The sequence below is a fragment of the Peromyscus californicus genome, unplaced genomic scaffold, assembly GCF_007827085.1.
Source record: "Peromyscus californicus insignis strain IS unplaced genomic scaffold, ASM782708v3 Scaffold_18__1_contigs__length_77618521, whole genome shotgun sequence".
NCBI classification, from domain to species: domain Eukaryota; kingdom Metazoa; phylum Chordata; class Mammalia; order Rodentia; family Cricetidae; genus Peromyscus; species Peromyscus californicus.
In genome coordinates, this window is record NW_026294480.1 from 63,970,947 (window position 1) to 64,115,125 (window position 144,179).

Here is a 144,179-nt window from a genome sequence, read left to right on the forward strand (position 1 = left end):
CACTGTTGCTAGTTCTGCAACCTGGTAGTGTTTTTTAAAAAAATGAGAATTACAGCGAATATAATTCACACTCTACTCACAGACCTTCACCCTCGTGATTTCTACATGCATCAGCCTGCCTTCCCACCGCAGCTCAGCATCTTCCTGCCTAGAGCACTGCCTAGTCCTTTTCCCTGTGGAAATAAAACCACAGCCCAGAAAACTTGCCCTCATGGCAGAGCTAGTGCAGGATTAACACCCCTTGGAGAAGCTTTTAAACAAGCACACAAACACTTTAGAACCCCCCTGCCCCGCCCCCCCACACCCCATAGGCAACGTCTCTGAGTCATCATCCCCTAAGGAGTATATGCCTGTTGCCTGTAATAAAAACCGGCTTGAGATGCCTCCTCTCCCTTCCCTTCCCAGATGCCATACTTTCTTATCAATGTTGGGTGACCTCACCTCCTCGGCTCCAGATTTTCTGCGTGGGAATCCAGAATGAGATAGTGGTCGTCTTGTCGGAAGATGCTGAAGGAAGAGGCAGCTTCAGGCTCCTAGGGATTCCAAACTATTTGTGGAAATAGGGGATGGGAAGGGTCATAGCACATTCTCAATTGGATTTTGTTTTGTTTTCTTTTGAAAGAAGCTTTTGAAATGGATTTTTAAAAAATCACACTATTTTTATTGCTTGATAGTGAGGAACATTTTTCAGCAAGTTTCTTTTTCTTTCTTTCTTTCTTTTTTTTTTTTTGTCTTTAATTCCTACCTGTGCCTAGCAGCTCAGAGGCCCTGCCTGTGTTTTCGTTCTCTGGCCTTCTTTTCTTGCTAGCATGATATTTAATGCTTTTCTTTCACTGTCTTTTCCCGCATGCTACAGCTGTTGTAGCATGTTGATAAAAGTGTTCGATTTATCGACTGTGGGAGACGTTCAGAAGTTCAAATGAAGCTTGAAGCTGTGTCGTTGAACTGTTTTCATTGTGTGGATATAAGAAACATGGCTCATGCATGGCTCATGCAAGACAGTTTCCAGTAAAGGACATTGTCGTCTTCGGCAGCCATTCTTCTCGACCGTGTGTGTAGTCAATGGAGTGCTATCTGTCTGTCTGTCTATCTGTCTATCTATCTATCTATCTATCTATCTATCATCTATCTGTCTATCTATCTATCTATTTATCTATCTATCATCTATCTGTCTATCTATCTATCTATCTATCTATCTATCTATCTATCTATCTATCTATTTATCTATCTATGTGCCTCTGACTTAACCGCATAGTAGAAATAAGAAAACTGTATTTTTTAGTGTAAAACTGCATTAAGAGCGGTAAATGATCTGTCAAACTGAACAAATAAAAGAGCATTATGAACAGTCTGTGACAAATGTTTGCTGAGTCTTTATACAACCTCTGCTGTTTGCTTGAATTTTCATAACAAATATTGGACTTTCATTTATTTGTGTGTTAGAATGTGACTGTTCATATTTTGAGACAAGAACCTAAAGTCCATGGCATTCAAGGAGTTCTTATAATTCTGCTGATCAATGGATTAAAAATAGGATACCTGTCTTTCACTTCTCTGTTCTGGTGGCCACACTGGTGTTCTCCAAAGGTCCCTTTCACTCTGTAGAAATGTTTCCTGCTTTACCTCCTGATTTGCTAACCACAGACACACTAATGGGTCCTTGTGGCACTCTCAGTTCAGTGGTATTCACTAAACTCCCTGTTTCTGTGTCCCTCTGTGGTCTAATAAAATAACTGGAGACTGCTAGCCACGGAAAACAAACAGCAATTGCCCAAGTTTTGCCTGTCAGAAAACGTCTGCATTGTTCTCTGCCTGCCTCATAGATGCTAAAATCTCTACCGCGTCCCTGTGTTCAGAAACCAACCCTTCATCTCTTGGTTCAGTCGGGAAAATCTTTTACAGAAACTGACCCATGTTTTTCAGAGGATTAGGGAGGAAGGGAGAGAGTTTGAGGAAGTGAGGAAGGAGGGGAGGAAGATGGAGGCTAGCTGTGATTTCATTCAGTTGGACTGCTTTCTTAGGGTCTTGATCTTTTTCTTTGTAGCAAGGATAGTGGTTTTGATGCTTTGCCTGGGCGGCCTCCCTGGGTGAGTGCAGATGCACCGAGCCATTTGGCTGCTGTGTGGACAGACTCAGAGTCTCTCTTCTCTCTAATGAAGTCATCTCTGCCTGCAGTCCAGCCTCTCCCATCAGGCCATGCTGGAACTTGGCTTTGGCCTGCATAGTTCTCTTGTGATGTAGATGGCCTTCCAGTTAAGTTCTAGAGAAATCTATCCAGCCTTGCACAGAGAGTAAGAAAATAACTTTTGTATTTTAGTTACTTCTAAAAGTTAACATATGAAAGTGACTGGTTTCATTATGACTTTCATGTATGTACGTTATTTAAAGTGGTGTGGGGAGGGCCGATTAAAGAGCAAAATTATCTACTGAAAGAAATATTTTACTGAAACGTTTTGATTTAGGAGCTTGAGGAGACAAAGGCTCAGTATCTTATTTTGTTGTTGTTGTTTTTGAAAAAATGTTTTCTTGTAGCTGATCCTTTCTCAGTATATTTGTTTGTGCTGAGTATATCTGGGTTACACACACACACACACACACACACACACACACACACACACACACACAGAGGCATGCACGCACGCACACACGTTATTATGCACTCCTGTAAAACTTTTAAAAGGTTAAAAGTACAAACGTTGGTCTTTAATGTCATTTCTTTTTAAAATTTCTGACAGTCTTAAAGAACTGGCTTTCTTCTTGGAATTAAGAAAAAAAATCATTGAGGTGCATTTATAATCTGTAGCTTTCTTTAAGGATCCAAGCACAGGAGACTTGGTCGGGTTGTGCCTGAGATCAGCAGATCGGTGCACGGAAACATGAACTCTTTATTTTTTTCAATTTGAATAGGACAGCCTCATCCAGAGCCCAGCAACAGATACTGTCATGTCTGGAAGCCCTTCGTCCAATCAACAACTGGGAGAACACTGAAATGTGATCCGGCGGGACCTTGGCAAGAAGTGTGGATGAAGATAGTGGAATTCCCTGAGGGCACACCTGCCACCTACGCCTTTCTTCTGCTTCAAGACCTTGAGCGGTCGACCCCAAGCTCAGCCAAGTTCCTCAAGACCAGATCAAGGGAAGGCAGGGAGGCATAGTGCGGCGAGCGTTTAATTTCTTGTAGACACCAACAATGTGAATGAATATCTCGCTTTATCTGCCTGAGATCCTAGAGTTTATATACCCAACATTTCCTGCACAAAGGCATGATCTCAAGGGGGCACTGTAATGATATAATCTATAGCTTTCTTTAATTATCCGAAGTACTTAGGGGCTGGGGAGATGGCTGAAGCAGTGACGTGCTCTCAGGGTACAAGTAAGAGGTCCTGAATTCAGATATCTGGCGCTTACCTAAAAAAGCAGGGGCACCATGGCTCATGTCTGTAACCCCAGCAGTTGGGCACCTTGTCTCAATCTATCTATCTATCTATCTATCTATCTATCTATCTATCTATCTATCTATCTATATCTATATGGAATTACTTAGGGAGATGCCAGAGGTTAAGGTTTAGAGTCCACTTACACACATGCACACAGGGAAACACGAGCACACATATTGACCACACATACACACACACACACACACACACACACACACACACACACACACACAGAGACAGAGACGGAGACGGAGGCAGAGACAGGCAGACAAACAGACAGACACATGCAGAAAGAAATCACAAAGTTTAATATATTTACAGACTATCCCAAATATTCCTTGGGGTCTTTTTTCTTTTAAAAAAGATTGCTGCCGGGCGGTGGTGGTGCACGCCTTTAATCCCAGCACTTGGGAGGCAGAGCCAGGCGGATCTCTGTGAGTTCGAGGCCAGCCTGGACTACCAAGTGAGTTCCAGGAAAGGCGCAAAGTTACACAGAGAAACCCTGTCTCAAAAAACCGAAAAAAATAAAAAAATAAATAAAAAATTGCTAATTTAGATAGCCAAAGCAGGGGATCTGTCCCCAGAGAAAGACAGTAGATATTAAGATATGTACCATTTTATTTTAGGTATTTGACAGAACAGTTTTCTGAATAATGATCTTGGGAGTCACGGAAGGGGCAAGACCCACGGCATGAAGGTTCTCAGCCTTGTCCATACCTTGATAAGTTGACCCAGCCTGGGGAAGCGCCTTTGCCCTGTAGACCAGGGTCAGTAGATGGTACGAGGGACTATGAATGTTGACCAGCTAAAGAAACACATTTGACAAGAGAAAATAAAACATCTTATGATAAAACGTATCCAACCAACGACTTTTAATGATGACCCATCATGTGTGCTTGTAGTGTGTTGGTAGATGGTGCTTGTAGTGAGTACTGATCATTAGCATGTCTGGGAAATGGACAGCAATCGATTACCAGTTCCTTGCTTCTGCTTTACATCATCATAGAATTGTTTATTCAACTGTATTAGGAAGGGAGAGGAGGGTAACAGAGAGATGATAAGGTTTTAGGCCAACAATCTGTCACAGAGTACCCTCAGGCAAACCACTTAAACTCTGTAAAACTCAAACTAGGCTCCCTCAAAGTTAAGAAATAGATTAATGATACACATCTTGAAGCATTTCAGAAAAAAAAATCTACCCCAATGCCTGGAATATAAATTCCAGTGAAAACTTTATTTTTCTTTGTTCTGAATGAATTCATGTTGACTCCAGAGTTGTGTTCTGATAACATCTCTGGTTTCACTGTGTAACCTTGGGTAAGTCACTTTCTGTAACTGATTGTGCTTGAGTGTTAAATGCAATGCTAAAGTCTGATTCCAAGCTGTGACTTCTATTCTAAGCGATAAATGGGATGAAATTTCAAATTTAGTAACGGTAATATAATCATTGCCTAAAGGGTAACTAATTCACTGCAAGCCAAACTGACTTCCTATCCAAGTGGTCCATAGGATAGTTATGCCACTCTGCTGTGAGTGACATAATAATAAAAGGAATTATGAAAAACACACATTTGAGGATGAAATCGTACTGATAAATCTGCCACATGTTTATCACTTAAAATCTATTGTCATATTGAATCTACAATCTGTCAAAAAGGAATCCACATTCTGAGGAGTCTAGGTTACAAATTTTGAACTGTGAGTTGCAGCTAATCTAATTAAAGAAATCCAGTAAAGACAAACTTTCTGTGTTAATCACTACTGTTTCTGGAGTCCTGTGCTTGAGGTCATTTTCTAAGCAAAACATCCAGAGCCAGTAATTACAAGGCTATTTCCATATTGGTGTAGGAGGGAAAGTTTCTAATTGCTTCAGTACCCCTAGAGTTACTTCGACATGTCTTGCGAACTTATTTTGTCCCCGCTGCATAAAATCATACTAGACTTCAAAGTAACGGAAAATTCAAAGTCCTTCTCTGAGGGGCAGAAATCCTTTGTGCCAACTGGTTGACCCTTTGCTCTTTAAGGTCCCAAATGGAAGTCTTTTGTGACTCAGTGAAGGGTGTGCTTCCCTATATTGATGTTGTTTACATCGCTGGGGAAGCCTGAGAAGGAAAAAAAAAATACAAGCATGAAAGAGTCCATTTCCTGACAGCATGGAAGGGCTGATAAGTCCAAGGAATCTGTGTTCGGGCAGAAAATTCTCCAAGAGGTCCTGTAAAAGACAGAGGGAAGGAAGAAGGAAGAAAGCGGAGGACATTTAAGTAAAGATGCGGATTTATGTCAGAGAAAGGACTCTCTTTGAATGGGACAAGGGATTGCCTGGGGGATTTCCTGTCCAGCCCTTTATTGCCAGGGTCTTTGTGTACGGCCTGATGCCGCGGACTCCCCATTGGGCAGCTCCCTAGGGAGAGCAGCAGCGAACGCTTACAGGCTCTCGGGAGCTCAGGAGCTCACTTTTCTCAGTATCTCTTTCAGGTTGGCGGGAGCCTGGAGCCTGACACCTCTTCAGATGGGACAGGCAAGCTCTGCGGGCGCATAAACACATTATAAGCAAGTTCTTGGCTGATTTTATGGAGTCCCGTCCGCCCCTAGGAACTGACCATACTTCATTGCTCCGTGCTTGCCTGCCCCACCAGAGCTTGGGGACTCCTTCCCCCTAATTCAGAAGTAGCAGCACAGGGCGGGGAAGGAGGTGGGGGTGGGGACGGTGGGAAGGCGGTCGTTTGAGAGCGCACAGCGAGATGGCACAGCGTCGCTGAATGAGGAGCGAGGCTTTCCCCCCCCAGCCGATTGGTACTCCTTGTCAGGAGGAACCGTGGAGAGGTGGGAGTGCCTGGCGAGGGAGGCAGGCGGTCCCCACGGCGGGCGCTGGGAGCTCCTTTCCGCCCCTCCGCCTGTTTCCAAGCCTGGGCTCTTTGGAGTGGCTGAAGCTGCGGAGCGCTTCTGGAGCCTGTGAATGAACCCTCCTCCTCTCCCTCCTCCTTTTCTCCGAGTCTCCTCCTCGGCGCTGACGGTACAGTGATATAATGACGATGGGTGTCACAACCCGCATTTGAACTTGCAGGCGAGCTGCCCCGAGCCTTTCTGGGGGAAGAACTCAAGGCGCGCGGGCGCAGCAGCCGCGGCGAGCACTGGGTGCTGTGGACAGGCGCTGGGACCGGGATCTGCGGCAAGCGGCGCATCCTCCCTCACCTCCAGCTCCGTCCCGCACTCGCCGCATCCTTCCCCGGGCCACCGCGCTTCCTATGTGATCTGCCGGGCCAACGCGGAGCCCATCCTCACAGCTCAGCAGTGAATTCCCCCCCAAACGGCAGCAAGCCGCCTTTCAAGGTAATCACGTTTCTTTTGTTCCCCCATTTAAAAGAAAGGGGGTAAAACTTGGGAAAAGAAAACCCGCCGAGCTCAGTGGGAGGGAAAAAGAGGTACATTGCAATTGGAAGAGGGCTTTAATTAAAGCCAAGAGGACTAGCAGTAAGGCGAAGTTAAGAAAATGTGCGCACTTTAAAACATGCAGGTAACTTTGAAGAGGCTTGTTGGAGAGGAATTCAGACAGACCTTGGTGCTGAAAAAAGATCTAGACAAAGAAGCTCGGGTGGGGTAGAGGAAAAGGACGAACGGAATAGGGGGACGGGATTTTGTAGAGAAATCCTAGAAAAGTCATGCTATCTTGAGTTGGAAGAATGGGAGGGACTCCTCACACCTTGATTTTTTTTTGTTGTTGTTGTCTTTAAACGGATTGAGGCAAAAGTTTGAATGGGGAGTCCCCAAAGTTGCCCAAATACCGGTCCCTGAAACCACCTTAGGGCAGACCACCTGGTTTCCTGGCTCCCGGTGTGTGGTCAGTATCTCTGGTTCCTGGAAAGCCACCCCTGGGCAGCTCCCGACTCGGCAGCGGGGTACTTTAGCTACCTAGGACCTGCGCGGACATGACCCCCACCCACCCACCCCAAGCCCCCGAGCAGGCAATATGGAAAGCTTTCTGGCAGGGGTTGGGCAGGGCACTGGGGTTACGTTTCTTTGATGACTTGGGGGCTGTCAAAGCTCCCTCACGTTGCCCCTGTGTTCTTTTGTCCTGCGTGTGGTGAGCCGGAGCCAGTGGTTGGGGGTGGGGTTGCTGGAACACCGTAGAGGTCTGGGAGGCTGGCTCCTGGGCGGGAAAGCTTCCCCCGAACCGGAGAGATGTGCAGTATTTTTCGCCCTCGCCCTGGAAAGCGAAATGGGGACTTGTCGCCCTCATCTTTCGCAGCAAACCAGGACCCAGAGCGCTCTCCAGACAAAGGTGGCACTGAGACCCGAGTTAGGAACCAACTGGTCCAGACTTCTTGTCTGGATTACAGAAGTCTTCTGTTCCCTTCTGTATCTTCACCCGCTCTCATTTCTCCACTTCAGTTGGGCAACTTTACCAGGCTGGTAGAGTGGTTGCGGACCGAAAGCGCGTGCCGGGAGTCCCCGGGGACGCCCCGGCCGACAGAGTCCCCTCGCCCCAAGTAGGCGTGGGCATTGCAGAGACTTCTCTGGTGCCTGCAGACCCGGGACATCCCGGCTGTCCCGGCTTGTTCTCTGTGTCAATGGGCGTGGAGCGGGCAGAGGGTTAGACAGAAGAAACAGGGGTAAGAAAATAATGTCATAGCCTGAACTATTTACTCTCGGATCCAACTACGGACGCCTCCGCACGTCCTGCGTGTTCTTGGGATCCTGCGGAAAGGGGAAGAAATGCACCCCACCCCTCGCCAGGCTACAGTGCTGTACAGCCTGGAGGACAGCCGCCGTGGAGTCTCGCTATCTGTGTCCCCTCATCTTTGTGTCTCCTCCTCTGTCTCCATCTTCTCTGCCTTCTCTCGCCCCTGTCTGCCTCCTCTCCGCTCTTGCTTCCCCTCCCCCATGGCTGACAAATGAATGGCTGGTGTGAAATCCCTTCCTTCTCTGGCCGTGGAGGCCGGCCCAGAGGGAGGAGCAAGGGGGGCGGTGCGCTCTTTAAGATCTGCTCGCCGTTGGGTGTTTCGGACTAGCAGAAGCCAGATGTCTAGGAATGGGGAGTTTTGTAGTAGGCGTGAGCTCCCCCTGATGGAGAAATTCAGCATAAGCGGAGAAAAAGAAGGCCAGTAAACCGCTTTCCCATCCTTGGGTTCAAACAGAGAAGACCCCGGGGTTTAATGGTCAGTTTTCTACTTCAGAATCTGGGACGTGAATCTTGGGATTTGGAGGAGATGGAGAGAAAGGAAATTGGCCGTCCGGAGAGCAGGGGCTCCTTTTCTTTAGTCCTCCTGGCTTCCCGCGGCGCTCTGGGCGGCGCCTGCAGCTGGGTGGACTAACACACAAGTCTGGCAACTGAGCCAGGTTTGAGGTTTCTTGACATGCAATTTACTCATCTTTGAGAAAAGTGATAGAGGTACTTGCTTTGGCAAATTTAGCTAAGGTCCTTGAACACAGTGCCAGGACCCTGTTCCAGGCGATTGCAAAAGAATGCCCCCTCATCCAACTTAACTTCCTCCACACCGGGGCACGCGTTGCACGTGGAAACTGGGGAGGAGGCGCCCAGGGGCAGAGGAAAGGAGTGGAAAAGATAGGGAAGGACTGGGGACAATGAAACAGATGAATGCAAATAGCCAGGAGCCGCAAGGACTCGTTTCGAAATATTGACCTCAATTTCGTACCCGTTATGTTCAAGGCGATAACCAGCGCGTCTCTGCCTGGTGCTGACCTGGGAAGGAACTACCTAAAGCAGAGGTGGTCCCACCCCGCCTACCCGAGCTCATCTTGCTTTTGGGGAGGGACCCTGCTAGGCACTCCCTTCTGCGGCCCGGGGGTTCGCCATCCGCCACGTGGGCTGGAGCTTCGGCTAAGGGCGCGAGACGGGTGTGACTTCCTGGGCTCCGAGACAGCTGCACAGCTGCTCGGGCGATCCGCCGCTCAGCCTAGGTCTCCAGCGGCTGCGGCCAACTGGGGCGGGACTGGGCTGGCCCCGGGTGGGGCCTTGGCTGGCCTGCCTTCTAGGGCTCCTAAGGCTCGCTGAAGCTGGAGCGGACCCAGGTTCTACTCAGATGGCACTTAAAAGCTCCTAAATAAAAAGCCTTTAAAATACTATTTTTCTACTGCTTCTTGGGAGTGATAATGCACGGTTCAGGGTTTTTGCTTTAAAAGGAGAAATGAAGATTTCCTCGGAGTCAACTCTTGGCACGAAAATGAGACAAGTTTGTGATTGCTCCTTGCACTCGTTTTTTAAATACATTCATATTTGCCTAAAGACCACGTTTAGCCAGCGACAAAATTAATGCTGGTGTAATTGGGTATTAGCCCAGGACCCTTAGAGTGGGCGGGGGTAGGTGTCTCCCACAAGCTGGCCAAATGGCTGATAAAAGATCTAGGGCCGGGGTGGGGGTGCGGTGGGTGTGGCGATGTAGACTGGACGCGGCTACTACGATTTCCACTTTAAATTCTCCAGCTTCTAATTCGGAAGAGCTAGGATTTAATGGTCCCCCCCTCACCTTAAATTCTGTTTATAATTGGTCCATTATCGATTTTGTTTCTCTTTAAAAGCTATGGCCTAAATTGTGTTGAGTACTGCTTGGCAACTGTGTTGAACTCAGGAAATATTCACATAAAACCCTAAAATGGAATATTTTGAATTTAATAGGAAAACAATGGGAGCATCAGATAGTTTTCTGAGGTAGAGTAGGTTCCCATTGTACGAGCAACGTAGCAAGGGGGAGGGTCTCAAAGGATCTGAGATCTAGTTCTGAGCACAAAGTAAGAAAGGGATATTTGACAAATTGCATCTGCGTGTCCCCACTAATGCCGCAAAGGTTTCCAATGGATTCCGAAGCAATTGAGCAATTACTTCCTCCAGCAGGAAGTCCACAGTCCTTAATCTTCTTATGGGCGGTGGAAAGAGGGATGGGATTCAAGACCATCACTTAGAATTTATGTAAGAGTTCAAAGTCTGGATTTTCTTGGTGGTTTAAAATTAAACCTCTTCATAAGTCTTATTTCTTTCTTTAATAAAAAAAAAGGAAAAGAATTTCCTCGGGTTTATGGGTGTTTATAATCAGCCCCCTCTCTCCTTTGTTTTTGTAGATTGCAGGGGATCCCTCTGCTACTCCAAGCTGCCTCCATCTATTTCGGAGTAACTTTCTGTTTGGAAAGGATATAAAAAGCTAACTCAAAGCTGAATATGATTAATGTGGGTGATGCACCCATTGTTGGTCTCTCCTTACAGGACCATGTTTAAACACTCTCGGGTTAATGATTGGTCTGTAATGGGGCATCCTGGAGCCCCTGAAAGCACAAAGACCAGCTGACTCTTCCACAATCATGGACTCAATCTAGTTCTTTTTCCTGGTGGAGTTTAAACATTTTTGTTGACTTTACTCTTGAACAAACATCCATAGACTCTACATTTCAGATGGGCTATAGCTCTGCGAGGGTCAGAACTTCTTGGGGCTTTGTGGCAAAAGAATGAGCACCTGTACTAGGTGGATTTTTAAAATTTTCCCCACCCACCCAGAGAAATCAGTGAGGAGACAGACAAACACCCATTGTTGGAGGTTACTTGCCCTGGTGTAGAAAAATGTGCTGCCCATTGCGTACGTTTGGAGTCAGAACAAGGGAGAGTAAAGACATGGCTTGACCAAGTTCCATTTGGATTAGTGAAGGTTTGTCAGTTTCTTCTTATAATCTAGACTTAAAAAATCCGTAAATGCATCTAGGACACAAAATCAAATCTGATGTAAAGTTCTTAGAACTGGATGTGACAGGGTGATTTTCTCTCAGGGGTCAGTACATAGGATCTTTATTAAAAGTGTGCTAATTACATACCTAGACTCGTTTGATCGACCTGTTATATATAGAAGGGTACAGATATATATTGCTTGCCAGAAATTACCCATTTCCAGCACCTGAGGGATCCTCAGTGGTGAAGTGTGTGCAGCAGTGTGTACTTTTCTAGCAGAGGACTGGAGTGGGGGTTCCTGTCAGGCTACTCACAATCACTTTTAACTCCAGATGCAGAGAGAGCTGACACCTCTGGCCTCTCAAGGCACCTGCACGCATGCACTCACTCACATGCACACACATGGGCACACAGGCGTGCATGCACACACACTTTAAAAATAAAATAAATACTTTAAAAAAGAAATTACCCATTTCATAGTGAACACAGAAGCACTAAGTCATAAATTACAGTCTGTTTACCATTAAGTTATTGCTTCAACCTGGCCTGAAACAGAGTGGAGTGGCCACTAGACTTGGTAAGTAGAAGTTTGTGTTGGGTGCTCCAGCTGGGAAACCAAGTTAAATGGAACTGCTAGACCTTCAGCATCATAATTTATTAAATGGATGTAGTTATAACATTTAAAAGACAAAATGCCTATGAAAAAGATTTCAGAGACAGAAAACTACATAAATAAGAGATACTAATATATTATGCCTGTTAAAACAAATATTGAATCTAGCAAAAATTGGGCAAAATTACAGACTGGTAGTGTTGCAGAAAAAAAATTTTTTTGAATCCTGTGAGAAAATTTTTTCAACTTCATTCATAGTTATAAAAAAATAGTCATAAGGGGCTGGAGAAATGGCTCGGTGATTAAGGACACTCATTCTTGAAAAAGACCTTGGTTCAGTTCCCAGAGCCCACATAGTGGTTCACGACTATCTGTAAGTCAAGTTTCAGGGTATCAGATGTTCTCTTTTGGCCTCTATGAGCACCAGCCATATACATGATGCACATATATACATGCAGACAAAACACTCATATACATAAAATAAAGTAAATAAATTTCTTTAAAAAAATCATTAAAATAGCAACAGCACACTGCATCATTTTTTCTTTTTCTTTCTTTCTTTTTTTTCTTTCCAGAGCTGAGGACCTAACCCAGGGCCTTGCGCTTGGTAGGCAAGTGCTCTACCACTGAGCTAAATCCCCAACCCCATTTTTTCATCAGTCAGACAAGGAAAACAGTTTGGGAATTGTGTGTTGGTTGAGTTGTAGAGAACCGAAGTTATAAATTATTATAGGCACTTCACTAAGTTCATTTTCTTTAGAAAACAATTCAGCAAACATTTTTTTTCATTTAGCAGCAAAAGATATTGAAAAGTGTGTATGTTCTTTCACCTGAAAATTCTACTTTCAGATATTATGTAGATAATGGTTGAAATACCACTCCAGGTAGGTGCCCCAGGATTTTCCCTTGCAGTGTTTTATTGATAGGTTGGTCTGTTGCAGAGCAGGGTCTGGATGTGGAGCAAGGCAAGTCTGAGATTCCTTCTGGGCCCTAGTTCTCTCCTTACCCTTTTAATCCTTCTCTTCTTTCAGCTTGTCCAGTGCTAGAATTACAGGTGTGCCTTACTACATATGGATTGAAACATAATTTTTTTTTTGTTTTTTTCAAGACAGAGTTTCTCTGTATAACAACCCTGGTTGTCCTGGAACTTACTCGGTAGAACATGCTGGCTTTGAACTCACAGAAATCCTCCTGCCTCTGCCTCCCGAGTGCTAGGATCAAAGGTGTGCCTGACCACACCCGGTTTAAAGCATAATTTCTTAGCAGTAAAAGCTTTGAACCATTCTAAAGATTCATCCCAGAGAACTTGCTGAGTAAACATTTTTACTTTATCCATGGAAAACTGTATTTGCTGATTGGAAATGTGTGGTTTAAGCAAAGACCGTAAAAGGGGAAGGTGTACAGAGAATGTATTTAATGACATAAAGTAAGAACGTAGTCATCATTTTAAAGCAAACAGTTACTGAATGTCCTGGGTACTGTAGAACTAGAAGTGAAGAAAATATTAGAGGTTTTCTCTTAAGGCTTCTGTGTCAGCTAAAAGAGGACGATAATTCCTAAACAGGTAAGTGAAGTAGTGTCACGTGCTGCGGTGGAAACAGAGCCTGGAGGAGATGGATAATGAAACAAGAGCTCACTGACAAGAACAGAGTGCTAAAGGACATCACTAAAAAGTCTAACTGAGTCTGGGTTCAGGAATCTAGGTATAGGCTGTGACAAATTCCTGGAGTACAGCTACTACTGTGAAGTCTGAGCCATGAGGCATCTATCTCTCAGACATTCTTCCTGAGATAATGAACTAAGTACTATAGAATAACATGGAATGCCTACTATATCTAATTTGTAGCTGAGGTATCCAAGACAAGCAGGGGTCCAGAACAACTGATTGGCAGGACAGTAGACAAACCATTGTCCTTAGGTTCCCCTCACCGCTCTAGGCTTCCCCAAGAATGAGGGAGAATACTAAATATCTGGTCAATAGAACCCTGGCGGTCTATCCCTGGTGTGAGGTGCCTCTCTTCTCTGCAGAGAGACAGAAGTTCCGTTGACCTTGTCTTTTGTTTCCCAGGCAACTACACAGCTGCAGTCAGCTGGACCTTGATGGTTCGATGACTTTTTCCTATTTTTGACTTTACTGAAGTATATGGCTAAATATAGAGACTGCTGGCTGGCTTATCTCCTCAGTTTTTCCATGTATAGAGATTTACTATCACTGACCAACCAACCACACTTACAAGACAGACATTCTGCAGCAGAAGAGTAGAAATGGGAGTTGGAGCATGCTGGGAGCAAAGAAGGAGTCAATTTTCTCATTTACTAGGCTCAGATGCAGAAGAAAAGTGGTATAGCTTCATTAAAGACACAGGTGTAGGTCTCCCAAAACTGAAAAAGAAAAGGGACATGTATGTTCACACACACTCATGATGGGACTATAAGAATGCAGATTGGAGACACCCGATATCAGGAACAGCTCTTGGATGTGGCTACCAAAGCCATGACTGAGAATCCTTCGGTTTGAGTGTAGAACGTGCTGACAGGGCAGGCCTGAGTGGAGATAGAGAAGGGGCTGGCTGGAGCACCCGTGACCCCCAGCACAAAGTCCCAGGTCGGGAGGCCGCTGTGTGGTCCTTGCTAGTGATGGGACAATCAGAACACAGCCCTATCACTGCATCTTCTGGCTCATTTCCTAGTGAAGTTGGAGATCTGGAATTTAGTTTGAGAGCACTCGTATTCACTCAGGAGTAATTTATTCAAGCACATTTTTGTAACTTACACCAGTGTATCCATAACATATTGCATCTCTATGTTTTTAATGCAATGATCTCATTCTTTAAGTTGAGGCTTAGTGGCAGTCTCCGGGGCAGGTGAGAATAATACTACAGGTGGGCTGCTGTAGAGATGAAGACAGATTTTTTTCTCTTTAATTTAGAAAAAAATAAAGATGTGTTTATAAGGATTAAACATGGCATATAAAGAATTAGGTTTTTGAGCATTTGTCCTGTGCAGGAAATAAGAATACAAAAGATATGTTCCAGAGTCAGGTTCATATAATTTCTCTTTTGTTTTATAAGATTTGACTGTCTGAATACTAATGTGCCCATATTATTACTAGGTAATATTAATATTCAACCAGACAGTTTCATCTCTCAATAAGTCCTACATGCATGCTCACATTCATAAGGAATTACTGGTACTTCAAAGTGGAAGTATTGACTACGCATTTGGCTACTAACTCTCTCCAAGGGGTATTGCAAATAGCACTGTAGACTATTGTGGGAATTTGTAAGCTCTTCCTTCTAGAAGCCTACTGTTTTATAGTGGATATAAAACATATTTTATTACATTTATGTATTGTTTATTGATGTTTGTAAATGTTCCGCAGTGAGCATGTAGAAGTCAGAGGACAATTGGAAGTGTCAGTTCTTTCCTACCTGGTAGTTCCTGGGAACCAAATTCAGGTCATCAGGCTGAACAGTAGGTGCCTTTACCCACTGAGCCACCTCTCTGGCCAGTAAAATATATTTCAAAGTAATAATCAAAACCAATGATAAGTGATGGGAGTTTGCTATAAACATAAAGTTATATACTGCTATTATAGAGGTAACGCAAAGTACGATTTAGGGCTTCAAATTCTTTTATTATTAGTGACCTGAAGCAATTCGAGCATCTATAAAAAGCTTGAGTTACTAATTTTAATAATAATCACTATGTACTGACTATATTAGATATGAATGGGCATATTTCATGTGCAATATTTTCAGGTATTTCAATCATTTCTATAATGCATATTAATTTTCATCTTTAAGTAACTAGAGAAATAAATTTTAGAGAGCCTATCCATTTACTTATAACCTGAGAGTTTAAGTAGAAAATGCAGAATTTGAATCCAAGACTGATTAGCAGTGGAGCCTAAACATTAAAAAATACTTTATAAAGGTTTCCTGAAGAAAAAGGAAGAAAACTAAAAATGAAAGCAATTTTTCTTTATAGAAACAAAAAAGTAGTATTTAGAAGTATGATTAAAAGAAGGTTTTCTACCTGGATTAAGTTAATATTCACGGGCTGCATGTATTTGATATGATTTTATGACCTAAATACTCATCTTGCCTTTGCAATTAATATCTTTTTATTTCTAAAACACTGTCAAGCCATGGCGACACAGGTAAAGCCATAAATCCATAAGCTAAGCATTTTACAGTTTTGTTATAGTTTGGTTGTAACATGTTTTTAGATTTATAAAACAAGACCCAATGCAGAATATTTAAAAACAAATGAGTAGTTGTCATGGAATATTAAAATATATTTGAGCACAAACTACACTTGGATTCTTTCATCATTTACTTATTCCAGGCCAGCTTTCCTAGGTAATACAGAATGTGTTTTCTAAGGAAGGCAAAGGGAGTTCAGTAGGGTACCAATTTACATATGAGCCAGTGAAGATGTCTTTGGCTGCAAGTAACAAAATATTCTCGAATATATTCAAACAATAACATGCCTGTGAGTCTGCTTCCAAGACTATAGCAAAAAGCCTAGACAATCAACTTATACATAGAGAGAGGTTTCTTTTGCTCCACAGTTTTGGAAGATGAAGTGCATGATTGATTGGCCTTGTATGCTGGCCTGAGGCCAGGTAGCGCGTCATGCCTGGGAGCATGTGGTGGAATGGGCTGCTCCCGTGAAGCTGAAGGGAAAACAAACAGAGAAGAAGAGATCCACAGTCCACATTCCCTTTGAGGACACAGCATTGATGGCCTAAGAACTCCCACTAGGCACCAACTCCAGCAAGGCCAAGTTCAGGCCCAAGCCTCCAAAATGTGGGTCTTTGAGAGATATTTAAATGGAAACTCTAACAACCCTCACCCCTGGTGCTTATCCTTACTAGGCTGGTTTCTATAAATTCAGACTTGGAAGGGCCCATTTTGTGACTCAGACTGTTAAAGGTCTTTCCCAAAGCACACAGTAAATTAGCAGCTCAGCAAAGGTCAGTGTTTCTTGACTTTCAGTGAAGAACATCTTCTTTCATTGTTTACGCTCGAGACCTAAAAGCTGCTGAGGGCGCTTTGAAACTGGTCACTTTGGCAATTAGCAACTCTTTGGGATACATTTGTTTTGTTTGTTCAGCCAGCTAGACAGTCCATGGTGTGTGTTTCCACTACAATGAAAACCTTCCAAAGGCCTTATTCTTGCTGGTGATAGCATCGGCCAGAGCCACAGGTCAGTTCCTTCTCACCTCAAACTTGATGTGAAGCTTGTGTTTTTCCGCATCTCTTTTGTGTCATCTTTGGCATTTTCTTATTCTGTCCACATTCACTCTCTTCATTCTAATTAGATTCTGAGGGTACCATATCCTTTCTGTACCTGCTCCTCACCTTATTTACATAGGTTATCATCTCTAGCGTTCTTCCTGTGGCCTGTCTAGCTGTGGCCATCATGTGTAAGCCTGGAGTTCTAAGTCCGCACACTGGGGCTTGGAGTTATTTTGGTACTATTGTCTCAAGTGTGATTCAAATGAATGATTACAATGTCGTGATCTGGTCTATTATGAGCCTCCTGGTTTTACAGTCCACAGAGAACTGCCTCTTTTATTGCACCCAGTACCTTATTAACATGTGATTTATGGCCTGCCACCACCATAAATACTTGTGGTATACTTTGTTTTTCTTCATTTCTAGGACAAGATGTTGCTAAATATGAAAAGCGTCTTATGGATGTGCTCAACCTTATTAGTAACCCATGCACTACATAAAGGTAAGTAGAGTAATACTTTCATTATTAATATGTGAAAAACACTGGGGAATGGAATTATAATATGGGATCACTACGATGAAGAATCATTAAAAAAAATCTATGCATTGCTTAAGATTTTCACTTAAAGTATTACTGAATGTAGTGTATTTCGATGAGTCAAACAGACCAAACTAACAAAACTGTGAGTGAATCTTTCACTAACCTCTTAGATCACTTGTTTTTGTGTGTTCCTATGTTTGTTTTTGTTGTTTTGTTTTTTTTGAGACAGTGTCTCATTATGTAGTCCAGCTGGCCTCAAACTGGTAGTTTTCCTCCCCAAGCCTTACAAATGCTAGGTTACTAATATGCGATACCGTGTCTGGCCCCCGAGTTGAACAATGAAAAAAGGCTCTCTTAGAGCATTGAGAATATTTAGAATTCTAATTTCTTCTGAACTGCTTTTTAAAGACTTTCTTATACGAAAAAGGAAATTAAATCTGGGAGTCTAGAGTTTGAATTTAGGGAAGTTAAAAAATGTTGCCAGCAAGCGTTTGTCAGCAGCTCCCTTTGTCTTTGTTTCTGGACAGGTAATGGCAAGTAGGTGCGCATGCGCTGCCTTTCTTAGCTCCACCTTTCACACCTGTTCAGTGTGGATTCCATCATTCTACCTTTAGTGTTTGGTGCAAGCACGGAGACACAAGGAGGAATTTGAAGAGTCTATGTCAAGCTTCACTGATTGATCTGTTTCTGCTTTGTGTGCTTGGCATGCCGGGCTCCTACTTCTGCATCCCCATGCTCCAGACTTTCTGAGATAGTCTGTCCATCCACAAAAAGCTTTTGTCTTTCCTCCTTCCCATATGTGATTCCTATTGCTTGACACTTCCTCTGTGGGGTTCTCTTTAGTTATATTTTAATTCATTCTTCAGGACCGAAGGTTTAAGCATCTCTCTATCTGTCCATTTATCCATCCATCCCCCACCACCCACCCACCCATCCACCCATCCATCCATTCATCCACCCACCCATCCATCCATCTGTCCATTCGTCCATCCTTCCATTTACCAATCCATCCTTCCATCCTCTGACATTCTTTTTGAATTCCTTCTTTGTATCAGGTATTATTCTAGGTGTCCAGGGATATATCAGTGGATATTGTGGATTTTGTTTTCATTAAACTTAAAATTTATATGAACTGGAAATAAACAAGTAACATCATCCTAGATCTTTTCTGATGATGAAAATAAAGTAGAATGGTATCCTCGAGAATGGCTTTGGTTCAGGAAAGTAGGTCAGGTCTCTTTGAGAAAGTAACATGTGAGCTGAAATAAGAATGGAAAGTCTCCAGCCTGCTAAGATCTGCCCTTAAGTTAAAAAGATAAACTTGTGTGAGCAACAGGAAACTCACTCTTGTTGGACAGTAGTGATCAAAAGGAAAGTAGGAGATATAGGCAGAGAGATAAGCAGAGATCAGCTTATATAAATAGAAGCAGCACCAGTCACGTAGACAGGATTCACTGGGAGCTGGAAGCTATTTTAAGTGCTTAACATTGGTTAACCAAAACATCCATTACCCATGTGCTGTAAAGAGGAAACTGAAGTGCCAAGAAGAACAATTGCTTCCCACATCCAGTAAGTCTCAGAGGGAGGGGATGAAGAAGGCAAGCCATGAAGAAACAGCCCACACCATTTTCTTAACTTCTCGTCTATCTGGGGCAGTACAGGTTTTCAGAAGACAAGATTTTATTGTGTGTGCACTAACACACACCAAAGAGTTTCAGTCCACAGAGGACATGTAGCATTAAATTCTTTAAACCTTTTGTTGTTCTGTAAAGACTGGATTACAGGAGTACAGAAGTGGCGGCATGGAATTAATTTGGATGATTATTGTGGCAGTCTGGACACTGAACTAACTTACTTCAGGTGGTGGCCATGAGGATGGGAGTCCCGGTCCAGTATCTGTTAATCTATCCCAAACCATCTTCTTAGATGTTTCCAGGAAGTAGATCAAGAGACCAAAGAGGAAAGACTAACAGTACCCAGTGAAGACAGGGGTGTAGAGAGGATCGGGACAAGTTTGGGTGGCTAATAATGGAAGAGGAAACACAGTGACAGTCACAACAAGACGTCCCTCATTTGACATAGAGACTCACATAGTGAAAGCAAAACAATGAGTTGTTTATTTCCTCCATAGAATTAGCAATCATTAAGAGCTAATAATACCATGCAATTACTGCATTTGAGGCTCCATTCTTTATAATACACATAATCAATTTTTAGCTAACTTAGGGTATATTTAGTTCTTTCCTATGAGGGGCAGGAGCAAAAAGTGTAAAAGTTTAAGATCCAGATAAAACACATTTCCCCAGTACATAGAGGGACAGGCAGCAGTAAGTTGCTGAGCCGGCAGGGGTTTCTGTGTCTGCCCTGGTAGGACACAGATCCTAAAGGCCAGTGGCTCATGTTAAGGAACACCATGTCATACTGATTTGTTGGCTTTGGCACTGTTCTTGAACAGTGCCTGTTGCATTGGAAACCATCTTAGTTACTGAAAATTTACCCACTTGTTTTAATATTCCTCTAATAACACAAAATAGAGTACAGGGTTGTGGGGTCATGAGTTGAACAAGGACATAATGAATCCCACCTTCTCAATCTGATGTTTGTCTGGTGCCCCTTTCTCTGTCTGCACAGACGGAATTTACACCCTTCTTACCATGCAGAGTCTGTGCACAGAATGAGGAGTCACCGATCATTCACGACATAGTGCTTTCTCCCTTATGTGCTCCTGTAGACCACAGACCATCTGTGGGAACAGTAAACACTGATTCTGTCAGGATACATTTTTGCTAGATTCAGACAAGTTCCTGCAGGTAGCAGATTTTTTTTTAAATGTGCATACTTTATATACATTAAACTTCAGACTGCTAAGATAACTCTTAACATATTTCAATGTAATTAAGTTGGTTCTTGTGACCCAGTGGATTAATACCCAACTCTTAATACTCAAAAGTTTTTACCACACATCTTTTTGTTAATCTTATTCTAAAGAGTCAATTCGATGTCACCTTATATTCATTTTAGAGCAAAGGTTTTAATATCTGTGTGTTTAGCCAGAATAGTACATAGCCCTTGGACTAGTGCCTTTTGTTTCAATGTGCCCTTCATTATGGCAGTCGCAATTAAGCCAGATTCTATACAGTCCCTATTTCAGGAAGTTCTCTACTTCATGGGGTTGGCTGAACCCTGCATCTTCCCCTATGCCTTTATAATTGTGAAAAAATGTAATTTAGAAATAGATATTAAGGAATTAGAGATTGTCTGTCCTACACTATTATAAAATTATTTGTTTTTCTATTAAAAACAAACCCCAGTAATGTTACTATATTTTATTTGTGTTAAGTGATTCTTTAGGCTGCAAAGTGTGAACTCCTAGAACATGCAATAAGTGTAAATTAAATTTTTAGACACAGAATTCAAAAGTCTTAGAATCCTTGCTCTTGATAGATAAATAAATAAACAAATAAAACAGAAATGCTTCATCGCTTTAGGTGATTCTAAATTGAAGGAATGTGAACCAGTAGCGGTGGCTTTTAGCATGTCTCCTACAGACTTGATGGACGTATGAAAGCGACCATGAAACTACTAACAGGTCTCAGTTCTGGCAGCGACAAAAGCAGGTGTCTAGAGAGTGAGACAAAATGAAGGCTGCCTGTGTGAATGAAGTTAGGGGCAGGGGAGGAAGTTAATAACTGCCAATGCTAAAAATTGTTTGGTTAGATATAATGAGGTCCGTGTTCTGGCTCAAGTGAGTTGCCAGCCAGCCAGGGGCTTGCCACTTCCTCTCAAGGGGCATCTTCACCAAGAAATCAGGTTCATTTCAAAGAGTGAACGCTAAGTTAGAGGTTTTATTTTCTAAGCTATGAAAATGAGACTGTTGCCTTGCTATTACATTGCAAAAACAAAAAAACCTAAGGAGTATCTTAAAGAGTAACTTAGTGCAGCCAATAGGTTATCTCATTTTTCATTAATTTTGTTAAGTATCCTGTGAACAAGCCATTCATATATATATATATATGAATAGAATGTTGAACGAGTTCTGAAAGTAACAGTCATTATAATTTTGGAATAAATGAGTGATTTTATCATAAATACACCAGACATAGTACTGTATTAACCATATTTTGGGGAGGAGGAGACAGGGTGTCCCTTTGCAGCCCAGACAAGACTGGAATTTTCTATGTAGCACAGGCTAGTTACCAGCTGATGGAGAACCACCTACCCTGATGCCTTAAATCCTGGGATTGCCAGCATGAGCCGCTGTGCCCACTTTAGGCCCATCTTCTTTAATTTTTTTTGGGGGGGGCAATAGAATTTCCTTTTTTTTTAAGGGAATAACATCTTCCTGTAATTTTGAAAATGACCCTGCTGACTGATAAGGGTTCAGTGGGCTGTATCATCGCCGGTGTGTGTCTACATGGGGACACACAGTTCTCTGATGACTGGCATGATGCTAAAAAACAAAACCAAAAACATCCTTTTAGTAGCTAAAAGTCACAGTGTCACTTGATTTGGGGGCAACTCTTTACTTTTGGCCGTCATTTCATGAAGCGAGCCTTGCTTTGCAAGAACAATAATTTGTATCCTTTCTAACACCTGGGTTATCCTTGCGAGTGGAAGCCAGGAAGTGAAGGAGGGCTGGGCTGAGGAGGATGGATTCCAGGAAGGGCAAAAGGATGTTTTCTTTTGCATGCAGTGGTGTTAAATTGTAACCAGTGTATCCTCTGTCACTAAATGTTTAAGAGCTTAAACAGAAATGAGTATGTTAGGCGGGCTAGGTGAACAGAAGCTGGTCTTCCGGCCCAGGGATAATGAAAGGCAGTGTGTCTCTGCAAAGTGATTGCAGCTGGAGTTAGAATGAAGCGAGGCCTCTGGCTGAAGGAGGGCCCAAGGAGGGCTCTTCAAACGTTAGACTTGCTCTCGCTCCAGTCTCAGGAAGCACTGTGTGGAATTCTTCTTTCATTTTTTTTTTTTTTTAATTTTCTCTAAGGTAATGTAGTAGTTACCTTAAATGATTCTCATCTCTGACCTGTTAGAGGAACAAGTTCAGGCTGGCCTTGGAAATTTGCCTGCCTCAATTGCTGGGCTGAAGAGGGCTCTTAAAATAGGAGCCTTGCCCTTTCTCAAGTCTTCTCAAGTACCATTTGGAAATTCTCACTTTGTCTTCAAATGTTAATTTTTCCATTATATTTTCCTAAAGTAGTATATGGCAGTTATCTGAAATGATTTTTCTCCTCTGATCTATAAACTTCAGTGTCTTTCCCTTTCAACTGCTTTTCTTAACACTAGTCTTGCTTTTTTTGAGAGACCGAAGGGGGAAAAGAGGAGGAGAGAGGGAGAATTGATGTCTTTCATTGTGGTCTAGGCTAGACTGGAACTTAGAGCAATGCCCCTGCCTCATTTTCCTGAGTACTAGGATTATAGGCACAAGTACCCACCACCCTAGCTTGATCTCACAGTCTGTGGTGCTGTGTTCTAGCCTGCCCTGTCCTTTTCTGCCCTTAAATTTTTGCTTGTGCTTGCCTTATTCTTCCTTTTTTCATGTTAAATACCAAGTGACAAATGCTTTCCAACGAGCTCTGTATTTCAGTGTGCAAAGGTGAACATTATTAATCCGCATCGTTGTTATGAAGCATTATTGAAGTTCCGTGCTCTTTTCTTTATATAACTCATTCTCAGGTTTCCACACACTCAAGACGTAACGAAAGCTCCCTAACTGTTGCCTATCCATTCACACATTCAATAGACTAGGTTTCAGCTTTTCAGGGTTACTCATCTGATATTTTGTCTTTCCTCTAGCAAAAACGGAAGAAAGCCCCCCTGTGAAAGGCTCTCTGTCAGGAAAAGTGAGCTTACCTTGTCATTTTTCCACCATGCCCACCTTACCGCCCAATTACAACACGAGTGAATTTCTCAGAATCAAATGGTCCAAGATGGAAGTGGACAAAAATGGAAAAGACCTGAAGGAGACTACTGTCCTCGTGGCCCAAGATGGCAATATCAAGATCGGGCAGGACTACAAAGGGCGAGTGTCAGTGCTCACGCACCCTGAGGATGTGGGTGATGCCTCCCTCACCATGGTCAAACTCCGTGCTAGTGATGCAGGTGTCTATCGCTGTGATGTCATGTATGGGATTGAAGACACTCAGGACACCATGTCACTGACTGTGGATGGTAAGGCTTTCAGATGTATAAGGAAGTTGTAGCATGAGACCCAGGAAAGAAGTGTGGCCAGGACTCAAGGATGTCTGTTGTTCTGGATATGAACAAGTGGAAAACACATCAATCCAAGAATCTTTGCTTTTCACTGAAACCAAACTTACTCATTAAGAAAAGGTACCTTTTTGTGAAGCAGCTTTATTGACTGAGTCAAGTAATGTACAATATACTGAAAATAATGAAAACCTCAAGATATAGTACATAGTTCTTAATTATTTTAGTGCTGAGACCTACCAGTGATTGCATCAGAATACTATAAAAAACTCTTCTACACTTTAATTTTGATGTTATATATGTTGCCTTGGTTACTTTTCTATTGCCATGACAAAAACACCTTGACCAAGGCAACTTAAAAAAAGACAGTGTTTGATTTAGGGCTCACAGTTAGTTACAAAGTGTTATGACCATCATGGTGAAGGCCACAGGGCAACAGGCCAGCAGCATGGTGCTGGAACTAAGGCTGGGAGCTTACATCCTTATCTTTAAGCAGGAGGCAGAGAGCTAACTGAGAATGGCGTGGGCTTCAGAAAGTCAAAGCCCGCCCCCCCCAGACACACCTCCTCCAACAGGGCCATACCTCCTAGTCCTTCTCAAACAGCTCTACAAACTAGGCACCAAGACTTCAAAGACTTCAAACACATGAACCTCTAGGGGACATTCTCATTCCAAGTACCACATATTTATACACATAGATATGTAAATATAAAACGTTTCCCTTTTCTGATCTTAATTCTATTAGTGTGATTTTTGGGGGTGCTGAAGTTCAAACGCAAGTTCTTGTGCATGCTAGGCAAGTGCTTGATCATGATCTTTGATCATGAGTGAGTGCCGGTGAGTTGGCTCAGCAGAAAGATACTTGCTGCCAAGCCTGACAAGCTTAGTTTGGTTCCTGGAATCCGCACGGTAGAAGGGCATGCGTTTACCCATGCCTCCATGCATGTGCACACACAGACACACAAAATAAATGCAAAAAAACAAAGCCTTTGAGTTTAATTTCAAGAAGTATGATTGAAAAGCTACATTGAAAACCTAACCATGATTTGTATCATAGTGTCTTACAAAGGCAATCAATATTTGAATTTTCAGTTGGTTCAGAGCAAGAAATCAGAGTAAAAAAAATGTGATTTTAGCACTAGCTGCTGTCCACTAAGTTTGTGATGACACATTTTACCTTCATCCTCCCTGTAATGGCGGGTCATATGTCACTTGAGCTTAAGTTAGAAGACAAAGCAAAGAGAAATTGCTTTAATTGGGCACACACATAATGCCGCAGCTCTTGGAAGGAGAATGTGTTGGCAAGTTATTAAGCAAAACTCTAATACTCAGACATGATGGAACAGATTTTCCTCCAACTCTCAATTTCCCTATAAAATATTTACCTTTCGGAAATACATTAAAGGAGTTTTATTAAAAACTCTTTCTTGTTTAGCCAAAAGGAAATGGTTGGAATTTTAGGTGCAACAAACAAATTCCCTGAGCATCCTTTATTATTAAATTCATCTGTTTCCCATTGCTCATGTATCCACTAAATCCCTGAGCTCTTCTGATCCGAGTTCATCATTGATTTTAGTTTACCTAAGATTGTAGCTTCATATACATTTATATGCATAGCTGTTATCACCCAAATTCACACTCTAAAATTCTCAGTTTTACAGCTTCTTACATTTTTTTTTCATCATTAAAGACTTAGCAATGGATTTGCCTCTTGCTACTCAGAAACAATGAATATCTTCCACCTAATTTTCTTAGCCCCATGATGTCCTCAAGTTATTCCAACAATTGCAGACACTTACATATGGATTGATGGTTCCTGCCTTAGGCAAGGAGGCCCTCTACTCTGTCCCCTCTTAGTACCAATATTTAGCACATGTGGAAGGTTTATAATTCCCAAGATTACTTGAAACTTTAACCACTGTAATCAAATTAAAACCCATTCAAGTTCTTATTTAAAGCTTAAAAGTTATTTTAGGGTATTTCTCATGCTTACTAGATGCATGTTGTCTATGTTCTCCCAGACAGCTTTAGAGAGGTCACATGAAGGTAGATTGGCATTTGATGACATTCTGAGACATGAGAGATCAGAAACGGGAAAAGGAATGCCCCTTGCCAGTTCGTCCATCTACGAGTTGTTACGCGGCTCCTTTTGTGTGGGCACTGATAACAGGCTTTATCTGCAAGATGGTCATTCTAGTCCTGCACAGTTCTTTTCCTGGCTTGTCTGGAGACGGAGTCACAATATGAAGAATAACATGACAGAGAGGGTCTGATAGCCAGTCTGACTGTGGGAGACAAATCTGTCAGCCCCAGGAAATGACTAGGACTCAAGGGGAGTGACTGACAGATAACTTGGAGACCACAATTCATTTCAAACAACAACAAAAAGTGGTATTGAATACTATGAGTCGATCAAATTTTACTTATAAAATTGGAGTGCCCCCATCTGTATTTTGTGATGACTTCCCTGGCATATCAGTTAGATTCATTTTGAGGAATCAGATTTCCTCCAGTTAAAAATGGATTGCATGTGGAAGCAGGAAGAAAGGAACCGGAAGTTCCACCCCTCAACTGCTCTTTCTTCACTCTTCGACACCCTCTTGAGACCTCGAGCACAGTTTCTAATGATTTCTTTAGCAATACATAAACTACAACAAAGTGGAACCTGAGGCAAGCATGCTTGCTTTTGGGGAGTGTAGAGAACTTTATTTCAGACCTCTGTTGGCATGAAAACTGTATATTTGTATTAGTCATACCAGATACAAAAATAACACTAGCCAGGTAGTGGATATGGTGCCTATTTGGACAGTGCTTTGCAATCTACCCAACCTTCAGATCAAATAAATGTTAGATCTACTGGATAAGACAGGAGGTTAAGGTTCAGAGAGTGGGACAAGTTTGTGAGCAGGGAGCAAAGTGATGACGGCAATAGGCATTGTCACAAAGATAGCCTGGTGTTTTTCTCTGCCTTATCACACTATCTGTGAAAGTAAAGGTCATAATGCTGCATGATTCAAGGATGTAGCATGAGGAGCAGGACCCCTAGATAAGTGGCATTTTTAAGTGCCCTCAATCTACAAAAGTTTTGCATAGTAAAAATAAGTAACCATGATAATATTATTAGTTGGCATATTATTTCATTCTGAAGTTTTACACAATCCAGTGGGGGATTTAAGCATTGAAACAGTCTGTGGTTTGCTGTCTTTGCAGGAGTCGTATTCCACTACAGGGCAGCGACCAGTAGATACACTCTGAACTTTGCGATGGCTCAACAGGCTTGCTTGGACATTGGGGCAGTGATAGCAACACCAGAGCAGCTCTTCGCTGCCTATGAAGATGGATTTGAGCAGTGTGATGCAGGATGGCTGTCTGATCAAACTGTTAGGTAAGAGGCCAGGGCCCCAAAACTTTAAGTATTAATTTGCTAGTGACAGTGCCACTTACCTCTCCTTTGCCTCCCCAGATATCCCATAAGGGCTCCCAGAGAAGGCTGTTATGGAGACATGATGGGGAAGGAAGGCGTCAGGACCTATGGATTCCGCTCTCCCCATGAAACCTATGACGTGTATTGTTATGTGGACCATCTGGATGGTAAGACATTTAACCTTCTGTAGCTTCACATGAATTGAGAAAATTAAAAGAAAACCAGAACCCAGAGCATGGAGCAAGTCTTCAGGCTTGTTTGCATTCCACACAGCAGTATGTTATTTCCATGACTGTATGATTTTGTGGTAAGATAAGCCAAAATTACAGTGGAAAGAGAGGGAGGGGTGTGTAAATGGTTATGCAGGATGGGAATATCTTGGCCAGTGGCAGATTCTTCACAGCCATGCTGCCTTTTTAGAGTATTCAGAATAGAAAACTGTAAGGGTGGCACCTATTCTAGGGAGAGCCAGGTAGAAACCCTGTGGTGACAAGCTGTTGTGACTCCAAGTGAAGATAAACACAACTCCCAACCAAGGCAAACACTATAAATTGGTAAATGAGGTGGTATCAGATGTCTTCCCACATCCCTTTTGTCACATGGATTTCTCCGAAGAGTCATTCATCCAACCAATCCACATGTTGTAGGTAGCCTGCTGTTTACCAGGGATGTGAAAGCCAGTTTAGATAAAGCCTTTTCTCGTCAAGATGATATAGTCTGATTCATTCTAACTCTGCCTGAGTAAAGAGTGTTTGCACTCACCAGGGAAAGTGTCTAAAGAGTACCAAGTAGTTTTCCGATAAAAGGCTCAAGGGGTGGTATTTACCACTCTAGCGGCGGTGGGACCTTGGAGAATGGATAGATGAGGCAGACTGAAGTCTCATGCCATAGTCAGCTTTATTCAGAGCATCAGACATTTTATACTCTGAGGGTTAAGAGGAGCCACATGGGTACAATCACAAGGTGGGTGAGCTGCGTGTGGCAAAAATGTATTTTTTTCCAGAGAGGCATATCAACAAATAACAATAGCCAGTGGTAGCAAATCATCTGAAGTAAAGTCATTCCTATCTGATAGACCCGGGAGGTGCACCTAAACACATTCCCAAAACAATTTCATGTTTTTGAAAAAACTGACGTCGCAAGACTCTTGTTTCCTTGGAGTTTTCTCACAAGCACTCAGAATTCTCCTCATACAACTCCATTCTTGGATCGTGTTCCAACAGGATAGAAGTTTCTATGACTTTTGAAATGGATTTTCATTTACAGTGACAGGTATCTTAGAAGCCCAAGTATTTAAGTAGGTGATATTAAATTGACTTATTCTTGTAGTTTTGACTGATATACATTGTTTTATGTGTAAAATGAGGTTAGAGGAGATAGTCCCTCCCAGCATTAAAATTCTGTGATTCTGTTTTTTTTTTTTTTTTTTTTTCGTTGTTTCTTTGTTCTTCTGAGTTTGGCTGTGTTGGCCCAGGCTAATCTCATACTGCCGGACTCAAAAGTTCATGCTGTTTGGCCTCTCACATAGCTGGAGGTCAGGTGTGTGCCACTTTGCCAGGCTTTGATTATACAATTCTGTTCACTGAATGAGTAGTTACAAGATGTGAGAACTAACATATAAGCAGCCCACATTTTCCTTATGCATTGATTAAATGTGCCTTCAAGGGTGCTTTAGCATTCTTGTCGCAATGATTTGCTACCAGTAAGTATGCTTTCTGAGTAACAGATTCCAGGGCCAACAGCTCCTGCTTTTGTATTTGCGCAAGGTGAGACAGAGATATTAGCCAAGCTACTATTGATGCATATAAAATTAGAAGCTTTCTCTTCCTCTTATTTTAACTGCTTAAAATATTTTTAAAATAGTTTTTAATAAGTTTTTTTTAATTGGAAATGGTTAATTGGAAGACATCGCTCCAGTAAATAGATTTCCTATTGCTATCTCAGTAGGGTGGAGATTTGTATTATGGTTTTAGCTTAGACTAAAATAAAATCTCTCAGGACCGTAATGCATGTGTATATATCTGCACCAGAGCCAGAGATAGCTTATGAAAGATATTTGTAAGATCCAATCTCTTGGAAAGAACTTTATCAAATCTTATTGATATGGTGAACATTCAGACACAAATCTTAAACCAGACTTCTTGATGAAAAGTCAGGCTTACGTACTCAGTTGTTGGTCTAGTCTCCCAAGTCCCTTAAAGGAACTGCCTGAGTCCTGCTTTCAAAGTCTGCTGACGTTTTGAAAGCCTGGCTGATAGACACCATCCAGGGATCTCTTAGCCACACTGGACCAGTTGGGAGTTACCTCTCACCATCTGCAAGTGTCATTTTGGTGTTCAGGAATTAAGTTCTGTCAGAGAATAACTCCTGGTATATTTATCAAACTTACCACAAGGAAGGATTTATTAGTCTATTCTTTTTTCTTTCTCTTCTTTTTTTTTTTTTAAACCAGGCTTTGTAGCCCAGATTGGCCTCAAAGTCACAATCCTTCTGCTTTAGGCTTCCCAGTGCTGGGCTTACAGACATGGGTTTGCTATTCTTAGTAGGAGTCTCTTCCTCCCTCTGTAATCACTTAGTTCCAAGGCAGGTGTTCTATGTTAAGTTCCCGCCTGTCTCAACGTAATCCAACTCCATTGTGTAATGTTACTTGGGATAAAAATTTCACATGTTTGATGACTCCAAACTTGTCATGTGGAATATAGCATGACAAAATCAACAGACTTTGAACCATGTTGTTGTGGTACATAAAAGTTGAAAGAGAAACAGAAAAAAAACACAAACAGTATGTCAAACACTGGTTAAAATCTGTGTCAGCAGAGCAACAATGCTTTTGTTTCATAGACGTTTGATAATTCTGGGGACACCCAGCATGTTTAGAATGACATTGTTTCAGAAGCCTGTTCTCCCTTGTGCATTGCCCATAGGAAATTGGGGAAATCTTCAGACACTGCTCTTTTCTCTCACTTTGAAATTGGAGAGGGATAAAGGTTAAATAAACTTTTGTGGCTGGTGATATAGCAGAAGATCACAATCATTCTTATAAAGTTTCTCTCGTTCCTTTACTAAAGTTCTGGCCTTTAGCTGAATTGAATTGACAAAAATTCATGTGAAAAGTTGATAGCACAAAATTAATTCTTCTTTTCAATTACTGTTCTAATAAAGGTAATTTGAAAGTTTGCTAGAATGCTCATGAAATATATCTATTGCTGCATTCATGGATTTAGTCATTTCCACCCATTTTGAATTGTGTTCAGGGACGCCAAGTATATGAAAGATAGTGAAAGCAGTGAAAATTGTAAATCCTGACACTAATTTTTCCCTAAATTTAGTTATTTATCATGAAAGATATTACATTAACAGAATGTTAAACATTTTTTCTTTCTTAATTTAGAGTGTCATATGTACATTGACATTTTCTTAAAAGTTAGCTCATTATATACATTCTAACCAGTCAATTTTCTGACTTTTCTAAAGTGGTATTTATAGCATAGTTTAGCATATGACTATAATATTCAGTTTTGTTTTGAAAAACAACTTAGAAACTATAAAAGGGCATATCTATCAGCTATACCCACTAGTGAGTACTTCAACATTAGCTTGTCTTATTAGAAATGTTGTAGACTTTATGATGCTTTGTTAGATATGATTTAGGACAAGAATAATGTTATTAAAAATCAATGGGAACTAGGGTTTAAAATAGGAACACAGATGTTAACGTTCACGAAATAATCATTGTTATATGTAATCTCCATTTTCCTATCAACTGAATTTGAAAGATGTTGAGATGCCCTTGACATAGAGCTGAAATGACAAAATGATTCAGAAAAACAGATAAAAGCTTGAGACTCCAGAGGGCCTGGATTTGTGATGAGGTTACACACCTACAAAGAGATTATAAATTGAACATGCATTTAATATGTAGTCTACAAGGCATTATCACTTAGCAACATCAACTTGAAGTGTACCTGTTGTTGCTCTTCTCGGAGAGAACGACTGACTGGAGGAAGCTCTGGCTTAATGCTGGTGCCAACCTGGCAAGAAACTAAGCTGCATATTATTGGTTCCAGAATATGTCAAAACTCACAGTTCATATTATGATTTTATGGAATATATGTTACTTTTATGTCCCTGGAAGTCTGATAATCATAACTCAAGCCCTGGCCTATGGGGGACTACCAGTACTTAGGAAGGGTGAAGACCATGCTGAAGGCAGACTCAAGAGGCAGCTCACTTCTTCAGCATCAAGAAAAGAAAGGTCAAGCCAGCCATGAGGCTGTCTGCCTTTAATCTCAGCACATGGAGGCAGAGACAGGAAGAGCTCTGGGAGCTTATGGCCAGTCTGGTCTACAGTGTGAGTTCCAGACCGGGGGGGGGGGGGTACATATTAAGACCATTAAAAAAATAAAATCAATAAATAAAGTATCTTTGGAGAAATCCCAGTATTGAAGGGAAGGTGAGCATGAAATTCCACTCCTAGCTGAGGCACTATTCACATTTGATCCCGGCTTTGACAGGGAGAGTCAGAGCTCCCACATCGCAGGGTAGGCCCCACTCTGAAGAGTAACTAGACAACTCAAACTGTACTCATCGGGGTAGATATGGGAAGAGCTGGGAGGAGAATAAATGTAATTTAAAGTATGTTGTATAAAAGTTTTAAAGAATTAATTAAATATCATTTAAAAAGAAATACCTTGGTGCTGTCCTATGCTGCCGTTCATTGCTTGGCAGGTCATGGGCAAATTTTGCGTCTTTAGGCTTTAAATGGTTACTTTGCAATTTAGAGTATTTACTTTTGAAGCGTGGTCCAGAGACTGAATGAGATAATATGTGTAGCTTTTACTACATTGTATGGCACAAAGTTAGTGATTAATAAATCGTAGCTGCTGTATCACTTATGGGGACGAGAGGTTCTTTACTCCCACTGCAGTCAGAGAAGAAAAGCATTTGAAGCCACACCTTCGTGTATTAGCTTCTGTAGGAGGTGAATGTTTCTAGCTGTGAAGATTGTTAAATGTTGAAAAAGTCTTTGGAAACTATGAAGTTCCATCCCTAGCGATTTCTTAAAAATAGACCTGCTGTACAGTGTTAAGAGTGCAGCGCTCTGTCAAAGGCAGCTTGAGTCATGGTACTTTGAAGGACAGAGGGATCAACCAGAAACAGAGCATCATGAAGACAGGATCCTATTGAATGTGATTAACTTAATACTGGAACATTATTGAATAATTAAAAGAGAACACTGCAGCAAATAAATGGTTTTCTATTATCCCTCTGAATTTGTTTGAAATAAATCTACTCTGACTAGATAGTGTCTGCCTGCATCACAGCATTCAGGATCATTCTGGCCTCTCCTTCTCCACAGAGTCATGTACGCACAGACACATGGCCGTGGTCTTGCCGTTTGGGGGTCTAAATCTTTCTGAAGGTGCTTAGTGAGTTATTGTATTCTCTGTTGACGCTGGCAGTGGGTTAGAAGGTTTGTGTGCCCAGCGGCGGTTATGGCAGAAAACAATTCCCAGATGAGATAGCCAAGAATAAGCTGAAAAGAGTACAATGTGAATATTTCAGCTAAAAATACCTCAAACTTAAAAAAAAATCGATCCTTTTTAAATGAAAATATTTGTTAGGGTTTCTAATGGTACCTGTCAGAAAATAGTTGGCTTTTTTTTTTTTAAGGCTTTTTATTTTCTCTGCAGATAAATGGGAGTATGATGAATGAGGTCAGAGAACCTCTCTTCCTAGCTGACCCATTAAGTTCCCTTGCAAATGAATCAGTCCTAGGCTTGCCTCCTGACGTGACTGATTGCCTCAGAGTTCCTTCCCTTCTAACTGTGGAGACCTGTGTCCTATCTGCTCATGGCCTGTGTTTTCTATGCAGCCCTGCCTTTAGGTTTTAACCTCAGCTCCATGAGCTGGCTGCCATTCTGGTTCTCTGGTTTTTACAAGGGCTCACAGTGTGCTGAGAGACCTCCCCTGAGGACCTTCTCTTTTATCTGTTGTCTCTTTCCTTTATCACCCAGGAACCTTGAATGGACGACAGTGATCACTGTCTGAAAATATTTGCCTTCATTCCTTTCCCTTGCTAGTCTGTGGGTTCTGGGAGGGGAAACACCCATACAAATTCATCTTTCTATTCCTAATATGTTATAGTCACACAGTAGATTCTCCATAGGTTGGATAAATCAGCAAAGAAAATAATTTATTTTCTTATTGTCTCTATGTAAACCGTAATTTACATGCTCTGTGGGATGAATGGAGCACCAAAGTATTTTATAAAAACAAAAGACTAAAGAATGAAATGTTAATTTTTAGGTTTGCGTGTCTAGCCATAACCTTCTTCCTCATTTCACACTGTCTTAGTGTTCTATTGCTGTGAAGAGACCCCCATGACCATGGCAACTCTTTCAAAGGAAAGCATTTACTTGGGGCTTGCTTACAGTTTCAGAGGTTTAGTCCATTGTTATCATGGTGGGAAGCATGACAGCATGCAGGCAGACATGGTGCTGGAGAGGAGCTGAGAGTTCTACATCTGAATCCACAGGTAGCAGGAAGAGACACCTGGACCGGGCTTGAGATTTTGAACCCCCAAATTCCACCCCCAGTGACACACTTCCTCCAACAAAGCCACACTTGCTCCAAAAAGCCACACCTCCTAGTCCCTCTCAAGTAATACCACCCCTTAATGACCACACACTTAAGTATAAGAGCCTGGGTGGGGGGAGGGCATTCCTATTCAAACCATCACATACACTAGCATTTCCTATTTGTGAATCATTTTGTCATTCACTTTTGGTTTTGCTGCTCACAAACAGTGCCCTCAACAGTTCTTTAGCAGACCTGTTTTATAACCACAAATGCACATGCACCACTTTGACCCTGCCCTTCCCCTACCAAACATGGTGCTTCATGTGTTTTTCCACAAGCACGGACTCTGCCTGGTCTTCAAAGCCTCAACGGCCTCGTCTGCTGCAGCCCGCTCAGTCTAACTTTTGTCTTTCTCTGCTGTGACTCTGAGTGCATCCCAAGCACCTGGCCCTCTGCAGAGCTTGTGCATGAAACCCACCCCCACACCACGCACGCACACACGCACGCACGCACGCAAGCACGCGCGCTGTGGTGCACTGATTAGCACAGAGAACACTCCCCCAGCCTGTCTTTCCAACATTCTCTATTACTGGTATTCAAAAGCTAGTGCTTCCAGAATTTCTTGATGGGCTCTTCTGGCTCACACTGGGATTTCTTGTAAAACAAACAAACAAACAAACAAACATCCTGCTTTAAAGTTGGTTTCATGACCTTTGTGTTTGTTTCGATTTCTTTTTTTTTCTTCAAATATGATGTTACCAGTTTTATTTCTAACAAAATACTTTAAGCTCTCAGTTGAGAAAAGGCAAAAAGACCACAAGTTTCTGTATTTTATTTCCGAGCCAACATCAAGGGATTGTCGTAGGCATGGACACACATAATAGTTAACCAAGAAATTCTTGATAGAAATTGTTGATTTTCTTTAAACTTTATCTTTTTTCTCTCTCTCTTTAAATTGTTGGTCATTACTTTGTATATTTCTTGAAAATACTTCCCCAAGTCTGTGAGATGCCATTTAAATTTTTTTCTAGGACCCTTTGAATTCAAGAAGCTTTTAATTTTAACCAAATCTAGTCCATCTATTACTATGTTCTTTTGGTGTCAACACTAAGGAAATATTGCCAAATCTCCAGTCATAAAACTTTCCACTTGGTTTTCTTCAAAGAATTCCATGACACTTTGATTGTTGTTGTTTTTGGTTTTTGAGACAGGGTTTCTCTGTGTAGCCCTGGCTGTCCTGGAACTTACTTTGTAGAGCAGGCTGGCCTCGAACTCACATAGATCTGCCTGCCTCTGCCTCCCGAGTGCTGGGCTTAAAGTGTGTGCCACCATGCTCTGCTGAATTTCATGACTTTTAAATCTCTTACTTTTATTTTGATTCATTTTGAGTTACTTTTTATATATAACATGAGATATAGGTTCAAAGTCATTCTATTGCCCAGCACAATTTCTCACAAGGTGTATTTTTTTCCATTTAATGAGTTTTTCACCCTCTTGAAAACAAACCAAGCAGACACGTATTTATTTTCAAACTCTCAATTCTATCATATTAATCTACTCGCCCATCTTTACACCACTAGCATGTTGTTGTTGTTGTTGTTGTGATTTTTGAGACAGAATCTCTTATAATACAGGCTCGCCACAAAATTTCTGTGTAGTTAAGGCTGGCCTTGCCTCCTGATCTTCCTGTCTCTACCTCCACATCAAGGGGTTATAGATGTATATCTTAATGCTTGACTTACAGTACAGTATTGCCTTTATTGCTATGGTTTTGTAGAAAAGTTTGAAATTGGAACACATGAGACCTCCTCTGTTCTTCTTTCCCAGTGTAGATGCTATTCTGAGTCTCTTGGGTTCCTAAATTAATTTTAGAATCAGCTTGCCAGTTTCTACAAGGAAGTCAGCTAGGATTCAGTAGAGATTACATTAAGTCTCCAGATCAAGTGAGAGTATTTGGCCATCATAACAATTGTAAGTCTTCTGGTCCACGAACATGGGATGCTTTTCTGGGGGGGGGGGGGGGGGGGGTTTATATATTTGATTTCATGCAAGAATGCTTTTAGTTTCCAGAGTATAAAATTTACAAAATTTTGTATAATTTATTCTTAGTATTATATTTTTGATGTGAATGTAAATGGATTTTTCTTAATTTCTTTTTCTAGTTATCTACTTCTAGTGGGCAGAAATCAATTGATTTTCATGTATTCCTCTGTACTAATAGACTGTACATAACTGTACCAGTCTATTAGTGCTAATTTGTAGTTTTGCCTCAACCTCAGCCTAGAACAAGCGAGAAATTTGGAAAGCACATATGCACCTTTCTAGGGCCTTTGCTCCCACGTGAGAAACACTGGCAGCCCAATGCTGACCCTGGGTTCTGAGCTTCACGGAGGTGATTCTGCCAGCCCAGAGCATCCCTGTCACTGTTTGCAGAAGACGGACTTTTATGCAGATCCTAAGATCCAATCTTAGTGGAACTGACATATATTTGCAGTATATATAAATAGTGGCTCTTCCCCCTCTTCCTTTTTTTCTTATTAAGAAATTTTCTGTTCATTTTACATGCCAACCACAGGTGCCCCTCTCCTCCTTCCTCCTGTCCCCCAGCCTTCCTCCCCAACCCACCCCCCATTCTCACCTCCTCTAAGGCAAGTACTCCCATGGGGAGTCAGCAGAGACTGGCGTATCAGCTGAGGCAGGTCCAAGCCCCTCCCCTGAACCAAGGTTGTGCAAGGTGTTCCACCATGGGCACTGGGCTCCAAAAAGCCCAGTCATCTACCAGATCCTGCTCCCACTGCCAGGGGCTACCCCAAACAGTTCAAACTAAACAACTCATGCCTATGCAGAGGGCCTGGTCCAGTCCCATGGAGGCTCCACAGCTATTGGTCCACGGTTCATGAGTTCCCTAAATAGTGGCTCTTTAAGGAGGCAGTGAACAGTGTTTATGAGATGCTATGCCAAACATGTATAGTTAATTGACCCAGAGGATAATGAATATTCATTTATTCATTTTTAACATTATTCATTTTAAAAATACATATATATGTATTTTAGTCAAAATATGACAGAGTGAGAGAGAAATCCTTTGAAAAAGTTTGTCAATACTTTGGAGCCAATGATTATATTGAATTGCTGTTAACACCATGTGCTCTGGCGAATTTGGCAAGTGGTTTTGACTCATGGGTACCTAGATGTTCTTCTTCTTTGGTTACTTCCAATTTACTCATTTCAGCCAACGATAAGCTGCTCACATGTAAGTTTTACCCAAATAACAAGGTTTTATATACATATTTATAAAATATATATATATATATATCACACACACACACACTATATATATATATATATATATATATATATATATAAATTTCATAGTGAAACTGAAAGCAAAGGCAGGGATTTTGCTACTTTGCTGAAACGATATTCACAGCATATAGTCATATAGTTTGGTACAACCGAACCAATAAGCACGACGTGTAAAAAAGAAACTTAAAATTTTTGATGCCGCCCAGCAAATTCCCTGGTTCAAAAAGCCATGGTGAGGCCTCAGCTTTGACCACGGAGAGCCGCCATCGGCTTTATTTAGTGTCCCAGGGTTGCTCTGGACTTGAGCTTTTTACCAGTTCTGCGGGTCTCCTGGGAAGAAGTGTTAACATTCGCACACCAGGGATCATTTTTCACGCTTCAATTTGTTTCGCCATTTCTTGCTGTTTCGGTCTGTGTCGCCTTTTAGTCTGCCAAGAAGCCGCTTTCCCATCAGGCACTCAGAGCATGGAAAAAGCACGTGGCCTGCTTTCAAAGAGTCTTGCAGTAGCTACTGGTCAAATTAAAGTAATTTTCCTTAATATTTCTGATGATGTTAATTCCCCTGATTAAGAAAGTTCTAGTCTGCCGGGCGGTGGTGGCGCACGCCTTTAATCCCAGCACTCGGGAGGCAGAGCCAGGCGGATCTCTGTGAGTTCGAGGCCAGCCTGGTCTCCAAAGCGAGTTCCAGGAAAGGCGCAAAGCTACGCAGAGAAACCCTGTCTCGAAAAACCAAAAAAAAAAAAAAAAAAAAAAAAGAAAGTTCTAGTTTGTGCAGTGTCAACAGATGCTCACATCTAAATGAAGTGTCTTCTAGTTCTTTCTAGACCAGTGGTTCTCAACCTTCCCAATGCTGTGACCTCATAATACAACTCCTCTTGTGGTTGTGACCCCCCCCAACCATAAAATTATTTTCATTCCTATTTCATAACTGTATTTTGCTACTTTCAGGAGTCATAATGTAAATATCTGATATGAGACCCTTGTTAAAGGGTCATTCAACCATCAAGGGATAGTGACCCACAGATTGAGAACCACTACTCTAGACCATCCCTGGAGAGGTAATCAAAAGGAATAGGCTAAAGCTTGAAGCAGTTAGCTTGAAAATGTGTGATAATGTTTATATGCATTTTCTATCTGAATAGGCAAATTACCTTGTGTAAAATCCTCTGTTCTTCATTATAGTCTATGCGAACACTAACGTGACTATATCTGTATAAACTTTAAAAAATCCACAGAGCTGTTTTGATGAATCCACTCCTAGAACGTTATGGTGGGTTGCTTGTCAAAGTTGAAGAAGTCATTGTCCACCTAGGAGGCAGCTGTCCGCTAAATCTAAAGTGACCTTGATTGCTCAGGTTCATGTGTGGATGAGAAGTGACAGAGCAGAGTTGTCCTATGCTAGTAAAATTTCAGTTTCCTCCCAGAAGGCTCTGTACCTGCCTCCTGAACTGCAAAGACGGTGCTGGGATAGTAGCATGAACGCATTTTCCTTATTTGCTGAAAGACATACCCCCGTGATATTAAAGAGATGACCTCCTCCGTTTGGTTTAAATTGCTGACTTAGATACATGACCAAGGAACCCTGCTCTGGTCCCCTTCTTCTTCACTTGCTGTCCTTGATACAACTATGGGAGGCAGCTGACTGACTGCACACTCGGATTTGTTCTCTCTTGCTTTGGTTCTGTCTGGTAACCTGATTCACTTTTTCAGTTTCTATGAAGAGACGTCCTAGTATCTACCAGAATTTTAAGATATGTTTACTATAAATCACTTGTAAATTCTTTACTTCATTGAAATACGTGTCTTTAGAGCAAAAATTTCCAGAGTATTTCAAGAGATGAACTCATCAACAGATGTCCTGCTTCAGTGTTTGGAGACTGTTACACAGAGAAGAGGTGGTTTTCCATGTGTAGGCAGTGCGATTTGATGTGAACTGAGCATTAACTGCAAAATACTGAAGGGCAATAATATAGTTGTGTGGTGTAGGCTTGTCATATTATTAGAGCTTTGAGATGAGCAAAGTTAATGTTTATGCTAAAGTGCTATAGTGTAGGAAGGATTAAGTCATTAATTTTGCACCGGAGTTAAAGTTAGTATGTTTTCTTTCCTTTTTCTTATTATTCCAAAATATCAATTATGCCACAGAGGGCAAGTGACTACATTTTATCTTTATAAATGAACTTTTTCTATCCTTGCCTTAAAACAAGCTCAATCAATCTAGTTAAACATTCCATTTCCATCCAAGTGGCATGATATGCAGGGATGACTTTTGTCAATGTGGTTTTTTTTTTTGGGGGGGGGGTTCGAGACAGGGTTTCTCTGTGTAGCTTTGCGCCTTTCCTGGAACTCACTCGGTAGCCCAGGCTGGCCTTGAACTCACAAAGATCCGCCTGGCTCTGCCTCCCCAGTGCTGGGATTAAAGGCGTGCGCCACCACCGCGGCCTCAATGTGTTTTTTTAAGTAGTTACAATGTTGGGGCTGGAGAGATGGCTCAGTGTTTAAGAGCACTTGCTGTTCTTACAGAGGACCAGGTTTGGTTCCCAGAACTCACACTGCCTTGCTCCGAACAACTTGTAGCTCCAGTTTCAGGGAATCTGACATCTTCTGGCATCTGAGGGAACTGGCATGTGTATGAGTATACACACAGAGAGACACATATGCATACATATAAATAAAATAAAAAAATATAAAATCCAAAGTAAAGGAAATTAAATCTTTCCAAGGTTGGAAAGGTTCTTACACATAAATGGAATGGAAATTAATCAGTCTCGGGATACAGAAGTTCAACTAGTAGAATCATTCTTCTGTGGATATCACAGATATTGAAAGGAAGTCATATCTTTCAAGTGAGCTAAATCATTGATATAAGGTTAGATTTGATGATAATTCATACACGGAAAGTTTACTAAGTAGCTCTTCATTGGTGAATGAAAATGACATTTCCCTTTATAACCATTTTGGCAATAACTAAATCTTTATTCATTTTAATACCCAGCCGTGTTTGCCCTTTAAAACTGGGATCCCGTCACATTGCTCCTTATTAGCCATTTCTCTGGTTTTGTCTCCAGAAGCAGAATTTTCCTTAATGAGTGAGATTCTTTGCTTCGGTCTGGCTGGCAGGTCACTCTTGATAGTCTCTGGGAAGAGTAGTTTTCCTTTAGAACAGAGTGTCTAACAATGCAGGAAGCTGAGATACCCAGAGTGATGTCAGCTGTGACGACAAACCCATGAGTTGTACCTCTGAGGGATAGAAATGGGCATGCTTGCCCCCCCTAAATGTGTGTCCATTTCAGGCCCAAGCCAGGTGTGATACTGAGGAGAGGGAGGTTGCTCAGGCTGACACCTCCCTCCAGTCCTTTCCAAGTTGCTTTGTGCCAAGTCCATAGACGAAATTTAGGGATTCTTCCAGGTAGTGCCAGAGTTAATTTTATTTAATGTATTGCTTGAAGAGCATGGGGGGGAAAAAGCACGATTTCTAACAAGAACTAGAAATGACATGTGAACACGTATTCCTGAATGCACACTGTGTAACTGGTAGAGGGACTCTGAGGCCTTTAAACCTTATGCAGGTGGGGGTTGATATTGCAGGGGTAGGGAGGGGAAGGTGTTCTTTGTGTGCATATTTGGATTTGAGATTATGGTTGTTGTTGCTGTTCACCAGTCTAGGTGATATAGTATGTAAAACCATTCTTAACCCCCTGGTAAAAATAATGTTCTTTCTCTTTATCTAGCCGCTCTTAGTGGGGATTTGGTTTATTTTCCCCGGTACAAATTTTGGGTTTATAGTAAGAAAAGCTGATAAGTATATGTTGGCTTTTTTTTCCTATGACTAATTTTCTTTTTCTCATAAAACTATCACACACGTAGACTAATGGCACTGTTCATTTAAGCAGTTGGCTTCTTCCATCTGGCTTGGGTCTATGGTAGATCATAGATCGACATCCTGAGAACTCTGTGTCCTTATTGTCTCAAATATCACAGAGCTAGAAATCATCTCTGAGTTACAGAAACAGAACTCCGTCTTCTGCAATACTGGCCTGTCAAAATTTTAGCTTCCTTTCCATCTCATTTATTCTCTTTCCTGTTCAAGTTATATTTATTTAGGTGTTCTTCAGTGTTTTGTCTGACTTTTAGCCATTTGTGCTCATATCTTAAAAGCATCATTTAATTTGAGTTAAATTTATTTTAGCAAATTGTTAACACTGGTTGCCCAAATAAAATACAGGTTTAACAACTGAGTTTTCCAGAATTTTATTGTAATATATGTTCATGAAAATGAACAGTCGTCTCTGCTAATTGGATCTAGTGATGAGCGCAGCAAGTGTTCAGGATTTGCTTGTTAATCAATCAGCAGGTATGGTAGTCTATCGATCTTGCTTAGAACCCCTGCTGACATTTCTGGTGACTCTGGGAAAATTAGAACATGTGTCTTCTTCTCTGGGTCGAGCAAGTAGGAAAAAAATGAACAGGGAGGGGGTTTCCCCCATAGAGGCCAAGGCCCCTTAAGCTGTTCAGTGGGAGCTGATGTCAGCCCTCAGACACCCCTTAGCCTTGCACTGCTGTGCTGCTGTGGCCTACAGAACCTTCACAGCAACCCTGAGCCAGGGAGACAGGTGGAATGAAGAACCCTTTCATTCCTGCGGCTTCCATCCTTTCCCAAATCAGATTCCTGGGCACTTTTTTTTATCTTGTAGTTTGATCAAGAAACTTAATCTGTTTGGGCCATAGTAATATGAAGGAAGATGGGGTCAGAAGACTACTGTGTGATTTTAGGGTTCTCTGGACAGGATGTTGAAGAATCACTTGGAAAGATTTCTTTTTTTTTAAGTGGCTTATCAAATGTTATTAGCAAATGAATGCTTTTTTGGAAGGAAATACATGTATATATACATACACATATATACTCATGCACATGCACACATACACAAACACTTGTGTAGAATTAAACTTGTGTGGTGTATTGTTTCTATTTTATAGTAGTAATAGTTTTATCAAAGTAACCATGTTGGTACTTGCTTTATCCCATAAGAAGCCTCCTCCTTACTGTACAAAGTATCACGTATCCTCTCTGCATTTATCAAAACAGGAAGAGAATGAATAGTAAACCCAAGGCTTTTTTCTTCCTCTTCTTATTCCAGGTGATGTGTTTCATATCACTGCTCCCAATAAATTCACCTTTGAGGAGGCTGAAGAGGAGTGTGAAAACCAGGATGCCAGGCTGGCGACTGTTGGGGAGCTTCATGCAGCTTGGAGGAACGGCTTTGACCAATGCGATTACGGTTGGCTGTCGGATGCCAGTGTGCGGCACCCTGTGACTGTGGCCAGGGCCCAGTGTGGAGGTGGTCTACTTGGGGTGAGAACCCTGTATCGTTTTGAGAACCAGACATGCTTCCCTCTCCCTGATAGCAGATTTGATGCCTACTGCTTTAAACGTAAGTGTTTGATACCTTTCTGAAAACTAGAGATTTTAAAAGCTGCAGCAAAGATATTCACTGAGGTTCAAGTAGATGTTGGGTTGGATTCTGTATCCTGTGCGGTGTGCATGGAACAGAGACCGTTCCGTGACTTAGACGCAGCAGACTTAACACTACATAATGGCTAAAAGAGGTAGGGAGTTTGGCAAGTGGGTTTTCTTGAAGAGGATGGGAATGTCAGATTAGAGTCTTAGCCTCACTCTGCTACACCAGAATTCACAGAACACACCCTGAATTGTCATTTCCTGTTAATTGAAGCCTTTAAATGCAGCTTCACTGTTGGGATGTCAATGTGCAGCCAACAGCATTTGAGTTAAACGTTTGAATCCTGTTTATGTTGTCTTTGATGTCATTCTTATGGTAAAAAGTGGACAGTTTAAATTTAAGTCACTGCAGGTGAGTATTTGTGCTGAAATTGATAATGATTATGTTCAATTCCCACCTAAAAGGAACCATGCTATCAAATAATCAATATAATTCAAATATCTCATTTTGTTTCAAGTGATAGAATATGTGCCTTTTGGTGATTAATTTTGCTTTGAGTTATTTAAAGTACAATATAGCCTCTTTGAAACATGTAACATGAGTGAATTAGCTATCTTCAGCTAGGTTTACCTTATAAAATTAATTTTAAATAGCACTCACGCTATACATATTTTAAAATTTCAGACATTCTTAAATTATTTTTAAACATTAGTCACATTATATAGTATGATAATTATAGACTGCTTAACTAAACAATAACTAGTCAAAATTTTATGGTAGTATTTACTCTAGGATCTGTATTATGTTTGCTAAATAACAAATGATTAGATATTTTAATGACTTGGTGTAAGTCTGACAGTGACTAATATAATAATTAAATATCAATATAACACAGGAAGTGTATTGAACTAGCTTTCTAATTCTTCTTGTTAGAGCCATAGGTAATTAAAATAACCAGACAATTATTAATTGGTTTCTAGAGTGAAATATGCAGGCATTGTTCAGTGAGAAAAAGACAGAGCTATAAACTTAAGCAGTGTGTTGGAAAAGGTATTGGATCGATGAGCTGATAGAAGCGTGGAAAGGTTTCATTTCACAGACTTCTGTCTCCCTGCTAGGCTGCCTCTGCCTAAATCTCCACTTTAGACTTGCTTCTGTGTTATAGCCATATGTTGTTTATTAGCTTAATTCAAGCTGGCTGAACCACAAAAGGCCTAGCAAAAGCTACCTTTTCTTCTCAGGCCTCGAAACAACGAAGTCTTCCATAATCTTTTTCAGAAAAACAACAATAATAATGAAAAATCTTATCCTAAATATAGTAATATATACATGTATGTATATATGACATGCATATTCATTTATGCCAAATTCTCTTGTTAATGATATTTATGTAAATTAGGTACAAAATGACTTTCACAGTAAGTTTCTGATGTGATGAAGGGACAGGCTTAGGCTGATGGTTAGAAGGGGATGGGACTGGAAACGTTATAAGGGGCTAATCAAGTAGCTGGCTTAACTATCTCCCTCTAAATTCTCCTGCACTGTATAAAATTAACAACAGGAGAAAAAAATAACACATTTTCTCTTTGAGGGTAAAATGGAAACCAAAGCTTATCTGTAGCCATAGAGATTATTATTAAATAATCGATCCTGGCAGATTTTAAATAGTTTATCTAAATAAATTTACATGGATGCATAAAAAGCAAGGTCCTTAGACTTAAGTAGATTGACTATATTAAATTTAACTTACATTAAGTGCAAAAGTCATGGATATTTATTATTTTTTTATTCATTTAAATGTATAGAATTTTGGAATACCATGCATACCATACTTTCCCCTATGTTACCTGCGGTCCCGGTTCTTGTGTATTTCTTCCGTCCTTAGACTATCATTCCTAGTTCACTGAGCACAGTAGAGGTTGGGATGCTTCAGTGCTAACAGCCTCCTCCAGTTCCTAGTGCATTTTGCAAAGCTTCTTTTAGTATGTGTATACTTAAAGATTTGAAATGATTTCCAAATGATTTGACTGATGTCCAGTTTTGCCATGTAGTCCAGTGGTGACTAAGCATGCTCTCAGCTGCCGTCCCCAAAGTGATGTCTGTGGTGTGCAGTTGTCTTGATAAGTTGAACAAGAAATGCGTGCATGCTGTAAATCATTTGGTTTTGTCAAACATAAAAAGTGTGTTTTTAGGCGACATAGTGAATAAGCATTCCAATCTTAATCTGTTCTAATGTCCCCTTCCTTATAAAAGCAGTTAATAATACACATACACTATCAGATAATATACACGGATAGGATTATCTGGTCAAATTGATTGGAAAAACAGACAACTAAATGCCTTTTAAAAATAACCTTCCTGACTATGTTCCTGTAATGAAAACTGTCTACTTCCTAATTTTCTTTGGCTTCAGGATTAAAAACATTCTGTGAAAGAATTCAGTTCAGGGATTTGAAAGTCCATGTGAAATATCTTCAAATTCAAATGAATGAAAATAATGGAAGACTTTTGAAAATTTCACAATACGTGTCATAATACATAATACATGTCACTAAGGATCTCCAGGAGAGGGGAAATGACATGTTTCCTTAAAACTTCATTCTAATATTCTTTAGCCCTCACTCATAGTTTGTTTCTTAACCCAAGTTTGAACGTTAGAATTTGAACTACTCTCTTAAGTTGTTGATCAAATTCCAATAGCAGCATTTCTATTGAACATAGTTCCTTAATTGTCTGTCTCCCCCAACTGGAACAATTCCATCAATGACAGTTCTAATGACTAAAGTAGTTCCCATTTGATCTGGGATTGAACCTCCTTATTTCTCCATCCCTCTTTCTCTCATTAGGTTTGGAACTAGAGTCTAGAGCAGGCTCAGTTGGTTCCCAACACTTCATATACTTTCGTATATATTTGTTCATGTTTATAATTAGGCTATTCTTCTAATCTATGATCACTTCATTGACTTTTCTGTGCCCTAAACAATTATGTGCCATAGGTACTAAATGTAATAACTCCTTACTTTGTATTTCTAAATGTTTCCTGTTTATTGAATGGGACTTAATTATCATCTGATCACTCATAGAAGTTTAAAATGGCATTAAAATTTGAATCCTACTGTGTCAATATGAATACGCTCCTCAGATGTGACCCTCAAGTCGAACTGTGGAACACCCACTACTTCAATTCTTCCCATGTTTACACTCATGTATATTTCACATATAATATGAAAGAGTTGGTTTAAAATCAGGCATTTCTCCAAAATTTAGATAGTATAGGAGTGAAACTGGCCATCCTGCTGATGATATAGGTTTTATATTTTGTTAGGAAAATCTGCCTCATGTCTCATGACAGAAGCATGGAGAAGATAGTCCATAGGATGTAAAACACCATAAGCATGTTGATGTAAAACATCTGTGTGGCAGACAGCTGCAAAGATTGGAAGGGAGTATTTGTGGGAAGAAAAGCATGCTGGTTTTTGTTGGCTTCCTCAATAATGGCATTGAAAAAGCAATAGCAGTATTTCCAAATCCAAGTGTCCAATGTGAATGAAACTATGGGAGGGGTACTTTCCCAATACTCTAGAACTGTATTCTCCTCTTTATAATAATCGTCAGCAAAGCTATACAATGGTGGTTTTTATTCTTAGGCTGTTTCTTTGTAGATGATGTTTTCAAAGATCGTTTCCGTTTCTGGAATGGCTGGAGCAAATGGCACACATTATCAGATACACTGAGTTCTGATGGCGGTCAGCTGTTAGGTTGATGAGAAAAGCCACCCCACCCCAAAAGGAAGTCTGAGGTTTTCCATTCCAAGTCATAGAATTAATTAACTTAATCGTAAGCAGACTTTCTTAAACAGGGCTCTAAGATTATTAAACCTCTCCTTTTCCCCTGCAAGCAAAGTCACATAAATCCTGGCTTTGTAAGACAGACTTCCCAAGACTCCCTGCTATATCACCTTACTCTACAGCAATGCTAGAGGAGAGCAACAGAGAATCAGAGTCATAATTGACAATGACATGTGCTTATTGAATTTTTAAAGTCTGAGTCCATTTTTAAAACACTGTAAAAATATTTCCATAGGATTATATAGAGTTACTAGGTTGAACAGGAGGAGCCTTTCACTTGGCTCCAATGCGATGTCACCCTCTTCTAAATTAATTTCATTGGCCATGAAAAATGCTCTGAGGGAAAAAGTAAAATTACCGTTCTGCTGTTATTAATAATAATATGATTAAATTTTCTCTAATACAAAGGTGTCTAAGCGTTTGTATTATGTTTCCATGGGAACATTCTCCATACATCTTTTTTACTGTTTCCCTAAAGAATGCAGTTATAAGACAAACATAAAATCTGGCAGTTAAGTGAGGTAACGGTGATGGAATTTCAGAGGAGAGAGAATTGAATTAAAAGAAAAATAGTCGGACACATTTTAGGTCTTTAAGTTGTTCATGTCAATCAAAATTGACCAATGTTTGTGCCAGGAAAAAAGTACAGAAACAGCTCATTATTTTTTTTTTTTTAAACAAGAGGAGAAAAAGTTTGTTTAACACACTTTTCAAGGTCCCAGTATTCTTTTGGGTTAATTTCTTTTTAAATATAAAAGGATAAGTAGTAATGAATTTTTAAAGAACTTATATTATAGTGTAAATGAACACCACATGTTCATTAGAACACTGATGCTTTTGGACTTTTAAAATGGTTTGGAGAATATCAACAACTAATAACAAATCCCAGTCCCCCCTCATTAGAATTTATTATCACCTTGTTCAGATTTAGGATAAAATCATATTATCGTATCATGAAGTTCTGACAGAACAGATGAAGCCAAAAAGCACCCAATTTTGGTTTTCAGTGAGTTTTTTTGGGGGAAGATACAAAGATTTTGGAGTCTACTGATGCAACAATTTCTAATAGCGAGGCCCAGCATTGCTCAAAGAGCTATTTTACATCATATGCAATGTAACAAGAGGGTGGATGTGGGTTTCTTACAACTCTTCCTTGTGCATTCACTGGTAACTAATTTTTTTTATTTTAGAAAGTGCTGATTGTTTTGGAAAATGCAATCATTGTATGGTAGCCTGCTGCATTTCCTCTGTGTTGAGAAGGACTTTTACGTATAATATTGTCACCTCTATACAGCTTAAATTTCCTGAAGTTGGCCATTCTCCATAAACCTGGAGTCATTATAGCGTAGTATTTTATAGTGACAAGGCTACTTTATGGAGTTCCATGTGCTCCCTCTGTGATGATCAAGGATGCCCCAGGAATGTGTAGTTCCAGGCTGAAGATTATCACATAGCTGCTTTACTTCCAATGCATTTGTGTTTCATGCTAAAGTAAGACTGAAAACCAAGACCCGGGATAAGTACAAACACTGTGTAGATTGTTCAGCACATGGTAGGACTACAGGAAATGCCAAGCAGCCTCTGCCAGACATGTTGTAGGATCTGCGGCAACACGCCTCCAGAGTCGAAAGGAAGATGAAGACAAATGTCCAACACCTGGAATCAAACGAAGAGCGGGTATTAAAAGTTCAATATCCTGTTTTTATGAAAGGCTGTGCGTTCTGGACAATGTCATGGTTTATGTGTGACTTGGTTCCATTTGATGTGGCTTTTTGTTGTTTTGCAGTCTGAAACACTCCCTCTCCCCTGAGACACTATGCAGCTTGAAAAGAAGGCAATATTTGGAAAAAGCTAGCAGCAGGGGACATCCATCTCCAGATAACAAAGCCAAGCTCTCCTTCTAAGTTTCATGGCATCACTGTTGTTCATTACAGATAACCATTTATGAAAATTCTGTGTTAATAACTTTTGGGCATCTACTTATCTTAAAACACATGATGTTCATTTTTTTTGTGAGAACAATTATTTATACAATCAAGTACAATAACACTTACAATACAAAGCAACTTATCAGTTTGTGACTATTCAGTGATCAGTTATTTTCCTTTGCATTAATTTCAAGTTCAGATTTTAGACTCTTTTGTATCACAGATCACTTGGTCCACTGAAAAATACAGAGCAACACTTAAACACTGGTCATGCAACCCCTTATTAGTGACGTGTCTAATTAACTCTTTGAAATTATTTTTCTAGCTAAACAGAATATATCAGAGACAACCACCATCGAAATGAATATCCTCGCAGAAACTGCATCACCCAGTTTATCCAAAGAACCACACATGATACCTGACAGAGCTACACCCATCATTCCATTAGTCACCGAATTACCTATCATTACCACACACTTCCCTCCTGCAGGAAATATTGTCAATTTTGAACAGAAATCTGTAGTCCAATCTCAGGCTATCACAGACAGATTAGCCACGGAATCACCTACACCTGCCAGTACCAAGAACCATTGGGATGTGGATGACTACTTACCTTCGGGGTCAGGACCACTTGGAATGCCAGATACATCTGAAATTAAGGAGGAAGGACTCCATAGTACACCTGTCATCTCCCAACATTCTACTGGCTCATGGGATGGAATTACAGAGGATATGCAAACACATGAATCAGTTACACAGATTGAACAAATAGAAGTGGGCCCCTTAGTAACATCCACGGAAATCACAAAGCACATTTCTTCCGAGGAATTGCCAGCAACTGAAACAACATTTGAATCCATGGAAGTGACCCCAGAACACAAAACTGAAATGCCAACAGTAAGCACCAGTCCTGAACTGGAGACCACAAGTCACTATGGCTTCACCCTGAGAGAAGATGAAGACAGAACTCTGACAGTTAGATCTGGTCAGAGCACCCAGGTCTTCAGCCAAATACCTGAAGTCATCACAGTATCAAAGATATCAGAAGACACTACCCACTCCCAGCCAGGGGACATTTTAACTATGCTTGCCATAGATGGAGCTCTCACAGATAAAGAGAAGGAACAAAAAACCAACGGTAAAACGACTGGAGAGCCTTTTGGTCAACCACAGTCTACAACCCCCTTTCCATCAGAGCATCTTACAGAAGTAGAGTTGTTTCCCTATTCTGGTGACATGATATCAGTAGATGGAATATCCACAGTTATTTATCCCCCATTACAAACAGAAGTGACGCAAGGAAGAGAAAGAACAGAAACACCAAGACCAGAGATGGAAAAAGATACTTACACAGTTGATGAGATACAAGAGAAGAGCACTAAAGATCCATTTACAGGTATAATAGAAGAAGGCTTCTCCGGAATGAAGCCCTCTACATCTTCATCAGAGCAAATTCATTTTACAGAGCCTTCAGTTGAAGAATCTGTTTCCCCAGCATTGACAACTGGGAAGTTAAGTGTGAAGCCAACAGACGCAAGAGATGCAGAAGAAATGGCGACTCTGACTAGATTAGAAACAGATGTTACAAAGTACCACAAAGATGTTACAACAGTCCACTTGACCCACAGTACTCTAAATGTGGAAGTGGTCACAGTATCAAAATGGTCATGGGATGAAGATAATTCAACTTCGAAACCTTCTGCCTCAACAGAACTTGCCCGCTCTACAAAATTACCCCCTGTCTTACTTAGCACTACAGGAACAAATGGGAAGGATAAAGAAACCCCAAGTTTCACAGACGTAGGAGACCAATATACTCTTTTCCCAGATAGTACTAAAAAACCATTAGAAAAGGTTTCGGAGGCAGATTTAACATCGGGAGAATTTACAGTCACCTTTCAGCCAGCTACATCAGTTGGCAGTGCCGAAAAGTCAACTTTGAACGAGTCTACAACTGAAGACGGAGTTCTGCCCACCATAAGCACAGAACACCGAGTCATTACCGCAACTGTGGAAGGAAGTGCTTCAGGTGAAGATATGGATGCCTCCAAACCAGTCTTTACTGTCCCCCCATTTGCACACACCTCTGATGCAGAAGGATTGGCATTTGTTAATCACAGTAGCACCCAGGAGCCCACCACTTATGTAGACATGTCCCACACTAGTCCTCTTTCTGTAATTCCCAAGACGGAGTGGAGTGTGTTGGAATCCTCCATTCCCCTGGAATCTGAGGTTCTAGGCAAATCTGATCAAGATGTCATTGAACAGACTCACCTAGAAGCAACCATGTCTCCTGAAGCTTTGAGAACAACAGAAATCATACAGGGAGAAACCCCAGAAGAACCACAAACCACAAGTTCTACTGCACTAATGACCAAGGAGACAACAGCGTTAACAGAGGAGGGGGAGGGATCAGCATACACCACTGTCTCTGAAGACAGATGGGTGACAGGGTTTGAGAGGGTCCCGGTTTCAGAAACAACTGTAGTGGGAACAATTGAGCATGGTACATCTTCTCCACCTGGTGCTATAACGCAGCACAAAGTGGAAGTGGAGACATTGGTAACTCTAACATCAACCACTAGGCCAAAAGATGTTCTAAGTACAGAGCCAGAATTAAATTATGAAGCAGAAGGTAGTAGTCTAACAGAATTTGCATCAACTTTGAGGCCCTTCAGGACTCACGTCACACAGCTTATGGAGGAAGATACTGAGGAAGGAAAGAAGTCAACCCCAGACTACACAGATTTAGGCTCAGGATTATTTGAAAGACCCGGAGCCACCGAACTCCCAGAATCTCCAATAGTTTCAAGTGATATCAGTGCCTTCACGTCCATAGACAGCCTTCACAGAACTCCACCATTCAGGCCCTCTTCTACATTCACCAAAGAACCACCTGTCATTGAGAGGGAGCCCAGTGAGAGAACAGCAGGTGACATTACACTTCCTGGGGAACCTGTAACACAGCACCCTTCCACAACTCCCATTGATATCACAGCTAAGGCAACGGAAACTGATATTGATCAGGAGTCTCACATGACCTCAAGGCCTCCCGTAACACAGCCAACAAGACCATCTACTGTGGCAAGAAAAACGACCTCCAAACCTCAGGCATTGTCTACTCCACCACCCCCGTCAGGGACAAAATCCCAGCCTGACATAAATGTTTATATTATTGAGGTCAGAGAAAACAAGACAGGTAAGTCTTTGCTTTCAAGGCAATCAGCATTTTATCTTGAAAGTTAAAATAACCAGCATATGAAATGCTGCCATTAGATGATAACTGGAGTGTCAAAAATATGTTAGCTTCATGCATCTGTACAAGAATTGGAAGGATATGTTAAACCATTGGGAAGAATGTTAGATACAGTTTTATTTTAAAAGTTGTAAGAAGCCCTGCTTTGCCATCTAATCCAACCACTTCATCACTGTTACATCACCTCAGAACGTGCAGAACGAAGTGTTTTAATTCCAGTGTCTTTCCATACATTACTACTCAAGTGTAGCACTAGACTGTGTTAACATTCCATTGGTCTGCAACCATTAACCTCTAGCACTCACAATGTAGACAGCTAAATGATTTTGCATATCCCTAGGGTTGACCAAAGTATCTCTAAAGATTTGTTTTTTTTTTCTCTTCCAGGATTTTGCAGGTTTATCACATAAGTTGTGGAATGGGTAATAGGTCTATTTTAATTTAAATTTAACATTTTCAGGATGTCGACTGTTTTTAGTATATTTTCAAAATGTAGATTGAACTATTTAGAACCAACACAATCTAGCTAAGTTCTAGGAACTGCTTGGAATCATTAACAAATATAACTTTAGATGGTGGACTTGTAAATATTACCTTTTTTCCCCCCTAAAACTTAGGTCATGATGTTTTTATTGTGATTTCACTGTCTCCTTTAAGAGCCATTTGTTTGCATTGGTTGATACTTGTGGATGTTGTTATCAAACGTGTCTTGTTCTTACCTAGAAGTGAGAGTAGGCCATCACATTAAATTTGGAAAGCTGAGTTGAGACTGTAGCACAGTCTGTAGCACAGACAGTCTGATGGACTGTTTCATGTTTGTTTGGATCCTTTAAATTTAGAGCTTAAGTCTACAAATTTTCTTAAATTGTTTGGTTCAAGTTTGAATATAAGTATTAAATGAATAAATGTTCACTTTTCTGTGGCTTGGCTCAGAGAAGCCACATGGGAAGGATGACTGTTTTTTAGTTTCTTTCTTGGTAATTGGGATACACCCTGTTGAGTATCATGCAGAAGAGAGATGACATTTTCATTATGGTGATCAGGAGTACACCTGTTGAAAATGAACAGGTATCTGTACCCTTGATTTAGTTGGTATCTAGTGTTGTAGATAGAAACTTCATGACTTCTACTAGTTCCTGTTGTTCAGAATTTTCTTGATGTGAAAATATTTGCATGGTGAGAATAGTATAGTAAATTACACAACTCTGCATTATTAACTCCTCTGTTCCCAGCAGAGCTTTGTAGAGGCCAGGAATGAAATATGCTTTTTTGCTTTTGTTACTAGTACAGTATTTTGTGAATCATAAATAATTTCCTGTCTTCTACATTATTTCTACATCTCTCAGAATTGGAGTTGAAAACAGAAGTGTTACCAAGTAGGAGTTAGGATTGCCGTTAGTAGAATTAAAAGGAACACAAAACTGTAACCGTGGGGGCAGAATAGAGGAGAAAGAAGATCGGTATCAACCTTTGATTTCAGAATGCAAAAAGGATATATCAAATAAGTACATATCTTCTCAATTCATCTTACTTTATTGGTAGTGGCATACTAAGTTGTATCAAATGTATGAAACAGTATGAAATTGTATCAAACATTATGAAAACAGAAAACATGGTGCCTAACAACTCTTCTGAATGGGAAATTGTAATTCAGGTTAGGGCATTCAAACTACAAAATGGAAAAAAAAAGGCTGAAACTTGAACCCACCCCCCACCCTTCCTCACCAAGAAATGGCGATTACTAGAGAAAACCAAAAATGCTAACTTTATAAATGGCAGTTCAAGTGGAGGGTCTGCCTGGTCTAACACTGTTAACAGTTTATGAAGAGGTGTGCCTTTATATGTGCCTCGTGGTCTCCATTCAGCTAGACCTGGGTACTTGTTTCCTTCCCTCCACTTCTAAATCCTCGGGCTACGCTGACAGTACATTCTGAGAAAATTGTGAAATATCTGGCCATTTCCACTAGGCAGGAGAATGCGTATGTTGGGATGGAGCATGGAACACTGTGGCAGTCTATCTATCATCTGGTTTTATGTGTTCTAGACTTTCATTCTTCCTAAGAATAATAGCACGGCTTGTTATTTTCAGAAGGCAGTGAGATTTGCTTAGACCCAACTACTCAGTTTACAAATTTTGCCAGTATTCTAACAATAATTTAATTTTCCCAGTATTTTGAACTTTGCTCATGAAAACCCTCACCCAGATGTTCAGCTAAACTCTAAGGCAGGTGTGTTAATGAGGGAAGACTGGAAAACCAACATTTTTATATTTCCAGACTGGAAAATCCTCGGTGTATATGTGCCATTGTATAAACCTCTTCACCAGAGTAAAATTGACCTTCACATATACTGTGTATCCAAGTAAGTAAAAATGCCACCCAAGCTACACCAAACCACGGCATTTATAATTTTTGCTGCACTCAGAGAGTGATATAAAGCTTGACTTTTATGAAATACCATGAAACAAAACATGCTACTCAATGCATGCTTACATCATATACTCAGATGGACGTTAATGGCAGTGTAGGCCCTGCTGCTGGAGGGCAACTGTGGTTAACAGTTTAAAAATCTGAAGGAACTTCACAGCCTGTAAAGGTTTTATGAGCTGAAAAACGCTGTGGGGTGTGGTTAACAGCGGTTCACGAGTGCTGAAAACTTGACTCGTCTGTTTCAGGAGTAATTTGCACACCTGCACTTGGGAAAATTATTAAAAGGCTTTCTTTGTGAACGTTTATGAAGGCTACAGGAGTCGAAAGTCTGGGAAGAGTTTCTTCAGTGCTGTCTGGGTTTTTGTTGTTTTGTTTTGTGGTTTGTGAAGAGGACGCGGGCAAATTGCCTGAAATGTCCCATGTTGCTGTAACGGAAGTGCAAATGTTAATCCAACAAAAACCAACAAACAAAAACCAAATGTAGCAGCATCTTTAAAGTCAAAGAAAAATTTCGAAATGTTCAGATTTTAAATGCCAACATCATGTCAGTACTCATAGCCCAAACCTCCAGATATAGGCCTTTATATGCCCCCATGTGTCAGTCCTGCCTAATCTTGCTAGGCATTCTTTCTAAATTATTTTTACTGGTTTTCTGTCATCCTGAGTGTAAAAGTTTAAGACAGGTGTAAAACTAAATATTAGACAGAAATTACATAAATATAAGATACTGATGAAATTGTTAATGTAGTAATATGTGCATCAGTCAGATTTTGACAAGGACAGTATTTTGGCCTCTAAATTAGAATTCATTTGCTCAGCTTCCTTGTGCAGAATTACTGCCCCTTATTGGTAACATCATTTAGAAATAGCTCCCATCGGCTCTATTTCTTCTACTGTTTTTAAATATGAAATATAAACATAAAGCCATGGTCTTGCTTTTGAGAACTTCGGCCTTGTTGGGCAGATGACCAGAAAGGTGCAGTAACTCCAGCGAGGAGTCTGGACAAACACTTAGAATCACTGGACACCGCTTACCTCTTACTTAAGGTGATTATATAAGAAAGTCGTACATAATTTTTACTGGTTTTTTTTTTGTTTTAATTCTGGACAAAAATTATTTTTCTTTTAAGATTGTATTTACTTTTAATTGAGAATTTTTTCACACAATATATTTTTATATTATTTTTTTAAAAATCACATTTTATGTTTATGGACTTTTATAACCATATGTAAAGTACTTTACTTTTTTTTTAAACAGAGGACCCGATTTCATTCTTCAAACAGTATCTTCATGGGGGTTTCCATGTGTTATAAAATAGTGGCTGTGCTGATTAACGTTTGGGTGAAGGAGCTAGCCTCTAGGATGCTGTGTTCCTCCGGCCCAGAAGAAAAGGGAATTGCAGATATAACTGAAAACAGTACAGAAGCGCGCATTCCTGAATGAGCGCGCATTCCTGAATGAGCACGCATTCCTGAATGAGCACGCATTCCTGGATGTTTAGAGGGAAAACACATTCTCTTCTTAAAAATGGATTTTATCTTATTCTTTTACGTGTATGGTTGTTTTGCCTGCACTTGTGTGTGTGTGTGTACCACTTGCACTCCTGGTACTGCCTATAGGGGGCAGAAGAGGGTGTCAGATCCCCTGGAACTAGAGTGACAGATGTGTGTGAGCTATCATATGGGTGCTGGGAATAGAACCTAGGTCATCTAGAAGAGCAGCCAGTGCTCTTAACTACTGGATCATTGTTCCAGCCCCCCAAATATATTTTCAGTAAGACCGATTATGACTACCTTTAGCTCACATAACGATATATATATATTTATTTATTTATCTATCTATTTATTTATTTTGTCATTTCGAGACAGGGTATTTCTGTGTAGCCCTGGCTGTCCTGGAACTCCCTTTGTAGACCAGGCTGGCCTCGAACTCAGTGGTCCACCTGCCTCTGCCTCCTGAGAGCTGAGATTAAAGGTGTGCGTCGTCACCACCGCCCAGCAAGATATGCATTTATTAATCGGTACCTTTGTTGTCTCTATTCATTATGCTAAGTGAAACCAGTTCAGCCAGTGTTGCTTCAGTCTTGTTGACATCTCTGTGCCATTAGACAATATGTTGCTTACCATGCAAGGAACCAAATGGAACTATAATTTTGTGTGTTCTTGACTGAAAGAGCATATTAAAATTTTAGTCCCCATGGTGCCTGTTGCTTTATAGTTGTGCCACTTGTATACAAAGAGTATAACTTTGCAGGAGCTACAGCTCCACTATTAAGTTTACCGTAGTATTGATTCCATATGGCCTGTGAGCAAAACCCAGCAGCTTCAAGCTCTTCTATGTGTATGAAAATAGAGCTGACGATAGCTCTTTTTAAAATTATTTATTTATTAAGTGTATAGTATTCTACCTTCATGTATACCTGCATGACAGAAGAGGGCACCAAATCTCATTATAGATGGTTGTGAGCCATCATGTGGTTGCTGGGAACTGAACTCAGGACCTCTGGAAGAGCAGCCAGTGCTTTTAACCTCTGAGCCATCTCTCCAGCCCGCTACTTTAATTCTTTTCTCAACAATGGTCCTTTGACAAATTCTTTTAAATGTTCCCAGTGCATTGGCCTAACCTCTCCTTATGTGTTCAGAAAGTATGGGGTACTGGCCAATATTGTTTGGGTGCTGTGAGGGGAACCCCAGCTCTCTACACAGGGCTTGCTTCCTCCTGCTTTAGCAGCTTGGGTGTGTTTCGTTTGTGCAATGATTTCAGGAAACATACGCAGGAGTCCAGAAAATTCAGAACATTTTCAGCAAGAGGGCTAGCTAAGGGAAGAGATGTGAATGGAAAGAACCAGAAGGGAAAGAAAAACAAAATTATCTGGAGTGTCATTTTAAAGACGTAAAGCCAAAATTTATATATTTTAAAGGAAATTTGCCAATTTTGGTCATTTTAGAAATGCATAGAATTACTTCTCTGTGAAGCCAGTTTTCCGTGTATACATATAATTGTTTAATGAAGTGACCTCATTTGCAGATCAATTCCAAGAATAGTGATGGTGATTAGTGGGGTGTGGGACTGGTCGTGGTACTGACGTGTTTTAGTAAAAGCTGATATATTCATGTTTTCAGGTACATTGAGCTAGTATGATTTTCCCAAAACAGTTGACGTGAGAAGAAATATATCCCTTTGTACGAGGGCATCCCATGAAGGACTGAGACTCCAGCTATCTTATTTTAAAAGAGTATCCCTTGGAGAGATGGTACCAGTAATCTTGAGTATGAATCAGGAGGGAAACACACTTAGTAGCAAGAAGAAGATTTAAATATTTGTTAAAATAGATTTGATCTGTGGGAGGGGGAAAAATAAATCAATACAACCTACATTCCCTTTGAACGATCAGGGCCATATGTGGTACTTCTTCATAAATGACATAAAGTTTAAATAGAAGATTTTAAAATATAAAGCCTCCCTGTGGTAAGAGAGAAACTTTCAAACTCTCTGTCTGTGAAAATGTAAATGTCTCGTTGGTTAGACAACCTGAACATTTCTGTACACACATAAAATTAGTGCATAGTAAGTGTGTGGGCGGGCTCCTGCAGAGTCAGTGTTTTCACATAGCAGGAGAGTATCCCGATGTCTCACAGAAAGTGGAACTTAGTTACTGTAGTCACGTGTTATGAAGGTGTATTGTTAAAATGAGGAAAGATGTCAATTTACTAGTGTATGTTTCTAGGAACATGCAGGAACACAGTATGATTCTCACGTTCACTCTCAATAGCTCACGTTTCTTGGCTTCCTAGGGAGCCTGTGTTACTATCTGCAGATAAAAATTCTCCGTTCACTTTTTCATGCTACCTCCCATAGACATTCATTCGATCCAGCCATTGGGTAGCTAGGGAATTAAAGCAATATGATTTACAGTTTAGTTAGTTGGACAACTTAATTACTCAGTAAATGAGGATGTAAGAAAGAGAATGGCATGCTTTAATAAGCACATTAAGGAGCAATCTGAAGTAGATCAGAAGTGTCAAAGCCTCAGAATTCACCTCAGAGAAAACTGTGATGTCCACCCCATCCTTGAGCATCATTCAGGTTTCCTGGGGGCCCACAACCAAACCAACCTGAGGTACCAGCAGGTGATTCACTAAGATGCTGCTGCCTGACACAGTTTGATGGACAGTGGGAAATCTCCCAATGCATCATTTACCCACACTGCTTTTGCATTTGGCTGTAGATCAGAAACCCTCAGATAAAGTAGTCACAGCTCGAACCAACCAGACTACTGACCTGAATTGCTAATGGGAGGGGTAAGCATTGTTATTTATTTCCTTTTTGAAATCTGCTTGAGATATTGTTCATATTTGTCATCTGTAGTCTTAAATGTATCCCAAATAGTTTTGCTAGGCAGAGCATTGAACATCTAATAGCATGAAAGCTCCGGACTCTACAGCCTGCTGAGACACAGCAGCTGCCTCAGCCTTGTGCTCCCATGGAGAGGCTGTCTCCAGCCTTTGTCAGGTGAAGCTGTACTTGATGGTTCTGAGGATGAGGAGTTTGTCTGATTTAAACTTTCTTCACTGAGACTGTCGTCACTGGCCAGATGTTAGCAAGTGTAGTGTTTATCACAAGTCTTACTACACCTTGATATCTGTAAAAGAGGAAGAAAATGGAATGAAATATCTATGACTCACATGTACTTTTAAAGTAGTAAAAATAATTATTGTCAAATCCAAAGCTGTGGTTATGAATGGGCAGCACGTTTTTAGTTTCTTAGAACTGCTGCATATCTCATTTTGCTATATCCTTGTTTACTTCTGTCTGAAAACACAGGAACTAACGGTGATGCCTTAACGACACAATAATTCTTTTTCTTTGTCCTGATCAAATAAGTTTGTTCAATTCATTTATGTTTGAAGAATAAAAAAAAGAACTAGTATTCACTGCCTTCATAGAAGCCTACATAGATTTGTAAAGACAGTGAATAATTTAAAAAAATTGACACTATGGTTGTACATTCAGACTATCTAGATTTTCAAAATCCAAAATTCTCTACTATCTGAGATTTTTTTGTTATTGTTGTTTTTTGTTTTGTTTTGTTTTTGGTATGATTCATTAGTTGTGTCTCAGTCTTTGAGCTGTAGTTACCTTCAAAGACTAACTAATTTTTTTATTTGGACATATAAATCTTCAAAGGAACTTTAGCACAATGACAATCTTTTGATTCTTGATGATAAATTACTAGAAAGATGTTCTTCCAACTGAACTTTCAAAAGGAGGATTAAATGGATAGACTATTAGGTGTTGACAGGGTATTACCATATTCGTATAGGATCACTTTATGCTGAAAAATAGAACTGAGAAGAGTGAGGTGAGAAAATGAAGTTCATGTGATGGCACAAGCCTGTAATGCCAGCACTTGGGAGGCTGAGGCAGGAGGATGAAAGAAACAAGTTAATTTATACTAACCAACAATGTAATATAATATAATATAATATAACATAATATAATATAATATAATATAATCCTGTGCCCCACACATAAAAGTCCAGCCATTTTTTTTGTGTGTGTGAGAATATCACCTTATCATCTGTCCATCTGAACTGAGACTTCATAAAATGATAGACACTGTTAAGTGGGGGAAATAAAGATGCTGTCTTTTTTTTTTTAAACTCATCTGAAGCAGGAATGAGGGAGGCAGTGAAATAGGACCTGGACTTGCTGGCCCCTGATGTGCAGGTACAGAGAATGCCAGTGAAGAATGGAAGGAGTGGAATGATTGTGTACCAGGTCTGGACTGTTTGAATGTCCATTGACAGAGTCAGGTTGAAGAGATGGCTGGAGGCAAGGCTAGCTTTTGACAGTGGAATGGCAAAACAGAGTTGCGTTTGTGCACTGTAACTTAATGGATATAATTCCAGGATCTGAAGAGAAACTCTACAACCTACTTATCAGAGTCTTTTGCTTTATAGTAGTCAAAATTTTACTTACTTTTAAGTTCTTTATTCTGGTTCTGGTATTAAAATATTCGGTAATATCTGTCTACGTGTCTAAATCCCTACCTATGTGTATGTATATTTGTCAAAGGACTTGAGTACTAGAAAACTAAAGCAGAAAAAAGAGAATAATGTTCCACTTTATGGTTGGACTTTATTTGCTCTATTAAAAAATTATGACTGTTTTTTGTGAATGTATGTCTGCGTACCATGTGCATGCCTTGTACTCATAGAGGCCAGAGAGGGTGTTGGATCCCTTGAGACTGAAGTTATAGTCAGCTTTTGAGAGGGTATGTAGGTGTTGGCAATCTAACCTAGATCCTATGGAAGAGAAACCAGTGTTCTAAACTGCTGAGTGATCTCTCCAATCCCTATTTGATGTATTTAAATTAAAAAAATTTTTTTTGAGAATTTTACAAAATATATTTTGATTATACTCATCCCAACTCTTCCCAGATCCACATCCACCAAGCAATTTGCCCAAATTCATATCATCTTTGTATTTTTTTTAACCTATCTGGTTAAGTTTGCGCTGCTCAAATACTCTTTGAGTGTGCGGCTATCTCCTGGACCATGATCAGCCTACTGGGGAATTGTTTTGGCATTTTGAAGCATTTTGAAGCCTAAATTTCTTCTTTTTCATGTAGCACTTTCTTACTATTTAGAAATTTCTCAAATGTCTCTGATTACTTGTAAATGCTGTGTAAGAAATCTCTTGCTCTTTTGATATGAGAATAGAATCCCTTAGGGCCCTTTCGAAGGAAGAAGAGCCTATACTTGGTGATGTTTCTATAAGTGTACTCAGTCAGGCCAGATGATTGTATCTAAATTCAGCCTTTGTACCTGAAGATACTTCAAGGATTATTGGAAGCGGAGAAAAGATGTGATGCCTGTTTACCGTCACTGTAACATGACGGCCTCTTCAAAGTGAGGCCATCAGAAGCAGCCTCATTGTTTACATATGTGTACAACCCTTTTGGGGTGTGAAATTTGTGAATGGAGAAATAGGTGCACTGTGCTCAGCACACCATGGCTGTCAGGGTGAGACAACATGCTTGAGTGGTGCTCCAAGTAGACTGAGGCTAGCTAAGCCATAAGGAGACAAGGGTCACAGAACACAGGGATCTCTCGATCTTTGACCCCGCTGACCTCTCTGGTGTTGGGAGGACTGTATTGATAGAAGCATCACATGCTACCTAAGCATTGAAGGAATGAAGGAGCAAAAGCGCCTAACAATGTTTGGGAGGGTATTTGTAACTTGTTGTTTAGAATATTAAGCTAGGACAATCTATAATGTTCCAAATTTTAAAAAAATATTGCAGATTCAGGATATCTTAAGCAATTTGATTGAAAAATCACATAATTTTTCCCTTACAGTACAACTTATTATTTTATTTCAATTAGTAACTGGGGGAAGGTGAGTGAAGTGAAACATTCATTTCTGTCTGGTATTTGGGTCTACAGATATATGATTGAAAATGTAATATTGTGAGGAATTTCAAGATTCTTCACTTTAAAATCTGCATGCACTTTCAAGCCCCTACAGTATGGCTATTTTATTTTTGGAATAAGGAAACCTGATATTTTTATTATATATTAGAGCAAATTCCATTTTCAAGGAAATGCAGTCTTAAATATTTCTGCTGAGTAGATTGCAATAGCTTGCATTTAATTAAAGACTCTTAAGCTGAAATTATAAAATTCCCTGAAGAGAATCTGATCTTTGACCAGTCGCTTATGCATCCCAGCAACTATGTTTTGTGTCTGGTTACAGAAGGACTGCAAGACTTGTGCTATGTCTGCAAAATTCTGCTGAGAAGTACTTAAAAATATTCGGTGAATAGTTGAAGGTCAGTTAGCCATAAAGCCTTGTGTGAAATGTCATTAAAAAACCCATTAACCACGGTACTAGTATATTCAAGTCAAGCTGTTAAAATACCCTCATATAAACATAGAAAAGATTATACATGCAGCCTACAGAGTTCTGTGGTTTGACTCTTGAAATCTAAATAAAAGTTATATTATCCTTAGAGTAAAATTCTGAAATAAAACAGTCTTCAATAAGGGCTCATTCTTCTAAGAACCTGGAGTGTCAGTCACTCTGTGAAGTCATTCTTGTTAGTGTGAAATAGAGCAGATCTGTATTTTGCAAGGAGACAGGACTTTGACAATAGCACAGGTGTCCCCTCCCCTACCATATGCCACAAAGAAACTTTTCTGGTTTGCCGTAATTACAGCTCTTACAATTCTCTAATAATATGTGTGGTGGGTGGGGGTGGTACCTGCCAAGGGGATAGAGGAGTCATTTTGGAGAATGAATAAACAAAGAAGACCAAGTAGGGTTTGGTGAATTGTAAGGCATTATTGATGGCAGTGCAGGCCACGTGACAGGGAAGAATTCACCCATTTATGCATAGTGTAGATAGATTTTATATAAACTTAGCCCTTGTTCATGAAGTGTTGAAAGCATGGGAACAAACCAGATACATACTGATAGAATAAAAATGTGAAAAACATGCCACTTCAAAACCCTAAGTAGTTAACATTTTCCCATCCTCAAACCAATGTTAAGAGATCCAAGGACACTATTTGTAAGTCAACACAGCCTGAGCAATGATCACTTGTCAACCTGTGAGGACCTTCCTTTCAGAAAAAGGGAACAATAACTTTTACTCTCATTCTGCATTTTTGTTTTAGTTAAGTCTTATTGAGTAGGGAAATTTCTAGGAATCATGAAGACTGTGGTTTACATATTATATTAGGGATTTTAGGTGCTCTTGTTATGCAGAAGACTACATGATTAGTTTGCTTTTTTATGCTAACCACTCTACCATCCATAAATACACAGTAAAACTAAAATATATCCAGTGACTTCAACTGACAAGAAAAAAATTACAGTAATTATCAAATGAGCATATTATATATTAATGAAGCAACACAAAATAAAACTCATGAAAGTGAAAGCCATTATGACAGGTACTTTTTGAACATCTACTTAAATTTCCATGAATGTATGCTGAAGTGATAACTTAATTTGTTTCTTACTTAACTATATTCAAATAGTATTGATGATATGAACGTATTTGTTTTAGTGATTAAATTATTGACATTGTATTTAAAGAGACTCACGTGCAAAGGCATTTAAATGTGTCTTTGATATGCTTTGAACATTGTCTTTACATTTCCCTTCTCATAGGACAAAGTGTGTCTTCATTCAAACTCTCTGAAGTTTTTATTGTATCTTCTTTTACTATAAGATCATAGTGACAACTAAAATTAGACAGACATCATTTGAATGATGCTTTGATGAAAGGCTAGGCATTTAATTGTTTTCCTTAAGTTGGTGTTAAAGATTAACTGCAACATCTGTGCCAGATAAAGCCTGTAATTGTTTTAAGCTTTTATATTCACCAGAATTAGGCATGAATCTAATAATAATAATTATTATTAATAAGTTTTGTCATTTGAATACCCATATGCCTTAGCTTGAATAAATACAATCTGAGTGTATAGGTTAGGATAAATGGAGATATAGGAACAATGTTAAGACACATCTACAGAGTTTGCCTTAGTAGTTCAGTCAGCATTGCGCTGATGCATAGTGGGACTGGGACTGGCAAAAAAAAAGATCATTTTGATTGCCCTCAACTAGATTTTTCTCTTTTCTTATTGGATGTTGAATATCGATGCCTCCCAACATGGAAGGAAGCAGCTTATAAGAAGAGCAATCCAGCAGAAAAGAATGTTTTTCTCTTTTAGAGATGGATTTGTTGGGGCGGTGTTGGCTCCGTCATACTTGTCTCTTCTGTATGCTTCTCAAGCTTGTCCTAAGCCTGTGTGTCAGGGAGAGCATTCCTCTGGGCAGGTGGGAAGGCCTGGTGTAGTCTGTGTATCTTCCATAGCTCTGTGCCTCCACAAGCACCACATTCACCTTAATGACACTGTAAATAGGGCAGCTGCAGTAGCAGGACTCTATCACACATGGCTGACCAACATTCTGGGATGGGTGAACCCTCAAATTATCTCTTTTCCTAGAACCCTAGACTGGGAGTTCTATACCTCTGGCAGCAGAAAAGTCAGCTGGGTTAAGTGTTTGGTGCTATGTGGCATTCAGTCCAAATAATGGTTTGATATATAGGACTTGAAATATGTAATTAGAATGTTTACATACAATATCAGGATTATCCTTGGTGAAAATGTCAATAGCAAGGGAAAAAATGAGTCTGATCCTAGCACATATTATAGAAGACAATTATGTACAGGGGTGAAAGGCTCCTCCTGGTCTTTTCATAGACAAACCTGGACCAGTCCCTCCCATCTAGGGAGTCCTGGTTTTGATGTACCCAGGCTATTCTCTCACTGCTTCACTGAATACATGTTACCATTGCATTATAAATAATATAGAAACAAATTTTACTTTTTTAAAAATAGACACTTGAGGCAGAGAATGAAGAGGCCAGAAGGAATCCTTTCTCATTCCTTACTGAATAGAGACTAATCTTGTTTTAAATGTATGGACCAATTATTTTTTATATATGGTCTGGTGAAATGGTGTTAATTTCAACTTTGTTTTGCAGCTCATAGAACCCTCAATTGTGCATTTTGGGACTAAATGTCTATGTAATTTCTTTTTTCCTTTTGAGAACTCTGTTGTCATCTTATGCATATTGAAGTGTTTTGATTATTTGCTCCTACACTCTTAAAATGGAATTTTTCTTCTTATTTTATTTACACCCCAGCAAATTTGAAGAGCAAGAACCATTTGCCGCAAGGTGATTACACTTAACTCGTAAAGCTTCAGAATCTTCTTTTTCATGTGTATGAGTGTGATCAGCCCTGTCTTCTGTCATACCCTGCCACATCTTCCATTTAAGTATTGTGAAAACTCTTTGTTTTTTTCAGGTCGAATGAGTGATATGGTTGTGAATGGTCATCCAATAGATTCAGAGCCTAAAGAAGATGAGCCATGCAGTGAAGAAACAGACCCACTGCATGATCTGTTTGCTGAAATTTTACCTGAATTACCAGATTCCTTTGAGATAGACATATATCACACTGAGGAAGACGAAGAAGAAGATGAGGAGGACTGTGCAAATGCAACTGATGTCACAACAACCCCCTCAGTGCAGTACATCAATGGGAAGCAGCTCGTCACCACGGTGCCAAAAGACCCAGAGGCTGCAGAAGCTAGGCGTGGCCAATATGAAAGTGTTGCACCCTCTCATAATTTCTCAGACAGTTCTGCAAGTGACACCCATCAGTTCATAGTAGCAGAAACGGAATTGTCCACTGCCATGCAATTTAACCAATCTGAAGAAGCCACCGAATTGTTAGAAATCACATGGAAACCTGAGACTTACTCTGAAACACCAGAACACTTTTCAAGCGGTGAGCCTGATCTTTTTCCTACAATCTCACCCCATGATGGTAAAGCCACCAAATGGGCAGAGTCCATCACAGAGAGTAGTCCACACCTTGAAAACCCAGAGCACCAGCAGCCCAAGCCTATACCTCTGTCTCCTGAAGAGTCTTCAGGAGAGGGTGCCATTGACCAAATATCTCAAAAAACAGTCTTCTCTGGGGCTACAGAAGTAGCATTTGGCAAAGAGGCAGAACAAAGTCCTACCATAACTACCTCTAATATACTTTCAAGTTCTGTGTCAGTAAATGTCTTAGAAGAAGAACCAATTACTCTAACAGGAACCCCACAGACTGATGACTCCTTGTCTACTGTGGACAGCTGGGTAGAGGTGACATCTAGGCAAACTATGGAGTTCTCAGGGAGTTTTCCAGCCCCGATTATGGAAGGGTCTGGGGAAGCGGATGAATATGAAAATAAAATCGTCACCATGGTAACTGGTTTACCACAGGGAAGTCCTCCAGATACACTCATCCCTTTGGATATGAGCGCGATAACGATCACAGATGGCCATTTCTACAGTCCTGAAACCAGCACTCCTTTGGGGTCAGGGCTCCCCTCCACAGGTGGAAGAGCTTCACAGTTTGTAATTCCAACAGATGCTTCTGAGTGGGTTTCCGGTACATCTTTTGTAGAAAGGACAAGGAAAGAAGACAAAGAGGAAACTACAAAGTCGGTCCCTGTCGTTGAAGTCCAATCACCAACACAGAGGTCGAATCACTTCATTTTACCTCTGGGATTAGAAAGCTCAAACGGAGCTGCATCAAGTGATCCAGCTCCCTGGGAAAGTTTCACACCAGAGACAACCCCCACACGGGCTGAACAGGAAATGGCAAATTCTACTCCTGCTTTTAAAGAAACAAATGATTGGGTCAGTTTGGAGGCACAGACCTTTAAGCATAGTAGTAGCAGTCAGTCCGTGATCCAGGAAGTGCAGCCCACTCTCTCAGGATGGCCCCCCTCTCTTTCTATGGAACAGGGCTCAGGAGATGCTGGTGCTGATCCAGAATCCATGACTGCTTCTTTTTTATTAACTTTAGAGTCTGAAACCCCAGTCAAAAAAGAATTACCCAGTACTCTGTCTCCCAGTGTGGAAGCTTCATTCCCCTTTGAGCCAACAGGATTAGCTCTGAGTACTGTACAGGATAGAGGAGTTGCTGAAGTTATGAACCAGGCATCTGAGGAAACACTGACTTCAGAAGTACCAGGAAAGCCAACTCCCCAGGCAGAAGGAAGGGATTTTTCTACAGTCTTTCCTTTGGGAGAAGGTTTTAGCGGTGACTTTAGTGAAGATTCAACAGTGTCTTATCCAATAACGAAAGAGGAGAGAGTGAGGATGGGAGACTCTGAGAAAGACCGAGTTAGGGATGTGCAGACTACATTATCTATACCACCTACCTCAGATAACATCAACCTAGTGCCTGCCTCCAAAGGGCTCAGCAGTACCACCGCCAGCATCTCAGCCTTCCCCTGGGAAGAGTTCATCACCTCAGCCGAGGGCTCCGGCGAGCAGCTGGCCTCAGTCAGCAGCTCTGTTGACCCAGGGCTTCCCCTTGCTGTGGACACTTTTTCTGGTACAGAGTCTCCATATTTTGATGAAGGGTTTCAAGAAGTAGGTGCCGTGACGGAAGCAGATAAAAGATCCATTGCTTTGCCAACATCAGAAACTGGAAATACTGTCGATCCGACAGAAAATAGGGACATACAGGTAAAAGGCACAACTTCAGTGGACTTTCCCCAAACAATGGAGCCAGCCAAATTATGGTCTAAACAGGAAGTCAATCCTGTAAAACAAGCGACTGAAACTGAAACAGCATCCGAGGACAAAGCTCCAGAGCGAATGACTTTTGACTCTCTCCACAGTTCTCTTGCACCAGAACAAAGAATTTTGGAATCCCAAACACTTCCTGAAGCTAGACTCCAAACTTCAGATTACTCTATGCTAACGACAAAGACAACATACAACACTAATGAGGAAATGGGGGAGGAAGGCATGGCCATAGCTCATCGGTCTACTCCACATCCAGGGACAAAAGGCTCAGTATCATATACTCCTCCTCCTGAAGCTACTGGGAAGCCACATTCTTTCCCAGCTACCACTTTAGTGACTGAATCTATACCTGCTAGAAGTGTAGTCATGGATACCTCAACCCAAAAGGAAGAAAGTCTACAACTCTTCGAAAAGGTTATGAAATCAACAATTAAAGAGTCAAATACTGATCTCTCATTCTCTGGACTGGGATCAGGGGAAGCCTTGCCCCATCTATCTACAACATCAGTGAGTTTGACTGAAATGGAGCAGATCCTTAGCACGTTGTATCCTGAGACATCTCACATGGATAGTTTAGGAACAAACATTTTAAGTGATAAAGTGGAAGATGATGAAAGAATAGAAAATGAGACAGATGAAGTTAGAACACTCATTTCCAAAACAGGCAACGTCTCTCAAGATAGTAAGGAAGTGCCCAACACAACTTTGAGTGATGGTGGAACAGAAGGACATACTACTTCACCTCTGCCTTTCACCAAGCCCATGGACATGGAGCATTCTCCAAATCAGACCCTCAGGTGGGAAGAGGAAATGCAGACACACAGACCACAAACCATGACTGAACAGATCTCTACTGAGAATTCTTCAACATCAGAAACTGAAGCAGCAGCGACCTCTTCCACTGTTTTTCTAGACCCAACTTACAGTATCGAAATGACCAAAGCATTTGCTACATCAGCATCAAAACAAGTTAATTTCTTTGATGTAAATTCCGGAGAAGGGTCTGGAGAAGTGGATGCTCTTGATTTAATGTACACCTCTGGACCTACTCAGGCAACCAATCAAGGAGACAGCACGTTTGCTTCTGATGGATTCCTGGAACAGCATTCAGAGGTGTCAAGGAATGAGGCTGGAGCTACTGCTGGACCAACAGCATCAGCAATGCTACCACATCACTCAGAGTACAATGAGAATTCCCTGCATTCAACTAGCACATCGCCAAGCACAGTGCTGTATGAGAGTCCCACAGAAGGTATTGTAGGTGGTTTGCAAGACCACATCAGATTTGAAGGTTTTACCTTGAAACCTAACCGAAGAAAACCCACTGAAAACATTATTATAGATCTAGACAAAGAGGATAGTAAGGATTTAGGATTGACAATTACTGAGAGTGCTATTGTTGAAATTCTACCTGAGCTGACATCAGATAAAAACATTATTATAGACATTGATCACACTAAACCTGTATATGAGTACATCCCTGGAATACAAACAGACCTAGATCCAGAGATGCCATTGGGCTCACAGGGCAGTAATGAAGAAACCCTTCAAGTTCAAGAGAAGTACGAGACAGCTGTTAACCTTTCTACAACTGAGGAAGCCTTTGAGGGCTCTGGTGATGCCCTTTTTGCTGGCTACAGGCAAGCAATGCACAATGCGACTGTAAGTTCTGAGGATATAAAGCAGCCAGAGCACACACGCTTTAACTTTGCAACTGGGATCCCAGTTCCCAGCATAGAAACAGAATTAGATACTTTCCTTCCCACAGTGTCAACCCTGCACACCCCTAGTAAGCTAACCACAGTTGGTCCAGAGATTGAAAAACCCAAAATAGAAGCAGTATCTCTGGATGATATATTTGAATCCAGCACCTTGTCGGATGGCCAAGCTATTGCAGACCAAAGTGAAGTAATATCAACACTGGGTCATTTGGAAAGGACACAGGAAGAATATGAAGAGAAGAAATACGGAGGGCCTTCTTTCCAGCCTGAATTCTTTTCAGGAGTGGGGGAGGCATTGACAGGTCCCCCTGCTTATGTAAGTATTGGTAGTACCCACCTTGTGGCTCAGCATTTGACAGAGACCCCTGATGTGACAGGAGGATCTGACTCCGCACCTTACACGGAAGGAACACCTGCAGTTTTCTCTCTGGCAGAGTTCTCACCCCAGACACCACAGTCCCCCTTCCCTGTCTATATAAACAGTGGAGTCTCCGAATACCCAGAGGTTCCCCACACAAGTGCTCACCTGGGTCCTGGTGCTGTCGTATCACAAAGACCTGTGGACGGTTCTTTTAAGGAAGTCCGTGCTAATATTGAAGCAACCATCAAGCCATCTGGTGAAAAAGATATACACAGAACTGAGCCTCCGTTCTTGTCTCCTGACCCTACATCAGATATTTCGGAGGATGAAAGTAAGCCTAACTTACTAGAAGAACTGGAAACTGCTCCCACAGAACTAATTGTTGAAGAAGAAATGGAGGCCGCCCAAGATCCCCCAAACAAAGCCAATGATCCAGGAGAAACAATTGGAATGTCCCCCAGTGTCAGAACACTGGAGAGTGGACCGGGCCTTACAGCTGCAGATGACATTGAGTTAGTAGGTGCTGCACAGCGGCCATATCCTACTTCTGCTTCTGTGGCTTTCAGGGTTGAGACAGGTGTGGTACCTCAGCCCATCCCACAGAAGCCTGAGGAGCCCACCTTTCCTTCCTTGGAAATTAATCAGGAAACATACACATCGTTAATTGGAGAAGACTCCATGACAGCAGCATCTGAAAAGCAAGTGTCAAAAAGAATTCTTGCTCACAATAACCAGGCAACAGTCAGCACTCTGGATCTAAGTACTGCCCATTCCATACCACCATTTTCCGTTCTGGACAATTCTAATGAAACTGCTTTCCTGATTGGCATTAATGAAGAGTCCGTGGAAGGCACAGCAGTTTATCTACCAGGTAAGATGACAACACTGATACATCTGTTTCCAAGGCTTGGATCAGTCCCTTGGTTCTAACCTATGCATGTATATAAGTTCTGTGTAATGTGAAATTCATAGAGACTTTTATATTGTTCAGGCCAACCAAGCCACAGTAGTGAGTCATAACTTGATGCAATGAATTTAAGTATGGACATTTCTGTACTTTACAGACATACTTTGCATTTTTTTCTGCGTCTTACAGACAACATACAGTTTGTAGATAAAGTGAAATAATGGTGTAAAACTCAATGTGTTTACATATACAGCTGAAATATTGCCTTGTCATGTGTTACAATTATGCATCATAGCTGTAAAACTGGAGGAAATCAGACTTTCCTTTTAAAGTCCCTTCCCTTTAATAGATGCTATTATAAGCTGTCAGGCCTTTGACATTTGAGAATAGTAACTGTTCTTACAGATGCTTGTGGTTGGTGCGATCAATTACAGTTTGTACTCTAGTGTGATTTCCTTCCTTAGAAAAAACACTTTACACAATTCTAACTTAGCTCTTAGTCATAGCGTATGTTTACATTCTACCTCTTGAGAAATTAATTCCTATTTATATACTGACTATAAAAAAGCATAAATTTGATACTACTTCATATAGACCATTTCATTTAATCTTCACAAAATGCCTTAAAACTCATCCTTTTACATGAGCTCCACGTAAAAGGATAAGACAGAGGTATTCAGAAAGGGTCAGTAATTTGCCCAAGGATACACAGCCACACCATGGCAAAAGTGGGGTTGACAGAACAATCCTACTCTCATGTCCATGGTCTTTTTACTGCCCTTTTACTGGTTTTCAATATAGCACAAAATTAACAACTGATATTTAATAATATGTAAACCAGAAAACTTGGAATATTTGCTTAACAGAAGTGATCTTTTTTAAAATCTAGCCTAATAATGTTGAAAAGTCATCTTATTGTCTGTTCCTAGAATGTTAATATTTAAATAGGAATAATAATGAAACCCACAAATAACCACCATCACTTACCTAGAAAGAAAGCAAGGAAGGAAGAGATGGAGGGAGGGAGACAGGGAGGGACAGAGGGAGGAAGAAGAAACAGGATTTTAAGGGCTGTGTTGATTGAAAATATGTCTCGTATTAAATACTGTATTTAGGTCATGGCTATTAGAATTATTCTTCTAGTCATGTTAATATTACTGTGACAAATGTTACTGTGATTTTACCTTGAGAATCAGAAGAATACATTTATTAGAAGGTGATGATTTTAATAAAAGGCTTATAGTTAGAGTATTTTGTGAATACAATTTATTCAAGGTAGTTGACACTGAGTGAACTTTGGAGAATCACTATATTAAACATATAATGATATGTGTACCTCAGTGTGCTGTCTGGTGTCTATGACGGGACTGAGACCATGTCACAGTGCCACAAGCATGGCCACCACCTAAGTGTCAGTTGGATTCTGTTCAGTAGGTGTGTCATGGACTACAACCTTGTCCCTAAGGCAGAGTTCTTTAGTATGCAGCAAACCAAGACTGTAGGGAGATTTTAAAAAATCTTTGGACATACAAGAGAAAGTATTTTAGAAAAATCAAGTCAGATTTTAGAGAAACTGAGTAAGCATCTGATTTTTAATATGAATAAATGAATGTGTAGACTCATCAGGTTCCTGTAGTTGTCCAGATTTTACATAATGCTAAGGAAGGTTGAGTTTGAACTTCTCATCTAGGAATGGATTATGTTCTTTCTATAGCCAGTGTTTCATCAGAACTTAGACATCTTTTCATATGCAGTTATTTCAGGATTTGGGGGAGGAAGATGTTTGAAAACACAGCTGTATACAGATAGTATCTGTTTTATTTCAATTGTTTGGTAAAACTTTCGAATTTCAGTTGGATCCTTGGTCATTTTGAGAACTAAGCAATTCTGAAATAATATTAAATTTTATAATAAAAATACATATATCCACACTATGTAACAAAATAATATATGTGCTTCAGAGGTATAAAGTATTTATATTTAGAAAATATGCCTTAACTATTACATTTAACTGAAAATTTATGGTTTGGACTTTTGATCCATCTCCTAGGAGGGTTAGTTGTATTAAGAAAATTGTAATAAAATTTGGGGCTTCATTTTGTGAGCATTTTGAATTTGGGATTGTTTTACACAGTAGAGTTTAATCCATGTGTTGCTTTTCTTCAAGTATAGTTTAAAGGAGTACATTGGAACGTGTTTTTGGAAAAGGCATGTTAATGTAGCAGAAGAAACTTCAGTGCACACTTTCGAAGACAGTTTCAGAGCATTAATTGGTAAAAGGCAATAGTAATTCAAACACTGGTAACAAGCCAATCTGCTAAAAGAATGCATGTTCTGTGTTCCCAGCCATTTCACATGAACTAACATCGTTTAAAAGAATACATTTCCATTCACTGTGCACATATGTGTAATCATTTTTAACTAAAATCAATGCCATTATCATGCCAACTAAATCTGCCATAGAATATATTAGTGGACAGATGGGGCATAATGTATTGTTTACAAGTAATAATGATTGAATCCTAGAAATGACTAGATGGAATTTGTAATAATTAGTTTTAATGCCAAGAAACACTCCAGAGTAATGTTAATTTTGTGTGCAGTATCTCTGAACTGCTATGGTAAAGCTTATGCCATGGTAGTAGTAAGTGACATTTTGTGCTAAAATACATCTAAACCCGGGAAGGGAGGTTAATTGTTCTTATTTTCCTGAACGTGATAGGACCTGATCACTGCAAAACGAATCCATGCCTCAATGGAGGCACCTGCTATCCCACGGAGACTTCCTATGTGTGCACCTGTGTACCTGGGTTCAGCGGAGACCAGTGTGAACTGGGTAAGATGCTCTTGGCTGAAGAGCTAGGGCACTTTTCTAGCAGCTATTGTGGGAGAAAAGGTGTACTGGAGAACCCATCGGCAATTTCAGAGAAACCTGTGTATACACAAACTGTATGTTAAATGGGTTAATTAAACCCGTTTTTGATGGTTCTGCCAATAAAATCCATACTCACCAAGGCTTCACAAGGCCATCCTGTCTGTTTTGTAAACCTCTGAAGTAACTGAAGCTTCACTAACAGACAAGAGATTCTTTATTAGTTCCTGGGCTCATTGGATTCGCCAATTAGCAATGGAAACACCTTACTCTGGATATTTTTAAAATTGTTTCAGGGTTTCCAGTTTCAACAAAGAAACAGTCATGAAAGACAATTTCAGATTTAAAAAATGGAAATTTTTTTGGTGTGTGTAACATTGACCAAAATAAAACACATAATGTGCTTATACAAATTACTTTTATAAAATCTGAAAATTTTATTTAGCTGCCATCATGTGTCTTATCTAGTAACCTCGCACTTACTTTTTTGCCCCCTTTGTTCACATTTACAATTTTATTTTAGATTTTGATGAATGTCATTCTAACCCTTGTCGAAATGGAGCCACGTGTGTGGATGGTTTTAATACATTTAGGTGCCTCTGCCTTCCAAGTTATGTTGGTGCCCTGTGTGAACAAGGTAAGAGCTATTATAGCATTTTTTGTGTGTGATGAACATTAATGATGTTAATTTTGGGACTTGCTCTATATGCTTTGTATTGGGAAATTTCATAGGTTACATTAGGGTTCCTTGTATGTGAATAGCCCCAAACATGTAAACTATAGAGTGGACTTGTGTTTGTTTTGCTGATATGCTGTAATCATAATGGACACACTGAGGTGAATTTAAAGACATTTGGTTAAAAAAAAGAAATACAGTTATACGTATTATTTTTGGGAACACAACAGTCATTTATCATCTCATGACCTGTATGTGTACCAGGACTAATGAATTGCCTTATTTTATCCCCATAAGCATTTGAGATTCTGGGGCTTATGTTCATGGTCATCCATATCTAGGGAAGGCCTTGACGCATGGTCATAGTGCATTAGCTGTGGCTCGCCACACACTTTGTGGAAGAGGCTGCATAACTGCTTCCGGGAAGCTATTCTGTTAAAGAAGCACCTAGGTTTTCTAAATGAAAGAAAGGCCCCAAATCTCACAGTCCTTGTGATTTGCCCTTTATGGCCAAACTTGTAGTGTGTTCCATGTGGTTAGTGGTAATACTGCTTATTTCATCGTCCAGAAACGGACGGCAGGCTCAGCACACTGAGCTTCCGAATGCCGATTTCCTCCACGGAAAGCCATACAGTGGTTTGGCTTTGGTAAGAATGCTGCGCGTCAGTCTTCCATTCCACAAAACAAATGAAAATGTACACTCGGATGCATCAGCCCACTCTCCCATTTTGTATCATTAATCCAGATGTTCACTACAATGAAAGCAAGAGGAAACCCGTAGTCACATGGACCAAAGTTACTGTTGTAGGGGATGGCTAATGGCTACATTTTAAAGATGTTTTTTCTCTTTTAAAATTGCACAAAATAAGTCAGTTTCAGGTTTTACGTATGAAAACAGGCCAAGCTCATACCCTTTTTAAAATATTTTTTCGGGTTGGGGATTTAGCTCAGCGGTAGAGCACTTGCGTAGCAAGCGCAAGGCCCTGGGTTTGGTCCTCAGCTCCAGAAAAAAAAAATTTTTTTTCACATTTACTTATTATTCTGCGCCTGTAGGTACCATGCCATAAATATGGAGGAGGACTTCTCTTTGTTATTGTTTGGTTTGGTTTGGTTTTTGCAAACAGAGTTTCTCTGTGTATCCCTGGCTGTCCTAGAATTCACTCTGTAGACCAGGCTGGCCGGGAACTCACAGAGATCCATCCACCTGCCACTGCCTCCCAAGTGGCTATGACTAAAGTCCTTCACCACCACTACCTGGCCCAAACTTGTATTCTTAAAGTAAGAGTAAGAAACGTATTACCTCATGAACACAAAAGGGGAAGGCACTTAAGCACTCCAATGCATTGGAATGATTATTAACTTGCAGTTTCCAGTCCAAGGAGCTATTCAAACAAACAATAATTTGTCTGAATATTCATTGAATACCTACTCTTGTCCTGACACTAAAACACTAAAGATAAATTTTCAACCAGGACCAACTTACTGATCTTGGTAAATCAGGGAGAACCGTTGCATAGATGCATCACGGTTTTCCAAGTGCTAACAACTTTGCGTTGTGTTAGGAACTAAGGGAAGACCAGTGATGCATTTAAGGTGACACACAAGTCACATGATCCTGAGCAGCATGCTTCTAAAGTCCAAGGTTTTCCACCATCTTCCCACTTCTGAAGCAACTCTCAAGGACAGAGATCTCACTTGATGAGCATCTGATGGATTAAGTGGGAACGGAGTCTCTGAAGGGACTCTGGACCTAGTTACCTAGTTACCTCTCCCCTCAGCTTTGAAATGAGATCGATTGCTTCTTTATTACTGCCTAGCTTTCAGGAGCCTCTGTTTTCTCTCCAGCAGGCCTAACCTTCCTGTGCTTTATTTGCTTCCAACCTTCTACTCGGCTGTTTACCCAGCACAGCTGCGCTTGTCTCATTCACGTCCCGGGCACAGGAAGATCTTTCTCTCTTCTTTTCAGGTTGCCTAAGAACAAATGTTTTCTTCATTAACAGCAGCGCTGTTGTCTGTCAGCTTTCTGTTCAAAGTTCCTATGACTGTGTCATTGTTCCTGACCTTTGCCCTGCATGAGTAACTGCTGAAGTCTCAGTGACTTTGAACAGGGGACGTATTTTGGTGAATAATCACATACTCTCGAAAGGGCTTTTGGAACAGGAAAGAAACAGGTGCAGACAGATTGCTGCTGTGAAGGCAATGAATGATACAGCTTGCTGGGGCCAGGGGTCGAGGTGTCGACAATGTCTTTAAGGCTTAGCAGCTCTGTGTCAGAAGTGTAGAATATGTCACCTACACAGCCCAGGACAGATTTTTTTATGGAGTAGTTCGAAGAGAGACTGTTCAGCTTCTGCAGTCAAACAGGAGTTTCCAGGTCTTTGTGTTGTGACTTTTGTGCTGTAAGGACCCTGAGACATATGATGCCCATGTACAATGGTGAGTGATTTTTCAGAATGTCTCATTTATGGGGGTCTATGACAGAGCTCAGAGGTAGAATGGTTACCCAGCTTATACAAAGCTCTGGATTTGGTCCCAGCTATTGAAGATGGAGGTGGGGAGGCGGGGAGCTAAAAATACTTCAAAGTGTTGCCTTGAAAGAATAAAACAAACAACAAACTCAAAAGCAACAAAATACTGAGATTCGCACTATTTTTAGATAAAGTTGGAAAACACCAAGAGCAATCTGCTTGTTTGTTTGTTTTTCAAGATAGGGTTTCTTCATATAACAGCTCTGGCTGTCCTGGAACTTGCTCTGTAGAACAGGCTGCCATTGAACTCACAGAGGTCCGCCTGCCTCTGCCCCCATGTGCTGGGATTAAAGGTGTGTGCCACCAGCACTGGGCCCAAGAGCAATTCTTATATTCCATGAAATAGTAATGAAATAATACACTGGGAGATGCTCCTCGATTATGTCCTCCTCTGTCACACAGCTGTTGAATTCATGAATACTAGAAACTAAAGAGACAAAAATGAATTTTGACTTTACAAAAACAAAAAAGTGCCTTAATTCCACTAAGTGGTCATCATACGAATATTAACAGCTGTGAGAAAACTATGGTCTGGCAAGTAGGTGGGACAGACTTTTAATCCCACCTACTTGTGAAGTTGAGATTGAACAGGTGGATTTCAAGTTCAGGGACTACTTGGCCAATCTAATGAGATGCTATTTCAGGAAAAAGGACATAAAGGAAGGAATAAGGCTATAGGTCAGTGGTAAAGTACTTTCCTATCTTGCATATGGCCCAACATTCAATTCCTAGCTCTCCAATTTTTGAAAAGAGCTCTGTTTTACTTAGATGGTACAGGTGGTAAATTCTCCTATCTTGGTATTAATACAAACTTGGCTCCTTAGTATCTGGGCCCATGTTCTTATAAGACTCTATGCACTCATGAGCTAAGGAAGGCCTTTGTCTGTTTTGGTGTGCTGTAACAGACTCCCTGATGCTAACTGCTTAATAAAGGGAAGGGTTATTTAATTTCCAATCGTGCAGGCTGAAAGTTCAAGACAGGGTAACTCCATCTGTTTGGTCTCTGATGGGGCTGACCTGCCACACCATGACAGGAAGGAGAAGCCGAAAGCAAACCGATCTCCTGCAGAGGGGAGAGGTCAAAAGAGAGGCAGACTAGAGACCTAAGAGGGGCAGCCTTGCTCTTCTTATAAGCACCTATGTTAAGACCCGAAAAAGCATCAGCATCACCAGCACCCCTTCACCTAATTACCTTCCACTCAGGCTCATCTCTTGTTCTGCCACCTCTTGATACCCCGTACCAGGAACTGGTCTCCAGCAAAGGACCTCCAGAGGATAAGCCACAACCAAGCTGTGAAGGACATGGTCAAACACTTGAATTTTATGGTTTTGCTTTTGTGGAAAAGAAAAGCAGAGTTATTGACAATCCATCTTAATGACAAAAGACAGGAAAAGAAAGCAAAACTGACATCATTCCATTTGTAGAAGATAAGAAAGTATGCACAGATGTATTTCCTGGTGTAGTAATCGGAAATTTGGGTCCTAACGCTGTACGCCTTATCTTAACGGTGAATTGCAGGGTTAAGACAAGCTGTGCAGTTACAATCTTGCAGTATCGATTTTGGCAGGAAAAGTGTTCTAAGAGGTTTCCAACTCTCTTCCTGTCCAGGGAAGCTCACACATGGAACTTGATTTCTTCCCTGACTTTCCCCCCTGTACTGAATACTTTCAAGTGAACTTTTCCCAAAGGCAAACTAACATCCAGCTGACCAACACTGGCTTCCTTTGGGGCTCTGCCAGCCACTTCCCACTGAATCATGTAGCTGTGTCATGCGTCCCTCCTTTGAGAACTGGCGAGGTCCAAACAGTATCACAAGGCAACCTTCCAGGGCACGTTATCCAAAGCAGTAAGTCAGCCGCTGCCTGCATCCAAACAGCAGACTAAACTGGACCTGTGACTGTTTGCAAAGATGAGCCACATCCGTTGCAAATTGTGACTATAAACACTGAAGTCAGGGGGAAAAAATCAAATCTCTCAGGATGAAAAATCTCAAAACTATGCATAGAGGAATCAATTAGACCGCAGTCAGGGGTTTGAGTTCCAATGGGGCAACCATGGATAGCATATAGAACAAGCACTGGAATTTGATTTTTTTTTAAATCTATGAATTGGTAAAATGAAGGGAAAGTAAATTTTATTTGGAGATCAGGAAGGTCCTCCTTGGTGTCTAAAATTCCGTTAATGCTGCAGTTTTGTTCATTTTTACATGGAATTGTTTCAATGTATTTGTGAGATATATTTTCCAAAGACCAAAATTATTTCAGCATAGGTAATTGAAGGACTTGGTAGTTTGACTTTTAATTAACTCCGAAGCCTGGTGCCTTTGCATCGGGACTTCCCACTTGTTCCTTTTTGGGAGAAGAAAGCACACACTCCAAACAATGTCCCCAAAGCTGCCTGCTCAGGATAGTTCTTCCTTTCATAAATCTTACATGACAAGAGCCGTGGCCTCCCAGAGAGCTCACCGGGGAGTGAACTCTTCCAGAACTTTCGAAGTCATTGTACAAATATAGTGTTCGTGACCCTGTTAGTGGGAATCTTTGTCCCATCACTAGTGAATGATCAGCTTAGAAAAGGTGTGTTGAAAAGAAATTAGTGGCAACTATTTCACAAGTCAGTCAGCCGCTCTGCAGCCTGAGATGCTTTAAGCTGGTTGCTCTGCTGGTTTTGTCTCCTTTGAAACTGTCTTTAATTAAGGAAATTGCAATTAGTGCCTTTCCAGTCCAAAGATGTGTATTTGGCCACTTGACCAGGACCCGATGGAGTTACTTTACAATGATGTCTTTGTCACTGTGACCAAAACTTCTGAATCATTTTACTTCAGGGACATTGCATAGATACTAGTTTGGGTATCCTATCAACACAGGAACTGAGGAGCCAAGTTCCAATGACGTAGGTTAGTCTAACAAATCTTTGCCTTGTTTCTTCGCAGACACTGAGACTTGTGATTATGGCTGGCACAAATTCCAAGGGCAGTGCTACAAATACTTTGCTCATCGCCGCACATGGGATGCTGCTGAAAGGGAGTGTCGTCTGCAGGGCGCCCACCTCACCAGCATCCTGTCTCACGAGGAACAAATGTTTGTGAATCGTACGTACCGGACGTAAACTGCTTGGGACTTCACGCATCCTTCCAGTATCTTTGCTTTCTTTGGATCCCAGTTAAAGTAGTTCTCTGTGCCTTCATTCAGTTTATGAAGTCTCTCACCTGTGAACGATATAAAATAACCCACGTTATGTCTCCACTTCAGAATACCTTCAGATATGGTATAAGAAATCATTACTTAGCATTCCAGCAGCGACAGGTGGAACAGCAGCGTATAGGTTGAATCATGAGCAATTGCTATTTGATCTTTATTTTCCCCCTCACATGAAAGGTTATTTCCTGTTGCTCAATATAGCTCTTATCATGGTTAGTTATCACCACCATTTCTATTTTGACTATTTTTATGTGTTGTCAAAGTGAAGCATAAAGTTGATTTGAGGGTTTTTTTTGTTTTGTTTTGTTTTGTTTTCCCTGCAAATTACAGTAGTGTTGTGAATAGCACCCTAATTGTAACTCTGTATGCACTGGTTCTCCTCCAATGATCTCCTAACTTTAGAAAGTGAGCTACCCATCAAGATCACAGAGAGGTGAAGATTGAAAGCTCATAAAACCAAGTACTGGGGCTGTCTCCTAACATCTTAACTCATAGGAAAGAGGGGGTAGCTAGTTTTTATATAGCACATGGGTAGAACTACTTTGCTCATGGATGGTCAATTAAATGTATCCTCATGATGCCTTCTATTCTTCTGAAATAGTTTTGTTAATTTGTGATTTGGGTACAGTTCACTGAACTTTATTGCATGATATTTTAGTTAGCAATTTATGTCATGGAAAATATCTTTGAAAGTAATTTTTCAGAACTACTTGGCCTTCATGTTTATTGTTTTGAGCAAAGATGTATTTTTTTTTCCAAGAGAAGGGAGACTGTATAATAAAATCTAGTGTATTTCAGTGGTCTACTAAATCTTTGAAAATGGCATAGATTAACAAGAAAAGTAAGTGATCACTTTCTATCCTGAGTAAAGATAGAAAAGTATTTAGTTATGGTTAATTTCCAAGGAAATGACTGCCTCTGATTTTATTAATTTTTTCATAGTGTTTGAAAATGTGCTTGTTAATTTTAATTTAGTGCTCATTGGGTGGAAGAAGGATAAACTAGGAAAGATTTTATTTTTATGAACAGCTAAGTAAAAAACCAGAGAAGAGGATGCATAACTCACTCTGAAAATATTTTTCTTTGAAATGGTGCTTTGGAACAGAGGTAAAACGTCTGCCTTCTGTCCTTTAGGTGTGGGTCATGATTACCAGTGGATAGGCCTCAATGACAAGATGTTTGAACATGACTTCCGCTGGACTGATGGCAGCCCCCTGGTAAGATGCTGAGGAGAATGAAAGCATTAGGGTCCCGGGCACGCGTTTTATGTTAGAGAGTGAGCAATGGGCTGGCTAGCATCACTCTGTGAAGCAAGTAAGGAGGAAGGGGCTACAGCTAACTCATCCAGCCACCAGGGCCCTCTCCCAGAGCTGTGGCACTCAAGGACAGTAGAGCAGACTCTGCGGAAAGGGCCAGCTAGACGGTAAAAGGTGTGCTGCCCCATCCTTCCAGATGGCTGACTTTGCTTTTTTAGCTTCAAAGCAAACAGGGAAAGAATAAATGTGAGAGAGGCAAGACAGTCTTTTACAAGTACCTTTTTTCTTCTTACACAATTGCAGTGAAATTCCACTATAAAGCAGGACTCACTTTTATGTAGGAAAAGGGTTCGATTTTTAATGTAAGGAAGTTTACAGTGTTGTAAATCTCCTTCCATTTCAGTACTGCTGAATAGTCTTTATTTATGTCTTATTTATTTCTCTTTCTTAACGTAAGAAATATGACTTGGAAATTCTGGCTACAACTCTGCTTAAACTGTACTTGTTTTTGTTTGCTTTTTCTTGTTTTGTTGCTTTTGGTTTTTAGGAAGGGGTTCACTATGTAGGCCAGACTGGCCTGCCGCTCAGTATGTAGTGCACTAAGTTCTTAAACTGAATGGACAAGAGACCTAGTGTTTTCATACTCGCCCAGCTGTGATTTGCCACGCTGGATGTACTTGGTGCCACTGTTCATAACAGTCACTTGGGGAGAATAATTAAACACCTTTTCCCAGGCCTCAGTCCAGATGTATTCTAGCAAAACCTCCAGCAGCTGTGGTTCTCGGGCAATTCCCCGGTGTTCATGAAATGCCATCAGCATTGAGATCCACTCAGCTGGACAGTAAGTGTAAATTAAGTTCTAAAATTGATAACAGGAAAAAACTATGGGTAATTTTTAAGTTTTAGGTTTAAGCTCTTGTATATGAGTTACTTAAATGATTAAATTTTATTTACTACCTGCCAGTCACCTGGATTTGTGTTTGGCAAAAGGAGGGGGGTCATTCTGGATTCAGTCCTGAACTCCTGTCTACTTCTGGAAGCTCTGCTCTATCCAGGGACTCCTATCTGGACTCTTAGGGCTCACCACACATCTGGGTCTAGATATTCACTGAGTTCACCAGTTAGTTGGGTTCTTTGTCCAAAGTCCCCAAACTGCTGTTACGAGGCCTGTACCTGATCTCAGGACTGTGTCCACAGTGAATGTTTCTTTCGGCTCTCAGGACTGTGTCCACAGTGAATGTTTCTTTCGGCTCTCAGGACTGTGTCCACAGTGAATGTTTCTTTCGGCTCATCCCTTCTGCATGTGCATAAACAGCGTAATTTATTATGATTTTTATTTGAGAAAAATAAAGCTCAGCTGGCTCCCTCTCTGTCATCACTGAGTCTGGGAAATTAGCACTACTTGTCATTGAAGTTCATAAGGAGGCTTTTGGCAAGATAATTTGGTTTCTGTGAGATGGAAATACACTATAGAAAAAACTTCAGGGAGAGATTTCTTGTACTGTGCGAGGAGGGCAGTATAGAATAGTTGATAATGGAAGGAGCTGGATGGGTCCTTACAACATGGCAGCTCAGGAAGCAGAGGGTGACTGGACACAGGAACCAGGCAATAAATAGCCTTCCAAGTCCCACCTCTAAACATCCACTCTGCCAGCTGGGTCCCACTTCCTAGAGGCTCCCCAACTCCATCCAGATAACAGCACTGCTGACTAGCAAGCAGTCAAACCATGGGCTGCTGAGGGACATTTCAGAACCAAGTCTTAACAAGGTGAGCTGGAACAGGCATCAGGCTTTTACTGCTTCCCCTTATTGAATTCTGGTACAATAACCGGAGTCCTACAATAGTCTCTGCTCAAGTCTCACTACTGCGGGTCTTCCCTTCTCACACTTTAGAGAGAGGTGTAGTTAGTTCCTTGTGAGCTGCTCTTTAGAACAGAAACCGAATGCTCATGACTGAACTGGTCAAGTTGGCTTGGCACTACATGTGTCTTGTAGATCTGGGCCACTACTTCCCTCCCCATCCCCGTTTTGATTTCCTGTCACATCTAGAATAAAACCTATATCGCTGAGCTGTAAGCTAGCTCAATAAGACCAGATTGACTTCTTTCTGGCAACTATATGGAGTATTAAAAATATCTTAGGGAATGTACCTTCTCTGACATATATGTGACACACAGGTGAGGTTGAGATATCATTTTCCTACTCCACAAGAAAGCAAATCAAGTCACTTGTATTTGTGTTGGTTATTTTTGTATTTACTTATTAGATGTCCTTTGACAATTTCGTGTATGTAGGTAAAGCTGTAGTGCCTTCTTATCAGTCTTACTCTCATCCTTTCTTCTCTCCCTCTCTCTCTCCTGTCATCTTCTCTCCTCTCTACAAATCCCTTTCCCACATTCACATCTTTTTGTCCTGTTTTGTGTCCCATTGAGTTTCACTAGAGTGGCCTGTGTGACCTTGGGTTTCGAGCTGTGCGTTGGAACCTGATGTGATCACCACTGGGTACACATCTGAAGACAATGACTGTGTCTTCCCCTGAAGCCATCAGTAGCCAGCTGTTGAGCCGGGAGGGATAGGGCCTGGAGTCCCTCCTGAATGTACGCATGACTGTTGACAGGCCCAGTCTTGAGAAGGCCCAGTGTAAGCAAACATAGCTGCTGTGAGATCGTATTTTCGATGGCTGTGCCATGCTAAGAGGATAATAGTTTACAACTGTCTTCCTATCTTCTCTCTCTGGTGATCCTTTTACCCCGTCTGTGCCCTTACATTTTTCATGTAGGCAGAAACCTCTTGTAAAGTTAATCTAATTATCATTTCTACACTCAAGATTGGCTCTAAATTCAGCAAAATAGTGAGCACCATGCTTTTTTCAAGGGAGAAATACCTGTTTGGGATATTTTTAAGGGAAGACAGAATAATGTAACACAATAACTACAGAACATCAACTGGAGCCGTAGTCTCAATAATTCACACATATTATAAAAGTCTTAGGACCAAGCCTTGACTAAAATAAATCATGTAAACAAGCAAGGTTTATCAAAGAAATGACACAAGTACATCCAGAACAAACTGATGCACCCATGGTTTCCTCTTAATCCAGTCTTTGTGTCAAACAAAAAAAAAAAAACATGTTAAGGAGTGTCCGCTAACTTTGAACATCTGGGAACCGAAGAGCACAGCTGCCCACCAGCCTGTCTACACTTGACTGATCTCTGGCCCACTTTTCTCCTTCAGATCCACCCTTCCCTCTGTCCCCTTCCTTTCTGAGACAGCCTAGGTGTCTCCTGAACTCCGTCCTAGATCTCTGCATAGTCCCCATCTCCATGCAGGCACTGGCTAAAATAGCTTTCCTTTGTTTCACTGTTTATTCCAAGGCTTTCTGCTTTTGAACATGTCCCTTTTAGTGCCCAAGTCTTCATCTGAAAAAACAGTACCTGCTTACACTTGGGGAAAGGGAGTTGACCATGTGTAATATCAGGGACATCGTTTCTGTATTAGACTGCTTTCTGTCCTCTTCTACTCTCTCAGAGTTTTTTTGTTTGACAGTTATTAGAGTTATTCATCTTGGGAGGTAGAGTGGTAGCAAAAGGAACAGAAAGATATTTTCTATTTACCTGATGCTGTCTTTTGCTATTTGGTATCTGAGAATAATCAGTATAATCCATGGGGGAAAAAGCTTTAATTAGATCTCAGTGTCAGTGATTTCATTTATCGAAATAACTAAACTTTGTTTCCAATAAGTTCATAGTATAATCATATCATATTTAATATGATTGTACTTCATAGTTAGACTAATTCAGTTCATGTGCCTGGGCTAAATTAGTGATGCTATTTGGCTAAGTCATCAGAATCGCCTGTATTCCTCAGATTTTGATTAATCTTTACATTTTATTGGCCTCTGTAATAAAATGTTGATAATATTGATAAAAAGTCAAACTCTTGGTTATGTTATATTTAAGAAATCTTTGGGGGTATTTGCCCAATGAATTTCACAAAGTATAGTTCTGAATACAATAGTATCCAACCTTCTCTTGCGATTTGTTTTTGTCCTTATTTTTCTCAACACATTTCGGTTTTCCCCTTGTTTCTTGGCTTTCTCCTGGTCAGTTGCTCTTTACCTTCAGTACGTCTGACAACACAGTACACTCAATGTTCTATCAGAAGTACCAACAAATGACTTGGGCTATGAATCCCTTTCCTGGTCACCTTAGTTATGTGTTCAAAGTCACTAAGTTAAATTCTCCAAGTTAAGCATGCATTAAAGCCTGAGAAGGTGGACAAACTTTTCTTATTAGGCATTTATACTGTTAGCTGACTTTGAGGTTGTTCCTTGCACCAACTGTTAAATGAACGGTTTGTCTCAAGTGTTTTCTCTGCTGCCACTGACATTCCCTCTCCCTGGACACTGAACTCTTTTATGCTCTCTTTCTTTCTTTTTCCCCCTTTTGTTGAAGATAGATTTTTTTCTCACATAGTATGTCCTGATTACAGTTTTCTCTCCCTCTACTCTTCCCAGTTCCTCCAACCTCCCCTCCCATCCAGAGCCAGCCCCCTTTCTGTCTTTCATTAGAAAACAAACCGGCTTCTATGGGATAATAATAATAAAGTACGATATAAGATAGAATGAAAACTAACACATTGGGTTAGGACAAAATGAACAAACAAACGGAAAAAGAGCCCAAGAGAAGGCACAAGAAACAGAGACCCAGTAATTTTCACACTCAGAAATCTCATAAAAACACTAAATTGGAAGCTATAATAGATACTCAAAGGACTTGTAGGGTAAGCAGAGAGAAGAAAAAGAAAAAGGAGAAAATTTAAACAACATCAATGAGAGAGAGAGAGAAGGAAGGAATGAAGGAAGAAGAGAAGAAGGAAGAGGAGGAGGAGGAAGAGGAGGAGGAGGAGGAGGAGTCCTGACATGACATTGTGAAACAAGGAACCTCCAAAGATGCTGTGGAGTTCATTTTCTGTTGGCTGTCTACTGCTGGGCATGCAGCCTGCCCTTAGGAGCAGTTGGTTTCCCAGCAAGACTCCCTTGGAGCAAACTAAATTTCCATTCTCAAGTAGTTTTCAATAGGACATAGCTTCTGTGTTAGGGATGGAGCATGTGTCCACTTCTCCTTTTAGCTCTAGGGACCCCATCCAGTGAAGACCCATGCAGTTCCTGTGCATGCTGCCTCAGTCTCTCTCTAAGTTCATACATGTCCCGATCATGTTTATTTAGAAGACTTTGTTCTCTTGGTGTCCTCCATCCCCTCTGACCGTTATACTTTTTCCATCCCCTCTTCTGTGGGGTGACCCTGAGGGGAGCAGTTTGATGGAGTTACCCTGTTTAGGGCTTTATTCCTTTCTTAAGATTCTTCATTCAGTGTCTTCCCCTTGTTTTCGGTGTGAAATTCTAACGATCAGCACTGCAGACAAAGCACACCACTTCCATTTGCTATATTTTAAGATACAATCTGTTGATCTCATAGATTTGAGGAGAAAGACCACCGAGAATAAATCCATGGCCAAACTAATTAAAGCAAGCTTATTTATTCGTGCACATGGGCTGCCTCTCACTAAGGCAGGGTTCGGGAGATCAACACTGGACAGGGTGAAGATAAGGGTTTTTATAACTCAGGAGTAGGGGCTTTCCAAATGGGGGACTTAGCAGGCAAATAAGTGGAGTTGCAGAAGCAGAACATAAGCACAAGTTGGTCATAACAACCTCCTGAAACAGAGGCATGGCTGCAAGGTGGTCATAACAAGGTGGCCATCATAACTTTCTGAAACAACAGCATGGTTGTCCACTCCTGAAACAGGCAGTACAGAATCATTTGTAGTTAAGGTTACAGGTAGGGCACAGCCCAGTCCTTGAGAAACCAAGATTTAATCATAAACAAAATAAACCTAGTTTGTTTTTGGTAAAAGATGACTTCTCAGTCCAAGATGGAGGCAGACAGGTTTATCAAATCTTTTAGTAAATCATGACCTCTCAGTATTGTGATGTCCATACATTTGCCCCGATGCTAAGCATGTTCTCAACTCTTGCTCTAAGTTCATCTCAATACATTGGAATATCTTGCACACTAGATTTCCTGCTCCACTCAACAAGGGGTTGAGAATTAAGCTGTGGGCCTTAGATTTAAAGCTGCGTCCATGTTTATTTATTTCTCTTTGACCCCCGGGAATAGTATTCTTATAAGGGAAGGGACTCCCCATGGCATGCATTGACCTCACTGTGGTTAGCCTACTCCCAAACCCAGTAGTGTCTACATTCACACATCAGAGGCATGGATGAAACTACTTCAAAGGACGTGGCACTTTGAATGGATGTCCAGAGATTAAGGAAGGGAAACAACTAGAAATTCAACTTTCCTACAATAGCTAGGAAGCTTTTGGAAAATTTGATTTAAAAAAAAATTCTCTGGTTTCATTCTTTGGCAGTTTCTACCCGCCTTTCACATGTTTACGTCTGTCAATCCTGCTTTGTCAGTAGTCTCTGTGGAGCCCTCAGAGGGTGTTGGCTTCTTAAGCACAACATCCTAGATCTCTCCCTTCACTGTCCAGTCAACTGTAGGGAGGTTACGGAGTCTTCCTCAAACCTGTGTGTTTCCAGTAAGTTCTAGAATAAGTTTACTGAATCACAGGGCTATAAATGTCATATTTCTAATTCTAACCATCTTAGCTTGCACCTGAGAGTTGTACTGTGGACTAAAGTAGGTTAACTAATAGTATAATTAATTTTAATTGCCATTTTATGGAAAACCCATTTAAAGTACTTCTGAGCAATGACTGAATCTCCCTCCCCATTTTAGTAAGTGTGATTAATATTGTCACGCTAACATGAATTCTGATGATTCCGCTCCCTTCTTCACCAACCTATTACTAGAGTTGTGACACAGAAAAAGCCACATTGGTGTGGGCTTGCCTTTACATCTAGAGATCCTTTCCCTTTTCTCATAAAATGGACAGATACGTCTGACAAACAGTGCATTGTGGGGAAAAATAGCTTTGAAATGAATAGAAATCATACAAAAATAGTCTATAACCTAGAGAGACATTCTAAAGGAACAGAGAAAGGTGGTAAGAAATCACAGACAATAAACCATTACCCTTTCTTCTGCAGTAATGTGCCATTACTGTCCTTTCACAAATACCAAAGGGTCTGTCCTTTGTCTCCTGCACATCATGGGCAACAAAAGGGAACTGGGAATGCCAACTAATTCAGAGATGTTTGCTGGACTTGTTCATAGGTTTCTAACCACAAGAAACGGTTGTATATGATTTGACAGAAAATGATCCCAAATAAAATCCTCATATATACATATATATGTTTTTAAAATAGTATCTATAAGTTTTAATTATATTTAAAATATATATATATAAGTTTTTCAAACAATATTTTTCAAAGTAACAAGTAGAGAGAATTTTGAGTTTTCACACAAAGAGATCATAAATGTTTAAGGTGATCAGGTACTCTAATGTGATTATTTCATGTTGTTTCCGTGTATTGAAATATTACACTGTATGTTAAAATATATATTATTGTGTGTCAGTGAAATATAAAAATATTTTTAAAATCTGTTCTTCTACAAAAGAATCTTTGAGTTTGACATATTCGACTAGGAAGTCTTAGAAGGCTTTTAAAAAAAGATAAAGATATTTGTGCATGCTTCATCTGTGATGTGGTTTTAGCTCCAAGCCAAATGCCACATCTTTGTGAACAAGTCACACTGCATGTCAATATTAATTTAATTATGTTAAACTTTGCAGGCTTCATTATATTAACCCAAAAGCCAAGAAAAACATATGCTCTCTCTTCAGCCTTTAACATATTAGTCATGAGTAGAAGACTGTAGATTTCTTTCTACCAAAGACCACGACATTGTTAATGAAAAATTTTACTTCTGTTGTGGTTTAATTTGATTTGAATCAACAGATGTTTCTTCTGAACTTACATGCAGGATATTATGAGTCATAGTGTGGTTCTAGGGCACAAAACTCATGTCTATACCTTTTGTTCTTGGTGCTCAGATGTTTAATGATGGCTTAAATCACTGAAATACAGTGTTTGCCACCACTGGAAAATCAGCTTGTAATTGACAAGTTTGTCCGGCAAGTGAAGAAAACTTAATGAATGCAGGGGTCCCTTTTCCAGCACGGCCACAGGAAACTTTGGAATCACATGCACATGTTTAAATTTAACTGCTAATTACTTTAAGGCAATGCATAACCATGGAAAAAGCAAAGAGAAAGAAGCTGAGTGCTTTGGCACTTTCTCCGGCATTTAATTCCTTAGCATTTCATGACTGACGACTTGTGCAAACAAGTTTGAGCAGAGGAGGAGCCCCCTGGCACAGTGCTTTGTGTGGATTAAGTGCATGTTGCTCCCCCGGGCTCTGCCTGGGGCCCCTGTCTCACAGTGGTCTCACAGTGGGAGTCACTTGCATCCCTCTGGAAATGCTGTGGATAATTGCTGCTTTGTCAGGCAGTGAACTCACACATTTCCCAAGATTAGTGCTGTACTCAAGAGCGGCCAGATTGTCTCTCCTGCACAGAACTTCGCCAGCTAGGAAAATAATGGGCACATTGCCACTTTAACAGCTATCTGGAGACCCCAAGTTAATTTTCCTTCCCTTCAGCATATTCAGTTTGGTGGAATCCAACTGCAGGCTTCCAGTGGGTAGCAACACCCAGACAAATGCCTCTTTCTGCTCCGAAACAAAGCTGCTCTTTTCTTTTTCAGTTGTGGGTTCAACTAAATGATAACAGAAAAACCATAACCCCCAGTGAAACATAAATAAATCATGACCCAGACCAGAGTGCATGGATCAAAAGAGGGTATACCTACCTTGTAGGGAAGGCATTTGCCTCATTCAAGCAAAACAGTTAAATGTGACCCCTGCAGACTACAAACAAATGCCTATTGTGTCCCAGAGCTATCCAGGAGGGAAGACATTTGAATGGTACCAAATGTTTTGATTTTTGTCTAGGAGGTCCCTGTGCCTTTTTCTCAGATAACCATTTGCCTTGTGTTCAGAAAGACCGACATTGATTCTAGAGGTTATCTAGTGAAAAGCTAACTACTGATCAGTGTGTGTGCATCTATGTGAGTGTGTGAGTGTGTGTGTGAGTGTGTGTTGTAAGTAGGTACCCAGGCTCTTACAAAAGTGACATGTTTGTGCGTGCATGCGTGTGTGTGTGTGTGTGTGTGTGTGTGTGTGTGTGTGTGTGTGTGTGTGGAGAGAGAGAGAGAGAGAGAGAGAGAGAGTTGTAGGTAAGTACCCATCCTCTTTCAAAAGTGTTTTATATACAGAATTTGCTTGTATTCTTTGGCAATAATCTGCTTGACCTTGGTGGCATGGCCTATATTTGGATTTTGTTTGTAGCTCTCAGAATTTAGTAGTGTTATAGTGGGTCCCAGGCACAGAGAATTCAGCTTGCAGTACAGGTATGATATTTTCAGAACATACGTTTTCAGATTCACACAGCAGGTGTTTCATTTTTATGCATTGGTGCATAATTATTTATCAGTCCTGCTGTAAAGATGTTTGGTGGATAGACCAGATGTGACCTTATTTCTGATAAAATTTTACCATTGATGTAAATCATCAGCTATTAATTATTAATAGGAACACAGAAAAACAAGCTTTTGTAGACGCTTCTTTTAGGCAGAAAATTCTTCAGGCAGATATAATAGTCAATAACAGAACAGCATGGGATTAGAAGTTACTGTTTAGCCAAGGTCTTTCTTGTACTAAGAGCTTTCACAAAACTAGGAGAACATGTCACAGATGAACCTTTAAATTTTTTTTTCTCCATGCGGAGTTAATAATTGTGAGTCTAAATGCTGGCAAAAAAAAGGTATGACCATGATGAGCGGTCTATGTCACCACCTAGTGGTCACATTATGCTTTGTATTTCAAAATGAATGCCACTACAATATGCAAGAATGTTGTTTAGCTTTCTATAGCCTTGAAATGTATAAAACTGTAAACTCTATAGTTAAATGCAAAATGAGATAGTTTGCAAGCATAGCATAAAGCTATCAGGCAGTCGTATGCTTGGAAGTTTAGTAAATTATCCCTGGAAAGTTGTCAAGATTACTTTTACCAATAGGGTGTGTATGGTATTTAAATGTTTTTAGCATTATCAAAATAGTTCCAAAACATATTCCTTAATTACTCTAGGAAATCCAAAGTATAGTGAATTTTAAAGTATAAAACACAATGGCATGTAAGCTGAAGAATTATAGCTAAATATTTGGGTGGATACAGAGAGAGATATAATGAGGTCTTTGCAGTCACAGATTCAGGACTTCTGATGCCAGTGATATCTGAGATAACCAGCAGCACAAATTTCATCTGTCTGTGATGGGAAGCCCGCGTTTACCAAGTGTCCATTAGCTTTCAAGTCTGCATGATAGGCAGTTCCGACTTTCCCCCTCACAGGGAATGTTTCCGTCTACTCCTCTGGCTATTGTGGGGCTCCTCTAATACATTTCAGCAGAAATTCCTCTGCTACACAAGTCTGTATGCCTAAGGACACCCTCAAATTCTTCCACACACACCCTAGGTGCCAATAATTACTAGGGCTATATGAGTAGACCCGTGTGCATGCTTGTGTGCACGGGCATGTGTTTGTGTGTGCATATGAAACAGAGGTACATCTCAAAGCTATGGCCCACTTGCAGATGAAATGCAATATCATTTCATGTCTATGACAACTCTGTTTCCTTTTCTTCTCCACATTGTACTGGCCAGGAGCCAGCAGAAGAGACTGCCACAGTCTCTAGAGAGAGATTCATTGGGAAAACCAGGGTTTATTGATTTTCACTGTGGTTATCGACCAAGTTAAGTAAGGTCAAGTGGAAAGAATCTGAAGGGCGCTAGCTACTGCTCAGATTCTTTTTAAAGTTTTTATTTATTCTTCTCTCATCTATTACATCCCCACAACAATGTTCCCTCCCTCACTCCCCTTCTCTCCCAGATCCACTCCACCTTCTCCAGTTCCCTTCAGAAAAGAGCAGGCCTCCCAGGAATATCCACCCAACATGGCATATCATATTGCATTAAGACTAGGCACATCCCTTCATGTCAAGGCTGGGTGAGACAACCCACTAGGAGGAAAAGGGTCCCAAAATCAGGCAAGGGAGTCAGAGACAATCCCCGCTCCCACTGTTAGGAGTCCCACAAGAATACTAAGCTACACAACTGTCACATACATGCAGAGGACCTAGCTTAGACCCATGCAGGTTCCCTGATTGTCACTTTGATCTCTGTGAGCTCTGTCTAACGTCTGTCTGTGGGTTCTATCAGTTGCTGGATGAAAGAAGCCCCTCTGATGATCATTTGGCTAGGCTCTGGTCTACTAGAAGTGTAGTAGAATATTATTAGGAATCACTTCATTGACTTTTTTCTTATTTTGGCCAGTCATGTTTGGTTCTTTCCTAGGTTTCTAGGCTGACAGCTTCTGGTCCCTGGCCCTCTAGCAGTGTGAGGGGTGGGCTCCCTCTCTTGGTAATGGCCTCTAATTACTTTAAAGGTCTTAGTTTTTTGTTTGTTTAAATTTTCATTTATTTATTTTATGTATGAGTGCACTATCTGCATGTACGCCTTTAGTCCAGAAGAGGGTATCAGATCCTGCTATAGATGATTGTGGGCCACCATGTAGTTGCTGGGCATTGAACTCAGGACCTCTAAAAGAGCAGTCAATGCTCTTAACTGCTGAGCCATCTCTGTAGCTCAAAAGGTCTTAGTTTTAAGGTGATGGTAAAAGAGATCTAAACCAGGTATTTTTTAAAGTTTTCTTTTAGATTTATTTTTGTTTGTATTGTTTTGTCTGCTTGTATGTATGTGCACCACATGCATGCCCGGTGCCTGCAGAGTTCAGAAGAGCACTTGGTACAGAGTCCCAGCACCTACATGGTAAGCTAGAGGTCAGACATCACATCTTGTGTCATCTCTCCAGCCTCTTACTAGATATTTTATTATTCTATGAATTCCTTAACTTGTGTCCTAAAGATTTTGATCTTCAAATTGAAATTTACTTTTCAAGACGGACTTTTAGATTACTTATTGCCACATTATTAATGCTTTGAGAGCTTTGTACAATGTGTTTTGATCACCCCCACCCCCACTCCTCTCCTCAAGTCACTTGAAAATATTATTCTGTATTCTTTGGTAATTTCATAAATGGAGGTGGTATATGTAGATCATATCCACTCTCTCTCTCTAACTCCTCCCAGACATTACCACCTCCTCCTCCCACCCCTCCTCCTGCTTCTCCTGCTTCTTCTCTCAAGAGTTCTTTAAAAATTCCCAGTATAGACAAAAACAACAACAACAACAAAAGAAAAACCAAGTATTGTTTTGGAGTGGTGCATGGGGGAAAAGAGTGTATCAGTTTATACTTAAGAACCTTTTGTAGCTGGAAGTTTTTCTGTGTCTCGCCTGGTCTGCAGCTGCTCAGACCCAAGTAAACACACAGAAGCTTATATTAATTAAAACTGCTCAGCCATTAGCTCAGGCCTACCACTGACTAGCTCTTACACTTAAACTCAGCCCATTTCTGTTAATCTATATGTTGCCACGTGTTCCGTGGCTTTACCTGTGTGCCATTACATGCTGCTTCCTGGACAGCAGGCTGGTGTCTTTCCGTGCCTTCTTCCTGTCTCTGTCTTTGAATTTCCCACCTGCCTCTAAGCTGCCTTGCCATAGGCCAAACAGCTTTATTTATCAACGAATCAGAGCAACACATATTCGCAACATTCAGAAAGACATTCCCCTATCAACCTTTCTTACACCTGTCTGTGGTCCTCGCTACCCAGATGTTCACACATTTCCTCAGAGTTTAATTGGTCTTTGTTTGTGTCAACTAAAGACTAATCCGATATGCCAATCACCACAGCAGCAGCTAATGCCTGAAAACCTTGTTTTCTTTTTTCCAATGAAAGCAGTGCTTAAAGCTGAACCCAAGCCTACTCCCTCTGCCCCCCAACCCCGCTCTTTTTAAGGACTAGAGGAAACTTGCTGTAAATTTCTAAGTCTTATATAGATCTAGAAAAAGAAAAGCTTTTAATAACCCTTTGTAGAAGGGCAGTTATGCATTTCTGTATATGGAAGGGTGAATTAGGTACACTGTATCGTATCAGTTTGTTAGTTGTCCTTGGGATGTTGATTATTTACCCAGATTTTGGTACCATTGATCACAGTCATGTGTTAAATATTTTAAAAGATAGAACATCACCTACTGTGTATGAATAGGTATTCTGACTTGCTAGGCTCCATAGTATCAGAGATTCTCCTTGTAGTCCATTCTTGAAAACTGCCAAAAGCAGATTCCACTTCAGGTGGGGGAGAACTGGAGAGCCTGGGAAGAGAAGTAGCTGCACCCATTCCAAGAAGAAGCCATTCGGTTGCTTTGGAACCTGAGGTCCTTCCCTGGGGGTTAGCATGCTGCCAGCCTGGGAGGTCATGTGGGCTGCAGAGACCCTGCAGGATAATTTTAACAGGAAAGACTGTTTTTAACAAATAACTAGGCATTTATGATTTTGCAGCCTAAGATGAACAACTTTAGTCTGCTCTGAGTTTTCCCAGCAACATTAGGGTTGGTTTGAAACAACTTTTCTGTATATGGAGATAAGATTTGTATAATAGAACCATAGGTATTAGGTGTTGGAGTTCATCCAGGGTTTTTTTCAGCCATTTTATTATTTTGGCAGGTGATATATTTGAATTCAGTTTGGGAGGGATAGCTGAAAAATAACTGAATTTAATTGAATTGAAGTGCTTGTCATTTGAGAACTGGTTTTGCAGGTATGGAGAGCAAGCTATTTAATTGGAACTCCCAGAATAATTCTCTCATATGATACAAAGCATTAAGCAATTTCATACTAGGTCAAACAATTATCTTTTAATAAAACAGAAGAAAATTTACATCTGAGTTGACATTCCTCCACTTCAATCCTTTGAGTTTTAGGTCATGATTTTTCTTTGTCATCAGAGCAGAATAAAAGAACAAAACAATTTTAGCATTCTCTCTGAAAGCAACATGAATTCAGGGTTGTAGTGAGAAACTCAAGTCTCAGAGGCATAACCAGGTAGACATATGGCCAGCACTTATTCTTGTTCAACATTTTGAAGGGAATCTTCTTGACCCACACTGGCTCCTTAGAATAACTCCTACTTAGCCAGTTCTACTCTAGTGGTGGGCTGAGTCAGGTCAGTTCACAAGAGATCATTCAAAACCACAAAGCAAGTCTGAAGTTGGCCTGGGCTATCTAGAGAGAGCTTATTAAAAAAAACAAAAAACAAACAAAAAACAAAACAACACCACCAAAAAAAAAAACCAAGCAAACATCAACACCCAAGATGCTTATTCATCACTCCCAGTAAAGGAAAAGATTTCACATGGTAGGTGGGTTTTTCTCTATTTGTTTGAAGAACCCTTATTTTGCTGCTAGAGCTAGAGAAGATAAGAAGGTTACTTTATTGTAACTGGATTGATTTCCTCAGGAGGGACTTCTCTTAATATTTAATGTTTATGAAAAATACATTATTGACTCTACAGTCATATTTCATTTATTTATTTATTTATTTTTGTTTATTTTATTCATTTGCCATAAAAATTAAATAAGTCTGTAAAGGGATTAAGGAGAAAGCAGCAGACTGTCATTTCCTTTGCTGAGTCAATTTGGCAATTACAGGACCAAATGTGAAGCATCCTTGCCGAGACACATGGCGCAGAGGAGTTGTCAGGAGACAATAGTGTGACCTGCCTGTAGGCGTTAGACATTCTTATACAGACCATACAACTGAGACTTGGTCCCACACAACTAAGCCAGGGCTCTGGCACACAACAACAAAGGCACACATTTGGGGACATTGCTAGGTGCCAGACGCCATTCTCCACAAAGACTCTTATATCATTTGTCAGTTTAAGCCCCAAGAAACAGTTCACTGGCATAGAACTCGAATTCACTTCAGTGTGAAAACGGCACAGGTGCTGTTCAGACCAGCAGGAAATGTCAGCTAAAGAGCACAAAGCTGTCGAGTGTCTTTGGGAGTGTGGAGCGGCATCTGCTGAGGTTAGCTTAAACCAGCTTAGCTAGAATATCTGTGACTATTTTTGATAAATGCATAGGTAATTTCGTAACATTTACTTTCACTGGTTGGGAACATAACTGTGCTTACTCTGTGGAATTTATAAAATATGTAAAAATATGGTAAGCTTGTGTCTAAACGGTCTTATTAATAAAAAACCCGGAGTGGTGTTATTGGGGTGGAAACTGAGAGACCAGAGGAATAGGACAAGCCACAGCCAACCTCACCTTGCCAGCTCCTCAGCCTCCAGATGGAGCTACTTCCTGTATACTCACGCCTATATGCCTTTCTGTCCCTGCCCTCTTACTTCCTCTCTCCGCCCAGCTACATCACTTCCTCTTTCTACCCAGCTCTATCACTTCCTGTCTGTTTGTACAGACCTCCAGACCTCTATGGTTAACTAGTGCTAGGAATTAAAGGTGTGTGCCACCACACCTGGCTCTGTTCCCAGTGTGGCCTTGAACTCACAGAGATCCAGATGAATCTCTGCCTCCCGAATGCTAGGATTAAAGGCATGTGCTACCACTGCCTGACCTCTGTGTTTAATATACTGGCTGGCTTTTTCCTCTGATCTTCAGATAAGCTTTATTTATTAGAGCACAAATAAAATATCACCACATATTACTCATGTTAAAACATTTTTACTGGATTTTTCTTTTGGTCTTATAGACACATCAAATGGCACCTGAAATGATGTGTGAATTGGTATTATATATCTAAATTTTTATTCCCATTTCTTTGAATAGTCTTCAAGAATAAAATATTTGTGGTTATATAATATTCCATTTTTTCTGGCCACATCAAAATTTATTCAAAATATGGTCTTCCTATATAATGGTTTCCATTTAACTTTTCTATAAAGAGTATTTATCATAAACATTGTTCCTATCTTTGCTTTTGTCTTTTTAGAATAGAATATTAGGAGCAGAATTATGGATCTAATAGAAGGAACTTTTTGAGGTTCTTGATATACATTGTCAAGAATTTTCAGAAAGTTTATTTCTACTGGCTAAATTATGGCTACAATCTCCTCTGTTCTTTGCTATCAGCAAGGGACATCTCTGATAGGATAGTAAATTGGATTGTTAAGAAAGGTTCAGTATAGTTCATTATTTCTAAATATCAAACTACTTAAACCACACGTACTCCATATAGAGCTCCAATCCCTCAGGATGAAGTAGTAAAGAAAATAAGCCAATAACCAGTTCTCATGGAACATATATTTTATTACATAGTAGAAAGATAACAGATGGATAAGTTATGTAGTATCTTAGAGTACAGTGACTGTTAGAATAAATCTACTGCAGATGAGCAGCATGGAAGAGATGGTTGAGGAAAGATTGCGCAATGTCACTCACACCCACTGAGTACAAGCAGTACTGACCATGTACACATGGATGGGGGGCCATCCACTAGTGCGTAGTCATCCTACCCCACCCGAGATCGCCTGGCAATACCTTCTCAGTAGAGATGGGGGCTCATGTGCCTCCCCTCATCCATGCTGGAATGTTGGGAGCTTGATCTTGTCCAGATATTTTGCAGGAAACCACAGCTGCCATGAGTTGATGAGAGGATGTTCTATGATGTCCAGAGATGCTGGTTTGCCACCATCTCTCCAACTTCCGAATCCAAGGATCTTTCAGCCCTACACTGATTCATTCATTTCAAAATCCTCAATTACTCATCAGCAGCATGAACATGAATTTCCTACCTCCGCTTTGTTGCTTATGAAAGTAGAATGTAAAACAGACAAGGCTTGGTGATGGAGGGTAAGGGATGACAGATGGAAGTGGCGGGAAATACGCAAAGAACAGGAAAAGAGAAAACTAAAAACCCACGTCAGAGCCAGTGTTGGTTCCTGGCTGCAAGGAAACCCACCGGTCCTAGCACTTTAGGGGGTGTGGTCTCCTAAGCACCTTCCCAGGGCTCTGGAGGATGGCAGGAGTCATATTACTAGGGCAGCATTTAAATTCATCTCAATCCTGAAAGTAGGTTTTCCTCAGAGAACTAAGAACTCACTTTTGCTGTCTTTGGAGGAGAAGCAGGTTTATTAAGCTCCATGGCTCTGCACAGCTCTATCACTCTTCGAAGATTTTTCACGTTGCAGGAAACTCATCTCCCATCTTAGATTGGCATGATGGAAGAGATTCAAGTCAAGTGAAGCTAAGAGGTTGAAAGAAATACAGGTCTTAAAACTTCGGGCCAATTTACTTACAAATTACTTTCTCAAAAATGCAGAAGTTGACCATTTTTAAAAGTTCTTAAAGTCATTTTTCTTTTGTGAGAAGAAAGAAAAATTATAGTCCTTCTCTGTCATAGTAGTGAAACTTCCACTGGTTTTTTTGTGTAGGGCTATTGGTACTCAAAATTATTTCATAAGTAAAGAAATATTTCCTGGAAGATTCTCTAACTAAAACTAAAGATTTCTGAAGATTAAAAACTAAAAAGAAACATTTGATGAAAAACACTACAAGTATCCAAACCAAAAAAAAAAATGGCATTTGAAAGTAAAATAGGTCTGAAATATACATGTTTATGGTAATAAAAACAGCTCCTGGTGGGATTAAGTAAAGGAAAGATTTTGTCATATACTCTAAATTCAGAATGATGGTTTGTATTCTTCCATTTTGTTCTGACTATATTTCCTAAGTAAAATCTTTACTCAATTTCAAACCAAAGATGCATTTAAAATTGACTTCAAGGTAAGACTAAAAGATGTGTGTGCGGCCCGCTCTAGTTGTCTGGTTGTTCTGTGTATCGGAGCCTGCGCTTCTTACCGTGTTCAGGAGGCTTCTTAGCACTGACCTTACACGGCTACACATGAATGAATCTTACTGCTGAGACACATGATAAGACCCTACAGTAGGTAAAGCTCAGCACAGGCTGCAGGGAGGGAGCAATACTCAAGCGGAGCCAAAAAGACAGGAAAGAAGAACTCATAACACATTCATAGTAAGAAAACCCAAGGTCTAGGAAACGGCCTTCTAATTATAGTCTGACAGTCATGAAGAGTGCTTTTCTTTTTTCTTTATATTTCTTTAACATGTATTTATTTATTTATTTATTTATTTATTTATTTATTTAGGTTTTTTGAGACAGGGTTTCTCTGTGTAGCTTTGCGCCTTTCCTGGATCTCACGCTGTAGACCAGGCTGGCCTCAAACTCACAGAGATCCGCCTGCCTCTGCCTCCCGAGTGCTGGGATTAAAGGCGTGCACCACCACCGCCCGGCTTATTTTTATTAGTTTAAGTTAAGTATATGTGTAGGTCTGTCTGTCTGTCTCTGCATATGCGTAGGTGAGAGCAGGTGCCCCAGGAGGCCAGCAGGGGCTCCCATGGAGCTGGAATTACAGGAGACTGTGAGCTGCCTGATGTGGGAACTGAACTCAGGTCCTCTGCGGACATCTTTCCACCTCCTCTTTACATTTCTTCGCTTAGTGTGTATGTCCACGTGCCCGTGTGTAGACGACGGCATACTTGTGGAAGACAGAACAGCTTAGAGGAGTCAGTTTTCTCTTTCTACAGTGTGGGTTCTGAGGATCAAATAAGGTCATCAGCCTAGGTAGGAAGCACCTTTATCCACTGAATCATTTCACCAGCACCCCATTTTCCCCAACGATACCTACACACTTTCAGCTTTACATCATCCACAAATAAATTTTATTCTCTACCCATTTTTCTTTATATTGCCTTTAAAAAAATTGTAATAAATTTAAAGAGAAATAAAAATGATGTTGGAATACTGGCAAAATCATGGGTTTGGTATGCCATTTGTATTGTTATTTAAACATACAATTAGTACAATTTTTAAAACACCAGTCCATGGGCAAAAACTCACATCCCTTAAGTGCCACTTCAATCAAAATCTGGAAAAGTTGGCAACCTGCTCATTTCAAAGATAGGGAATTCAAACTTTGCTATATTGTAGGGTAAGCTGGGAACACAGCCAGGACTGGGACCCAGATACCTTCTCCTGTGCAGGGCTGGATTCTTGCATTTTTCATGGCATGATTGTCTTCTCTGTCTCTGTCTCTCTCCCCCTCCTTCCTTCTCCCTTCTCTCTCTCTCTCTCTCTCTCTCTCTCTCTCTCTCTCTCTCTCTCTCTCTCTCTCTGTGCAGGCATGTATGTGATTTTCATATAATTGTTCACTGCCATGGAGGCAACATTTTAAGGTAGGAAAGGAACTTATTTCAGGGATTTCTGAGGCCCTTATTATCAACTGTCTCAAATTATTGTAAGAGGTAATCAGTACCAAGTATCTAGAAATCTTTATCCAGTATTAAATGTTAAATAAATGGTATATAACACTATGATAGAGGGCTAAAGTACCTTGAGTGTGTGTGTGTGTGTGTGTGTGTGTGTGTGTGTGTGTGTGTGTATGTGTAGAGAAAGAGACCAGCAACAGATATTACTAAAAACATAAATGCAAAGGTAGCAGAAAACCATTTAAGTAAATATCTGAACACTTTGAACAAGTAAATTATATATTTATAATTTGATGCATTTTGAAAGCATATCACTAATGTTAATATGCATACACTTAATAAATGTTCTTAGTAAAAGATTAGGACAGAAGGCAAAACTTGACTATTTGGTCCAAATAAGAACAATAAACTAAACACAGTCAGTGATTCTGTAATGTTGAAAAAAAAAACCATGACCACAGGCATATCAGATAAACACAAATAAATTGCAAATTTTGCAAACTCAGCCAATGGTTTTGGAAAAAAGCATTTGCATTAAATGAAAAATATTATTTTATAGTTAAAAAATAAGGAAAAACTTATTTCTATTGCATTAAAAAATTACAACTACACAAGATTGTATATGCTCACAGTCTAAAAAAAGTAATTAAGAGAGAGATTGTGAAAATTTTGTCTATTTCATTTATACTATTAGTACATTTAATAATAAAATGATGAAATTTATTAAATCAAGGGCACATAGTAGTTTAGGAATCTGGGTTAATTAGACCAAAATTTTTCAAGGACATTTTATTGACAAAAAAAATAGCTATTTTTTTAAACAAAGTCTTTGAGATATATGTATTTCCCATAAGAGTTTGAAAGTATTCACAAAGAAAATAGTATCAGTTGTGTGGTTGAACAGCAATGATTGAGTCCATTCCGATCAGATATCCGCTGGAGAGCTCATGTTATCCTCTGACTGGAGTGTTTATCTTCTCTCTCCACTTTTACAGCAATATGAGAACTGGAGACCCAACCAGCCAGACAGCTTCTTTTCCTCCGGAGAAGACTGTGTTGTGATCATTTGGCACGAGAATGGCCAGTGGAATGATGTTCCCTGTAATTACCATCTCACCTACACCTGCAAGAAGGGAACAGGTGAGGCCTGCTACTGCAGGGTGCTAAATCTGCATCTCCACCAGCAGCAGATGCCAGGGAGGGTTTCGCCCTTGGAGGTGCAAATTAGACATTGTCTGTTCTTTCTTGTTGCCTAAGGAGATCTTGCTGCCTCAATAGAATTAAAATGTTTGTTTTCAGTACCATCCTCACTTTAGATTTCAGGTGCTTAAGATAAAAAGGTGTCATTTATACAGGAAACCTGCTGGCCAAGAGCCTGTAGATATTTTATTCTGGTGAAGAGAGTATTAAAGACATTACCAGCAAAACTGTTGAATGTATCACGGAAGAGTCAGTATTGTCTTTATAAGAGGATCTGATGCACTTAGCTCTTGTTCAAGTTTTTCATGGGTTGAGGATGCAGAACTGAGAAAATGCCCCCAGAGAGAGATGCAGACTCGTATTCACTACAGTCTTCAACCAAAAACATTCACTGTTTTTACTAACTACTTGGTCTTTATGGGCATTTTTTTAATATGTGAATTTTTAAGCATTCCCTTAGAGGTTTATTTTCTACTTGTAATCCGTGGAACAAAACTACTAGCCCTACCCTTGTAATTAAATACCTTCAACACTCAAGAAACATTAAAGGCATCCGTAAAGGAAGTTCCAGAACGAAAACTGCTTGGTTAATGTTTAGCAGGGCAAAACAAATTGCCAAGAAAGCTGAACTTTCAGTTTCTGTTGTGTTTTTCGTTGATGAGTATGTTTCAGTATCTGTAGCATGGAGTATAGCTAGCTGTATAGGCACCTTCCTGAAGCAAGGGGATATTTAGTGGAAGAATTTCAACACTGATTGTGATAGTGATTTTAAAGTGTGGATATCTGCATCCTAGGCCAACCAAGACCCACCTTGAGAATGAGTACAAACTACCAATTCCAAAAGGAGAACTCATTTGGTTTCTTTGATTTAAAAATAATAGAACACACACACACACACACACACACACACACACACACACACACACACACACACATATACACATACACACACACATCTGTACAATAAACCTGCTAGGCAATACTTTAACACCTATAACAAGCTGTATTAGGAGAAAGAACATTACGATACACACAGTCCCAGTCTTAGAGGAAGCTCAACTGCTGTGCATGACTTCTCTGCTGTTCTCTCACCCAAGGGAGAACTTACCCCCAAAGCACTACCTCCGTAAGAAGCTTTCCTGCCTGTGCGTTTCCTCAGCACTTCTACATGGAACTGGTAAAAATAGCAAATCGGATGTTTGCTGTTTTCCTTTTTCCAGGATAATGAGTCTTTAATAAACTGTTTGTCTTTCTCCAAATGTCATGTTTGCCTTCTGTGACCTCCAAAGGGTCCCAGTGGCATGCTTTCTTCATTTGTGGTCTCACCACGCTGTCTCCTAAGCTAGTTTGTTCTATAGCAGTTTCCGCACAGCAGCACTGGTGACATTTTGAACAGGATATTATCTTTATGGCAATAGACTGTCCAGGAATCCAGAATACTTATCATCCTCCTGGCCCGCTGTGTGCTGAATGCCAGTGGTACTCTGGCCTCCATACTCCCTCCCCACTACACCAACCAAAAGTCTCTACACATGGTCCTATTCTCTGGGGTGGGTACAGTTGAGACAGAAAGGAAATTTTGCTCCAGGTTGAGAACTTTACTTCTAGAGCCAAGAAAGATCCACATGCATAATACAATTATATTTGAAATTTCTCAATGGAGACTGAATTTTGAAAGATGCTAACTATACTTCATTAGAGAATGGATTCCTTTTCACAGCTCTAGAAGAGCTGTATAATGTCAATGTTGACAGGTTTTGTAAAACGTAGTCTCTTAGATACTTCATACACCTTTAAGCCTCCCCGTCCAAGTAGTTCTTCTAATTATTAACTACAGTTAAGAACAGATGCTTACTATATAGAAAAGTGGTACTTTTAAAAGAATGTCTTTGCTTCATGGTGTCTTTGTACCATCTTGTTGTTATTTCCTCATCAAAATTCCTGCCAGAGATAATGACTTGGTTCCCTTGCCTTTTCCTGTAATATCCCAGAACAACAGGTTATTTGTTTCCATTTTTTTGAAACCTATATAAGGAGAATCATATGTAGTCTAACCCTTGCTTTTTTTGCTAGTCTGTCTTGTTGAGATTTACGCATGTGGATGTATGTAGCTGCATATCCTCCGCCTTTGCTGTGCAAGTGGTTCATTATATGCAACTACATTTTATTGATGAGTTCTCTTGCCAGGGACCATCTGTGTTGCAGTCAGTGTTTTTACTGTTACAAATGATATTCCTATCAATATTCCTAAACTTGCTCTTGGTAGACTTTCATGACTTTCTGTAAGACATATTTCCAGGAGTGAAGATGCTGAATCATAAGACCTATGTGCCATCAGATTTACTAGCAAACGGCAAATTACATCCCAAACTTGTAGCAACTCACAGTCCCACCAGCCATGTGTGAGAGGTCTTGTCACGGCACCTTTTCTCCAACAGTTGATATTTATTGAATTTGGGAAATTTGGGGCCAGTCTGGTGGGTATGAAATATTATCCTTTGTGATTTAATTTGCATTTTCTTGGATATTTATTGAATATATTTTTCATATATTTATTGGTTATTTGTGGATCTTCTTTAGTTAATTTTTTATTCATGCCACTTCTTTATTTTTAGGAATTGGTTCCTTTCTCCTGTTTTGATTTGTAGGGGTTCTGATTACATTCTTATTTTTAATCTCTTAATTACATAATTTGTAAATATCTTCTCCTAGTTTTTCTTCTCATATATTTTTTGACGAAGATAATTCATAATTTTTTAATGTTTCTTTATTATTTCAACTTTTCTGTGTTTTAGAAAGTCTTTATGAACTCTAAAATCATAAAGATAATTGGTATTGTTTGCTGAATGTTTTATAACTTTGCATTTATGTTTGTGTGTTTAAGCTACCTGTAACTGACTTTCCATGTGTTCCGTGAGGTAGGGAAGCCAATCTATTTTGCCATATGAATACCTAATCATCTATGTTTGAAGACTGCCTTTCTTCCTGCTCTGCCATGTTCTTGTCAAATATCAAGTTTATGTGTTTGGATCTAATTCCAGCCTACTTTCTTAATCTTGCCACTATGAAATTCACTGGATTATTTTAGATTTTTTATGACCTTTACATATGGTTTTGAGAAAATCATGTAATTGTTTCCTAAAAATGAAAAAAATAAATTCAGCTTCTAATTTGTCAGCAGAATACAGAATCACATACAATCAATTACCTAGTTGATGATTTAATTTTCTGTATCACTGTAGCCTCAGTCAACCTGATCCTTGCCATTGTCTGGGACCTATTCTAGCTTTTAATATTATAGTAAATGCAGTGTGCAGGTGCAAGTTGGATAAAGCAGAAGGAAATTGGAAGAACTAATTATTAATTTAAACCTGAATTTGTCATTGAAAAACAATGTACTTATAAACAGTCTTCTAGTATGTAAACAAATTTAACAATTATAAACTTTTAATATATTAAGATTTTGAAGTATAAACACCCAATTTCTGGTTATCCTTTTCTACTGAAGAGTCATATTATTTTATGAGGCATCACAGTGTATGTTATTAGCACATGTGCTGAACCTGATAAAGTGGGGTTAGAAATATCATTTAGGAAGAATTATACTTGTTATACCTCTACTAGGGATAGATAGCAAAATGTAATAGTTGTTAGCAGTTTAAAATAGTTAAAATAGGGGCTGGAGAGATGGCTCAGCAGTTAAGACCACTGGCTGCTCTACCAAAGGACCCTGGTTCAATTCCCAGCACCCACATGGCAGTGCACAGCTGTAACTCCAGTTCCAGGGCATCCCACACCCTCACACAGACATACATGCAGGAAAAACACTGATGCACATAAAATAAATAAATAAATCTTTAAAAAGTAGTTTAAATAATTGTATTCATGCCAAATAAACCTAAGTGAATACAAATTCAGTTGAGCAGATTTTTCTCATCTTCTTGGATTTACACATAGTGAGATGTCTTACATCTACTTCTTATCATTCCTACTTATTGTTTACTCCGTTAGTAGTTAAAGTTTTCCATTGTGAATTAAAATACAGCACAGTATTTTAAGCTTTACTCTTATTACCTTTCACAAGAATTTAAATATGTATGTTAAGCTAATTAAGAAACTGAGGCCTGAGGGACTGGGGATGCAGCACAAAGAGTACTTGCTTAATGGGCAGGAAGCGTAAGTGCAGCCCCCACAACTGCACAGACCATGCGCAGAAGCGTGTGGTTGTCATACCAATGTGTGGGAAGCAGAGGCAGAATGATCAGGGATTCAATGTTATGCCTAACTACATAGTGAATTCAGGGTCAGCCTGGGCTACATAACATCCTGTCTCAAACAACAAACAAACGGACAGACAGACAAACAAACCCGAAGCAAGAAGCTTGTTCATTCACCCTTCCCTGTTTCAGTATAGAATAGGTGGGAGCAGACATTTTATTTATACTTAGAAGTGTATGTCTGTATGTCAAATTATTGGTGTTAAAGACTATCCTTCTTCTTCCAGGGAAGGATAGTTAACTTTTGCAAACACATCACTACCCCAACTCAAGATGGTTGATACAGATGAGAGATCAGAAGAAAGACAGTGCCAGTAGGGTACTCACTGGTCTCAGACAGGTGCTTTTTAATTGGGAAATAGTTCAGAAAGGTGGTTTTGTAGATGGATAGATAAACATATAGCCATGAACGATACTGCATTGTAATGAAAACACAACTCAAAATGACGTGATCTGAGATAAATCTACATCCAGAGCCTCAACCTAAACATGTTAAATTGTTCCAAATGTTTAAATTCTATATAAATGCCTTTTTGCAAAGGTATATGATTGAGGTTTGTGGGGTATTGCAGTGGAGAAACATAGAAGCGAGATTGATTCTGATGCTTACTCTAATTGAAATACTTAGATTACTTGGAAATAACACCATTTGCCTTTTTCCTTAGTTGCTTGCGGCCAGCCCCCTGTTGTAGAAAATGCCAAGACCTTTGGAAAGATGAAACCACGTTATGAAATCAACTCCTTGATTAGATATCACTGCAAAGATGGTTTCATTCAGCGTCACCTTCCAACTATCCGATGTCTAGGAAATGGGAGATGGGCAATGCCTAAAATAACCTGCATGAACCGTAAGTGGTCCTTTAGAAAGAACGGACAACCGTGCTTTAACAGATACTAGACACACTCATTTTGTGGCGGTGGTATCGGTAGTGTAGGGTATGGAGCAAGTAATACTGTTGTGTTTTCTTTGTGTGTTTTCTTCCATGTAGCATCTGCATACCAAAGGACTTATTCTAAGAAATACTTTAAAAATTCCTCATCCTCAAAGGACAATTCCATAAACACTTCAAAACATGAGCATCGCTGGAGCCGGACGTGGCAGGAATCGAGGCGTTGATCCTCAAAAATGGCGAACACGTGCTTCATCATTTCAGCCAAAGTCCTGACTTTCCGTGCCTTTCCTAGCACCTCAAGAAGTATTAGCAGTTGGTTTGGAATTGGGGACTGCCGTCCGGTCATTTGGGGTTGCTGTGCTCTTAAAGTATTTTCAATGAAACATGGAATTAAAAGAAAAAAAAGTGAATAAAATGAAAGCGAATGAGTGAAGAAAGTACCCATTTCCAGCCTATCTAATTTCTTTAGTTCTCTCTGCCTCCAGGGCAGACCGTCTCCTGTATGCCAGCCTACTGTACTATTTAAAAAAACAATGCAATTTCAGCACCGATGGCCGTGTAAATAAGATGATTTAATGTTGATTTTAATCCTGTATATAAAAATAAAACATCACACTGAGTTCAGGCGTATTTAATGATGATTACGGAGCTTACTAGGTCTTTAATCATTGGTTTGACTGCTTGCTTTGTTATAGTTTGTTTAGGCTGGAAATGGTTTTGTCTGCCCATTGACTGTGGGCAAGTTTGAGGACGGCTTTCCTGGACAGCCAGCAAACAGAGTCTTCTGGGTCTCTGCATCCATGCCAGGAGCCGTGCTTGTCCAAGCTGATGCCGGCAGATGGGAGATTAAAGAAACTCGAAGCTCCGGGGTGTGACCCTGCTTTGCCACATCCCTTTTTCTTCACTTACAAGAAGGGCCCGAATGGAGGACTTTTCTATGACCTGGAACTTTTTTTAGGGGTCAAAGTGCTAATTATTAACTCAACCAGGTTTCCTTTATAATGGCTTTCTTAACACTAATGCTGGTAAGGTAACAGATCAAGGCATTTGGAACAGATGTAGACCAAGGGTTTATACCTTGTTGTGGAGGGTGGGGGGTTCTTAAAAAACACTCCCACAAAAAAACCCCTCCATTTTGTACATATAACCATTTTAATCCTTTATAAAATTTTTGAATGTTCATGTATGAATGCTGCAGCTGTGAAGCACACGTGAATAAATGAAGTAAGCCATACGGATTTAATTTATTGGATGTTATTTTCCCCAAGACCTGAAATCAATAGAGTACGCTAGTCATTTTTCAGCATTAGCTTTTATACTTTCTTCACGGTTTGAAACCTTATAATATATGTACCCTGTTCCTGATTCAATCACGTGATGAGTAGAATGCTTCAAGTGTTTGTTCCAGAGAACGGAAAAGCATTTAGCTTTCAATAAGTGGTGTTTGCCCATTCCAAGACAGAGTGTAAGTGTAGAAACAGTGTGGGTATTTCTTCCAGTTAGGTGGAGTGTATGTGTTGAAGTTTTTGCTCCTCTCTGCCCACCCCATTTGCCCCTTGCATTTGAATAGTGGTCACTGAAGACGACATTGAATCATTATCCGGATATTTTAGTTTGAAAGAACAAACCACTATTGGAAAGAGGGCATTTAAGGCTTTTCACAAAGTTCATTTAGAGCAACTTTAAGAAAAATTACAAATAAAATGTGAACAGAAACCAAACTTTAAAATTACATAATTAATACAAACATGGAACCATCATAGGTTGTCCCATAAATATAGAAAAATTTTATGATTTACACATGAGATCAAAGTAATTTTTCGATAATGAAAAGATTGGAAAAAAATCAGACTGGGGTGGCCCTATGTTGATAGTTTCTCATGAAACCGCCTTTGGCTTAGAAGAAATAACTGTGCTCACAAGCATACAGTGTCTTAGGGATCTCTGCAGTAAGCGTAGCCCATCCTTATGTGTTCTAGAGCACAGGAAATCACTGTGTTGACTTATTAGAACTTTTTTCTTTTTCATTACAATGCACATAATCCTTCCCTGTATTTATATTATAACATGTATAGTGTAAAATGTGAATGACTTTTTTGTGAATGAAAATCTAAAATCTTTGTAACTTTTTATATCTGCTTTTGTTTCACCAAAGAAACCTAAAAATCCTTCTTTTACTATATTGTGACTTGTCTGTTTATTTTCAACTTTAAACCCTAATACACAGCAAACGTTTTATGTTCTGGTTTCATCACAGGGGACAATTATTCCCTGGATGGATTACTTTTATGTTTATTAGAGAGATGGCTACAGAGTCTAGCAATGTGCTTATGTCCACACTATGCATGAATCTCCGATATGGAAGAGATATGATTAGAAAGTGACAGCTCAAATTAGAGACTACTTTCTTGTGAACCAGTCAGCTGTTCATATGGATGATCTCACAATAGACCAGTGATGACCACCATTACATTTGGAAGGAGAATTGGGCATTGAGAGATGAAGTTCTTTGTCCAAAGTAACAAAGTGTGTAGTGAAAGGAGATAATCCATAGACCCTGTGTAATATACTCGAGAGAAACTTAAAATGTTGTGTCCCTGAATACTATATACCTAGAAGTTTAATGTAGAGACTAAGTGATCATATCCAATTATCAGATGATACAAACCAGTAAGTTTTCATACATTCAGCTATCCATAGTGATTCCTTCAAGGTTTATTCCTTCAGTCCTTGTTAAGCACTACTGTATTCCAGGCATGGTCATAGTCTCTGAAGATTCAGCAGAGAAGAGGTTTGACATCCACTCCCATATAAAAGTTTTTATATTGGATACAGCCTGTGGGCTCATTTTACTCAGCACCTTTCTTGATACTATGGAAGAATAATCAATTATACTCACATTTAATGAAAATATCATATAGCCACAGTGTGTCAAGTTATTTTAAGGTCTTTCTCCTGGGATATCCAAACTACACATGAAATTGGACTTTCACAGGACAGATGAGATTCTCAAATCAAGCATGATGGCAATTTCAGGACTTAGGAGGCCGGGACAGGAGGATTGCCATGAGTTGGAGGCCAGCCTTTGCTGCAGAGTGAGACACTGTCTGAAACAAAGGAAAGAGAAACAAAGACTGCTTTTTGTTTTGAGTTTGTGGCGTTAGTGTATGGTCTGTCCTTTCTTTAACACAACTCTAAGTGGAAATTATCCTATTTGTGTTTACAACAGCTTGTTTATTGAGTGAGCTAGACTCTAATAACTAAATTAATGGGATGTTCCACACTGAGAGAAAGGACCACATTTGCACTTTTCAAAGTCAGCATTAGGTGGTCCTCTGAACTTTTAAAGGCTAAGTGTCCCATCAGTTGATAATACAGACCTTGACCACAGGGACTGCATAAGGGAGATGGAAATCCAGGGCAGCAGAAACAGAACGAAGTGCAAGAAGCTGTAGAAGAAGGGCTATGTCCTTGTAGTGAGGCAATAAAGAGATCTTTGTTGCTCCAAAGTGAATTCACCTGGAGCACAAGAAATAAGAGATGGACCAGCATGTTCTGTCTGCTCAGAAATTATATATTGGGTACAATGAATTTAGGAATTTACTTTTCATTTGAATTTTAATTTATTTTATTTGTGTTTATGTGGGGGCATGCATGTGCAATGGGGGATGACTGCTTCTCTCCCAAATATTTGAGACCTGGTGATAAAACTCAGGTCATCGAGCTTGGTGGCAGGCATGCCTACCCTCTGAGCCATCTCACTGGATCAGACTTATGAAGTTTTGAAATGAATACATGAAAATAAAATGGATTGCAAGAGATTCAAGTTGATTTAGTGTGTGTGCTCTGCAGAACCATTTCCCAAGAGAAAAATCTATGAAAGAGAATGTTCCAGAGAAAGACAAACAGTGTTATCACGTAGTAGAAGACTTAGTAATACCTATTTTTAGTGTATTTCTCTTTAATTCTGTCTAACATTAGAAGGGCAGAGAAAGTGTTTTTGAAGCAATGGATCCACAGTGCGGTGTTAGCACTGAAATTTGGGCACCATTCTTTCCTCTGTGCTATAACTCATATTTGCTAAACAAACCAGGATAATCCACTCAGTTTACTCTTTTCTAAAACAAACTTAAACAGAAAGTTTATAAAGGACCTTGAATGAGTCATTTGAGACTGTGTAATCTTTCCCCATTATTACTCACTCCAATATGTTTGCATCCCAGCTGGACAAGAAAGAGCAAATGCCAGAAGAGAACAAGAATGGGTCTGTTGAGGTGTTTACCCAACAAGCAACGTCTGGGCTTTAGTTGGAATTTAATTCAGAGCTTGTGTGAGTCCATCAAATGATCTCTGGCAAAGTCCAAAGCTACGCTGCTGTGGGAAATTACTATTAAGTGATTTTTAATAGTGCACATTCTAAAATAAAGTTTAAAGGTAGGTATTCCATAGACTTCTAGTCTCAAGAGTTTTATCACAATAAAATTAAAAAAATATATAAATGGATGCTGTTTTGTAATATTTTCAATATTATACTTCTGAAATAAATATTTCACATCATTCCACACATAAAGTGTGTGTGTGTGTGTGTGTGTGTGTGTGTGTGTGTGTGTGTGTGTGTGTGTAGATGGTGATGTATGTATGTGTGTGTATGTATGTTTAAGTGGACATGTGCACATATGCTTGAGGAGGCCAGGGGTTGACATCAAGTGTCTTCCTCAATTGCTTTCCACTGTATTTAAGACACTGCATATAGAGCTCATCTATTGGCAGAAATATTAAGGCAACTCCAAGTAGTTAAAAGGGAGGTTTATTTTGGAGAGTAACTTACAAGTAAAGGGATAGGTTACAGGGTTCGGGAGAGGTGAAGTGCAGTCCAGCGGTGTTCTCTGGAGAACTCTGCTCCGTCTACATCCAGCATCCAGGATGCAGGAACCAAGAGACCAGACCGGCACACCATGATCTTGGGTCTTAAGGGCTTCCATCTCGGCCCCACCTTGTAGGCGTGACAGTTATCAGAAGCCTCAATGGGGGCAGTACTTCCAGGTCAAAGCTGGAACAGCTACCCACACTCATCAATTTGTCTGGCCAATGAGCTCCAGGGATCCCCCTGTCTTTGCATACCTCACCATGCCCAGCAATGTGGTCAAAGATGTGTGGCACCATGCCTGGCTTTTATGTGGTGCCAAGAGCTGAACAGTAACTGTCATGCTTGCAAGTTAGGCCCTTTGCTTGCACAGCTTCTCTAAACCCCAGCATGGCTCTTTAAATGTCTATTTAGTAGACTCCAGCTAGAGCATTTGAATATGTATGGACTACCACCTACAATGTTTTCACATTCATTTATTTGCTCATGGAATGTGTATGAGTGTTTTGCCTGTGTCTGTGGAGGTCAGAAGAGAGGGTAAGATCCTCTGGAACTGGATTACAGACAGTTGTGAACCACCACGTAAGTGCTGGGAACCAAACCCAGGTCCTCAGCAAGTGATCTTAACCACTGAGTCAGCTCTGCAATTCCACTACCATCATTTTAAAATGTGAAGAAAAATTGTGCTTTTAGCATTCAGAAATTTCATATTTTTCTTTTCTCAACTGTGGACTCATCCTTCATTTTAGTTCCACCACGAATTTTATTCAATATTAAACACATTAAACATGTATGTTTTTGAAAGTTTTCCATTGATTAAGCTGTCAAGCATGTATGCATTAAAGGTTGTCATTGACATTTGAAATTTAATTTTTTCTTATGATAAAATGAAGTTATAAAAATGAATAATTTACCTGAATGAATCATCATTGTAATTCACTGATCCATATTTGATCAGAACAATGTACAAAATTTAAAAGTTAATTATATAAGTTACGAAATTCTAATAGGAAAAAACTGAATGAGATTTGAGTTGTTTTTCCAGAATTGTTTTTTTTTTGAGTAAATAATCTTTAAAGCTAGAACAAGTCATGCTTAGCACATTGTCCTCCTATTTGGTTTAACAGAATTCCTAGTATTCTTAAATTCTAGGAAAATGTGTTGAGATACATAAATACATGGGTACTCTTGTTTTATTAGACTGTGCTACCCAATCCGTGACGCTCCTTTGGCCACAGTTAACTCTCAGGATTTGCGTTTCACTGCCTCTCTGCTGATGTTGCAGTGGGGTTCTCCTGCTCTTTTGTCATGAGCCCCTGACTTGAGAAAGTTCTGTCACACTGTCATCAAAATCACTCATCTCAGTGGTAAACAGCCTAACACGCACATGGCCCTGGGTTTGTTTGTGAACCAGAAGCTTGGGAAGTTGCTTGGCTCTGTGGGCCCATCTATCCCTTGTAGCACTGTGGGGAACTTCAAGGGTAGGTATGCCTGCTTTGGTGACCGCTGAGCTGTACAGGCTTTCCAGGACTTTCCGGTTTCCTATGGAGCACACTGTGGCAAATGTTTATCTTTGAATAAGCCTGTGGCTTCCCAAGAAAGACATTCACTGCTGAGAAAGTTGAACAAGGCAGTATGATGAAAGTGATTACTTCTGAAAGATCTGAGGCAAACTTTTAAAGGCAGAAAGTAGGGTGAATTTAGAAGCTGAAAAGGAAGCCGAGAAGACACAGCTCTGCTGCAGCCGCTATCTGGGAGAAGGAAGTTCACATGTCCAGGTGAGTGAGACGAGGCTTTTAGGTGGGAGATTGGAAGTCAGCAATCTTCAGTACTTCCCATGGTCTAGGCTCTGTGAAAATAGGGACACTGTTGCAAATGGACTGTTAGAGTGTCTGTCCTTATGGATGGAGTTACGGAGGTGATTAGGCTTACGGAGGTGATTAGGATACCACAGTGGGAAGAGAAAAGACCTCTCAGATGTTCTGAAAGCCTTTATTCCTGGCCATTTCCTTGCTCTTTTTTCATCTCTGCTTGACATTGTTCATAACCACAGCTTAAATATTCCTTGTTCCAGATGGTTGAATTTCACAGAAATACTAAACTTTTGCTTCAGAATAAATTATTATCTAGCCATGTCCTTAGCCAATTCTCTGATCATTTATCTTGTTACATAACTGAAAATTATGGACTGGGCATCTAATAGAGGGTTGTTAGCTCATGGTTCCAAAGGCTGAGATGTCCACGATCCTGGACCTGAGGTCTTCTTATAGTCTGGTGGTGAGCCTCAGTTACAGTATGAGAGAGAGCAAGCTTCCTAGCTTGAGTGTTCCTCCCTGTGTCACGCCACTAATCACAACAGGAGGAGTCCACCCTCATAACCTCACTAGTCCTCAAGACCTTCCAATGACTCCACCTCTTCACACTGACACAACAGCAATTGTTTCTCAGTTAAGGCTTCAGAGGAGGCAAACGTTGAAGCCATGGCTCCACCTATCCATTTGCAAGACTTGTATGCTGAGTTATTCTCACAATCAATCACTAAACTACATTATCTGCAGCAGTTTCTGCTGAATGATTTCTTTTTAAAGAGCTCATGTGTGTGTGTGTATGTGTGTGTGTGTGTGTGTGTGTGTGTGTGTGTGTGTGTGTGTGTGTGTACACATGAGGAGAGGCATATGGAGACCAGAGGAGGATATCAGGTACTCTCCTCTATCATTCTTTGCCATGTCCCTTTGAGGTAGGTCTCCCACTGAACTAGGGGTTCCACTGAACAGGGGCTAGAGTGGCGGACCAACATACCACAGTGACCTTCTTCCCTTTATCAAAGATCTCAGAGATCTTAGGTTTATGTCTTCAGGAAGACTATGGCACTAACTTAGCTCCTACCCATCAAAGGATGGGTGAACTACATTGCTTTGGAGGTCTCCACACTTGTCCCCTCAGGTTGCTCCCCTAGCAGCTTGTTGTATGCTTTTAGGAAGTTATAACTTCAGTTTTTTTTTTTTTTTCTGAGAGTTTCATACCTGTAAATAGTGAATTTTGATCATTTTAACCCTCTCCCATTATTATTCTCTCTCATCTTCCTTCTCCTCCTTTCCTCCAGCAAGCCTCCCTTCTAGCCATGTGGTTATTAAAGCTGTAAGCCATTTTTCTGTCCCAGCCGTGTATAATTATCTGACTGGCTAGTCCTAGTTCTGTGTCCTCGGGTTTAAAATTAATAAATAAAATGTGATTCTCCTCAGCTGGAGACCACAGCCAAGCTCGGCTTTCAATGTTTGTTTTCTAATTGGGAGCAAAGAAAAGAACAGGAAAATTACATTATGTGCATAACAAGTTTTTCTGAGACGACGTCCCCATATTTTTGAAATTTTATGGATGTTCTTGGTGCAAGCAGAACAGAGGATGAAGTCGCCACTTTAAACAGATGGAGCCTTTGTCTTCCAGAAAGGACTGGTGTCTTATGTTTGGGGAAGCCATTTGGAATCTGAGGGGCCTCCAAGCTTGCCATGCTTCAGAGCAAGTCCACAGGTGGAAAGAACTAGAAAAACGGGAATCCCGGCTCCTCTGCATTGTGTGTGTCCTGGAGATGGATGTGGGGAGACCCGGGCCCTGTTTGCTGCTGTTATTTCCTTCTTGTTGTTTGTGAAGTAAGGTTTCCTTTGTAACCCAGGCTGGCTTCAAACTCAGCCTTCCCATCTCAGTCTCCCAAGTGCTGGGATTGTAAGTGTGACCATTGCACTACGTTAGATGTTTTAACCTCACACAGCATGTCGCCCCTTTGATTTAAACTTGTACATAAGAACATTTTCTGTTTGTTCTCTATGGGGCATTGAAACCAGAGAATGGAAAGTTATTGTCAGGTCTTTCCATGTTGACTAGTGAAGACAGTTATAGTAACATCATGTAGACGGGCTGAAATCATGACAGCCATCTAGGAGATACTTGGGGAGGGGTCAAGGACTCTGAATCTAGTCTAACAAATTGTGTAGTTTTAAATATTTGTGTGTTTAGTTGTATTTGAACTCATCATGTTTCCTCAGTGCCTAGGATGGTTTTGTTAATTCTTAACTACATCATATTTTTCAGCATTAAAAGATGGATCATACCCTCATGTCAGTGTGTGGAGAGCTGAAAAGTTTGCTACAGGCATTTCATCAAATTGCACCTAATTTCTTACCTTCCAATTTTTCCCTGCTCTTTCTTCCCATCACTTCCTTCCCAGCTCCCTGTGTTCTTTTCATTTTATTCTGTTATGTTTTGTTCTTACCTCTTAGAAGCCTTTTTTAAAGATTTATTTATTTATTATGTATACAGCATGTATGCCTGCAGGCCAGAAGAGGGCACCAGATCTCATCACAGATGGTTGTGAGCCACCATGTAGTTGCTGGGAATTGAACTCAGGACCTCTGGAAGAGCAAGCAGTCAGTGCTCTTAACCTCTGAGCCATCTCTCCAGCCCATTCTTTTCATTTTAAAACCGCGGAGTCCATGTGATGCCACCTGTATGTGCATGAATACGGGACCATCCATCCTTTGGAGCATGTGTAGTGTTGCAGGGGCCACACCCCTGAAGAAAACAGATCCCCTCCCATGGGAGCCATTAATTGTCATGCCTGCTTTTTAAAGGCATATTTCAGCTCAGCCTAAGCTAGCAGTCAGTCCCTAGAATCCCAGAGAGTAGTCTCTCCTCAAAACTATGATGTTGTTTTATTAGTCTCATTACAAGCATGTATGGAAACCATAAGCATGTATGAAATTTCCTGATAAAAATAAGACGAAAATGATTTTTTTTAAAAAAGCAGGCAATGGGATTTAGTACTACTCTGTAAAAGGAGAAGAAAATCATTAAGTATGATGACTATTATACAAAGGTTGGAAAAATGGAGATATCATAGAGTGTTTAAATAATACAGCTTATGTAGACAAGCAAGAGACAAGGAAAGCCGATGTACTTCAGTAGTATGGTGTGCCCTCGGTACCTGCAAAGCCATAAAGTCAATCCTTAGCACACTACATAGACAAATAATCAAGGAGCGCTAGAAGCCTGTTACCAACAGAGCAAATCTCATAGGGGCTTGGGAGTATCTGAGTATAGAAGGGATACATAAAATTAGGATCATTTTCTATTAAATGAGGATTCAAAAACAAAAAAAGTGGATCTGCCTTACTACACAGGAGGAGGTTCAGAACAGAGACCAGACCAAAAGCACAAGAGAAATACCGGAGAATGAATAGGCTAGTGTGTGGGCGCTGGAAAGTCTGTATCTACACCGAAAACACTGTAGGCAAATAATGTTTATGGAATGGTTTCCTAACTCATGACTCCCCTGCTTGACACCATGAAACAGTGTTGGATGTATATTGAGTTACGTCATTGCTCTTTTATTGCTATTTGAATTTATAGCCCAGGTAATATCTATTCATTGTAAACTTACAGAAAAATTAGAGTGCAAATTGGAACGCACACATTCAAGAGAAGATTTGTTTGTATTCAGTGACTATGTATAACCCTAGCTCTAGCCTGGGCTGAGTAACTACGTGTAGAAGGAACTATTTACTGGGTGCCAGCCCTTCTCCTGAGTGTGCCGCAGTCTGTTTCTCGTCACAAGAACATGTCGCCCGTGAGCACAGGACCGCTTCTGTTCTGCATGTTACCAGGTCCCTAACACCTGCAATGGTGCATGGCATGTAGCAGACACTCAATCAATACTTCTCCTCGCACGAATTACTAAATCACTTCTCCTAATGCCAACACCAGTGGGACTGTCACGTCTCCTTACCTGTAAGGAAACAGGCTAAAGGAGATCTTGCTGATGCTCCAAAGCTGTGTAGCACCTGAGAAACTGGGATGGATGCGCAGTTGGAAAGCAGCCATGCTGCTCATGAAAATATTCAGTTATAACTCCTTCAGTAATGGGAGAACCTGTAGGCATGAACATTAATGGGATGGTGTTACATATAATACTGAAAGTGCAAAAACCATTGCTTACCTCTTTGTGACAGACAGCAGAAAATAGTATGCATTATTTCCTGAACAGTTGTATTTACCGTCAGCATCAGCAATGAAGGACAATCTTACCTGTCTCATGTCATTCCTGTCCTGGAATATGCCGCCATATTTGTCGGTCACCTAAATGAGAAGCTGAATGGTTTAGCAAACAAGAATGAGAGTATTGGGGTTTCTGAAATATCCTTTGGAAAAAAATTACAGGTACATCAGCATCTGTCTAAACTGAAAAAAAAATGTCATTCATCTTATGCTGGATGTCAGAACATCATGTCTTTCACAGTTTCCAGTGTAACAAAGTAAACATATGGACACAGAATAGAATTAGAGGTTGTATTCCTGTAAAATATGGACAAATCTCCACGTGTCCATTAAAACATGACCTAGAGGTTGAGAGATTAATACATGGAATTTTAAAATATAGTCCACATCGTAGTATCCAAAGTAAAAACTGGTGTGTTTATCTTGTGTATTCTAGCACTATCCAAAATAATATATGGATATATGATGTTTTGAAATAAATAGATATTGCATAAAACAACCTAAGATTTACTTTCAGAGAAAATCCAGTAAAGATTTATAGACTATGTAAGCCTTTAGAATACTTAGGCAGCTATTTAGATTTATGTTTATGAAACAATAACATAAACTCCGTGCTTCGTTCCCTCAGATTTTTATGTAACTTGAATTGCTAAACAGTCTTACTAATTAAAAATACCCTGAGCCAGACATTGGGGTGAAAGCTGAAAGATTAGAGAAGCAGAACAAGCCACAGCCAGCCTCACCTTACCAGCTTCTCGGCAGATCCTGTTTCCCCAGACTGAAAGCCTCTGAGTCCGCCCCTGAAAGGGTCTTAGCTGAACTGCTGCTGCCATTAGCTTACGTCCAGGAAATCTTTAGTCTCAAGAGAGAGACTTCCTGTTTCCTCATGCCTATATACCCTTCTGTGTCCTGCCATGTTACTTCCTGGGATTAAAGGGGTGTGTGCTTCTCAAGCAAATGCATGAGATCTCAAGTGTTGGGATTAAAGGTGTGTGGCACCACTGCTTGGCTCTGTTCCCAGTGTGGCCTTGAACTCACAGAGATCCAGGCAGATCTCTGTCTCCCTAGTGATAGGATTAAGGGTGTGTGCCACCCCTGTCTTGTCTCTATGTCTAATCTAATGGCTGGCTCTGTCCTCTGATCCCCAGATAAGTTTTACTGGGGTGCACAATATATCCATTCTACAGATGTCTTTTGAGTGAAGACCACAGTTCAGGAATTGCTTTGTTTCTTGGATTCATTTCCCATTTTATTACATTACCTTGACAACAGGGCAGCCTGGGTTTTAGTAACACTCCTGAAATGTCAACTTTTTCAGCCACTCAGAAATGCCACGACCAGGGCCGTCATTATCTCTTCTGACACACTGAATACATGTACTCACTGTCTCAGGATTAAAGACATTTAAAGGAAGGCAAGCTTTCTTGGAAACTAGAAATTGATTGTGAGTTCAAGTTGGACGTAAGTGGACAGAAAAGAAGACCTGCCTTCAAATAAGATGTCCAAATAAGGACTTCCGGAAATATTTTTCAAAGTTTTGTCATCTGTTATCTTTGAGGTAGATGTACAACATACAGACGTGGTACAAACAGCAGTTTCTGTGGATGTCTGTTTTCACACACTCCTGTTTCTGCTTAGACACTGAGGCTGTGTGCTCCTTTCCTGTACATCGTGAGCATCAATTGCCAGGGATGCAGGAGAAGACACCTTTGCCAGCCCACAGGTTAAGGGGCAGTGAGCTGTGGTTGACACCAGAAGACCTGAATGAAGTCAGAAAAACATAGGACCAATCCCTCATATGACTATCTAATAGCTAAGGGTCTTCCTGAGACACAGCCAAAAGAGACATTTTTCTTACATAAGGGAGCCATAGTTTATCATTGTCTAATAGACCAGAAAGAGTTGATTTTTAAAAACCATTTTCTGTGGATTAACTTCAGTGGTAGTTAAAACCAAAGGAAAGTTTATCCTTTTTTGTTATTTGATGCTTGATGATGTGTGAGGAGGCTGAGATGTAACCCATGTGCATCAGTTCAGGATGGAGATGAAAAAAACCATCAGAATGAAGCCAAGGCTTATTCAGTGTTGTGCTCTAGGGCAAACAGGACAAACCATGACCCAGAGTCAAACAGAAAGGGGCAAAGAAAATGGACAGACTCTGGCTCTTTGATGGTGGATGAAAACCCAGGAAGAACCAGGGGTCTTTTTAGTAGGAGTTAGGGGTTCTCTGAAGTCCTCTGTAGAGCTGTAAACAGCTATCAGACTTGTTTCTGTGATCGCAATGAGACTGTGCCGGAGCAGAGAGCAGTAGACGAGGCTAAAGGTGTTTCAAACATTTTGCCTGATATCAATACAGCTGCCTTTCCTTAAAGCCTCTTACAAACACTGTAAAAAAAAAATCAAAATAGCACTCCTATGCTGCCACGAGAAGTGAGAGCCACTGCTCAGCTTATCAAACGTGTATTTTTAATCCAGTTCCTCTAAGTGCTTCCAGTCTGAAGACAAGTTTGCTCCAGAGTGGCGTATCCCAACTGTGCAACCCAGTCACCCCGGGATCTTGTTAAAATGCAGATTCTGATGCAGAGGGTCAGGCATGGTCTGAGGTTCCTCAGATTTAACAAGCTCCCAGGTGGTGCTCATGCTGCAGGTAGGTAAAACGCACATTAAACATCTTGGAGTACTGGTCTTCACTTAACGTTTCCCTCAGGTACTTATTAGCTTTTCTAGTGCCGGTTCCCACAGCTTCTGAATCTGTGGACCCTGATTGCATGCCGTTCTGATATACTTAGGAGTAACTCAACTGGACGTGGTCGTGTCGGGCAGCGGTCTACAACACGGCACACTTGGCAAAACGACAGCATATTCTCATGCTAGACACTGCCGTTCCTCCGGACCCCATCGTTACCTCTCACAGAGTCTAAATTGTAGCCCTTTGAGTGATCCTAACACACAGCAGGTTTGAGAACCATGCCAATAAAGCCTTCGAGGTCACAGAGGTCTTCACATTCTAGTCTATACATAATACTAGGCCTGGCTTTTGAAAGCAATTTCTGTCTGGATCAAAAGTGCTTCAAAGCAGGTTACTGATGGAATCCTCTTACCTAAGATTCATGCCTTCTACCCGGATAGGCAATCTTTGCTCTTTCTCTGTTGCACATGAGGGAGCCTCAGAAAGGCTACACAGAAATTTCATTAATTCTTGTAGAGCAATATGCTAAAAGACACACATTGGATAATTTTGAAATCTACTCATGCCAAACTGGCTGTGTAGGGTTTTTTTCCTTCATTTTTTTCAAGTCATTTTAATAAAGTGATGGCCTTTTGTTATTTTTCCCCATTTTTCTTTATTAAGAAAGTTTCTACTCACTCTACATGCCACCCACAGATCCCACCTCCTCCCTCCTCCCAATCTCCCAGCCCTTTATCCCAAGCCACCCCACATCCCCACATCCCCCAAATCAAGGATACGGAAGACACCCAGGCAGGGGGATCCATCCCCTGGTGCATGGGCAGGCTTTTGGGAATCTGGTGCCTGTGGTGTGGCGCCTTGCGCCGCCTTAGTACAGTGGGAAGGGGCTTGGATCTGCCTAGGTTCAGTGTGCCGGGCTCTGCTGACTGGCTGTGTAGTTTTATTATTAAGTTTTCATTAACTTGAATCTGTTCCATTGTGGCTTTTAAGGCAGAAGCTAATTACTGGGAGCCTGTAATTTGAAGTGACAGGTAATTGGGTTCTCCGTGAATATCTGCGTAATGTATAATATAATATTAAACAGTAATTATTTAAAACACAAATGAAGCTGATTAAAGTCAGTTCTAGCAGTTGGTGGTTCACATTAAAACTGAAACTCGATAATTAACCAGAGTACCAAAAAAAAAAAAAAAAAAAAAAAAAAAGACCATTTCAGTCTAGCTGTAAAAATGACTTTTTTGTCATTTGGTGTTAATTATGACATGCTAATATCTCTAATTTTATTTGGTCCATGTACATTAGCCTCATGTACTCAGGATGAAAATCTGAATGGGAGTACTAAGTCCAAGATAGGAAGAAAATCATTTGTCTCACACTTGTATTAATATTTAACCTCCGTCACTGAATTAATACTGTGAAATTGCCAGTGCAATCCTCAGTGGAAATGGTGATTCCTGAAAGGATATGAAATTGGACTGTTGAGTTAGGTAGGACATTATTATTTTATAAGACTTGATTACATTTTTGAAAGTGAAAAAACGTCTCCATAGAACAATGGGTAGATGTCACCAATAGTTCATACCCACACAACATACTGTACTAAATACATACTCTATAATTAGAGTTTATTACATTATAATATAGGACAGATTGAATATTATGGCATAAATATGTGAGTATTCATATACATATGTGTATATAAATATTTAAATACATAAACTCTGTTTCTCAGACTTCGATTTTAAGCTTCTCCACTGGATTTTTCTTTGAACTTGTCCATCTGAAGCTTTGAATCCTGTCGTAGTATTACTTACAGTGATACTAAGTAACTAAACAGGTTGAAGGTGCAGCTGTCTGGAGGTGCAGCTCATGTACTAGGTGTTGGTAAAACATCTCTGTGATTTGCAGCAATGGTCGCTGGGTTTTGTAGTTGGCGCTTCTGAGTTCTAAAACACCTTACTGCTATGCAAATAGCCTGTCAGTCAACCACCTGCAACTTGGGGAGTGAAATTAATTTCTAACTTATTAGAATCCTGATGGGGGTAGCAGATCATAACCTCCAGTGCTTAGTTTTATTCAAGAGCAACCATTTTTCAGATCAAATTTTCTTGTATGAAAATAAAGTTACATAGGTATAAATTGATTTTAAAAATCTTTTTAAAGATTTACTTATTTATGTGTATGGGTGTATTGCCTAGATTTATGACGCTGCACTACGTGTGTGCCTGGTTACTAAGGATGGAAGAAGAGAGCATCAGTTCCCTGGGACTTGAGCTACAACACTGAGATTCCATCTTACACTTGTCAGAATGGCTAAGATCCAAAACACAAATGACAGCTAATGCTGGCATGGATGTGGAACGAAGGGAAAACTCCTCCACTGAGAAACATAGTGGTCTCTTAGAAAACTGAGGAAGGGAATAGGAGGGATCAGTGGGAGGAAGATGGAGGGAGGGAGGGAGAGAGGGAGGGAGGGAGGGAGGGAGAGGGAGAGGGAGGGAGGGAGGGAGGGAGGGAGGGAGGGAGGGAGGGAGGGAGGGAGAGAGGGAGAGTACTGGGAGAGACAACTGGAATCTGGGACATCTCTGGGTGAAATGGAAACTCTCAGGAATCTATGAGGGTGACCCTAGCTAAGATGTCTAGCAAAGGGGGATACGGAGCCCGAACCGGCCATCTCCTGTCACCAGGCAAGACTTCCAGTGGAGAGAGTGGGACATCAATCCAGCCACAAAACCTTTGACCTACTAATTTTTCCTACCTACAAGACGTGTTGGGATAAAGGCCAAAATTATGTGAAGAAGTAACAGTGGGGTGGTGGGAAGGTGAATTTATTCTAGAAGATTTGTGAAGTTTATCTTAAGGTAACATTTAATCAGGAAGATATAAAAGACAAGAAGCCAGTAAACAGTCAAGCCTTGAAGACAGAGTAGCATACTTCTAGGAAAGAAAACAATCTGATTGGAAAACATGAGTAAGTGACAGAAAATAGAATATTGGAGAAACCACAGGAAAGCCATTGTGATGAAGGTGAAGACGGCCAGATCCTGAAGGCTCTGCAGTGTCATATGATGGCAAAGAGCTTGAGCTCTTGAGCCCAAATCTATGGATCAAATTTGTACTTCATCTCTTAACACACTGTGATGTATGACAAGTTGCTGAACTATTCTCTTCTTTATTTTCTCATCTCTAAAATGGAGATGACCAATGTCTCCCTGTTTTGTAGTTGTACTATTAAATGAGCCACTGCTTGTCAATTATTTAAAAGAGTATCTGTCAGGTAATGTTTTAGTCTATTTGTGGTACTGTAGGAAAAATAACACAAACTGAGTGGCTTATGAATGATCGAAATTTGTGTTTATGTCACGTGACTTTTCCTTTACAGGAGACAAACAAATATCTATTTCTTACAGAAAAGAGTGGACTTTAGCTCAGGCTGAAGACATACCATCTTTTCCTCCATTAAGAGGAAATCCAGTTGGTCATTTGGTCAGCAGATAGAGGGACCCATCCTAATGAAGGTGGGTTCACCTGAGGACATACCAAAGAAATGGAAGAATAATTACCCCTTTAATAAGATAATGGACTTTTCCTTCTCAGAATTCCCACTCCCTAGTCTAGCTACTTATGGAATCTCAGCCATGCAGCTTCATAAGGCTGCCTACTTTCCTGAATGATTCACGGAACTATTTTTAAAGGGGGGATCTTTTCCTCCCCCCCTTTAAAAATCCCGTTTCTAAACATGCTTTCCCAACATCTTGGACTTCACTCATTTTCCAAGATCTCCTCCCTGCCATGTGGCTGCTGACTCCCATGATAGTCTAACTCTAGCAGCATGGCTTTTCCCTCACTTCCTCTTCTCTAACCTCCTCCTCCAGGCAGCTGCTGAGATTGACAGCTTGTGGCTTTTCTTCTAAACTATAATAAATTTACCTTTCAGCTTCTTTCAGAGGCTGCTTTTAAATTCTTCTATAAATGAGACTAAGAACCTCATTAAGGACCCCAGTTTCCTCAGTTACATGTGACAATTCTGCTAGGATCCACCAGACTCTCTAAAAGCATATTTACCCTAGACAAGACACTGACAACAGAAGAAAGAAATGATTCCATAGAAGTCCAGCTTGGAAAAATATTGAGTTCATTGGGGTTACTTACAAGAGCATGAGTAAGGGTTACTTATGGGAGTACAGATGACTCAAAAGTAGCTGAAAAACACTCATCTCATCATGGGTGATGGCTTGCTAAAGTTGTATCCCTTCTGCTCTCTGAAGAACTTGTTGTTCTCTGTTCCCAGATCAGAAAATCTCCCCAGACAAATTCGTGGTCTAAGAATTTCTTTCTTACCAGTAGTCTTTACTACTATAACCTTGGAGAGGAATTACGGATTTTGTAAATTTTGGGGGACTTCCTGAGATTTGTGATTTGTTTTCTTCCTGAGTCTTAAATAGCCTCCCACCAGGATAGGTTGTTTCAATTTGGAGAAAATTACTACACAAAATTCTTATAGTTTTGCAGGCTGGGAATTCCAAAACCAAGTACCAAATGACTCAGTGCCTGTTGAAGACTTGTTTACTAGCTTCTGCATGTCATCATCTCTTAGAGTCTTCATGCGATAGAAGGTACAACCTAATTGTCTGGAATTTTTTCATAAAAAATATGTCATTCATCAGAGTTATGTTCTCAGACCTAATCACCACCACATGGCCTCACTTCCTAATATCATTGTAATCTTTGTAAGGGTTACTATTTCTGTGATTAAACATCATGGCAAAAAGTCACTTGGAGGCCGGGCGGTGGTGGCGCACGCCTTTAATCCCAGCACTCGGGAGGCAGAGCCAGGCGGATCTCTGTGAGTTCGAGGCCAGCCTGGGCTACCGAGTGAGTTCCAGGAAAGGCGCAAAGCTACACAGAGAAACCCTGTCTCGAAAAACCAAAAAAAAAAAAAAAAAAAAAAAGTCACTTGGAGAGGAAAATGTTTCTGTTGCTTACACTCCCATATTACAGTTCATCATGAAGAAAATCAAGGGCAGAAACTTAAGCACAGCAGGAACCTAGAAGTAGGAGCTGATGAGCAAACCGTAGATGGGTGATGGTTACTAGCTTGTTCCTCATGTATTGTTCAGCCTGCTTTCTTATATAACTCAGGACCCCTAGCCTATCAGTGGCCTCACCCATAATGAGCTGGGCCCTCCCACACCAATCACTAATTAAGAAAACATCCTACACGATTGCCTTCAGCCTGATATTATAGAGGCATTGTCTCAACTGAGGTTCCCTCTTCTCAGATGACTCTAGCTTATGTCAAGCAGACATAAAACTAGCCAGCACAATCATCATGAGGGTAGGACTTAAAATACCAGTTTTGTCATGACACAAACATGAAGACCAACATTGACAGCAATATTTATTTTAAAATAAGCTTAAATATGTGCCGTAGGGGGCTGGAAAGATGACTCAGTGGTTAAGAACACTGAATGTTCTTCTGGAGGACCCAGGTTCAATTCCCAGCACCCACATGGCAGCTCACACCTGTCTGTAACTCCAGTTCCAGGATTTGTGACACCTTCACACAGACCTACACACAGGTAAAACACCAATGCACATAAAATAAAAAAAATATGTGCCCTCAATCTCATTACTTGTTACAATATCTAGAGCTAACCAATGTCATTTTGGTCTCTCTCTATTCATTCATCATCAAATGTAATTTATCCTTCTCATTACAATCAACTGAATCATTTTATTTACTTTGTGTATGTGTGTGCATGTATACACGAGCTCCATGTGTGGTATACGCATGTGTGGAGGCATAGATGCTTGTCCATGAACACAAGGAGGCAAGAGGTCAACTTAAGATGTCCCCATTTTTTTGAGATAGGCTCTGTCATTAGTTAATCTTTCTTTTTTTTTAAATCCTGGTGTGATCATACACCGGATGACTTGGGAATTGAACCCAGGTCCTCTGGAGCATTAATCAGTGCTCTTAACCACTGAGCTCTTAACCACTCTTCCTCATTGGTTAATCTAACTTCAAATCAACTGGATAGAGACTTGCTAATGAGAGACCTCTTGTCTGTACTTCCCACAACTGGGATTACAGGAATGTTTCTCTGTTCTCACCTTTTTTCCCCACTTAAGTGCTGAGGATCTGAATTCAATCCCTCATACTTGTACAGCAAGAACTTTACCCACTAAGCCATGTCACCATGAAAGGTGAACTATTTTTAAAAGAATGTTAATCATTTAATTGACCTGCTCAAGGCCTTCTTCTATATTGTACTCAATGCATTTGTAATAAAATGCTAAGCCTTTTCCATAGCCTCTGATGTCCTACATTATTTAGTCTTTCAAAACATTGGCTGACAACTTCCCTTAATGCATTGTGCTTTTCTACCATGACTCAATCCCATTCATTGCCTATAAATGTAATGCTCCTGTCTCTGGGTTTGGGGTGTTCTTGCCCTAGTGTTTTTTTCCTTTGTTTATCAGGATTCTGCTCAAATGTCTTTTAGAAATGACTTCAATGAGCATCTCACCTAAATGGGCATCTCCCTTGTCATCCATCAACTACATGCCACTTTATATTTACATTTTACTCTTGATCAACCAAAACTATACTAAAGTTTCATTGCTTCTTCTTTTTAGCTTATTTTCTTCACTGGATCCAAATTTTTCTAATTGTGACTGAGAGGGCCAGGCAAATATCATGACAGCCTGCCCTAATAACTCAGTTAGGAACTAGGCTTCAGACCCTACCTTTTGGAACCTAGCAAGGAGTTTCTGAAAGAGCCACAGGCAAAGGACAATCAATCTCCAACCCCACCCTTACTGCCATACCCCCCCCCCCACAGCAAGTACAAGGAAGCCTGGTAGTACTAGGCCAGGCAAGGCCTGAGCCAATCCCCACAGTTAGGACATTCTAGGCCAGCCAGCCTCCATAGCAGCTCAAGGACAGGGCCTGGGACTTGTCCAGGCCTGCCCCAAAATGGGAAACTGTAGCTGTGACCATCCCCTTACTAGCCCTGCCAATTAGAATGTACGAATATGATTGTTATTTGCTTAACCCAACCATATCTAAAATGACCTAATGCCCTAGGAACTCCCCTTCAGCTGTGCTTAAAAGGAGCCCACAGGTCCCTCTGGGATCTTTGCCATTTTGACTTTATGTGAAATGGCAGGCCCCAGCATGCTGGAATAAAAATGTTCTTGTTGATTGCATACATGGATGGTGGTCTTTTGTAGGACTTCTCTAGGACCCTAACATTTGGTGTGTTGGCCTGGGAATTCCCCATAGGACTTCTATCCAGTTGAGTGTCTGATAACCTGGCTGGTGAGTGATCACTCTTTGTCTTGGTCTGTGATCTGAGTGATACTATTTTGCTGTTCTGTTTCATGCATTTATGTCTATGGGAAGCTTGAGCTGACTAAGTCTAGGCCCTAATACCATTTGCACCTATGTGGGTTGGGAGACATCTTTGACTGCATGATGGGAGGGACTTTGGGGCTCCTTTGATTGAACTAAGTAGATCTCTCCTGACAGGTGGTGCTTGCATACCGCAAGAGGGGCTGTCTAATAGATGGGGCTCACTTAACAGCAAATGAGGCCATCATTTCAGGGCTGGTGTACTGGTACTTGGTTGTCTGTGTCATTGTTACTTGTTTCTGACTACTAACCTCCTTATGTTGAAAAGAAAGAGGCATAGCGAGGGCCACCTCTCCATCACTCCCTTATACTCTGGCACACAGTGAGGGCCTGGAGTACTAGGGAGGCCCACAGCCAGCTATGGCTTTGCAGGGGGCAGGGGCAGGGTTGTGGAGAAGCCCACAGTACAGTTGTGGCTTTCTTGCTTTCTTGGTTTGCAAGAGAGACTTGCAACCAAGCAGTGGCTCTTGCAAAGGATGTGGGGTACTCAGTACAGGTGGCAGGTATGGGGCTACAGGAAATTACCATCTGCAGTTGATAACCTGTAGGAATGCCCGGTAGAGTTAACAATCTATTATAGGACAGCCAAAGGTACTCTGTGCCCACTGTTTCCCCTCCTTTCCTTCCTAAGCTAAGTTCTGCATTCACTGTGATGCAATGTGGGTTTTTTGATAATGTCAAGATCTGTTCTTGGCTGCTGGCCAGCTATGTTCCCTCCTGACACTGTCTGAGAAACTGTTGAATTGAATTAGCCTATATACTTTAGAAGCTCTGACTTTAGGATGAAAGTCAAAGACACATTATATTTGGGAAAAATTATGCTTTTGTTTCCAAAGGAAAAGAAAAAATACATGGGTTTTGGTCATTTGGATTCAATGGGTTACAAGTACTTGTCATCATTTATGGAAATTGGTTACAAATTATTATTGATTAGGATAAGAAACACTACTGCTAGCCTCAAATGTTTCACATTGATACAAGTTTTTATATATCGATACTATATATAATATAATTACTGCTCCTGTAATGTCTATAGATAGGGAAAATGCTTATAAAATATATTTACAAAGAGAAAAACAAAACCTGAGAGGTCCATTTGACTAATATATCTACAGGTTAAAATGATGGCCTGGTTGTTGTTATCCAACTTAGATATATTTTCAAGATTAAGCCTTGGTTTATTTAGCTCAGATATATTTTGTAGATAATGTTCCTCAAACCTGTCAAAGATCTGATGAATATGGCATTTAAATTATTTGATAAAAGCTTACTATGGCACATAGAGTCTCCCAGCTCCTAGCAATGACTTCCAAGGTCTCCAAAGAGGAAATGAAACAACATGATGATGCCACCTGGATTGTTGATAACACTGACCACTGGGCAAGATGCCCCAATGCAACACCTGCTGCCAGGACCTGGTCCAGACTGTGGACAAGCAAGATATTGATGAAGTAAGATCAGTCTTCCCCAAGTTCCCCCTCCACAGTGTTGCTGGAGAATTTCTCTCCAGCTCCTGCCGCCAAGTCCCGTCAGTCCCAGAGCCCACTTATAAAATAAACACACAGACTCTTACATTATTTAAACTGCTTGGCCATTAGCTCAGGCCTATCATTGTCTAGCTCTTACTCTTATATTTAGCCCATTTCTATTAATCTTTACTTTGCCACGTGGCTCGTGGCTTACCAGTACCTTACATCTTGCTTGTCCTGGCGGTGGCTGCAGGCAGTCTCCCCTATCCTTCTTTCCTTAATTCTCCTCTCTGTTAGTCCCGCCTATACTTCCTGTCTGGCCACTGGCCAATCAGTGTTTTATTTATATAGAGCGATATCCACAGCACTTCCCCTTTTCTTCTTTTTTAAAAAAGGTTTTAACTTTAACATAGTAAAATTACATATAACAAAATAATTATCGAGCAAGAATTACAGTTACAATATTGAAGAAGATATCCTATCTAATATTGGTGAGTTTAAGGTTTTATATCTAACTTATCTTTTATCATAACTAAGGAAAATTGTATCTAGTCTTCAACCACATCAAAGACCTCACTCATCATCATACTACACTTCTTGCCAGAATTTCAGACGATCTTACCCATTACTCTAAGACTTGCTGCAGAACCTACAGTTAGTCTAACTGAGATTTAACTATCTGAGCTTTCTCACAGTACCCAACAGAGATAACATCACCCCCTAAACAGCAGGAAGCAATTCTAAGAAAACAACACCCCTTCTCCCTTAGGTTTCATAATTCTCAGGGTTATGGATGATGGTTATAGGGTTGGAGGTGGAAGAAAATATTAGACTCAGTATTCTAAAAAAAAAAAGGGCAAAGAAGAAATGGAATGGATAGGTATAAGATATTATGGTAGATTATTGTATATACTAGTAAACAAATTTAGTAAAATAGCAGCCTTAGATAATTTGCACTGTAATTTGCACTGTTATGGATTCTTATATGTTGATACAAATGTAAACTATTTTTATATTCCTGTTTAAGATAATTTGTATATTGATACAAATACAGAACTATATTTGTTATAATGTACATATATTTCTACTCTTATTTGAAATATTTGTATATTGATACAAATGTAAATTTATATCTGTCATACTTTATGTATGTTCTACTTCTGTTTAGGATATTTGGTATATTGATATATATTTAAGATTATTGTCATATTGCATATCGCACTATATATTCCTACCTTTGTTATAAATATCTTGTGTATTGTCACAATTTTGAGGTCATCGTTCTTTACCATACACTTGCTTATAGACTGTTTACCTTGTTTACATGAAGCCTTAGTCCTTAGGTTATTTTGGTAGATAAGACTTATAGATTCATAGTCACCTATGCTCGTCATCTCTATAGTTATGTTAGTTAGGTTATCCAGATTTACAGACACGTAGGTCAGATGGACAGGTAATCTTCAAACACTTCATAGACCTAGAGAATATGGCATTTAAATAACTTAGAATTCTCTTGACGTGAGACACAATTGCTCCTGGCAGCACCAATTTGATCCCAAGAGAATGTTGGGCTTCTAAGACATTTCCATTTGGAAGTTTGTCTTCTTGGCACAAAATGTCCTACTGGGCAAAGAACTGCCCTTGCCTTGACTGCTGACAGTACAATGCAATGCTGTCTTTTCTGGACAAGTGGGACACAAGGAAAGCGACCACTGTACTCTGCCAAGACAGGGTAAGATGGTCTTTCAGAATTCCTGCTTCTGAAAATGATCTGTCAGATACTCTAGGCCTGTAGCCAATTTGAATGCACCAACAATGCTGAGAAACATTAGGTGACTGTCCAGACTGCCAGCTGTCTCTGTCTACTCTTGCAAGATTCCCAAAAGTTGCTTGCATCCATCTACCATTTCTCAGGTACCATTATATTCCTTCTTAGGTCTTTGATGGGATTGAAGACTAGCAGTTATAGTTACAACTTAGTATATCTATCTATCTATCTATCTATCTATCTATCTATCTATCTATAATCTTAGATAGAACATATTAAGTATTAGACTCAGGTTCTTTAGGATAGGACACCTTTTGGAATGATCTTTGTAACATGCCATTTACCTATGCTCTATACTTCTCTGGATTTTAGTATGTGTTTCTTGCCTGATATTGTTCGCATTGGTTGTAGTTCCATCTTATCTAGGTCATTATCCCTCATTATTCCTGGACAATATTTGATAACCATTCCTTTGTATATAGTCTTGTATTAGGTTAGAACCTTCTTATTTAGACAAAAAGGGGGAGATGTAGTGGGTAGCCATTCCAGCTTTGATTTGGAAGTTCCAACCCCCATTGAGGCTTTGACAACTGTCATGCCTACAAGGCAGGGCCAAGGGAAGTGCCGAGAGACCTGAGATCTGGATGGGCCAGTGCACTCTGTTCCTGGACCCTACACAGTGGAGGTTGACTGAGCAGAGCTCCAGAGAACACCACTGGACTGCAATACACCTTCCCCAGACCCCGCGACCTACCTATTCCTTCATTTGTAAGTTATCCACTAAATAAATCTTCCTTTTAACTATGCTGAGTGGCCTTAATAATTTCACCAATACCACTGGGAAAACACTCACCTTATAGGTCAGGCAGACAAAGACTGATGCTGTCCTGATACTTCTGCTTCCAATGTTATGAAGACCAGAGGAACCTGGAATACAGTAGTCTGGGTAATGGGTAATCTCTGTCATTTTTTAAAAATAGATTTGGAAGTTGTTTGGTCTGCACTTCTGCTCACTCAGGTAGAATTGATCCTTTTCAGATCTCTGATGGTATTGACGATGAAGCTAGCTATAACTTTGACAGCTTAGCAACAACAGACAACCAGAATTTTCCACAGGACCGCAGCCACCTTGTTAGTTCATTGATCAATGCATTAATAAGTTAAAGCTACTAAGTTTCTTGATAAGAAAAGGCAAACAGGTTTGCCTTACTCATAGGCTTCATATTTAGAGACAAACAGGTTTCAAACATAAAATAACTGTTCTTAATAACTGCTTATGCCTATGATAAATAATTAAATAAAAAATATTGAAGTCTATACAAGTTTTGAGGATCTAAAAAATGTTCTAAGATATAAGAATTTAAATAAGTCATGAAGGTTTAAATATGGGTCTGAGAAAATAATTTAAGAAAGTTCTGAATACATCAATGCAAGTTTCAGAGGTTCAAGAGGATGTTTTAAAAAATATGGATGCAATTTATGGGGATATAAAAATGGCTTAAATATACAAAAGATATTATCAGATTTCTTTCCTTTGCCATACTATCTTTGCATTGAAATTTCAAAGGTTCAAAGTTTAATCTTAATAGAATTCTGACAAACTAATAGATCAATGATTGCTTACTGTTTGGGTCACAAGCTCAAGATTTTAGATTTCTTTTGATGCTTTTCATCTGTCCAAAGACATTTCTGCTCAATCTATACGTGGCTCTCTGGACAAAAGGAAAATGTACATTTTTTGTTTTAACCCAAATTTGAAGCTTTTGCTAGGACTCCAAGGTATGAGTCTACCTCTGCTGTTTTAGAGATACCTGTTACCTGCTTTTTCTATAATAGGGATTTTGATACAGATTGAGAATGCTAATATATCTGAAACTTTTATATCTTTTCATGAAATGGAAATTCATATAGACTTCAGAAAATCGAGAAAGTCATAAAACTTGGATCCACTTCTCACAGGTGAAGAGGATTCTGAATAAATGCAGCCTACGTTTCCCTACCTATATATTCCTGACAATGGTATTCTCTCCTGGTCTGGGGACTCCTTCCCTTCCTCAGTTACTAAGACTATACATCTGAAAGTACCAAATAAGTTCATAAATTTTAACTTCTGTTCCTAGTTTGTGTCCGTCTCAACAGGTTTCCACTTGGTTGACAGACACATCCAAGCGTCAGTTGCTGACTACAACCTGCTCCAAATGATTGCTAGCCCTGAACTTGCTGGAAAGTGGTATGGACCAATCCAGTCAATATAAATGCCATCTCTTCAGCTGGTCAATGAACCAGATACTTTTAAATTCTCTCCTTGCCTTTGACTAGCATTCTATCTTTTCAGGGCCCTGGAAACATTGTCTTAATGTCAGCAGCAAGTAGTTACAGAAGCAAATATGTCACCCTTGTTCCCCTACTCTTAGAATGTTAGATCAAAAGGGAATTTCTTGTCATAAGGAACCTGAGATAAGATAATAACTGGTCCCCATTCTTATTTCCAAGTTCCTTATAGATAAGGAACTCTATCAGCCATCACAGGGTTTTTTGCCCTTCTGCTTCTGCAAATTGCTGTTGGTTTTTGCATCATTGATATCTTAACTAAATGATAATTCCTGTCTGGATACTACTAAGCTGGTGATGCTAAAATCCCAAGATTAGCCTCTGGACCAAACCCATGACACACTTGCAGATGGCAACAACAAAATAAGGGGAGGCTCACCTTGTCATTGATAACAGAAATTGTTCTCTGGAGCAACTCTGCATACTATTCTAACCTCTATAGTCTCACTCAGAATCCAACGGGAGTCAGCTTCCTCATCCCACTGGAGGGTACCTGATGGGCATATGCCTTTGGCTTAACCCCTTATGTTAATATTCAGGCTTTAAATCAGACAAAAGATTTCTGTGTACTGGTCCAGTTGGTTCCCAGAACAGTCTACTACCCTGATGATAAAAATCTTTTACCAATTAGAAACATCTTCAAGATTTGAGATGATGCACTATGCAAGGGGGGATTCAGAGGGCCTGGCAAATATTATGACAGCCTTCCCTAATAACTCATTTAAGAACTAGGCCTTGGTCCCTACTTTTTGCAACTGAGTAAGCAGTTTCTGAAAGACCACAGACAAAGGACAATCAATTTCCAACACCCCCCACCCTGACAGCAAGGACAAGGAGGCCTGGTACATGCAGCACTAGGCCAGGCAAGGCCTGAGCCAGTCTCCACCATTACCATGTACTAGGCCAGCCAGCCTCCATAGTAGTTAAAGGACAGGGTCTGAGATTTGTCCAGGCCTGTCCCAAAATGGAAAACTGTAGCCCCGACCATCCACTAACTAGCCTGGCTAATATGATTGCCACTTGCTTAAGCCAATCATCTAAAACTGCCCTTGGAACTCCCTTTCAGCTGTGCTTAAAAGGAGCCCACATGTCCCTCTAGGGTCTTTGCCATTTTGCCTTTATGTGGGATGGCAGGCCCCAGCATGCTAGGATAAAAATGCTCTAGTTGATTGCATATCTGGAGGTTGTCTTTTGATGAACTTCTCCAGGACCCTAACTGTAACATGCAGTGTTCAAGTATTTCTTGAATGAAAGGATGCTTTTATGTATTCTGAAAAATTAATGGAAAACCATAAAATATGTGTCCTGGGAAGTTGTGAGATATTTCCTCTTTGCACTTGCCTCCTTTGCTTCTTTTCTCTCGACCACTGTCCATTGCTGCCTCTTTGTTACTGTCTGAAACCTATTGTTTTATGTTTGTTCTGTGTTTTGTTATGTGAGTTGAGTCATTTAAAGCAAAGTAGACATCACCCTTATTATTTTCCCCTGTGGGAACAATATAACTCCATGTATACTACATTCATAAGTAAAAGTGGCCTGTGTGTATGGAGCATTGTCTTCTGGCAAGTGTAGTATTTCTCATAGAGGCAATTAATGATAATTATTGGGTTCTAAATTGGTATGCCACTAAATGGGGTATGATAGAGAAAATACATGTGTTCCCATTTAGAAGTGCTGACACAGTATTTCATTTATTTTCTTTTCCTACAACTTATTTTTGTTATTTTAGACTTTCCATTTTTAACAAATAGTAGAATCAGCCAGATTCCAGAATAGATGCTTGTGGGAGCCCCAAAGTCTAAGATATGACCTCATGTGACATAGTATTTGTATTGCATAGTTAATTAGTATTAGTATTTGTATAGTTAATTCTCATTTACTTTTATACATTTTGAATCTGAATTCTAAAAACTGATAAGCATGAATTAAATATCTGCAGGAATGTATTATTTCTAATAGTCAACGTGATGTCCATTGTCAGGTGATATCTCCCTCTTTCTCACTGAAAATACACTTCAATACTAAAATTGAATTGATGTGAAACTTTATTCAATAGATCTATATTTGCAAATAGAAATATAGCCGAAAACAATAAGAAACATTTTCTGTAGAAAAATCATCTTTCTGTGGCATTGATTTCTGGGCAGAACATTTTAACTTAAATATCTCACTATTTCTTCTCTGCAAGCAAGAAATAGATAATTAGATATGAATTCATTTATTAACACTTATGCTTCCTATTTTCATTTTGAACAAAACAATTTTCTCCATCAGTTAAAATGCTGAAAATGGGTGATTTTATTGTAGAAAAGAAAATTCTTTGTTATCCAATCCTTTGTGTAATGAAAGGGAAACACAAAATAAACCTTGAAAAAAGACTCTACTGTTGGTAATTGCTCTGGTATGTGCTGCCAGTTCTGCATTCAGGCCTAATACAAAGCCAAGAAGTTGTATATGGATACTTTTGATGTAGATTCTGTATTTATAGCAGTACAGAATGATTGAACAAATAATGATATCTTAGGAGAGGCAGTGAAATTAACTTAGGGTAAAAAACAGTTCTAGTATGTAGGGCATACCAACTAACGACTTCATTTCACTCAAACTTAAGTTTCAGATACAGACGGAACATTAAAAGGCATTGTTCATTGTTTTTAGATTAACCCTATGGTCTATAGACTGCTTAGCTTTGGGGCACTAACTTGATTTAAAAGTTATTGCTGAAGTATTTTGGTTAAAGTGCTAGTTGGAAGAGTTCACCTGTGAAAATCTTGTTTTCTAAAACTCTCTAGAAGATTGCCTGGATAGGAAAGGAAGAAGGGGCTGCAAAAATCGAAGAATAAGAGTTATTCTCAGTCGAACGTCTGTGGAAACGCACCAAAATGAAAGGTTCAAGCTGCTCTAAAACACTTCTGGTACCCTGTAACAAATATGGAAATGCGCACATTCAGTCAAGAAACAATGCGCAATGATCAGGAATTTTAAGTCAATCATCAAACATGGTAGAAAAAATAATATGCAAAAAATAAAAATCCCTTAACTCCTGCCCCTCCCCCTGCAGTTTGTATTAAATTCTTGTCATGATTTCTGATGTCTGTTCACTTTAGTGGAGCCTCCAGTAAACATCTGGCTCCTCTGTACTGCACAGTGCTGTAGTCTGTGGTCAGCTCTTCGGCACTCAGTAGTCCTGGTTCTTGTAGAGTCTTCCCACTCTACTGTACAGCTTTGGACGTGGTCCAGTGGTTGGTAGGGAATACCTGTGTATAATAATATTCTATATTATTTTCCTTACTCTTTTTCTGAGTTTCTATCTGTCATTTGCTATTTTTCCTTTACTTTGGCTTACTCTCTACACTTAATCAAATCAAGTCATTTGAGACTGGAAGTTGGACTAGTGTGGTGGTATTGTGTTCCCCAAAATATTGTGTACCTTAATAAACTTATCTGGGGTCAGAGAACAGAAAAGCCACAAGATACTTAGGCTAGAAAGTGTTAGCACATGCCTTTAATCCTAGCATTCCAGAGGCAGAAATCCATGTGTTCAAGGATACAGCCAAGCATGGTGACTCACGCCTTTAACCCCAGAAAGTGAGCCTTTAATCCCAGGGAGTGAGGCAGAAAGCAGAAAGATATATAAGGCGTGAGGACCAGAAACTAGAAGCATTGGACTGGTTAAGCATTTGGCCTGGTTAAGCATTCAGGCTTCTAGCAGCACAGTTCAGCTGAGAGCCATTGGGATGAGGACACAGAAGCTTCCAGTCTGAGGAAACAAGACCAGCTGAGAAGTTGGCCAGGTGAGGTAGCTGTGGTTTGTTCACCCCAGACTACCTTTAGATTCTTCTCTGGAAAATACGGAACAGAAAGCATAGCCACAGCATGGGGAGACTGCCTGCTCGTTGCATACGAAGACAGCAAGTGGAGCATGGCCTGGAAATGGGGGTCAGACAATAAGGCATCACAGTGCTCCCCCAGTGACCCACTCCATCCAGCAGTACTCCAGCTTCTAAAGGTGTGTAGCCTTCTGAAACAGCATCACCGAGTCTTTAAATACAGCCTATGGAGACATTTCACATTCAAACCAAAACCTTGAGGGACAGTGAGTATATCCTTCACACCAAGCATGATGTGAAGTCATTGTTCCATTTTATCCCCTTTAATCTTCACAACTCTTCCAGACAAGAGTCTAAAAAGCATCTTTTACCGGAGGCCTAGAATGGTAAAAACTTTCCTGAAGTCAGGCAGACAGTAAATGTGACATCTAGGCAGTGAGTCCCCAAAGCATAAGGTTTCTAAGCTCTACTCTAAGATTCTCATCATTTTTCTCTAGCGTGTGATTGTGTTTGATTTATACAATGTGATGCTTAATTTTACATGCCAACTTGTCTTGATCATGAGATGCCTAAGTGTCTGAGGCAAAAAAAAGAATGACCAAGACAAGAAATTTTATAAAGAACAGAAACTCCACAACTTTAAAGCAAGGAAGTCCACCAACCATGGCTGGCAGGTTTGAGTGTTTATTAGTGTTCAGTCTCTACTTCTACGATAGTGCCTTGAGCTCTAGAAGGGATGTTGTTTCTCATATAGCAAAGAAAGAAGTGGGAACCCATTCCCAAATGCCTTTTAATTGAAACATGAATCCATTTATGAAGGGAGATTCCCCAGGACTGACAACACCCACTAGGCCTCATCTTTCAGTACTTTGGCACTGGAGACTGTTTCCAAGACACAAGATCTGGAAGGGAGAACAATCTTGACACCACAAATCTAACCATCATTGTGTGATGATGTCTGATGGTGATGACGAGACTTGGTCTGTCCTACAGTTGGACTGGAACTTCAGCCATCCGTGTCTGGGCTTTTATGAATGTACATACTGCATGTTAGCAGCTGTAGAACTTCTTAACCTCCACAATTGCAGGAACCAATTCCTCTTCTCTCCTGATTCTACAGGTTCTCATAATCCTAAATAGCACAGCATTTTGATATGAAAAAGCAAGCCCGGGTTTCGCCCAACCTTCTGCCTCTGAAAGCCAACTTTACTTTCTACAGCCGGGTTCACAGGATTCCTCTTAGCAGCTCTTCATTTCAAGATGAATAGTGGGAGCTTGGATTGGCCTTGGTTCACCTCTGGCACAGTTCTATTTTTAGAACTCATTTGCAATGCAGACAAAGAAGCCAAGCCATGCCTAAATCTTGCATTTCCTTTTCAGTATTTTCTCCTCTGAATCATGTCTGAGTTTCCCTTGGCAATCATTAAGTCTTCCTCCCCTGTCCCACCTACCCCCATCTCTACTTAGTCCAGTCATCTGTGGTTTTAGCACTTCATGACTGTGTTAGTCAGGGCTCTCTAGAGGAACAGAACCCATAGGATGAAATATGGACTGAAATACATATTTTAAGAATACATATATTTTTAAAATACATATATTTAATATACCAATAATAGTTGTCTTACCCCTAAGACTGAGAACCTAGGAGTTGCTCAATCTTTGAGGCTGAGTATATCAGCAGTCAAAGTAGTTCCATAATGGCTGACTTCTGCTAGAGAAATTGACATCCCAGTGACTGTTCAGCCCAGAAGGCTGTATGCCGTAGCAGTCATAATATATGTCCCAGACCTGGAAGGTTCCTGAGAAACTGATGCCCCCTAGTTGATAATGGAAGCCTGAGAAGACTGTGTGGTTTCCCTAATGAGAAATGCTCCCTTTAATCTCAGGCATTTGAACACCTGATCCCCAGAGAGTGATATTGTGTTAAGAGGTTATGGGGAGGTACAGCCTTGCTGGAGGAAGTATGTCACTGGGTCAGGCTTGAGGAATTAAAAGCCTTACCCCACTCCAGTACATTTTCTGCTCTGTACTTACTGTTAATGATGTGGATGCCCAACTTTCTACTCCTGCCACCAAGCAAGTCTTCTGCTGGTCCGTATGCCTCCACCCTGCCCTTAGCCCTTTGGAACTGTAAGCCAAAATACACTCTCTCTTCCTTAAGTTCCCTTCTCTCCTGGAGTTCCCTCTTCTTAGTTAACTCTTTGTCCAGTTGACAAACAAATAATAACAAACAGCCATCAGGATACCCAGTTTGTGCTTATTTGCTATGTCAGCCTTAGAAAACTAGTAAAAATTAATATTAAAAATAACTATTTTTTTCTAATTCAGTATAATGTTTGTTTTGTGATCCAGTTCTTTTAGGGAGATAGACAGTCCATCGAACCAATCTAGTCTCCTGTCCAATCCTTTCCTCCTCCAGGATTTCTCTAAACTCTAGATTCTTCTCATTTGTTTAACTGCATAATTTGGGAACGTCACATGGCCTATCCTCATTTGATGTATCCAACAGCCTCCTAGCTCCTGCAGGGTAAAAGATTCTCACTCAAGCAGCTTACAGTTTCCTGCAGCCAGCTGCAGAGTCAAAGAGCCCAGCAAGTGCTCCTTTTCCATGATAGCCTGGACTAGGAAAAAAGGTAGAAACTCTGCGATGATTAATCCTCATTTTTCACTTGATGAAATTCAGAATGACCACAGAAACAAGTATTTAGGCATGCCTGTGCCTGCCTATGTAGGTTAGGTTAATTGAAATGCAAAGAGCCATCCTAAAGGTGGCTAGTAGCCCAGACTCAATGAGCTAGTAGCCCAGACTCAATCAATTATAAGGGAAAAGTAGCTGAGCATGCCTATTCATTATTCTATTTCTTGACTGTGGCCACAGTGTGACCAGCTGTCTCCTGCCACCATGATGTATGGTATCATCTTGAACTAAGTCAAAATAAATCTTTCTGTCCTTAAGTTGCTTTTGTAAAATATTTTGTCACAGCAATGAATAGTTAATGAGCCTCTTTCCAAGACTATGCTTTCTCTCTATCTCTGACATTATGGAAAAATAGTTAGACCTAGTTCCCCAAACCCTATCTCATAAAATCCTTCCTATGCTTTATATCCAAGCCCCGAATCCTCTAACTTCTTAACTTAACCATTGAAACACAAAACCCACACTAGTTAGTAGTTTTCTCCCTCATTTTCAGTTTATTTACACATCTCCTCTAGTGGAAAGATCCCAGAATATGTGCTGCAGAGTGTGATGGTAAGGAAAGTACTGATAAAAAATAAAAACCTCAATAGCTAACTAATCAGAAGTAGCGTGTGGATACTAGCGATATGGAGGGAAAGATAGGGCAGATGCCAGAGAGACATGAACTCAGATGCCAACTGGGTAATTCTTCTACCCGTAGAATTATCCAAATTGTGTTTAGTCTCCAGAGACTTCGTATTTTCACTTCCACAAAGAGATGGAGCAGGAGGCTTCCCTGGAGTTGATTTGAGGACTAAATCTAATGAGATAATTTATGCAAAGTAAGAGCACTTAAACCCCAAAAGGGTAGCAACTAGTCAGGCTGGTTCCAGAAATGCCTAAAGACTGGGTTGATGCCTATACTCTTTCCCAAGAAAAAAAATCTTTAGAAAGAGCAGATATTTAGCTTGAAGATTCTTTTTTAAAAATTATTTTATTTAATTTTTTTTCATGTTACATACCAACCGCTATTCCCTCTCCTTGCCCTTCTGCCATCCTTCCCACTTCTTCCCCATCCCACTCCCCATTCACTCCTCATAGGGGTACGCCCTCCCTTGGGTAGTCAACACAGGCTGGCATAAGAAGTTGGGGCAGGACTAAGCCCCTCTTCCTGCATCAAGGTTGAGTAAGGCATCCCACAATAGGGAATGGGCACTAAAGAGCCAGCTGATGTACTGGGAATAGGTCCTGTTCCCATTACTAGGGGCCCCACATATAGATCAAGTCACACAACTGTCATGACATTCAGAGGGTCTGGTTCAGTCTCATGCAGGCTCCTCAGCTATCAGTCCAGAGTCCATGAATTCCCACTAGCTGGGGTCAGCTGTCTCTGGGTTTTTCCCCATGATGATCTTGACCTCACTTGCTCCTATGATCCCTCCTCACTCTCTTCAGTCAGCCCAGTGCTTGGTTGTGGGTCACTGCATCTGCTTCCATCAGTCACTGGATGTAGGTTCTATGATGACAATTAGGGTTATCACCAATATGACTACAGGGGAAGGCTAGTTAAGGCCTCCACCATCAGTAGCTGTTTTAGCTGGAGATACCCTTGTGGGTTCCTGGAGATTTCTCTAGCACCATGTTTCTCCCTAACGTCCTACTGGCTCACTCTGCCAAGATCTCTTTCACTGCTCTCCCTCTCCATGCCTCCCCATACTCAGCCGTTTTGATCCCTCCTGTTCCCACTCCCCAACTCCTCCCCTCTACTTCCCCCCTCCCAGTTTACCCAGATCTCGACCCTTTCCCCTTTCTGGAGGAATCTCTGCATGTCCCCCTTAGGGTTCTCCTCTTTACCTATCTTCTCTAGGGTTGTAGATTATAGCCTGGGTATTCTTTGCTTTGTGTCTAATATCCACTTATGAGTGAGTACAGAGTACATACTATGTTTGTTTTTCTGAATCTGGGTTACCTCATTCAGGATGGTTTTTTTCTAGTTCCATCCATTTGCCTGCAAATTTCACAGTGTCATTGGTTTTTTTTTCACTGCTGAGTAATACTCCATTGTACAAATATACCACATTCTCTTCATCCATTTCTTCAGCTGAAGGGCATCTAGGTTGTTGCCAGGTTCTGGCTATTAAGAATAATGCTTATATTTTTGGTTGTGAGCCTAGCCTTTAACGGCTGAGCCGTCTCTCCATCGCCCAATGACAGAGAAATGGAATGAGATCTACATGAACAGCCTGGACATGAGTGGGGGTAGTGAAGGGCGAGGGTCGAGGGAAAGAGAGCTTGGGGGAGCGGGAGATCCCAGCTGGATCAAGAACAGAGAGGGAGAACAAGGAATAGGAGACCATGGTAAATGAAGACCACATGAGAATAGGAAGAAGCAAAGTGCTAGAGAGGCCCACAGAAATCCACAAAGATACCCACACAACAGACTGCTGGCAATGGTCGAGATACAGCCCGAACTGACCTACTCTGGTGATGGGATGGCCAAACACCCTAATTGTCATGCTAGAAACACCATCCAACTACTGAGGGATCTGGATGCAGAGATCCATGGCTAGGCCCCGAGTGGAGCTCTGGGAGTCCAATTAGTGAGAATGAGGAGGGTTTATATGAGCGAGAATTGTTGAGACCAAGGTTGGATAAAGCACAGGGACAAATAGCCAAATGAATGGAAACACATGAACTATGAACCAATGGCTGAGGGGTCACCAACTAGATCAGGCCCTCTGAATGGGTGAGACAGTTGATTGGCTTGATCTGTTTGGGAGTCATCCAGGCAGTGGGACTGGGTCCTGTGCTCATTGCATGAGTTGGCTGTTTGAAACCTGGGGCTTATGCAGGATCGCTTGGCTCAGCCTGGGAGGAGGGGACTGGACCTGCCTGAACTGAGTCTACCAGGTTGATCTCAGTCCGCAGGGGAGGCTTTGCCCTGGAGGAGGTGGGAATGGGGGTGGGCTGCGGGGAAGGTGAGGAGGGCAGGAGTGGGGAGAACAAGGGAATCCATGGCTGATATGTAGAACTGAATTGTATTGCAAAATAAAAATAAAAAAAAAATAAAAAAAAAGAAAAAAAAAGAAATCAGAAACTGGCAAGCTATCAGTATTGGAGAAGAGGGGAGTAAAAGGCTAAATACTTCTGTCTGAAATGTATTTTCATTGTCATTATAAAATGTTCCAAGTATATAAAAAATATAATAAAGAGCAATTGTCAAATTAAAAAAAAAAGAATAATGCTGCTATGAACATAGTTAAGCAAATTTCTTTGTGGTGTTGCTGAGCATCTTTTGGGTATATGCCCATTGGTGGTATTGCTGGGTCTTGAAGTTGGTGGATTTTCAATTTTCTGAGATACTTCCATACTGATTTCCAGAGTGGCCGTGCAAGATTACACTCCCACCAGCAATGAGGATGGTGGCAGGCTGAGGCAGGGGGAAGGTGGAAAGTTCTAGGCCAACATGGACTACACAGTGAATTAGAGGTCAGCCTGGGCTACAAGAGACCCGGTCTGTCTCAAAAAAAAAATCACCCCTGCTCTATTAGTCAGAGTTCTCTAGAGGGACAGAACCAATAGATGGATATATACACATAAATAAAAAGAGGTTTCATTAGAGTGCCTTACAGGCTGCAGCCCGGCTACTCCAACAATGGCTGTCTCCTGACAGAAAGGCCAATAATCTAGTAGTTGACTGTACATCTCAGCTGGTCTTCAGTCTACTCCAGAATCCTGAAGAAGTAGGTTCTAATGTGAGGGAAGTAATGCCTTAGCATCAGGATAAATGAACTTGCCAACAAAAGTGAGGACAAGTAGGCAAAAAGGAAAACTTTCCTTCTTCCATGCCCTTTGACATGGGCTGACAGCCGCTATTCTCTGATCTCCGTGCATAGACTGTGGCTATGTGACCCCCTCGGCAAATCATGTACACACAAATAGGTTCAATCTGGTTCAGACCAGTTCAATCCGGTTTATACCAGTTCAATCCAGTTCTGACTGGTTCAATCCGGTTTAGACTGGTTCGGACCAGTTCAATCTGGTACAGAACGGTTCAATCTGGTTCAGACTGGCAGAATCCAGTTCAGGCCAGTTCAATCTAGTTCAGACCGGTTCAATCCAATTCAGACTGGTTTGGACTGGTTCAATCAGGTTCAGACCGGTTCAGTTTGATTTAGACCAGTTCAATCTGGTTTAGACCGGTTTAATCCAGTTCAGACTGGTTCAATCTGGTTCAGAACGGTCTAATCTTGTTTAGACTGGTTCAGACCTGTTCAATCCGGTTTAGACAAGTTCAGACTGGTTTAGACCAATTCAGTTTGATTTAGACCAGTTCAATCTGGTTTAGACCGGTTTAATCTGGTTCAGACTGGTTCAATCTGGTTCAGAACGGTCTAATCTTGTTTAGACTGGTTCAGACCTGTTCAATCCGGTTTAGACAAGTTCAGACTGGTTTAGACCGATTCAATCCAGTTCAGACCAGTTCAATCTAGTTTAGAACAGTTCAATCTGGTTTAGACAGGTTCAATCTGGTTCAGACTGGATCTATCTGGTTCAGACCAGTCCAATCTGCTTCAGACCGGTTCAATCCAGCTTAGACCGGTTCAATCCAGTTCAGACCAGTTAAATCCAGTTCAGACTGTTTCAGACTGGTTCAATCAGATTCAGACCAGTTCAGTCTGTTTCAGACTTTTTCAGACCGGTTTAATCAGGTTCATACCAGTTCATTCCGATTCAGACCTTTTCAGACCACTTCAATCCGGTTTAG

At 40.4% G+C, this 144,179-nt stretch overlaps 1 protein-coding gene across 5 annotated transcripts; it reads left to right on the top strand.

The window, feature by feature from the left end:
- The first annotated feature begins 6,309 nt into the window (after window positions 1–6,309).
- Window positions 6,310–108,495, top strand: Vcan (versican). Of its 5 annotated transcripts, XM_052743635.1 has the most exons (15): window positions 6,323–6,767; window positions 17,392–17,467; window positions 23,303–23,677; window positions 26,927–27,101; window positions 27,180–27,307; window positions 42,167–42,460; window positions 48,589–51,462; window positions 64,839–70,079; window positions 72,838–72,951; window positions 73,511–73,624; window positions 79,125–79,283; window positions 80,527–80,609; window positions 100,941–101,085; window positions 106,088–106,270; window positions 106,412–108,495. In XM_052743635.1, the coding sequence occupies exons 2-15, from the start codon at window positions 17,398–17,400 to the stop codon at window positions 106,537–106,539; spliced, it is 10,083 nt and encodes a 3,360-aa protein (XP_052599595.1). In that variant the 5' UTR covers window positions 6,323–6,767; window positions 17,392–17,397; the 3' UTR covers window positions 106,540–108,495. The 5 variants fall into 5 exon arrangements, with proteins under 5 accessions (XP_052599598.1, XP_052599596.1, XP_052599597.1 ...); XM_052743638.1 differs by lacking the exon at window positions 48,589–51,462 and having other exon boundaries at window positions 6,310–6,767; XM_052743639.1 differs by lacking the exon at window positions 64,839–70,079 and having other exon boundaries at window positions 6,370–6,767.
- The last annotated feature ends 35,684 nt before the right edge of the window (window positions 108,496–144,179 follow it).

Excerpts from the sequence above, each read along its gene's own strand:
- Vcan (XM_052743635.1), top strand. The coding sequence starts at position 17,398 with ATGTTGCTAAATATGAAAAGCGTCTTATGGATGTGCTCAACCTTATTA. Across the intron at positions 42,461-48,588 it reads TGATGCCTACTGCTTTAAAC|CTAAACAGAATATATCAGAG; the intron begins GTAAGTGTTTGA and ends TTATTTTTCTAG. Across the intron at positions 106,271-106,411 it reads TAAAATAACCTGCATGAACC|CATCTGCATACCAAAGGACT; the intron begins GTAAGTGGTCCT and ends TCTTCCATGTAG.